The sequence below is a fragment of the Xenopus laevis genome, chromosome 9_10L (genome assembly GCF_017654675.1).
Source record: "Xenopus laevis strain J_2021 chromosome 9_10L, Xenopus_laevis_v10.1, whole genome shotgun sequence".
Classification (NCBI taxonomy): Eukaryota; Metazoa; Chordata; class Amphibia; order Anura; family Pipidae; genus Xenopus; species Xenopus laevis.
This window is the reverse complement of record NC_054387.1, coordinates 85,165,135-85,309,313: the sequence shown is the minus strand read 5'-3', so window position 1 is coordinate 85,309,313 and position 144,179 is coordinate 85,165,135. Positions and strand designations below refer to the sequence as shown.

Sequence of the window (144,179 nt, the reverse complement as noted above, 5' to 3'; positions counted from 1 at the left end):
CTATACATGACAGCTGATGTTAATGCTAGCATTAAATAAAGCATAACACTTATATATAGGGTTCAAGTTACAATGTGCCTTGTTTTACTGTTAACCCTTTAGTGACAAGCCCTTGCACAGCTGCTGAAACAAAGAATACGTACAACACTTTCGTCCATATAAAGCACTGTAGACGCAGTCAAATGTATGTGAATAGTTACTTTCAACTTGTAATCTATATGCTTTCTTGCAAACAGAGAGCAACTTCAGCATAGGACTCTCCAGTAGTGTTTTCTTTCTGTACCCCCTTCCTTTCCAAAGGCAACAGTGTAGAGATATTTGGGATTACTCTTATGAGCAATGATCTCTAGTTTATACATGAGCATAGGAATGAAATAAATTCAAGACTTTTTTTCAAGACGAGATTTATACATAGTCCCGAATGCTCAACAGAACCAAATTTGAACCCTTAATGATATGTGATTTTCAAGCCCTTGTCAGTTAAAAAGGACATGATTTTATTCACAGGTTATACAGTTTATACTTATACAGCAGGGTTCTAATTTGGTTCAGAATTTGGTCAAATAATTTGTCAGTTATTTCTTATTTGCCCAGAACTCTAAAAGAAATACAAATAACAAATACATAGTAGAAATGGGTGGTTCAACAAAGATGAGGATTATTTAAAGGGGACATGAACCATCCATAGCTCCACCTGTATATTAAAAGGTCATACCTGGATTTTCCTGCATATTGAATTCAGCAATCGTGGAAATGGATCAACCCAATTTATACAAGAGCATCCCACAATGAAAATGCTACTTGCTCTGCTCTCTCTTCCTGGTTTCTTCTCAAAAGTCATTACTAAATTATTTTCTAGCTCTGATGACCTTAAAGGGGTGGTTCACCTTTAAGTTAACGTTTAGTATGTTATAGAATGACTAAATCGAAGCAATTTTCCAATTGGCCTTCATTTTTTCTTTTTTATCGTTTTTCAATTATTTGCCGCCTTCTTCTTACTCTTTCCAGCTTTTTAAATGGGGGTCACTGACCACAAATAATAAGAAAAACGAAAACCAATTGCAAATCGTTTCAGAATATCAATCTCTACATCATACTAAAAGTTAATTTAAAGGTGAAAAACCCCTTTAAATATTATGTATACTACAATGTAGGAAAGGAGACAATTGTTACTTTCTCAAGTCCTTTAAGTCTTATAGAAGAAGGCAAATGTTTAAAAACTATAAAAAAAGACCAATTGAAAAGTCGCTTAGAATTAGCCATTCTATAACATACTAAAAGTTAATTAAAATGTGAGCCACCCCTTTAACTTCCTTGCTTTGCTAGCATAACATGCAAGGCCTTATTTAGGAGCCAAGTACATTGTACAAAGGCCAATTGTGGTTAAACTCATCTCAGCATGTTTTATATCCACAATTCTGTGTGGGGGGGGGGGAAGGGTCCCAGAATTGGTGGGTGCTACTGTAAGTGGCATCTGCCAAAGTTTTAGTGATACAGCAATACCAACTCAAACAGAACATTCTTTCCCCCTAATACTGCGTTAGAGTGATGTTATTTCCAGTGCATGGAATTAATGCAATAATAAGGTGACACTACTTGCAAGGACAACCCAGAATTACTGGCATGTTCAGACTGGCAGGATAGGGGAGGTTTCAGGCACCAGCAAAGGCCTTCGCTGAAGTTAATCAGCCCCTGCATAGATGCACCCTACAAGGACCATAAATAAGCAAATACCATTCTGAACAGTAATGCACACTGAATTTTGTATCCAAGCTGGAGCAATAAATACTAATATATTTGAGAACTATTTATGGCCTACACAAAGTATAGGTGCAACTGTCAAGAGCTCACTGAAACACAGAAATGTTCCCCTAGAAGCATTAATAACCAATATTGTTCAATATCAAAGAATAATGGATGCCCACATAAGAAAGCTGGTTTTATACTAAAGGGTATTTATTCTCCACTCACTAAACACAACAATGTTTTAAATGACAATGGGGTCTGCGAACAGTTTTTCCTATAGCCCACAGCCTACAAATAATTTAAGTGCCCTACCAGGAATGTACACTATATTTTACTGACTTTGCCTGCAAATGATTTACTCCTTTATTCAAAATATCACTGTGCCATTTATTTCAGTTATCCTTGCAGCACACTATTAACTCCCCTTTTTTTTGTATTGCATGCATGCTAGCCGATAACAATAAAGCAATTTCTGAATTTCATGCAGATGGTCACCATTTCAATGTAAATAGGCTGAATTTCTCTTTGTGGGCAAATTCATTTTGCATTCAGTGTATTTCCCCTGGTGTAGTCCAGTTAAACATTAGTAACTGCATCTTTCTTGGAACACAGCACCTTCATTCATTTACTTGCGCACTTCCAAATAAAAGTGGCCTAGCTTGAGCAACAGCGTCATCTAGTGGTGGGTCTATGTAATATTTCAAAAACTGTAAAATATAATGTCACCTCAGGCCCTTACATGAAAAAACAAAATCATTAGTATTATCTTTTATTTATATAGTTACAGCCTATTCCATGTCAATTTACTGAGATTATACATCATTCACATCAGTCCCTGCCCCCAATAGAGCAATCTATGTCCTTATCACATCACACACAGTGGTTAGTTTTAACAAGACCAATTACCCAGGCTGTGGATTTTAGGGAGCGTATGAATGACACTCAAGTTAGTGACAGTTAGGGGGTAGGAGGAGGGTTGCCTAAGTGCCAGCCCCGCCCTGCCCCATTAATAGAGTGCTGCCGAATACAGATAGTGCTCAATGCAAAGAGGGAAGCTATATATCTCTGCAAAGTTACCTATGTTCATTTTGCAATAGCTAAATGCAATGTGCAAATTGTTAAAATGGGAAGTCAAGAACCTTGGCAGGTTTACTTACAACATCCATATATCAGGAACCAGAGGCCCAAAAGTACTGTGAGGACCAAAGGAGGAAGCTAAACTGGGACAGAGGTAAGCAGGTCAGTGAAGTGAACCACACTTGAGGCACAGGCAAAGCAAAAGGTAGGCGTGTTGTTCATGCAAATGGCCTGTGCATACTTCCGGGTTGCTTAAAAGTGAAAGTTACTGTTGAGCAATGCCTGCTAATAAAGCACTGTTATACTCCACTCATCCTCGGCTACCCAAATCATAACAGTAGGTACCGCACAGACAGGGTTAGCAGGCAAAGGCAATGATACAAGTCTTTGGTTCTCCAAGTCCAGGCAGGGCAAGCAGTGAGCAACACATAGACAGGAACAAGCCAAGGGCTTGAAAAAGCTGCTATGAACATTACATCGGTAACACTCAACCTTTTAATTGTAGCTGGGGCACCATAAACTTTTTAAATTGTGCCTAATAAAGTAATTTACTCCATATTAATAAAACTTTTGGTTTCTAGCAATGAATCTGCAACCTATGCAGTTGGCACACCGGAACATCCCTGCGCATTTTTGTGGCAAGCAAAAAAGGGGCTGCAGTTTTTGCACTCACAAAATGGCTCCATGTCCGCTTTTCCCATAAAGAAGGCATTCTACTAGACATCATACTTGGAAAAGAACCTACAATCAGTCACAGTCTATATCTGTGATTAGGATATCTCGGTTTCTTGTTCACAATCTCTCAAGTCATGTCACTGGTCATTGTAACTGGTAATGAATCTCACCAGCTTATCCTCCTTTTTCTGGTGAATTTTGTAAATCTATTTATTACTGTTAGGGATTTTAGCCCTTACATACCCCTTCTTGATATCCTGCTTGGTATATCCATGGTTACTAAGTCTCAAAGATAAGTCCTTTGCTTGTTTTTCAAAAGATCACGGTGTCAGTACAGTTTCAGCAAATCCACAGGAATTGATTGATCAGAATACGTTTAATTAGTAATTGTGGATGGTGAATGTCTTCTCTAAGCTCTGAATTTACTGCACTGGACTTACCAAATGATTTAGTACATAACAGTCAACCTTCTCTTATGTATCATTAAATCCAAAAAGGCTATTTCCAAATTATAGTAAATTTTATTTTAACAATGGTAGACGATCTTTCCCAACAATTCTAGAATTCCTTTTTCAGACTGGATGATGCTCTCCCACTAAATACAAGTGAAAATCAAAAGGAGCAAGTGCGTAACAATATACCTGTTCTTAGCAGTAAGTCATTTGCCAGTTTCTGCAAAGCCACAAGAATTGATCAGAATACCTTTAATTGACAATTGTGGATGGTGAATGTCTTCTCTAAGATTAGAATTTTCTGCACTGGACTTACCAAAGGATTTAGTACATACAGTAACAGTCAACCTTTCTTATGTATCAACAAATCCAAAAAGGCTATTTCCAAATTATGGTAAATTTTATTTTAATAATGATAGCTTTGAAATTCCACTGTTCCACAAACCCTAACAGGAATCATATGTTTTCTGATACCTAATCTACAGTGGGACATGTGGCCACTTGTTCTGCATCTGTTGAACCTTCACATCCTATCATCTCTCCAGGTGGTGGCCATGTTGTTTGAGCCACATGTTGCCCAATGGTTGTTCCACATACGTGCCTATAACATTTATCAAAGATAAAAATATTGTAATAAATAAATCGATTTTAAATTAATGATATTGATTCATTTATTATTGTAATGAATTGTGCAATTTGATTTGGGGATATGGAATCTGTGTGGGTGTAAAGGATTGATTTTTTTTGTTCAATGCAAACAAGAGGTCATGCACACAATGGCTACCTTTTTATATTTTTGTTTATTGGTGCTGAATAACTGGAACAGCAAGAAATGAAGAAAAGGGGCAGCTCTGCTCCATTTCCTCATTTGTTGATAAACATACACTGGCACATATGGTACATTGGCAGATTACATTTTCCAACAACTCAACAACAAGTCAATGAAGCGAATGCTATCTATAGTACATAGATATCAATTTGGATTGGATAGGCAGCATACACATACTGAAAATTGTACAAAACTTCATTTCATGTGGTTTACTGGCTCATAGACCAGATTATAGGGTCTGTTTACTAAAGTGTGGTAAATGCGACTATATTTTTCCGCACATTATTGCTGCAAATTTCTTTCCGCCAAATTATTCCCAGCGACAAAGTTTACACCAATGTACCCGCTTATGTTAGCGTTAATTTCAGCGAGTTTTGAATTTTCTGGCTATAACATAAGTTTGTGAATATTTTTGCCATTAAATAGTCTTAATCTTTGCAAAAGTTTTTACTATAAAATAGACTTATTTTATGGCAATTTTTAATGACAGAAATGTGGGCCTTCATTGATAAAACTTTATTGAACATGCTGTATTGACAGCAATACAATACAATAGAAATTTGATATGCTTTTTAAAAACTTGATAGATTGGTATGGCCTAGTATGATAGTATGATAGATAGTATGGCCTGTCTATTTAATCGAATAACTCTCTGACATCACTGTCACTCAGCTCTTCCAGTATTGAACTGTTGAGGCTGACGAATCCTTCCATCCCTCCTGCCAATTATTCCCCTCTGAGCTGAAAAAGCTGCTGTAGTAGCAGACAATAGCAGAAACCACAACATCACTTCTCTCTCTTCTCCTGTCACTTCTCTCTTTTCACCTGTCAGCAATGGCAACAGGAACAGGAAAGAATGATGGGTAAAAAGATGGTGTTATGGGATATTTCCTACCCCTTGAGAATTTTCTGGCAAAAAAATACTTTTATGCCTCTACATAGGTGGCGATAAAATTTTGGGAATATTCATGCGTAAATTTTGTCTTTCGTACAGTTCAATGTTTAGTAAACCCGGCATTAATGTGTACGTAGCGTTATTTTCAGACGATGCGATAACATGCAATCACATATTCTTACGCAAAATAATTCGCAACTTAATATTTAACGCAAGTTAGTAAACTGCCGATAACATATTTGGCGAATATTCTGTCTATAGTTTATGCACATATTTTTACCGCGCTTAAGTAAACAGACGCCTAAGTGAGGAACATTATGGGGTAGAAGAGTGAAGGAGACTGCTGTTGTTATTCTGCAGAGAAAACATGTCAAGTAAATTAATATGAAGACCACCATAGTGGATTTTACATCTGATAAATGAACCTCACCAACAGCGCTTACACTCTAATTCACCCAAAGTCACAAGAAGTAAACTTTGAAGCCAAGTTATATCTCTTAAATGAAAAAGAAAGAACATATTAAAAAAAAGATAGGCAGTAGCCTGTCTGCATGGGATCCATATATCTCTCTTATCATGTATCTTATCTCCATTTTTCTTAACGTTGGGCATAAACGTCAAATCCTCTCATTAAAAGCAGTTGCAAAACAATTGCATCTTAATGGAGACCTCGAGAGACCCAATGGGAGAGGATCTCATCAATTAGGTTTTTGTCATCCTGGATTTTCAAAACTGCCTGGTAGATTACTGGGCAATATTCAACCAGATATCAATCATTCTGGCAGTGGTAGGGTCCCACAAACCGGTCAATAATCTGCTGACTTGGGGGCCATAATCGACAGCTGTTAATGAGGCTACTCCAAGGTATTCTAGTTTTTCTGTAGGGTAGAAATAAAGATCCTCAGAGCCGTTGCAGCAATATAATTTCCAAAAAATATCAATTTCTATGCTTCAATCTGTGGACTCTGGTAAATGCCAGAGGGGCTACTGAAAGATGCCATAGACATTCAATATTTAGTGGGCTGTTGGGGGGGGGCTGTTTGGGCCTCTGTGTAGTTGCAATGTCAAGGCCTATTTTGAATCCTAGTCCAGACCTAATAGAGGGTAGAAGGTTGGAGCAATGATGATCAAACAAGCACACTAACAAACAAGTGCACAAACAAACAAACGCAAGAACAATACAATGACAATAGAGGTACATATTTAGTGCCATCCACCAATGAGCCCTAGGCACATGCCTCTCTTGCTTACTAGGGATAGGCGAATCTGTGTGAATCTAGCGTGAAATTCGCAAAAAAGCCCAAAAAATTCAAAACGCAAATAATAATGGGTGTCAAAATAATTATGATATATATATATATATATATATATATATATATATATATATATATAGTGAATAAAGTACCCCCTCTTGTAAAATATAAGGATATTATAAGTTACAGAGGAGTTTCATGACCATATAAAAACACGAGGCCGAAGGCCGGGTGTTTTTATACAGGTCATGGAACTCCGAGGTAACTTCTAATATCCTCATATTTTGCAACAGGGGGTACTTTATTTATTATAATACACACGTCTCAGTGAGTCATGTGACAGAAATGACATCAGAACTCACCGTTTATAACTGATGACATCAGAACTCACTGTTTATAAGGATATAATTTACAAGGTATTCATGGCTTTTGTGTATTATATATATATAATACACAAAAGACATGAATATCTTGTAAATTAGATTCTTATAAATGGTGAGTTCTGATGTCATCAGTTATAAACGGTGAGTTCTGATGTAATTTCTGTCACATGACTCACTGAAATTTGTGTATTATAATAAATAAAGTACCCCCGGTTGCAAAATATGAGGATATTAGAAGTAACCTCGGAGTTCCATGACCTGTACAGGAGGTTATTTATATGGTCATGAAACTCCTCGGTAACTTATAATATCCTTATATTTAACAAGAGGGGGTACTTTATTCATTATATATATATATATATATATATATATATATATATATGTATATATATATATATATATATATATATATATATATATATATATATATATATATGTGTTGTTTTCAGGATCCATGAACCTTTGCAAGCAAGAGCTAGAAATGAATGATAGTGGAACAATAAAATTGGGTTACCCTCCCCCCTTTATACATAGCACCCCTTGTCTTTATTCAGACCGCAACTGCCCAGCAATCTGGCTGCTCAAACCTGTCTGAGCCAAAAGAATTTATTTCTACGCCTTTTTCTAACAAATGTCATTTTCGCTTTTTCATTTAAATGGTTTTCTAATGCAGATGCGCCAAAAGCTGTTTGTCGGGTCCGTTATGTTATAAAGAGCTAATTTCAATGGCCACACAACCATCTGTAAATGATTTTGTTCCAGGGTTGCCGTAGTGCAGCGTCTGCGTAACAAATAGGACAATTGTACTGCTGTGACAACGGTGCACTAAAAATAATGACCTCTTTTTGCTGCGGCTTCTGTTATTGCTGAAATGTACAATTTACACATTTATGGAATGGAGCCATAAAACACAAGTACATTGTCACTACTCCTTTTAAAGTTCATTCTTCACCAGCAGGAGTGCATGCAAGGGATGGGGAGATTGCATTAGCTCCATGTATATTTGCCTGTTAAATGTCTGCTGTTGCATTTCCATAACTCCTGACAGATAATCTTTTATTCTGATTTACGATTACCTTTTTTTCTCCTTCCCCCTTCTTCTAAGCATCTTGATTGTTTATGTCTGGGAAGTGAAATCAAATATTCAAGGGATCAGAAAATTGAAGGCACAGACTAACTCTCTGCCTTCCCCAATACTCATGATAAATTTGAATAATCTAAATCTTTATTGCAGTCATATTTTTTCCTTAACAAAGGGGCTTTTCCTTTTTTGCATTAAAGCCAAAAATTCTTAATAAAACAGTTCAATCTAAAACAGAGTAAAAGAAGCTCTTAACAGCAATGACAGATTGTGGAAAATGATTACATGCCGATTCTCCTTTAGCTTCTCAATAAATCTCTTTTCTATTTTTTTTCACTCCTGCTCCTTTTATTAATGTTACAGTTCTGGCTGTTTTATGGCAAGAAGAATGCTGAAAGTTTTCTCTGAGACAAAGAACCAATACTGTGTTATTGAGGAGGTTATTTTTTTAAAGGGAAACTATTGTGAAAATTAAGACTTAATATAAGCTTAAACTCATGGAAATAAGACATTTTAAAAATAATAATTTTTAAAATATAATCAAATGTCTTCTGTTTCTGAAATAATCAAGTTAGTCTTCGACAAATCTTTTCTCTACTTGCAGCTTTGTGTCGGAGTCAGTTATTTTAAAAGACAGTTAGCTCTAATACATATGTAGTCAAAGGGAGCACACACAAAATATGAGTTGGACTCCTACATGAAGAGAGACAGATTGCTAAGCAGGCAATAATGAAGAGTCATTTGATTATTTCAAAAATTATAGATGTTTTAATGGATTTTATTTAGATTGCATCTACTTATTTCTGTGATATGAAACTCATATAGTTTGTATAGATATGGGTATATATAATTTAAGTGAAAGTATGGAGCTGCCGTCCCCCCTCCGATCTGCGATTTCAACTTTAAGTGTTGGAGTGGGTCCAAGGGGGGCTGCATCGCTAATGCAGTGAGCAGGGTCGGACTGGGCCAGCGGTGCACTGGGAAAAAACCTGGTGGGCTCTTGTGGGCCCCGCCAGCCCAGATCCGCTCCCTGCAGAATCTCCCAGCAAAATCTCTGCCGCATCTCTTTGCTGCAACAAATACAAAGTGCGCACATGCGCAGTGCAGCGGGTGGCAGGAAACGGCAGGGGGGATGGGCTCGGCAGGGGACTCGATTGGAATGGGGCCCGGCTCAGCAGGGGACCTGGAGGGGCCCTGCAACAGCAGCCTGGTGGGCCCCAGGCCCCCCAGTCTGACCCAGGCAGTGAGCGCTAAAATTTTCCTGGGTGGTCAGGGCCGGATTTAGTGGGCGAGTGCCCGAGGCGCACCTGCACCGGATCGTTGAAGAGCAGTGCTCCCAAGTAAGTGGCTGGGTGGCATGACGGCCCTATTATTCTGCCTCCCTAGGCCCGGGCCTTTGTGGCCTCGCCACAAATCCGGGCCTGTGGGTGGTGCAAAATAAGTGCTTTGATTGGCATTTGGAAGCCCCTTTGAGGACTGTTAGTTGGTGTTGTTTGACAGAACACCTGATTTTTATGCAACTAAAGCTTTCCTCCAAGTCAAGAATTGAAAAATAATAATGGGAGCAATTTCCATGGGGTTGGTGAGCAACATGTTCCTCATGAGACACTAGTTGCTGATCACTGCTCTACGCCAACCCCCAATACAAGAGTCTGAGCCTGACTTTAATTGATATGTACCTCCCTACCACTCTTCAGAAACTTTTCCTCAGCCACCCCACCACATTGTTACTGTGCCCCTGCTACTCCCTGATCAGCAAGTTACTGCAGGGATGTTTCATGTCTAGGGTTTTAGTGCTCCCTCTATCTCTTCACCCTAGGCACATGCCTCTTCTTTTTCCCCTAGTTTTGGCCCTCTACTCTACTACCATGAATTGTGAAGCAACATCATTTCCCTGTCCTATTACCAAATAGAGTCCACTGCAACACATTACTATTGGGGGTCTGCCCTAAGATTTATGGATAACAGTTCCTCAGGGGGGATCCTTTCATATGGATTAAAAAGTCCCAAGAAATCAAGATGCCAAGATATAGTCAAGATGCTATTGTTGCATCTTCAATGTCAGATGTGGGATCTTTCTGTCTAGCCCTTCCTTAGATCTATATTCAGATATAGTCGCATATCCTCAGGAGCACAATTCAGAGTGAAAAATATATCGATAGATTTCACGTGGTAGTATTTCTCAAGGGCGGCCCTATCGCCACACCAATATCATCTGAGTGCATAAAGGAACTTGGAGCCTATTTTTTTCTCAGTTGAACTCATATAATACTATACTCTATATAAGACTTTCATGATAAAATGTTTATAATTATATAATACTGATGCAACTTTGACTTCATCCATTTTATTATCATCACTTTTTTGTATTGTTGTTATAATGAACTTTACATACCATTTACATACCAGCATGCATTGTGCGAAGTGCACAAATAGTTTTTATTGCACAATCCATTCTGGTTGCCCCTTGACTACAGCACTGACTGTGTAAGTGAGACACACAAGCTAAGGAATGCAAGACCTCAAGGGGCTCTGTCCTTTTTGCCTGTTATGTTTTATAGCCGAGAATGGGACACTGTCTGCCCTATGGTTTGCTTATTTTCTTTAGTCAAAATAAATAAAATTTTACTGAGATTCCCACTATTTAAATATTTTGTAAAATCTTCATATACATTGCAAATACCATAACTACATCCAAAAATGAGGCCTGTTCTGCCTGATAAAGCTGCAAACAGCAGCACGTCCGTGCTAGTAGGTGATCGCCTCTGAATCATGCAGACACTGTACTTGATATGAAAATATTCTGTTCATATACAGAAAGGGAAGCAGGAGCGGGGTGTCTAGAAATCTATGTTAGCTGAGGATCAAAGGAACAACACAAACTCTGAGTTCCCCAGAGCTGAATGCCATGATTTTCTAAACAGGGTCTGTGTGGGCCGCAGAGAATAAGCAAGAACAAGGGCTGCCCTGTTCTATCAGTCGGCTTCATCCCAAAGGGGACAGCAGTGTCCTACAAAATGCTAAACAACATACAACTGTGGCTAACGCACCTTTAATGAAGCACGGGGGGACAGTGACAAGGACATCTGAAATTTTAACTATAAAACACTATTGAAAAACACTACATTGTGCCTGAATACTTCCTATGTAATAGTTGTACTTTAAATTTGTTCAAATATCTATAAACATCAACACTAAACAGAACTGGATTCAAATACAGTAGAACATTTGTCATCATAAACATGCCTGTGTATAAAGGGGTGCTATACAATTAAAGGGAATCTAAACCTTCCGCCACATTGTCCCAGTGTACCCCCAGTTCTCTGCAGTAGTTGAGTAGAATTGAGAATATTGATGAAAACATTTCACCAATGAGAATGCTGTTCAACGGCACTCTTACATCCAGGTTTGGATGACATCTTGGGCAGACATACTGTAATATCCAAACAGCAATCTCAAGATGTACAGTTAATATATATATATTGGTGAATATAGTTTATATATGTGAGTGTACCGATAAGACTGTATAAGTGTGTGTATATATGTGTGTGCACTAGGGTTCATCTGGAAGGGGTTAACTTGATAGACTATGTGTGTACTGTACCATTTGCTGTTATGCAAGATCATCTAACAAGAGAACTAGAATATTAGAGGGGTAGTTCACCTTCAAGTTAACTTTTAGTATATTGAATAGCATATTCCATTGGTCTTCTTTTTTGTTATTTAACTATTGGCCTTCTTCTTCTGACTCTATCCAGCTCTTAAATGGGGATCCCCGCAGTATAAAAAAAGTATTGCTCTGTTAGGCTACAGTTTAATTGTTATTGTCATTTTGTATTACTTATCTTTCTATTCAGTTTCTCTCCTATTCATATAACAGTCTCTCCATTAAACCACTCCCTGGTTACTAAGGTAATTTTAACCATAGCAACTAGATAGGTGCTGAACAAAAAGTGAAATGATTCAAAAAATGATAACACAAATAAAAAATGAAGGCCAATTGCAAATTGACTCAGAATAACACTCTCTACATCAAAATAAAAGTTAACTGAAAGATGGACAATCCCTTTAATATAGAAATTACATGAAGGTGTGTGGCACTGTTACTGAAATTTAATTGGAATGGGACACTAAATCAAATAAACTGGTATTTTGGGATTAAATCCTTTTCTTTTCTCAAAATGGTTGCACTCTAGATAGGCACCTGTGCTGCCTAGTCCCTAGTTATAATCCAATATAAACATACCTCCCAACTGTCCTGTTTTCAGAGGGACAGTCCCTCTTTTGACAGCTCAACCCGCAGTCCCTCATTTGTACAGTCCCTCGTTTGTACTGGAAAATCCCGATTTTCTCTGCACTGAACAGCCAGAAAAAGAAACAATGTTTCTAACTTAATTGGCTCTTGGCATATAGCCCAGAACAGCCACAGCTGCAGATAAGATCCGTTTGTAACAATTTTGAGATAAGCAAATAAGTAATTGTAACAATATAAGATAAGAGGTCCCTTGGGAGAACTTAGACTCACAGCTTAAAGGACAATTCACCTTTTAAGGCTCACCAGACTTCTGTAAGTGTCCCTGGATTTCATCTTAATCTAGGTGGGGATCTATTTTAAGTATAAGTAAACCCTCAAAACAAATGAATGTAACATTTCTTGTTCTTGAGTGGAGTGATGGGCAAATTTATTCGCCAGGTGCGAATTTGTGGCGAATTTGTGGCGAATTCCCGCAATTCACCGTTGGTGAATAAATTTGCGAAACCTGCATAAAAATTCGCTGGCAGGAATTCACCGGCGTCCAAAAACAAGACGCCGGTGCCGTTTTGTGAATTTCGTGGGAAATTCGCAAATTATTCAGTGAATTGAAACGCCACAGATTCGCCCATCACTACTTGAGTGCTCACGTTTTTAGTTATAAGATATAAGCAGTTTTGACACTATTTATCTCATAAAACTAAAACTAATGGTTAACAGCTTGACAGGCTGGAGAAAGTTTCAGAAGAAGAAGAGGAAAGTCTTCAGGGGTTGCTCTGAGAGCCTGCACTGCCTAGTATACAAACACATTGTGCAGTCAACAGCAGAGCACATTAAGGAGGAGAATAAGCTGACTGAGGGACTGGAAAGGAATAACAATAAAAAAAATTGGATGTATTTATAAGGAGCTGTAGAGAGTACCACAGGCATTCACAGCATCACCTTAATCTCCTGAACTGGGCTGTTTAAATATTTAGTTACTGATGCTACAAACATATCTATAAATCCATTGTAGCAACGTGCTAAATGTAAGCTTAGTAACAAAATGCTTTCAGCACATATGTACTCAACTCTCAATTGGAGGTGTATTACAACTTTATTATATATACATTATAGTCCAGAAAAAATACCCTAGGAGAAAAGTACAGAATGGCATGAAAAATGCTTCTCCACTTCCCATGGGGTCATTGTTATGAAAAATGTATTTATTTTAAGAAGAAGGAGCCACAGGTTACATAGTGAAGAGGCCTGTAGCTTATTGCAGCATGCCCTTCACAATGTACACAGCATGCACTTTGCACGCTCAATTGAGGCCTAAATACTTTTACTAATTTACTGAATATTTAGGACTTTTTTAGCATACCTCCCAACTGTCCCTTTTTCTGAGGGACAGTCCCTCTTTTGACAGCTCAACCCGCAGTCCCTCATTTGTACTGGAAAGTCCCTCTTTTCTCTGCACTGAACAGCCAGAAAAAGAAACAAAGTTTCTCACTTAATTGGCTTTTAGCAGAGAGCCCAGAACAACTAACAGGTGCAAATAAGATACTTTGTAACAATTTTGAGACACAAAAACACAGTTTAGATAAGGAGAAATATTTTCAAACTTTCATAACCACCCAAATTTTGTAAAACAAACATGGTAATTAGGGGGTGTGGCCACAGAAAGGTGTGTTTAAAAAAAATTGCTGCGCTACGTGCGGGAAAAAAAATGTTGTCCCTCTTTTTACTTCCAAAATGTTGGGAGGTATGTTTTAGTCCTTTACCAGGATAAATAGAACAATCCAGTGTTGTATAATTCACAATCACCAGCAGGTGGAGACTTAGGCCAAGGAAAGTTGCAGAAAAAATGTTGAACAAAACAAAGATAAAAAAGCAATAGCAATTGTACATCACTGCATATCCTTTAGGTGTTGTATAAATAAAGTGATACTGTATATACATACATACAGTATAACAGAAAAATGCCTGTATTTTCAGTAAGCACTGCACTGCATAACAGTCACTGAGCAAATATGTGCTTGGGTATTGTGTGTGTGTATACATATATATTATAGGTTTTTGGTTTTTTTTAAACTTTAATGTGCTGCACCAAAAATATCATTTACAAATAAGTAGGGGCAGTACCTGTATTTAATCTGGGCACATGAATTTTTTAATAGCATTTCAATATGCATGTCTGTGTATATTTTTTTTACCCAGCACTGTGTCCACTAATATTAAGTGAGGCTTATGATGCCATACATAAAAAGAAAATGTAGAAACATAGGGGCAAATGAACTAACCTTCGAAAATTCACCAGCGATGGTTTTGCTCACAGCGCAACACTTCGCCAGGAGTAGATTCGCCAGGACAACGCTAATTCATTAAATCCAAATTTGCGTCCAGGGTGCCGAATGCTGGCGAAGTTGCGCTAGTGTTACTGCGCGAAGCGAAGTTGCGCTAGCATTGGCTAATTTGCATACGGCGGGAAGTTAAAGTACAATGGACGTATATGTTGCAGAAAATACATTACACTACACAAGCCCGGGAAACCTTAATAAAATAAAATAGAGTTGTAAAAGTAGAGATATTGCCCTACACATGAGCCCAGTGTATAGTTTATGTGTCATATGTTAGGAAATGTAGGGGGGGAAGCCGGTTACCCCAAACAAAATTACGCTATTTTTCAGCCTATCACCCTGAAAAAGGAAAAGACGCTAGCATTTTTTGGGGCTTTTCAATTTTCAGCTAAATTTTGAGGAACTCCTATCTACTCTATTGCACTTCGCCTGGTCTGACGCAAGAGGTAACGTTCATTAAAATCCGCATCTTAGTGAAATTGCGTAGTTACATTCGCCAGAGTGCAAATTCGCCAGGCTTTAGGGAGCGAAGTACCGCTAGAGTCTATCTCTTTCGCTAGCGAAGTTAAGCCAGCGACCGTTAGTCACTTTGTCCTTTAGTTAATTTGCCCCTTACAGTCTACAGAAGGCATGTATGTGTCTTCCTTAGGAAATTAGGAAATGCCAATTTTCATTCTGTGGTGTAATACTGACATCTAGAGGCAAAAACTGATACCATCTGCCACAGCAAGATTTTTGAGGAAATGTCTGAACTTTGAAAGAATATATATTCCCTAAAAAGAAAAATATTTATTTGCTCTCTCTCTCTCTCTATATATATATATATATAATATATAATAAGAACATATGGATCGCTCACATGGGTGATTTGGGTGCATGGGGTTGGATGACAGTTCATTGGTTTTATCTATTTATTCACTTACCATGTTTTTAAGAGTATGTATGGTCTTGAGAAAGGCACAGACTGAAACATTGACCAATTTTTCATTATGGATTAAATAAACATACAGTACATTCCATGACATGTATATATAAAGATATAAAGTAAGCTGTGAGCCATGGCTTTCCTAGCAATCGATTGTGAAATGATGTCTATGATTTGTGCTTCCATTTCTTACATTATATACATTTTTACTAATTATTCTATATTTATGTTCTGCCCTTGGGTTTGTGGCAATGACCCCATAGGAGGTGGTGGAATCTTGGACATCTACAATCATATTGAAAATAAATTAACCCTTTCACTGCTAGCTGATCCACTGTGATTGGGCCTCATTTTTGCAATGCAATGAGCACAGACATGTAGAATCTTTAGAATGGTAGTCAGAAACCTGAGAGTCACTGCCATCAGTTGGCAACAACAACCATGTCTATTACTTTGTGCATGGGACTTATAAAATATGTGAATCCAAGAACTATCACCAGTAACCAATAGCTGCTACATGATTTTTCTGAGCTATATGTCCAGTACCTGTGCAATGTGGCAGTTTTGGCTTCTGTAAAGGGGCAGTTCATGGTTATTAAAAAAAACTCTGTGCTTTTGCAAATAGTACACCTCAAAAATGAATATTTAAAGGGCCCAGGGCCAATTACTGATTGCCCAATGTAGGTCTATCTCCATGGTTCCTTGGTACGTTTATATTGTCTGATCCTTGATCCTTGCCTGTCCCTGCTGACTGTACTGACCACTGCCTCTTACTGACCATTCTTCAGATCCAGATTCTACAGACCCTACTGTTTGGTGTTGACGATGGCCTGTGACCTTGACTATGTTTCTGCTTCCTGATTTGGTACCGCATTGCCTGTTTGGTATTGACCCGCCCTGTTCCATATCTACGTTATCTGCTCCCCCGTCCCTTCTGTACATGTTCAGTTCCCTTGCCTGCTCAGAGCTCTCTCCTTGGTCCTCTCATGGTAAGACCTATGCGGCATCCGAGTAGCAGAGGGCTCCTCGCAAAGTGAAAGGTGGCTGTTATAGCCAGAAGAGTGAGCCGAGACTGGGACCTTGGTGTTAGTTCAGGGTTTGGGGTAACGCAGGTTACAATGTGCCTTTCATCCACCCAGGGACATTTTTGCAAAGTGATTTAACCACTAGTCAAAAGAGACTAGCAGCAAAATAATTTTTTTTTATTCAAGTTTATTGTGCATAAATATCAGTCACATGCCTCTGAGCAACTTATGAATAAGAAACATGGAAATAAAATTATTTACTTCTTACCTGTTCGAAAATAAACATATGATTGGTTGCTATGGGATACAAAACATGGTGCAAACATTGATCTGACATTTATTTAGGGTGTATCATGCTATATAACCTTTAATGGCACAATGAGGGAGAGGAAGAACACTAAAATATGCATTTCCCAACTTGAAGCCAAAAACTTAAAGAAAATGTAAACTATCAAAATAAATGAATGGAAAAAAAAATTGTTCTCTTCTAAGCACTTTTACTAATTTTAATTCAACTTTTCAAGATATTACCAGTGTTAAATTTGCTTATATAATGCATGTGCTGGATTGAATTTATATTGTGAACTGAGCCACAGATTATCACTGTCACTATTGTCATTCCATCAGTATGTGTTGATTTGGGTGCTACCATCACAGCAAAGATGGCTTAGGGTGGCAGAAAAATGTAGAGTCATTGGGCTGGGCAATAACTGCAAGCCAAACCTCAGGCAATAAGTTGAAAAGTGAGGATTGTGGGGTGAGGCTTTTCCAGAACACTGAAATATTTGCCTCCTGTTCTCATTCCCCCTCCTCCACCAACAGTTTTCACATTCCAGAAAGTCAGGGCAGGGTTGGAGGCTGACAAACACCTGCTTTAACTCCAGGTAACCTAACTGGTTTGTCTCCCAAGCTAATTTTATCCCAAACACTTAGAGTTATTCATCCTTAGCAGAAACTGTACAGGTGAATAAAAGTGTGATTTCTTTTTCTTTATCTTTAATATTTACCCAGGGAGTTCCATGAGAAATACTCTTACACAATAGCAACTTCATGGCATCTAATTAGGATGAGGGTGAGATCTGGAATTCTGCTCTATTCTAAACTAATTCTAAGTGATAGCCATTGTTCCATCCGTGTCTGGATTGGTGTAAACAGGAGCCATGCTTGTGGCAAAAGGGCAGGATTGTGGGAAACAAGAGCACATGTGTTACATGCCAACTGCCCAAATGATTGCACTTTTCAGTCCACTAATTGTTGCCCTATAATGGACCTTGTCACAATGTGACCATATTGAAATTTACTGGAAATAGTCACAAGCTGCAGATGGTAAGAATTTTGAGAAATATTCAGTGGAGTAGAATGGAAATATTAAACACTGCATAATACTATGTGACTTTGTAATATAATACATGCAAACAATTTAATGAGCAAAGCAATGAAATATCTAAATTAGACACAAACCATTTCTAAACCTAACTCTACACAGTAGGTTTACAAATATAATTACTGATGTATGAGGATCATTCCTACTACACAGTGGAGACTACCATATAATACTATATATGAAAGCAAATATTGCAATGTAAACAAAGAAGAATTTATTTATGAACTTTAAAAAAAATTCCCTCGGCGATGATCCCATGAAACCAACAGAAGAGACTCAAGTACAAACACAAACAGAAAGGAGGGAGGGTTTACTGTGCAGTGTGGCCTCATAAATTCACCTCTAATGGTTGCTGAACTACAGCTCTCATCATGCTTTGACCCTTAAATATATGCTAGATAGTACTAAATGGTTCATTGAGTTTTTGTTGTGATTTCCATAATGAGGCTCAATGTCCTTCACAGCCATTGATTCACCTTGTAGATTTGACACTTATCTGTTTTGGTTGAAAACGGGGAGATCAATTCTGATTTTATAGGTGGCTTATAGAAAACATAATAAATAAAAACTTAGTTTTTTGTCCCAATAAATGAAACAGCATGCTATTTTTGCTTGTAATTTCTTTGAGCTGACATTACTTTCATCTACTCTTCCAGGCACGCTGAGGCACGCTGAGGTGTGAAGCTCTAATAAGATGTTTGCAACCATTTGACCCACTTTCTCTTTCACTTGTTCTTACTTGAACCATTCCAATCCACTTTTTGCCCACTGCATTCAACTGAAACTGTGCTAATTAATGTCTCCAAAAACCTTCTGACTGTTTAATCTCAAATTTAGTCTTAATCACCTCCTACCTCCCTGCTGCTTTCAACACAGTGAATTATCAGCTCTACTGTGATAAACCACTTAAACTCTCTGGGGGGGTCCATTATGGCACTGCTCTTGGGCCCCTGGTTTTCTACTTATACATTAAATCAGCTATTTTGGATTCCAATCAGTGCTGGGCATAAGAATGAGGGTGCCAAGGCAACCCCTCAAGAATATATTTAAGTCAGGAAACTACTAAAAAATGCTAAAATACTCCAATGTAGACAATTGCAGCTTGGGTGGTCTGCCACTCACACAATTATCTTCTCTTCAACTGATCCAGAATGCTATTGCTCACCCACCTCACCAACCAAACCACCTCTGCTGTTCCTCTCTGCAAACCAGTGTACTGTTTATGCTTTCTTGTATTAGATCTAAAATTCAGACCATTACCATCAACGCTCTCTTCAACAATGTCGCACCTTAAATTTTAACCCTTTTCATTCTTCCAATGACCTTGGATTTTCCTCCTCACTAGTAACCTTTTCACTGGCATGTCTACATGATTCCACCAGACCAGCTCCCTATCTGTGGAATTCATTCCAACATATCATCCTATAATCACCTAAAATGTACCTCTTCCACTAAGGCTACATACTAATGAATTGGCCTTTAGCAGTTAGCATTCACAGCCTTTACACATTACATCTTGCTGATCCTTTATCTCCTCATGTCATATATACAGTAATTATAAACTTAGTCCACTGGATTGTAAATTCTAGCAGGCACTGATTTGTCTCTAGGTCAGGTCTGTGTTTTAGTCACATAATTTCAGCAATCAAACCTTTATTATTTAATTCAATTGTCTGTTCTGTGTAAATTACAACATATTTTTACAACTCACCTATTAAGGCCTATAGCAATATGGAACTCCCCAGAATTCATATACTAACATTCAGAAAATAAAAGGCAAAGGGGCAAATTCACTAAGCGCCGAAGCGCCGAATGCTAGCGTTAATTCGCTAGCGTTTGGCATTTTCGTTACTGCGCAAATTCACTAACGAACGCTGGCGTAGTTTCGCTAGTGTTACTTCGAACCCTTATGCCGGGCGAATTTTCACTAGCGACGTAACTACGCAAATTCACTAACTTGCGCAGTGTACTGAACGCTACCTTTTACGCTAGACTTCCTTCGCCACCTCAGACCTGGTGAAGCGCAATAGAGTAGATAGGGATTGTTTCAAAAAAAGTCAAAATTTTTTCTAAGTCCCAAAAAACGCTGGCGTGTTTTCTACATTATGGGTGATAGGCTGAAAAAGATCGAATTTTTTTTTGGGGCTCCCCTCCTTCCCCCCTACATTTCCTGACTTATGGCAACTTACCTAGACAGTGGGCACATGTGTAGGGCAAAATAAAATTTTTATTTGATGATTTGAAGGTTTTCTTGGCATTTGTAGTGCTGATACGTATTCCTCCATTGAAATTTGAATTTGGCGCCGTATGCAAATTAGCCTTCGCTAGCGTAACTTCGCTTTACATAGCGAATCAACGCTAGCGCAACTTCGCAACCTTACGCTACCCCTGAGTGCAACTTCGGATTTTAGTGAATTTGCGGAGAGATGGCGAAACTACGCCTGGCGAAGTGCGGCGAAGTGCGGCGAAGTTGCGCCTGGCGCAACTTTGAATCTTAGTGAGTTTGCCCCAAAGAGTTGTCGTTGTTTAAATAATCGTCAGTTGGACCAAATAATCTGAGCATTGTAAGGGCATTAACTAAGCCGTGCACGATGACATCATGCAAAGCATGTAGACCGCAATAATGTCATGCTACTTTTCAGGCTCACCAGGGTTTGGAAGAAAAGCTGCAGGCTGCTGCAGAGGTAGAAGAGCCATCCTTGTCACCATATGTTATGTTTTGGGTAGCCGAGGATGAGTAGAGTATAACAGTGCTTTATTAACAGAGTCATGCAGGTATTACACAACAGTAACTTTCACTTTCACTTTTAAGCTGACAATAAAAGTCTGAGCACAGTGACATCTACAGGCCATCTGCACAAACACCACAACAAGCCTATGCCCTATGAAAGCTTCGTAATAATATAATTTAAGTTATAAAAAGATAAAAACATTTATTAAATTAAAAATTCAAGGTTGGGCTTCATTCCTGCCATGTCCTTCATTCCTATTTTATTTGCTAGTAGATAAGGTGCAATAGGTTTGGAAACTGTATTTTAAATAATGACAAATGAAAATGCTAGCATCACACATATTATTTCCATTAACAACTTTTACTATGTTCCCCTACAATACTACATATCAGTAACACCTTAATAGAAGCTCGGGGGCGAAAAAGGAAAATAATCACACATTCACCTTTTGATATTTCCATTAGACAAATATAAACAGAAGACAAGTTTAATAACCCTTTAAACTTATTTTACTATGTGCTTAAATGAAAGACTTTACCCAGGCAGAATACACAAAACAGTCTGTGGTTAGCAGCAAAATGGTCAAAAGCTTTTCAAATTCTCATAAATATTCACATTCACTTTTAAGTTAAATGTATTGCTGGGAAGCAGAACACATTGCCTTGTATAGAACTCTTGTGCTGACTTTTATCTCAAGATCAAAATGAAAAGAGAAATGAGGTTTTTACACATCTCTTTCCAGCCCCAACTCATAGTGAAATGTTCTCAAGTGTTTATAAAAGTGAAAATGAAGTTTGGTCTGCTTTGCATTTCCACTGCCCTGCTGTCGCTGCTGCTTGTTTAGAGGAAAGTGTGTATTGTTTCTATGAACAGATTTCCCAGACATGTCACGGTGTCGTTTTGTTGTGCTTTGTTTAATAAGTCACATTGCTGCCATGCTTATGTCATGGGTGTTTTCATGCTATCTTGGATTGGCCCACCAGGATAACGAGCAAAAACCTGGTAGGCCCTGATCTTGTTAGGCTTTGCAGCCTGCCCACACGCAATTTGGGATTAAAACAAAATGACTGTGGGTTCCATATATCTTTAATTTTTTTTTCCTGGAGTTGTGGCCTGATTGAAATTGAGCGGTAAGTAGCAGGGAGGTGGAGTTTGCCAGGGTTTGGAGCGGTACTGTGTGGTGAAAAGGGGGTGGGGTATTTCAATGTGACTTGGGTACCTAATGGGCCCTGGTTACCCCAGTGCAACACTATACTAATATTATATTAGATGTCAGTATTGGCACTAAAATCTATGTGTCAGAGAATATATTCTACTGAGGGTAACCAATCTTGAAGCACAAGATAGGAATATTCAGCAAGCCAACAGAACTCTCTGGGAGCAAAATAACATCATATAGTGTCAAGTAGTGGTGGGTGAATTTCTCCCGTTTCGCTTTGCTGAAAAATTTGCAAAAAACAAAATTGACGCCCACGTCCAATTTTGGACACGCGTCTGAAAAGGCATTAAAGTCAATGGGAGTCCGAAAAGTGTGTGCGAAAAACAAGCAAGTGGAAAACAATTTACATGCAGAATATAGCCGTGCTGCTTGTCAATATGCAACGTGATTATGTCACCAGCATACAATGCCGTAAATCCGATTTTTGCGAAATCCATCTTGCAAAAGTTTGTTTTGTTGAAAACACTCAGCGTATTTCAGCAACGTGTATTTCCAAACCTACAGATCCCATAGAGTTCAAAAATATGGTGTTTTCTTGGCATATTGCCGTTTCTGCTAAAAAATGCAAATACTGGCATCTTGTTGCGGATGTTGGCTCAAAAGTGCCCCATGGGAATAGCGATAATGCGTATTCCATTATTTTCAATAGGACTTCATTTTGTGCGTATTTACACTCGGCTGTGTGTTTTTAAAAACGCAACGTGAAAATGCCACTTGTGACCTTGCCTAAAACATAATTCTGTATGCTCATGAGTACAAAACAGGCAGAATATAATGGAATCAATTAGCTAATTAGTTAGTTTAGGTGTGCTCAAACCTACGTCTCAAATAGTTACATAGTTAAATTGGGTTGGAAAAAGACAAAGTCCATCAAGTTCAACCCCTCCAAATGAAAACCCAGCATCCACACACACACCCCTCCCTACTTTTAATTAAATTCTATATACCCATACCTATACTAACTATAAAGCTTAGTATCACAATAGCCTTTGATTTTATGTCTGTCCAAAAAATCATCCAAGCCATTCTTAAAGGCATTAACTGAATCAGCCATCACAACATCACACAGCAGTGCATTCCACAACCTCACTGTCCTGACTGTGAAGAACCCCCTACGTTGCTTCAAATGAAAGTTCTTTTCTTCTAGTCTAAAGGGGTGGCCTCTGGTACGGTGATCCACTTTATGGGTAAAAAGATCCCCTGCTATTTGTCTAAAATGTCCTCTAATGTACGCCTGTGTGTAATAGTCCTAGTTTGCACTGCAGAATAGCTCAGGTTTGTAGTGATGCCCTTCAGGGCACATACCAAGATATATAATAATCTGTGCAAACTGAGCAGCTCCCTGTTACCTGGTTATGCTCTTCCTTTTCTCATCACACTGATTGTTTGTTATTTACAGACAGTGTTTCTGGGGATATATATTACCTGCTTTTTGCAATATGTATGACAGTGGCATTGTGTTTCCCTGCTCTTTTGCAAGCTCCAGCCAAGTGCACAACACCTCAATGCCAGAATTATGGGTAGGCAGAAGAGGCATGTGCCTAAGGTGCAACGAAGTTGAGGTGCCAAGCACGTACCTCTTCTTTCACCTACCCCTGGTCCAGGTCGTTGTTACCCTACTGGCACTCTAGAGAAATAGAGAAAGCTAAAATCCCAGAACATATATGCATCAAGTCCTTTCGTCAGCAGCTGTGTGCCTATATACTGAGTGAGTGCAGGGATCCAGTAGCTGTCCAGGCTGGTGCAACAAGGCTTCTGACAAGTTTAATGCTACTCTAACGTATCACAGATACATAATATAATGACTAGTTTTCTTGCACGAGTCTATATTTTTATATTATTACAGATCTAGGCAAAATACAGGAACCTATAGTCTGATAATAAGAACATTTGCATCACTAATTTTGTATACATTTTAGTATTTTTCTAGTTCAGTAATAATCAACTACTTTGATTTAAATAGTAGAATTTGAGTCATGGCACACCAGTAGAATAATGCCTTGACCTGCTCATAGGCTATTATAGAAATCTATCTGCACTGACAGGAGGAATGGCCAAGTTCAGACATTTTCAGTTGGTATAGAAAACACAAAGGAAAGCTTTCATCTATGGAATGATATGTCCAATATAGCATCTGATGCAACAGTGAAGACAGAACTTAACTATTGAGAAAATCTGGTCTTAAGGAGACTGACATATCACTAGGTTCCCAGGGACATTTCGGGGAATTTGAGTCAATTTTGTGTATAACTAAGATGAATTTTGACGCAGGTCCTCATTGTAAGACTTTATTGTAACTAAATCCTTTTTGTACACAAGATAAAAGTATTTGGGAAAAAATGTTGACTGGCCAGTCTGTCTGTAAAATCATGCACTGTAACAACCCACAAAATTACCTTGGAACCCATTTAAAAGATCATTATTTCATCACAACAAAGCCGTTGTCCAATCATGTAGTTTCGCATAATGTGTAGTCTGACAATTCCCAGGGGTAGGTTGGGTGTGAATTGTTACATTTACACAGCCTATAGATTCATGCCAAAACTCAGTTTTGTACTTTATATGCTAAACACTTATGGGGTTATTTACTAAACCTAAATTTTTTTTCTGGTCGAGGTTTTTTGGGGAGAAATACATTTTTGTTTGAGATTTATTATATCCAGAAGCTGCTAAAAGTCAGAATCTGCCATCTTAAACCTGCCGAGGTCATGTAGAAGTCAATGGCAGATGTTCCTTTTACAATTTGAAGATATCGTGATCTGCACTGGGTTTCGTCCAAGCAAAAATATGCTTAAAGGTGCATGTATATTTATATTTATATGCAGAGAGGTACAGTGTGTTCAGATAATAATACAGTCATAGAACATAGACAATATACAGTGTAAAATTCAAGTCCCATGTGTTAAGAGAAATAAGAGCAAGAAGTCCCTGCCTTGAAGAGCTTAGAATCTGAGTAGACTGAATATAAATTCTTCACAAATACTACAGGTTGTTTATGAATGCAAGTGCAATTTGCAAAGGGCAATTTCAGCTGCATTGCATAACGTCTTTTAAAATACCTGATTTTTCAGCTCTGCCAACTAAGTCTGGCAAGCTGCCATTTTGCTTGGCAATACAACAGTGAGAAGTAATATGCCAGGTTAAAACAAGGAAATTTAATTGGTGAGTATTGTATCCAATAATGCAAAGCTAAAAGTGAAAATGTACCGCACATCTGCCCTAACCAAGAACAACTATCCCAAAACCATCACCAGAAAAATGACTTGGATTTGCTGAACTCATTCTCTTGAGTCACAACTGAAGAACAAGGTCTTTTCTTACCCTACAAAATTTGGCTGGCTCCTACTTGTCAGGAAAATGACACTGCAATGTTCAGTATTCGGCAATATAACATGTATCGACAATTAAGGCTTCTGTTCAAGCTTTTTCATTGGCTTTCAAAGGCAGCCCATGAGAGACAGCGAAAAGATGGAATTCCTCCCAATATGCCTCTATAATAAAGATCAGACGTTTGGGGTTCAGTTCCCCTTGAGAACCAACATTTGTTCAGGACTACCAGATTGCAACCCCATAGTAGCTCCACACATTCCGATAGTTTTACCAGGCAAATGCTTTAATCCCAAGCATGGATCATACTAGAGCACAATCACAAACAGGTCAGGGACTCCTTTATTGGGTAGTGTTCTAGTCTGTCAAATTGGACAATTTAGATTTTAGTTATAGATTGTCTTTGAATAGCACTGTCTGCATACAGAGTCAATCATTTTTATTTAGTTACCTTGCCTTCTAGTGGGTGGTATTTAATAATATCCAATTTACTCAAAGGTTTGTGAGTTGTAAGGCCATATAAAAAAGGCAGATGGTCAATCTGGCTTACCCTTTGATGAGGCGCTATATCAATACACAGTTTGGACAACCCAAGGGCCAACAATACTTTCATTCTCTACACAACTTATCCCCCTAGCACTCACCCCTACCCTCAAAAAGGAATAGAGCTACTAGTATATTATTCTACAGTATATACTTCCAGAATCTATGATTCTGGTTTACATATACAGAAACTGCCTGGACAAAAACAAGGCTATTTATACATGTATAAATGCCTCATATATTATGCACAAATGACCATCCTGTAAGACTATAATTAAGCAGCACTTCCTATAAAAGCTGTTGCCATAATTAAGTTGTACATGTACAGGCAGGGAGAAAAGTAGGAAAAGTCGTATAAAGTTCACTGAGTTACAAATGAGTAATTAGGCTGGTGATTACAATAAAAAGCTGGTACAGTTACAGATTCTGGTAGCCCAGGGACAGATTCCGTCTGCCAGTAACATACAGGCCCACACACCAACAAACTAGAATAACATAGGATTTTGAGGTTGGCCGTGGACTGTTTGACTCTTGTTTAGTTAACATACACTGACTACAGAACATATAGGCAGTATGGTCTATATATCAATACACAGGATGGATATACAGTTTTCCCATCCCAACATATGAGAGTTCAACTAAGGCTGCTGTGGGAGAAAACGTATGCTTTGTCAATCAGAATATTAACCTTAGATTTAAAGGGATACTGTCATGGGAAAAAAAAAAATTTCAAAATGGATCAGTTAATAGTGCTGCTCCAGCAGAATTCTGCACTGAAATCCATTTCTCAAAAGAGCAAACAGATTTTTTTATATTCAATTTTGAAATCTGAAATGGGGCTAGACATTTTGTCAATTACCCAGCTGCCCCATGTCATGTGACTTGTGCCTGCACTTCAGGAGAGAAATACTTTCTGGCAGGCTGCTGTTTTTCCTTCTCAATGTAACTGAATGTGTCTCAGTGGGACATGGGTTTTTACTATTGAGTGTTGTTCTTAGATCTACCAGGCAGCTGTTATCTTGTGTTAGGGAGCTGTTATCTGGTTACCTTCCCATTGTTCTTTTGTTTGGCTGCTGGGGGGGAAAAGGGAGGGGGGAGATATCACTCCAACTTGCAGTACAGCAGTAAAGAGTGATTGAAATTTATCAGAGCACAAGTCACATGACTTGGGGCAGCTGGGAAATTGACAAAATGTCTAGCCCCATGTCAGATTTCAAAATTGAATATAAAAAAATCTGTTTGCTCTTTTGAGAAATGGATTTCAGAGCAGAATTCTGCTGGAGCAGCACTATTAACTGATTCATTTTGAAAAAAAAATTTTTTCCCATGACAGTATCCCTTTAATTAGGTGAAACCACTGGTGCAGCAGTGCATAAATTAATATCAATCAGCTTTGTCAGCATTAGTTCATTTAGACTAATGAAAGCAGATGGGTGATTGGTTGCTCTTGGTTAGTTCACTGGGTTTATAGTCTCTCCTGATGAAGAATGAACAACAATAAAGGAACTTAATCCACAATTTTTCTGGATATAGAAAGATATGGCTCCATAATGTCACTTTAGATATAGCTTACCAGTATTCTTGCATGGTCTTCTTCTGCCCATAATGACAATAGCTGCCCCTATACAGATTAACCTCATTCCTCTCTGACAATAACATGCTGGATCCCCTACAATCTGGTTTTAAACCACAACACTACACTGAAACTGCCCTGACCCGGCTAACTAATGACCTTTTAACAGCTAAAGCCAACAAAAAATTCTCACTACTAATACTGCTACATCTCTCAGCTGCATTTAACACTGTAGATCACCCTCTCCTTCTCCAGTCCCTCCATTCGCTTGGCCTTCGTGACACAGCCCTGTCCTGGTTCTCTTCTTACCTCAGCAATCGTTCCTTCAGTGTCTCCTACAATGGAGTAGCATCTTCTCCTCTACCTCTTTCTGTTGGGGTTCCACAAGGCTCTATACTTCTTCCCTCGGCAAATTAATCAGCTCGTATGGTTTCCACTATCACCTCTATGCTGACGATACTCAGATCTATCTCCTGACCTCAACCCAGAACTCCTAACTCGGGTCTCCTCCTGCCTGTCTGCTATCTCTACTTGGATATCGCAATGCTACCTTAAATTAAACCTCTCTAAAATGAAAATGGTTCTCTTTCCTCCAACTAACACCAGTAACATCCCGGAAGTATCCATCATAGCTAACAATTCCACTAACACCCCATCTCCCCAGGCCTGGTGCCTTGGGGTTATGCTAGATTCTGCCGTCATTCACTCCTCATATCCAGTCACTTATTAAATCATGTCACTTCCACCTAAGGAACATATACAAAATACGATTATTTATCACCCAAGATTCTGCCAAAATTCTTATTCACTCTCTCATCATATCACGTCTAGACTACTCTAACTCTCTTTTAATTGGCCTTCCCCAACAGAGACTGTCACCTCTCCAGTCCATTATGAACACTCCCGCGAGGCTTATACACCTCAGCAACTGCTCCTCCTCTGCCTCGCCATTCTGTCAATCCCTGCACTGGCCTCCACTACTCTTCAGAATTAAATTCAAATTAATGACCCTGACATTTAAAGAACATCATAACTCTGCCCCACCCTACATCTCTGAACTCATCTCTATATACTCACCAAACCGCTTACTACATTCCTCTGCTGACCTGCTGCTCAACTCTTCTCTCATTACCTCGTCACACCACATACAGTACCACATTTCTCACCCACTTAACTCTGATCTTGCCCACTCCCTCACCTTGTGTATTATTCCCTTCCCTTTAGATTGTAAGCTCTTTCTGCACAGGGCCTTCCTCACCTTTTGTACCGGTATTGATTGTGATGTATGTAACTCAATATGTTCTATGTATGTAATTCATGTGATTTAGTTGTATAAACACATTTACTTTACAGTGCTACAAAATATGTTGGTGATATATAAATACATGTTAATAATAATAATAATAATAATAATATATCTCTTTCAGTTTAGAAGACTTGGCACTGCACCTGGCACTGTAAAGAGCTTATTTATTTACAGGCAAGCACAGACCTAGGTGCAATAACAGGTTCAAAATGGTGGCAATGAGACCTTTCATGGTCTAGTTCTACCATTATTCTCTTTATCTATTTCAGCTCCAGAGTATCTGGCACTGGACCTACCACTGTAATGTCCCATTTGTTAATAGGCAGGCACAGTGCTCTGTGTACAGAATTATTGGAATAGTCTGAAAGTTTAGCTTGTCACTTGGGTGTATCCAATAGAGTTGGGACCCAGAACATTTGTGTAACCTTACCAGCCAGACCTTCAGGATGATTATTGTGTTTTTTGATGTTTATTATCTTGCACTGGGACAATTCGTGTCCTTATTCTGGCTCCGTCATTAGCACTTGCCTTAAGTAGGTGTTTTACATTTAAAATATATCCTATAAATTTCAGTTGATTTTCATTATATAGTTTTTCTAGTTTTTTATTAGTTTGCCTTCTTCTTGTGACTCTTTCCAGCTTTTAAATAGTGGTCACTGAGATCTATCTAAAAACAAAAGGCTACACATTTATTATTATTTCTCCATGTTATAACTCATCTTTCTATTCAGGCCCCCTCCTATTCATATTCCAGTCTCTTATTCAAATCAGTGCATGGTTGCTAGGGTAATTCAGACCGTAGCAACCAGATTACTTAAACTGCAAACTAGAGAGCTGCTGAATAAAAAGCTAAATAACTCAAAAACCACAGATAAAAAAATGAAAACCAATTTCTAATTGTCTCAGAATATCACTTACTACATCATACTCAACATTAATTCAAAGGTGAACAATCCATTTAACAAGGCCCTGCATCTATATTGCTTTGTATAATCTTACCCCACAAATAAGATCTACATTGTATAAGTCACTGGCTGTATTGTATCGGTGTTGGATTGGGATGCCAAGGTCCCACAGGAAACCATAGACCACGGGCCCACTTTCCAAACGACCTATTTTTTTCCTAGTATGTTATCTCTACTTAATATACTCTATTCTTCCATTATTCTTCCCTTAAAGAAATAGGGAATGACCAGGAAATAGGCCAAATGGGCCCAACGGGAGTTTTCCTGGTATTCCAGTGGGCCAGTTCGACACTGTATTGTATTGTATTGTAACTACCAAGGAGTATCAAACACAGTAGGAGCTGGCTCTTATTTAGGTTTAAAACAATTGACATTAGGTGGCACTAACATCAAATGGACTCTGGGCTATTGCTTATTCTGCTTCCTGAAAAATAAAAGGTTTTGGTGGCTGGGAACACAATGAATAATGTCAGGTAAATGCAATGCAAGATAATTAACAGTTGGATCTTCTGTAACTCATAAATCACTATAGTTCACCTCTCTCCTAATTCAGATACAATGCTGGATATTGAGTGCAATAAAGCAGAACTAGGCTTGAAGAGCAATACCTCCCATGATGCACTGCTACTAATACAGATAGAGTGCCAAAGCACTCAATTGTAAAGCGCAAAAACACATACAAATTGCCGTGCATTTTAATTTTTATTAAAAAAAATGTGGACACTTTTAATAAAGGGCACAAATTGCATCATTTCTGTCACATCATTGGAAATGGCATTAGATTAAAAATAATGTGGCATAAATCAAAACAGAAAGGGAGCCCTGATAAGTAAATCCTTCTTACAGTAGTAGATTAATTCAAGTACCCATCTGCCCTGTTCTTTGCACCCTGCACCAGGGCACCCATCAGTTTATACAAGTGGTACAACTGTAGGGGAGCTAGTGATGGGCGAATCTGACCCATTTCACCAAAAACTCAAAAAACGGCAAAAAAATGCATTGAAATCAATTTGAGTTTTTTGAGCAACAATTTTTGTAAACCACAAGACATTCTTTTAAGGATCAATTATAGTCTATGGGCATTTCCTGGAGGAAATGCAGGGTCCAGGTGCACATGCCCCATACCTATAGCTCGATGAGGTACTGACTACGTCAGCCTTTGCTGTATTAGTGAGGGGCGGGTGGGTGGAGGCACATAGGTGTCCCGCTCTGTCCTTAACGTCTGACAGAAGACTATGATATCTGATATGTGACATAACATACCTTTATTAACACCTGTTCATGACACCTGTTGGGGTGTCCAGTCAATGCTAGGGTCACTGAGAACCAATATTTAGCACTGTTAAATATGACTCAAGGGACCCAAACTTTTACAGTTGTATTGGGCTATAGTGGTGCTTATTCTGAAGCAGAAGCAGCTGGTGCTTTGGTAGCATAGAGACGTGTGTATAGATGTTAGTGCCTTTGTGGATGACATTTAATTGCATGAAACATTGTGGGTGTATTTTACTTTGCACTTACCCTTTTGTTAAGGTGGCCATACACAGAGAGATCCACTCATTTGGCGATGTTGCCAAACGAGAGGATCTCTCCCCGATATGCCCACCTTGTGCGCCCTATTGCCCAATGATCGGATCATGATGAAAGTTGTATGGGTGATCAGATCGGTGGGACAGCATCAACGAAAAGATGCAGCCGCGATTCAACAGGATTTTTAGCCCTGCCGATCGACATCTAGCCAACTTTCGGGCCAGATATCAATTGGGGAAGCCCATCGGAGGGCCCCAAACACGGGCCAATAAGCTGCCACTCGGCTCATGTATGGCCACCATTAATCATCAAAGAGATTGGATTTTGGCACAAAATTGCACAATTTCTTTGTGCTGAAATCCAGGGTTAGTGACCCTAATAACCAGATAGCATTTGTATATTTCAGGCTGAAGAAAAATTGAAAGGCAAATACATCAAAAATGACAAAATTAATGCAAAGACATTGCAAAAAAGGTGAACTGGTCAGGAGTGCCAAGAGTTCAGACTACTGGGTACTAATCTAACTCAGTTGCCTCCTCCCTTTCTAGTTCTCCTATAATTGGGCTGGGCACACAACACTGCTATGGGGAAACAAGCATGAGGCAAAGAGACAAGAGTAGGTGTCACTGAGAGTTCATATAAAAGTCATCAAGCAATTTAGTATAATACAAGTGGCACATCCTTTTCTCCCTGGGGCCAGACAAGTCTAGCAATGGTGCCTCCTACGCACACTGCTCATAAACAGGACTCACCCAAAATGAAGCTCTCAGCACTCCTGCAGAAGCTGGGAGCGGCCATCTGCATTGCAGAGGGAATACTAGTGATAACCAGCTAGCTAATGTTATAAAATACATTTATTATATTGAGATGCCTGTTCCAGAGTTTGTTGGCATTGCATCTAGAAATGGGTGCCACTTAGCTTGCACATCATTCAGACACATGTGTTGTGGGCTGCAAGGCACTGGAGACTCTTGTACTTGGCTCCCTCTCCCCCCATTTGCATTGCAATCTGCACCTTGCATCTCCAATTCCACAGGGGCAAGGGCCATAAAGCAGGCCAGGGAAAGAGTATATGTGTAAGCTATGAAAGGAAGGTCCTCCCGATAATGAAGTATGACACCAGAGACAGACCTGTCATGATCATCCCTGATAGTACCACATAGTGGTGTCACTTCCATGACTGCTGCTGTAGCCTTTTGACCATACTGCAAGTAGTGCATTGCTACATAATCCTGACAATGGGAGCTACTTGCAGTCCCTCCTACAAAAAATCAAGAGTAACATGGCCTCCCAAGTCAAATACTGGCCAATGACTGATCAGAAAGATTGCAATAAAACTAGACATAACATAAATACGTCCAAATCAGAATTGCAGAAACCTTGTATCAATCTCTAGGTACCTGCTACAGCATGGGATATTCAGGTTGCTCTTGACAGGTGTTGGAAATGATGTCATAAACTTAGGGTGTAATAAAAGAGATGGTCATAAAGTGATACTGACACAAAAACAAATACTTTTAATAATATTAATGTACAGTACATTACCTATAGGTCATGTTGATCATTTTTTGTTGATAGGTCTGCTTTTGTAAGTAATTGTTATTTGATGTTCCTTAAACTTGACTATTTTTCTAACCTGGCTGTCCTTTTCTAATACTAAGGGACTGCTGCTGCACTGATAGGGCAGCTCCCTCATAGAAGAACATGGGGGGGGACAGATGAGTATTGTAAAAACATCAGGCAAATATTTTTATTTTCAATATCATAAATAGTATGCAAAGACAATGTTATGATTAATTTCTGGTGTATCTCTTAAATTTTGCTACTCATCTAGTAACCACTCCACAGTATTTACTAGTCAGCTGTATATTTGTTTGATTGCTATCAGTTACTAGACAAGTAACAAACAAAAACTTTTTATTAAATTACCCACGATGGCATCCTTCTTTCTGTTCAGCTGCAGCAAGACCAACGTTTGAATATTTCTCTATTTCATTGTGGTTACAGTATGACTTTTTCTAATGATGGAGGTAGTATAGTAACAGGTGCAAAGTTGGCTCCATGTTTGATATCCCTGTAGCAACCAATCAGATGTTTGTTATGAAACAAGAAAAGAGATGTTGCTGTAGGTTACTAGTGGTTTCTGTTGGTTACAATCTGTGTTTATTATTGGCTTCTAGAACTGGAGCAAAACTTTGCACCTGTTACAAAATTAGAAACATATAGTTAAATGAAACTGTTTCTTTAAAGTGCAGCTTACTCTACACAGGGGAGCAGCTGGTTATTGGCATTATGATGGATAATGCAATTTTTTATGCTTTGCAGAATCAACTGGAAGAAAAGAAGTTTAAATGGTATGGCAGGAATTGTATTGTATTTGTGCTCAGACCAGAACAATGGGCAAACAGATTTATGCACCTAAAAAACTTCTGTAATGAAAAAGTTTCTGAGCCTCATTTATGAATAGTGATGAGCGTAACTGGCCTGTTTTTCCAGAAAGATTCACAAAAAGGCAAACTTTCAGCAAAATTTTACCATCGGGTCAGTGGGAAGTAAAATTTTAATGCGTTTTTAAGCTCTACAATATACATTGCCCTACCATGTTAGAGAAGCTCCTTTCCATTATGCCACAGCTCATACGAAAAATATGCCTCCCGTGTTGTCAATTTCATGGCATCTGGACAGTTCCTTAGCTAGAAAAAAAAAGTAACAAATTGGTTGATATGGAAGGCAAAGGGATAAAAATTCTGCATTTTTCACAAATCCAAAGGTTTTTTGGCAAAACACATGGCAAAATTATAGCACGTATTCCTGAAAATTTTTAAACTTTTGCTCATCCCTATTTATGAAGCCTGCGCATGTTAGGGAATAACTGAAGACACAAGCCAGTGGGGAACCCTATCATTATCCCTGCATTTGGAAGAGTTTCTAGAGCAATGACTATACCTAGCACCCCTCAATGTTAGAGGAGCAAGTGCTTTTGGCACGCCTTTTATTTATTCTCATTGTTAAATTAAACTAGAATATTGCAGTAGCTGTTAAAACATTCTTTAGAAAAGCATAGTGGTGTATTCTAGAAACAACTCCCTCTTGTGGCTTTATTAGCAAATCTCCTATTTCAAAATTTGGAGAATATGAATACATATTTGGAGAATATGAATACAGAATTCTGATCAGTGTTATTACCTGCGCTGTACATGATAATGGATAGAGGACACACTGCTAAAGTGTTATTAGAAGTCACCTCAAAAGGTTTAATGTTTTTATATGGTCATGGAACTCCTTAATGACTATTAATATCTTTATTAATTTTAGTAGTGGCTGCATTATCCACTATATATAATATAGGGCTGTTACTTTGACATCAGTAGTAGGAAAGCTTTTGGAGGGGGTAATAAGAGATATGATACTTGAATACACTGAAAAACAACTTCGCTCTGTAGAAAGATGATTTACTGTCAGGACTGACCCCTAGTTCTAAACATTCTCACAGGCAAAAGGCCCGTCCAAAAGCGGATTTGTTTCTATTGACGCACACGCTTCCAATGATTGTGACTACTTTCCCTTTTTTTCTTCTTTTGTTCTGGTTGCTGTTAGTCCCGCTTGTCTAGTCAGGGAATTCAGTCTCTAATACAGAGATCCATTGGCCAATAACAGAGCGATTCATTGGCATATGACATATCTGGTGGATGTGATTTTTAGTAACTCTTTGTATCATAATGTCACATTGTATGGATACATTGTAGTAAAAATGTAACAATGAATTATCACAGAATGCGATTATTATCTGCAACAATTTAGTGCATGTACGGTTATGTTTTCACAGTACATTTGAATTGCACATGTTTTTTGTTTGTTGCTGAAACAATGGACTGTTGATATATATATATATCCTGACAACAGCTCAAGGAGAACTGAAACGCATAGATGTGGGGGATTTTGTGAAAATTTGAATAAATTCACTTGATGTTATTTCCCTGAGTGCTCCTAAATATTATTAAAATTATCCATAATAATGAGGAGCACCCGGGACTTGATCTGCATCATGGTGAGTGCCAGTATACTTTGGGACTATATATATATATATATATATATATATATATATATATATATATATATACACTATACTGTATATATACACTATCTGATTAGCCCAGGGGGTTAAACAGTCATAGTCATCTGTCATTTTAACTTATAATTATATCCTGAACCTTCTAGCCCCACCATTCACATATTTTCCAAAACAATGGTTAACATTTAACGGATTACAAAAGAAGATTTAGCTTATTTAATGTCCCAAACAAAGGGATAATTTGTTGATGACCTACATTATGTCTATATATACATGTTTATGCTACTCCTTGTCTCACCATCTTTGGGACTTATTATGTATGTATGTGAACCTACCAGTAATATACATGTATGTTTTATATGTCATATCATCTTCAACTTCTTTACTAAAATTTACGGCAAAAAAAAGATAATTTGGCAGAAGAGCGATGGTATACCCCCTATATTATTTTTATCATAAAATAAATGGGATAGAAACCTTAGCTTAACCTGGTGCATGCTGTCCATTGCTTTGGGGTTTTTACGATGAGAGTGCGGCCAGATGGTGTCATTTGATCAGTTGGCCTTGGGTCAGGTAATCATAATTTAAAGAACATGTGGGGTGACAGTGGGGAAGGTAAAATCTTGGTTATTTTCTGACATTGGCCTCCCACATAGATCAAAGGAGTTCAAGGGTCAATGGCAGTTTCTAACTGAAATCGTTATCTCGGAGTGGTCTTCCAATGTTCCTTACAATTCAGTCAAACACAGTCACATTGGCGAATCATCTAAGACTTTATGTGCAAAGGTTAAAATACAAGGAAATGGTCAAATCATCACTACTTAAGTATCAAGGGCAATGTCAATAAAAACATTCATAACTCATTGTGCTATTGCATGGATGTATCCTTCTTTTTTTTTGCTTTTAAATAGTTTGATTTTGGAAGGTGTCATTTCAACTAAATCCTCCCTGCTCTGGGTGAGCACCTGTGAATTGTCCCAGTGAAATTCCTCTTTTTCTTGAATAAATCTGACCAATTAACTTTACTGGTCTGTTCCAATTGATTATAACTCAGTGATCCATTACATATATCCCATAAAAGCTCTGATTTCAGTGTAATTCTGTACATTTCTTTGTGCCGAGCATTGTTCACTGTGAACTCATTAGAAAAGCAATAGTCTTCTGACTTTCATAACTCCCCTTTGTTTTTCTGACAGTTCACTTTGAAAATAGCAGTGCCAGCTTTTGATAAGTAATGAAAGCTATGCTATCCACTTTTTATATTACAGGTGTAGATTGATATTTAGTAATTTATTGTAGTTAATGTAAATCAACAAGTGATAGAGTTTTTTAAAAGCCACTATGGGCCAGACTTATTATGTGGTATTAAAAAACCGGGGATAATTCACTATGAATCACCAAGCTTCACCAAGCAAAAATAAAAAAGTGATTTGCAGACCAAAGCACTGCCATTTTCTGCTTTGTTTCTACTTTTTTTTTGGAAGTACTATCACATCATGGATGGTGTGTGTTTAGAGAGGAATTTTGGTTTAAACAAATACAGGACTGGATCATCATCACCCTCATGGAATGGAACTGGTTGACGTCTCTGAACCAGGAGTCATTAGCAAAGGAACCAAGAAGTCAGGAAAACAATCAAAGAACAAGGAAATTTGGACTATGAATACCCTGGTGCTCATAAACTGTGACCTATTAAGGCAAGGGTGAGGAGAAGACCTGGGCTTTTTAAAGGTACGGTACAGTACATGAAGGACACGCTAAATTGTCCAGCAGGTGCAGCTGAACTCAACTAGCAGAGCCTGGACTGCAGAGATCAGGTTACTGTATTATATAGGAGCATGCAGCCTGCTTCTGCAATACAAGGGGAATTCCAGGTGAATTTACAGCCTGGGGAGGACACATGTTCTGAGAGGATCTTCATCCCACTGCCCTCTGTTTCCCATTTACTGCTACCACCCCACTCCCTAAAATTCCAGCTTAGAATGCATAAACCATACATATAACACACACTTATGTCCATATGAGACCCATAACAGAGCAAAAAAAATCTCAAAAAATACAACGTACACAGGAAAACAAAAAAAAAAGGCCTTGGCAGGGGCAAAACATCATGATCTCCAAACTGGCAAATTAAAAATTCCATGTAATCAATGCAGTGATTTTCACATATAATACCAAATGCATATGCATGTTCTTGACACAAATGTAACCTATTTTTATTTTTTATTTCTCTGTTCATGGTGACTGGGCTTTTTATAAGGCACTTGCTCACCTATAGAAAGGCTTGCGTTACCCACAATATCTTTTGGGCTTGTTGCTGCTAAGAGAAACAATGATTTCAAATAATGTTTTAATATAATCTCTAATATTTTTTGTCTTAGCCAGTTATTAATTAATAACTGTGTGACATATGATTCAGCACGGCATTGTTTCACTCTGTGTGGCTTATTCGCTTCAAATATAATTAATTCTGAAATTGCATAATAACCAGTGCGAGAGACAAAGAGATACCTGATTTGCCTGATTATCTAAAGGCTGGAAGGAGCTGTTGACTCATTTTTCAGAGAATGATTTTATTACAGTTCCCAGGACCAGTAATATAATTAAAGGGTAAGGTTAGTGGAAACTATATAAAATGTCAATTGGAATGATGTCACATGAAAAAATATTTCCCTTGATGCAGCAGTCTTTCTGACTGTGGACGCTGGATGGTACCAGAAGTTCCACACCAAATGTCCTTCCAAACTTATTCTCAGGGCAGGAAACCAACACAGATTGTGGGGTGTTTATAGTTGACAGGGACACAACAGTACAGACAGGGGGCCCAGGAACATAGAGTACTGTACATGGAAAACAGAGTCATCCCCCTATGGTTTATGATTTTGCTCTGGAGCCCAGTGATTTATAGTAGTTATAAGGCATTTTTTTCTAAAGTATTTAACCACTTCTGTTGCACTGGTAGATTGATATACCAATGAAGCATTAATGAGGTGGACAAAATAAGGGGCTGATAAATAAAATCTCATCCCAGTAGAATCAACATATTTATTAAAGCAGATTGCATCGTTTTAAAATAACCACAATGCAAGGGGGATTAGAGATCCGGAATAAGATTTACAATGAAAATAAGGGGCTAAATACATTGACTGTAAAGTGCACCAGTACAATGACAAATCAGATGTTACATTTCATAACGTGTGATCAACTAACCAAAAGTAGCTGCTGATTGTTTGCTAGTGGTGACTGCACTAGGGGAATTTAGCAGCTGTGTTAGTAAATGAACACTACTGTTCCCCATACAATCTTCTATACTATTCACAACCAACAACTATTTACTAGTGTATATAAAAGTATATGCAGAATGTCCCTATATAACATTGTGTATAGATTATAAACAGATTAGATTAAATACAGATTATATGACTGAAAACTACTTTTTATGCTTGTCAAATACACTGAACAATGATTTCATGCCTGTATCTTTTATACACAAAGTGAAAGCAGCCTCCTGTCCTTGTGCTGGCAGAGAACACCCATTGTGAGTTTCACAGTTGATACACAATGCAGATTAATACTTGTTGCATGTGTAATAAAAACCACACAGTCATTTGTTCTTCTTTCTACATTTTTATTCTGAGTGTTACAGACAAGCACCTACTGAAATAAGGAGGAATATTTCAGATCAGGAGAGATCTGGAAAACCCCATTTAGCCCCTATAGCAGAGGTCTCCAACCTTTTTTACCTGTGAGCCACATTCAAATATAAAAATAGTTGGAGGGCAACATAAGCATAAAAAAAGTTGCTGGGTGCCAAATATGGACTGAAATTGGCTATTTGTAGCCCCTATATGGACTGGCAGTCTACAGGAGGCTAGGTTTGGCAGTACACCTGGTTTTTATACAACTAAAGCTTGCCTTCAAGCCAGGAATTCAAAATGAAGCACCTACTTTGAGGCCACTGGGAGCAACATCCAAGGGGTCAGAGAGTAACATGTTGGGGATCACTGCCCTATAGTAACAGTATGACAGCAGATAACCTACTGGTAATACTTATTATTCACATTATTCATTTATTATTTACACTTACACTGTTACATTTAATATGGTGCACAGTCCAGAGTCCTAATCGACCCCCTTTTTGGTGAAATAGCAGGTAGGAGATTGTACAACAGGGGTGGGTGGTCAGGAAACTCAGCATCAGGCAGCAAACTGTGGGGATTATTGGTGAAAGCAATATTTATTTTTTACCTATAATACCAAATGGAAAAGGAGATTTTGTACAGGTTTAGACACCTGTAAGCTTGTATTACCCAGTGTAAAATTCAATTAAAATATTGAGTTGTTCTAGGACCAGCTAACCAAGTAACCTGAAGTTCCACCAAAAGTCTGTAGTGGGTTTATCAACATGGTGGCAGAGCTAATAAATAGAGCTAATAAATATTGGTTTATACCAATACAGCAACTTTGCATGTATCTTTTGTAGTCTTCTTTGTAACCTTCTCTCTGTTTCTCACTGTTGATCTACAACGCCCTCCTCCTCAAAGAGCAGCTGGCTAGACTAGAGGCACCCCCAATTTCAACCAGTTTGCTGAAAGTTACAGACAATCGCCTCATTAAGACTATATCCAACTGGAAATGAAAACCTAAATAGTCTGCTATACCAGTGGCATTGCTACTCCTGCTTTAATGACCGTGCAACAATAATCCCCTGTATTATTGTCCAAATGAATTGACTTTGGCTATACAGACAGTACACAAATGAATAATATTCTTTAGATGCTATGTGAATTCACACCTGAAGAAGAGATAATAACAGGTCCCAAACACTTCCTTTGTAAGCCTACTCACCCAAGAAAAGTATTACCTATGGCTTACTGGTTTCCTGTTTTTATGGCTAATATGACACCACCCTTGGCCTTTCTTTGTTCCATGCATTCTTCCAAACATGAATCCACTTTATTTTTATACAGGGTATGCAAAACTAAGAATAGCACAGTTTAGTCAATGAGACCAGACCGAAAGTGGATTACATATCTCTTGTGCTTGGTAACTGTTCTCATGATTCCCAGTGGTGTTTGTGGGAGCAGTGTTGTGTTTGGTTTCTATGTCACTTGCTTTTGCTCATGGCTTTGTATGAGCCTACACTTATTGTCTGTGATAATAATGTTTGGAATGGGGATAGATATAAATAGACAAGTCACATTCAGGAATTTCTGAAAGAAAACAAGTTACAAGGACCATGTTGCAGCCACTCCTTGACAAGCAATGCACTGCAGCATGATTTTTACAGTTCAGATCAGTGGCTGTAATTTGTATTGTCCCTAGGGGTGAAGGAAGGCTTGTGGGGCCTCATTCTGGGAACTTACCCGTGATGAAAAACACCAAGCCTGTGTCTGACTCATGCGTTACACCTTTGCCTGAAGACTCATGAGGCAGATAAGCTCTCCACTTCTAGTATTGTCATATGCAGCCTGTATCAAATGTCTAAAGTCTTTGTTAACTTTAAAAAAAAATAGACTTAGCTAAATAACCTTGCAACTAAAACACCCTTTATTGGCAAGTTTATGGCCAACCAATATTCATGTTTTCTGCTGATCTCAGTCTCCCGCCATACACACAGTTTTGTACGATAATATCTGTGCGTCTATGCCCATTTTAAAGCTTTGTTGCTTGTAATGAATAATACCTATTCAGTGTCTAGTCCATAGCACAGTTGTAGTATTATCAGGTAACCCAAACCATTAAAGCTTTGGGGAATATTAGCAGCTATAGAAGTGCAGAGAGCAGCAGGTGTGATCTTACTGGAATCCTCTGTGGCTTCCTCCAGGATGTACTGGTGCTGAGCTTTATAGAAGCCACAGCTGGAGCTCAGAATGCAATTGCGCAGGTGGGTATTGCTAGTTAACTCTTTCCACTGTCAAAAACATTTTACAGTGAAAACATACCAACCACCCCTCCATCAGCCAAGGTATGATCTCCCCTGTCTGCCTTGAATAAAAATGTGTGGCTCAGTAGTCTTTTAGTTGTGGCTGAGAGACAGTGGAAGAGCTGAAGTTGTAGTCTTCAAAGCAGCAGCTGGTGAGTCTGCACCCTCACTTCTACCCACTAACAGCAAACTCAGTTGCATAGTGGAAAGGTTACTGACAGTGAGATTAACATTTAACCTTCGAAATTGCAAATCTCAGCCTTTTACCTTGTGCTCATGACCCACAATATGCACTCTATTGCAGGTCACCAACAAAACTCCAAGAACCTGTTCCCAGTGGGCCCCCTTTCCTACACGTTTCTCATATAGTTACATCACTGTTAAGTATATGTTCTCATGTCTATGAAAAATAAATTGAAAGAACTCACTACGTACACATAGCTTTAAGGCATACTAACATGTGACCAGGGGTGTTTCACCAATGAGGCGAGCTGAGAATCTCGCATTAGGTGACAGTGCCCCACTAGGTACCAGTGGCGGAAAAATGCTGTTCCTGGTATTTTAAGAAGCAAATTTCCGGGTTTCAAACTGGATATTCGGCTCTTCTAATGCAGAGAGCGCAATTATGTTCTCTGCACTAGTGTCCTGGCCCTCTCTGCCGCCCTCATGGACCCCCTCCAGTGCAAAAAGGTGAGCGCACGGGGAGGGGGCGGCAGCAACTTCAAGCTGCCTCAGGTAGCGGAGGGGCCAGGATCGCCCCTGCATGTGACAAATACATTTAATAGAGAAACAGTTAGCTTGGAGAGGCAAATAATAATGTGCAAGACGAAAACCACCTATTTATACACCATGATTGGAGGTATCTACCTGATATTAGAAAAGAGACATACCAAACATCTATCCTGCCCGCGAAGGCGATCTGTTCAAAAAAACACTCTTATTTTGATTATCAGTAAGGTTGGGGAATAACCATTGGAGACCCTGGTACAGGTACAGAAGCAGTTCTGATTGGGAGTAGCCAATTTGTACCTGGGAACCATACACCCATACTGGTTGAAGCACAGCATACCTGTGGCACCAGCAAAGTACAGAGGGGGCTCCTGTAGCTTGTGCCAAAGCACACAAACCCTTTAAGCATCTCCTTTTCTACAGTAACTACTTCCTTTACAGTGTGCATAAGAGTTTTGAAGCAGTAAGGTCAACTCATCAAGAAAAACCTGTACTGTTGGCTTTCATCATTGGCAAACATATCAGTCCACCTGTATAAAGAAGATAATTAATTGCTCTTTCCCTGTTAAATTGTTCACATTAAAGGACAAGGAGGCACAGGCAATTATGTAAATTATTTGGAAAACAAAACATAAAATAATATGGTTGCAGTCTCTGGAGTTTGTAGGCCTTTCAAGTTGAGGACTCGGGCAAATCTCTCCAGAATGCAGAATTTATGTTTGATATGCTGGGGATATTTCACAAAAGTGGAGCAGAGTAAAATTTGAGTAAGCAAAATTAATGGGGCGTACGTTTTGTAAAAAAATAAGGTCATGTTTTCAAGAAACATTATGTTTCATTCCCCACAAAGAAATGATGGCCCTGAGCTGCAGCTGAATTCACGTGGAAGAACTGTAAAAGCTGTGGTTCTGAAATGGAAAAGTTCACTGTGAATGTAATTGCCTATACAAATGTATTATTTAATATGATAATGGTTTTTTTTTGTGCTGATCTCAAGTCTTCGGTGAAGGATGGCAGAGCATAGTAGTGATCTCTTATGCAATTCTGGCGTTAGAATATTGTCTTAGGTTAGGCTGGCAAGGTCCTATTTATTTGATAAAATGTGTGTGAATAAATGCTGCGGCCATTTTACCCCATTTCTGTCTCCTGGTGTTTCATTAGTAAAAAATAGGGTTCAGTGGGATGATTGAGGGCAAATGGTCAATTGAGGAGTCCCCTTGTCATGAATAGTGTGGCTGAAGCAAATAATCTATACACTGAAGATCTCTAGGCCACAACGCAGCTAGATGTGTCTTCTCATTTCCACACTGGTAATGATTGAGGGGTTTCTTTGTTGCCCAGTTCATAAGCCAAAAAATTACAAAATTATTTTCATTGCTTGTATACTTACATTGATTATACAGGCATGGGACCTGTTGTCCACAAATTCTCAAGGCCTGGTGAATAGGCTGATTTAATAAGGATTAATTATATCTCAGTTTGGATCAAGTACAATGTACTATTTTTAATTTTACAGAGAAAAAGGAAATCCTTTTGAAAAAATGGAGTGTATGGGAGACAAACTTTCCGTAATTCAGAGCATTCTGCCTGATAGGTTTCCAGATAACAGATCCTATACCTGTACTGTTATCCCTGATATAAAAATTGATATCCATAAAGGTTGTGATGTCATAAAACATAAAAAAAAACAACTGTTAAGAAATCTTTGAACAATATATTTTGTGCATTTGTGTTGTGTAAAAAAACAGAATGCAGAGAGGAGATGAAAGAACCTCAGAAAAACAGTTAACGTTACAAAAGAAAGCAACGTGGACTCCACTTTTAACATTGGAATAGACCTTGACCACTGGGACCAATTAAAATCAAAGGATGTTATATAAGTGGAAAGGGCAGTAATGTAGGCAAATGTAGAGGCAGGTGGAAAGGCAAATGGAGCTTACAAAAACTTTGAATAAGGAAAAATAAATCTTCCATAGTAGTGTTGGTAATCCAAATGCTGCTGGATGCCAAACATTGTTCAATATATTATTATGGATTAAAGCATGATAGAAGCTGTAGGCCAGCAACCATATATATGGATTCTTAAAGCAACACTAAATAATAAAACTTGACTTGGATTTACTGTATGAGTTCAGGTTCTATTACCTGAGCACCTGCACTTGACCCTCTGTCATGTCACCAGTAGGTTTGGGTCACTAGTGTCGGCACATTTCAGGTGATAGTAAAATAGGAGCATACAATTGAGTTGCGTGGTTATAACTTAAGCCCTGGCATTGACAAAGAATGCCAGATATGTGGAGGAAATAAGTAACCTATACTAGAATTCCCTAGTATAAATGTAATTCCCTGCTGTAAATGTATAGGTGAATAAAACTTATCCATAGATTTCCATTGCAATGTTTGTATAAAGGGATGGGTTTTGTGTGTTTACTCTTTCATACACAAATCCTGAGAGTTTTTAATAAGTAGTAATATGAGAGCTATAATAACTACTGGAGTTCCTCAAACATATTTGATTGCACAGGATATGTCACTGTTCTAATCTAGAATCGCTAAAAGCAGTTCTCAAGATTCCATTTACATGCCAGCACATCAAAATTAATTCCAGGTTATACCCTGGCAACTGTAGCATTTCGGGGACTTTTCTCTCTTATTCATATACTACTCTTTGAGGCCTATATATTGAAGGTCGTTTTAGCGTTTTTTGATACCACGACTAAACTCACTCTCTAAAACCATGAATGTCATGACATTTATTAAGAGATCTGAATAAAAAACGTACGAAAGAAAATTAACGCTGAACAATCCTAGAAAAATACAAATACTTTTTGGACAATTCCTAGAGAAAAAATATCCGTTAAAAAGTCCAAATTGATTAAAAACGGTCCGATAGGATGAGTGCAGCTCCCATTGACTTCTACAGGACCTCAACAACTTTTACTTGGCTAAGTTTTGTATTAGAGGCCTTTGGGGTTTTTAAACTTAATAAATCTCAAATTTTTTGATTTAAAAAAAAATATGAGAATCGTGAATTTTTATAGATTCGTGGAAAAAATTGCGATTGTTAGTATGATATTATAGGAGCCTTAATTTAATTTTATATGGAAGGCACAGTAGTATTTTGGACATGAATCCCTTCTCAATGCATGGGCAACAAGATACAGTACAATGGGCAACAAGATACAGTGCAATGGAAGCAGGAACGTAGGCATATGAAAGCCATGTAAAAACAGATAGATAGAAGATAGAGAGACACGATAGAAAAGGCAGGTTAGATAATTATAGAAAACAGGCAGGGAAGGCTAGCACAAGTCCAATAGCAAGGTACCAATGAGTTAAGAAACTTGAGGTGAAGAAAAGTCAGGGAAGGCAGACTTCTAGGAAAAGGATACAGTGCTACAATTTGGGGGGGGATTAAACATTTAACTCTCTATTCCAGAACAGCATGGTCCCTACAGAAAAAAACAAATGGTCAATTACAGTGGGACTGGGTGCAAGAACTAAGGAACACTGAGCTACAAAACAATGCCCCTTAGTGCTTACTCACTAATTTACTAAATATCCACCACAAGGTGCTGAGCCCAGTGTTCTGCAAGGCAACCCTGTCCTTAATGGCAAAGCTACTTTGCACCCTGTCGCCACTGGAACTCTTTAATTCAGATGAGGGGCCTAGTAGGGGGCTGGAGAGGGAATGCCAACATGTTTCACACAGTCGTCCCCTTGTAAATACAGCTCTGGATCACAAAGATCTGCACCCATGGTGCAAAAGCACAAGGCAGGGCAAATGTTAAAAAAGATTCAGTTTTCTTTGCCATGCTAGGGGGAACAAAAGAGACAGTTTTCAGGAATGTATATGCCTCCCCATATTGCTTGATAAGAATTCTCCCCAGCTCTCTAGGTGCAAGAGCAACAAAATCCTCCCTGAGCTGTATAAACCTGGCTCTATGGTCCATGGTCTTTGTCCATGCTGCTGGAAGTAAATGCATTAAACCAAGTTTTCTAAACAAGTCCCTTCTTATATTTGATTACAATATTTTGTAATAAGGCCAGAATTACACATTCATCTCTATATGTAAAATAAAAAATTTGGGCTGCTTACTTAATAGAGCTAGGGGGTATAGTGGGAAGTATTCCTGACACTTTAGATTCCCTTAAACATCTAATGTGCAACAATGCAGCTGTCAGAACTCAGATTTAGTGATATTTATTGACTTCTGTCACTGGAGGGTCTATTTATCATTATCTTTGGGAACACCAGAATGCAGTAGGGCCAGTTTTGGAACATTTTAGAGCAATATGAAACCTGATTTAAAGTGGATTTTCTAGTCACATGAAAATATGACAATATGAAATGAAAATTTCTCCACTGTCCATCAGCACCCCAGAAGCCAGGAACAGAAGGAGTGAAATCCTTTGTGTGCTCATTTAAAAATAAGAAAACAGAAACCGGTTCCTATTTGTTTAAGAAGAAGCTTTAAAGACAACAAAGTCAGAGTAAGTGAGGAGGAACTGAGAGAGGATTAGGCTGATCGCTGTGGAGTAGGAGGAGGGCTTGTCAGGAAGTTACCATGGAAAGTTGGAATCCGGCACAACAGGTGCTCTGGAATCTTTTCATTTGATTTCAAACCCACAGAGACTCGTGCTAAAACAGGGGTAAAGTCAAGGGCAGAGACTTGGCAGGGCGGAATGTGGAGGGGAAGAAGTTGTGAAAGGAGGGTAAAGGCAAAGACAATTGTGTAAGATGGAGGTCTGGCAAATCTATATATATATATATATATACAGTATATACACAAAAGCTATGAATATCTTGTAAATTATATCCTTATAAACAGTGAGTTCTGATTTCATCAGTTATAAACGGTGAGTTCTGATGTCATTTCTTTCACATGACTCACTGAAATTTGTATATTTTATAAATAAAGTACCCCTAGCTGCAAAATATGAGGATATTAGAAGTTACCTCGAGTTCCATGACCTGTATAAAAACACTCAGCCTTCGGTCTCGTGTTTTTATATGGTCATGAAACTCCTCTGTAACTTATAATATCCTTATATTTTACAAGAAGGGGTACTTTATTCACTATATATATATGTATATTTTTTTTTTGGAAAAATAGTTGATGCACACCAGGAATTTGGATTGTTTCAGTCCATACCAGGGACATTTATCAAGATACATTTAGACTCACCCATCAGTGAACAACCACTAAACCACACCAATTCTCCAAACTAGCATGTGACCTCATTTCACGCAGACATCAAACAATAACATGGACCTGTTATCCAGAATGCTCGGGACCTGGGGTTTTCTGGATAATGGATCTTTCTGTTATTTGGATCTTCATACCTTAAGTCTACTAGAAAATCATGTAAATATTAACTACACCCAATAGGCTGGTTTTACTTCCAATAAAGATTAATTATATCTTAGTTTGGATCAAGTACAAGGTACTGTTTTATTATTACAGAGAAAAGGGAAATCATTATTAAAAATTTGGATTATTTGAATAAAATGGAGTCTATGGGAGATGGCCTTTCTGTAATTTGGAGCTTTCTGGATAATGGGTTTCCGGATAAAGGATCCATATAAAGTTCAGATGTGTGTCCAATCCAATTCACACAAACAGGTGCTTGATCTAAAATTCTGAAGATACTTGGAGAAAAGATCAGAACACCAACATATCTTTTTAGAGTTAATATATTTGTGAATATTCTCATTCATCCAGGCCAGTCATCCAACTGGCTTTGCTCAATTCAGAATGACTTGAGAAAGACAGTTGGATGACTGGTGAAACGTTTTCAAGATTTTACTTATTTCTACAGATTTTTAGTGCTAATTTATTCCACTGTGCATTCCATATGTATATTATGAATTTGTTAATGACATGTACAATAAATAATAGTAGAAAATATGGCTCCTTTTGGTGCATCTACCCCTGTTGAATGATGATGTGATTACTAAACACTAAAGAGAAGTAATGAAGGCTTTACTTTCAAATGTGAGATTAGTCTATAACAGTAGAACACTAATAAAAAGTTCTGCAAAAGAAAGTATTTTTCATTTGCCCTCTCTCTGTGTAGGCATACATCTGGTGCCTACATACTAGTAGTGCTTTGTTAAAATGCATCATAACGGAGAGGTAGGTATGCACTCCAAATGGCCGACTATGCCTGTTTAGTAATAACAATGAAAACAGCATTAGTTAGATAGACACAATGGAGTTTGTCTGCTCAAGGCTCTGCTTTAGTGACTTCACCAATCAAGTGGACCTTCCCTTCTGTGGCCAGTTTAACTGCTTCATAGCTGTGGTGTAACAATAGAGGGGGGGCAAACCTTGTGGCCAGGGGGTGGAGGGGGTGAGGGAAATGGGGGGTGGTCACAAGGCATTTTCAATTTTTAGTTATTTTGTGGGGGATGGCTTGAAAATAAATGTTTGTGTGGGAGGGACATGGACATGGTCACTGGATAATAGTTATTGGTAACTCTGGAAGGGTCATCCAGCTGGACAATACTGCCCTGGGACAGAGGTCGATAAACTGAGGTAGACTCTGGGGAGTGTCGATGGTTACTAAATGCAAAACTTAAGGGAAATATATACCTGGTTTGAAAACATCCTTTCTGTAATTATCTGGCACAGGATTTATGCTTCTCTATAAACCAGTAGCGTTCATTTACTAAACGGGGGGACAGAAGCATAACAATGCAGAGCCAGCTCCCCCTGCAAAAAAACATTGAAGGGGCCCAGTGCTCATGGCAAACTATTTGCCTTGCCCCTGTTTGTTTGAAAACATATGTCCAGGTGTGCAAATTTTCAACAACTATTGCATGGCTATAGAGGAAGCAGACCCTGTGGTCCGGCCACCCTGTCCCCCTGCGTCACTGGGTCTATTACTCCACTAGTGGTGAAAGTTGCAAAGTGCACAAAAAAAGCACAAATGCTGTTTATTTCCACAATGCTAATACACATTGAGTTACTGAGTGACATTACCCATTCATTATTGGAAATATTAGCATTTTCTTTTTACGTGGATGGGCAGTTTTGCACCTATTAGCGTGCCATTACTTGCACCTGTTCCTTACTAAATGAGCCCTTAAGCCTTTCCATTACTGAGTTAAGATATGCACAGTATTTAAAAACTGTTTGTTGTTTCTTTATAACCCATATTTCAGTGGCTGCTGGAAGTGACACAGTTAATTTGCTTCCTTTGAGTACAGATATAAGAGCACTTCACTTGGTGACAACAGGCAGGTAGGTGTAAGTTATTTTGGTGACCCAGGAGAAGGGTTACTAGTGACTCCCACAGCCACAGTGTATGCAAGTTCTGTCTTGCTTGGAGAAGAGTGCATCCCATCCATTGGGGGGTTGCAACAATAGAGATAAATTCTAAGGACAACTGGATAATTCTCCATAATCCTCCTGTAATCTTCTGTATGCCTTTCAAAGAGTAGCACATCTAAGGTTATAGAGCTGGGATGGATTTATATAAATGTTATTTTTTCTATAAACATGCTTATTGTCTAGGTATACTATACTACAGTAGATATATATATATATATATATATATATATATATATATATATATATATATATATATATATATATATATATATATATATATATATATTCCCAGGAAACAAGCACTTCATGGATACATTACATAGCCTGGAGCACACAGTATAACCTTTGAATCAAAGTGTTAATCTTAACTGTGCTAATTTTTACACATTTGATTGGACTTTGGAGGAGATGGAAGTCTGGTTCTGGTGGGGTGACTGGCAAAAACATGGTCAAAACTACGTGTACCATAAACTTGGGATATGACATATTTATACTATTGAAATACATTTGCCCTTATTTTGCCATAGAAAGGAATCATCTAAAATAATACACAGGGACAGCTGGCAACAATAATTTAGGTTATTTTAGCCATATTTGATAAACCGGTGCGTTGAAAATTATACATGGCAACAACGGCTTTCTACTGGTTCACTGCAAAAAGCATTACTTGCACAAAAAGTAAAGTAGATACTATATTTTTCATAAATCCACATTTGAAGCTGATTTACACAACCAAGGGTATAGCTAGAAATCCCATGTCCATTGCACAAAATTGGTGTCTCCTTGTGAGACCATGGTCCATGGTACAGTGGTATCCAGGCTTCCAAATGCCCATACCTCCCATGACTTCAAAATGGAAAAACCAGGCCAATGACCTGATCTATGCAAACATGCCCAGATCCACTAAAGCCCCCTACACCTACTTCCAACAAAGACCCAACTTAGGACTGTTCAGCCTGAACTGGAACCATTGGGTGAGTATATATTTCTGGAGTAGAGGACAAATGTTTTTCGTCTGCTGTGAGACACATTTAGTTAAAATAATGAATTACTCTACAGCACATACCTTCAGTCTATTTTTTTTCTTTAGGAACTATCATGCTGATTGCCCCACTGCGTCTATTTGTCTAGTATGAGACACTTTTCAACCCAAAAATGTTCTAATGACAACCTACTGGTAATTATTGTCTGCTATAATTAGGCCCAATGAAGTTATGTTTTTTGGCCTTCATTAGACTAATGTGACTTCATCCTTAACTAATATAAAGCATACACATGATTTCAATAAGTGTGGATATAATTAGCTATTCTTCTAAAGTTGCTGAAGAAATGTTTGGAGTTTAGAGTTGCTGCCGTGACAGAAGCTTCCAAAGATTTTTAGAGAATATTTAACATAATGTTTTTTGTTTTTTTTTAGACATTTCTGACATTTAGCAGGCTAAACTTTCAGGTGTCCAAAATGCAGTTTCAACAGTTGTAAATGGGTTAACCACTGACCTACTTCCCTAATTTTCACCACCCGGAGTGTGGTATTCCAACCCCGAAGAGGCACAATGTGACCTGCTTCATTTCACCTGCTTTGCATCAACCATGTGTGGTCAGGAAAATGAAATAAGGAAACACGGTGCATGAAGAGGGCAGAACACAAGAGGCTGTTGCAGGGTGGGACTGGAGTGCTAAGATATCAGGTGGAGGTGTGCCGAATGAGGATTAGCAAAAAGTAGATGTGCAGGTTTATCTGTTGCTTTTTTATCTCACCGTGGTAATTTCAGATCAACCAAACTCCATAGAAACTTTCATTTGCTTGCTCCAAGGATTATTAGAGTTTACGATGCCAGAAAACCTGCATTGTTGAAACATAAACTTGTCGGTGTTGATTCTTATTCAGAACACTTGTAATCCTAACGTCCTCCTATTCACCTGCCATTCCTGTAATTATCCCAATATCATGCAATCCTTCAGTTGTCGTTAAGAGGTGGATAATTAACCATAACATAGGTTATTCACCAACTGAATGTCACACACAATGAAATGTTATTCTTTTCGCTGACCTGTATAATCCATTTTCCATAATGTGTGTACGAATGTCTTAGGAACCAAGATTGTAAGCTCCACCACGGCAGGGATTGATATATATATAAAGCTATAAAGCACTGCTGAACATGTTGGTGCCACATATGTAATAATATTAATAAACTTCCCTGACTGTCAGCAAAATATTAATCTGTTAAAACTGCTAGGTATCCTGCAGGATTGTTTGTGGCTGCTTTAGAGTGAGCTAGAATTATATAGCAGGAATGGAAGCAAGAATAATGCAGAATAATCAAAAAAAGATGTATTTTCAACACTACTTTCGATTCCATAAACCATGTCAATTGTTTTCAGACAAAAATAAATGCTTTCAAATTTGATGATCATTTCACTGTTAAAATGAGGTGAAGAGAGTGCCTTTAGCTAACAAGTTTTGGCAATGTTATGTTTTTTTGTAATGCATACCCATAATGTCATTAGAAATAATTAGTGATAAGTGAAAAATGTCAAAAATCACAGACATGTTTTTAAGAAATTGGTACTATCAGAGTCTTTTTTTCTATTGAAAAAGCAGTTGTACATAGTGGATATGAATTCCTCTAACAATGTAGGGCATGTGTGTAGCAGTATACTGAAAGAACAATGCATGTGATTTTGCCCTCCCAAGACCGAAGCAAACGCCTAAAAGTAGGTATGATTGCACACTGGCTGAGGAAGCATAAGAGAAATATTGTGTCATTTGTTGTACCTATGATGGTTTTAATTTCAGTAATGAAGATGTGTATGTGGTTAATGATGCAGGTACACAACTCTTATGCTTCAATCCTATCATTTAGCCTTTATTCAGTTTGTCACGGGCTGCCCAGTGGTAATCTGTAATACTGACTTGGCTACCTATTATGTCAGCTGCTCATAGACCACACTTAGGGGCCGATTCACCAAGGGTCGAATATCGAGGGTTAATTAACCCTCGATATTCTACTGGGAATTAAAATCCTTCGACTTCGAATATCGATGTCGAAGGATTTAGCGCAGATAGTATGATCGAACGATTATTCCTTCGATCGAACGATTATTCCTTTGATCGAACGATTAAATCCTTCGAATCGTACGATTCGTAGGATTTTAATCCAACGATCGAAGGAATATCCTTCGATCAAAAAAACTTAGGAAAGCCTATGGGGACCTTCCCCATAGGCTAACATTGAGTTCGGTAGGTTTTAGATGGCAAACTAGGGGGTCGAAGTTTTTTTTAAAGAGACAGTACTTCGATTATCGAATGGTCGAATAGTCGAACGATTTTTAGTTTGAATCCTTCGATTCGAAGTCGAAGTCGTAGTCGAAGGTCGAAGTAGCCCATTCGATGGTCGAAGTAGCCCAAAAAACACTTCGAAATTCGAAGTTTTTTTTACTTTGAATCCCTCACTCGAAGTTAGTGAATCGGCCCCTAAGTGAGCTGTTTATCTATTTGGACCTAGATCCATACTGTAAAGCAGTGGAACCCAACCAGTGCTCATGAGCAACATGTTGCTCACCAACTCCTTGGATGTTGCTCCTAGTGGCTTCAAAGCTGGTGATTATTTTCAATTCCTGGCTTGAATGCAAGTTTTGGTTGCATTAAAAACAAATTTATAGCCAAACAGAGCCTCCTGTAGGCTGTAAATCCACATAGGGCTACCACATAGCTAATCATATCCTTTATTTTGTACCCCCAGGAATATTTTTTATGCTAATGTTGCTCCCCAATTCTTTTATGATTGCGGCTAAAACAACATGGAACAACATGGTTAAGCAAACAAGCAACACTGTTATACTGCACTGCGCCACCATCTAGTCTGGTCACTTTCCAACTTCCCAACCACCACCAAACACACACACACACCTAGCTGCGTGCGTGGGTCCTTTAATAATAAAGGTGAATACCTCTGTACAAGGAGTCAATATATTTGTCCCTGTTTTTACGTCAAGGATGGCCATTCAGCCACATTTTGAAAGGATCCGCAAGGCCGCTGACAATGAAAGAGTTGGGTTACTTTAGCATTCTTCCCCTAAGTTAAACTAACCATCCCATTCCTTGTCAGCAGGAAATTTATGATGTCGCCCGACAGGTTTTTCCTCAGTGTTTTATTCATTCCTTTTGAACAGTCCCCTAAGAAAATCTTCTGCATGACTTCTTGAAGAGTAAAGTCCTAGGCCTCTTTTCTTTTTTGAGATTTGAATTCCAATTGTCCCCTTTCAGAGCATCATATTTAAATACACAGAATTGCATTGTGGATAGAGCTGACATATAGCATGAGCAAACATAGCAATACTTCTGCCTAAATAGCATTTACAAGTGACTGTATGTCTACAAGAATTATTATCCCTATAAGTAGTGGTATGACGCAAGAAAGCCAATGGATTCTTCTAGTTTATATATGTATCTGGTATATGATATAATGAAAAGCAGTTGTGACTTCAACATAATACTGGAGCAGGGTTTCTCAGTTACTGAAAATTATGTCCTCCCTAATTTAGGCCTGAAAGGACTAAAAAGTGCTCTAAAGCACTTAGTAATTGACTTTACTTTCACTCATATGTTTTAAAGGAGAACTAAACTTGAAATCGCTGGTGGGGGCCAAAATGGTATACATCCCCCGGCCATTAAGGTAGCTTACCTGTTACCCCTGTTCGCTAAAAAAAGTAAGTGAAGTTATTTGGACAGTGAGCTAAATCTCATCAAGTACAACTAGTTATTACTAATAGGAACCAAAGTCAACAAATAATCTCTGGCTTCTCTTATAGAAAACCTTGATGATTCAACAGAGCATACACCTGTTTCATTCTACCAATCACTATATGTGGAAATGAAAAGGATGCAGATATAGATATAAAAAAATAACCCTCTAATACAGTGCTGTCCAACTTCTGTGGTACCAAGGGCTGGAATTTTTCTGGCCTATGTGTTGGAGGGTCGATAATGGAAGCCAGTGTTGACCACTTCTTGTTTTAAACCATGCCCACTTTAAACCACACCCGTGTTACCATAAGAACTTTTAAGACCATGTCCACATTTATGGTGGTAGCACACCAAAAAAAACAAATGGTTGCTGCTCACTGCAGGGATATCACTCTTCACTATTCAATTTTCCTGGTGCAGACGCATGCCCAGTAGAAAAAAATAGTTGGCTTTTTTATTAATATTAGGCTTTTCACTCTACTGTGCATGCGCAGCCGTTAGTGCTCACTGGAAGAAACCTGGGCGGGTGCAGTTTTCTGCTGATAGGAGCACTGGCCTGGGTTTCAGGTAAGTAAATACAAACACTTGGAGTGCCTAACATTTGGCTTAACTTTCCTTCTTTTTTAAATCTATATGCCTCATCCTCCCCTGTGTATAACACAGCAACCTCCCCTGTGTATAACACAGCAACCTCCAGCACATTATTAAACACCTTGGGGAACAATGCAGGGGGATTATAGGTGTGAACCTTACTGTCTGAATCTGAGGTGTAAACAATACAGGGGCCAGTTAATGTCAGTACTGATTAACTTTCCTTCTTTTTTAAATCCATGTGCCTCCTGTGTATAACAGAGCAACCTCCAGAACATGATTAAACACCTTGGGGACCCCTAACAAGTATTTCCAAATTCTAACAAAGCCCCCAAGATTCACCTCCCACAGGCAGGGTATGGCACACACAGGGAGCATAGGGAAGGCAGCGTATGGCACACACAGGGAGCATAGGGAAGGCAGCGTATGGCACACACAGGGAGCATAGGGAAGGCAGAATAGAGCAGAAGAAAGGGAAACCTATCAGAACCACTCTAAGATGAACAGTTCATACTGTGCTACATACAGCCACACAATGCTGATGCCCCTCCAGCAGTTTCTCTGAGGTGCGAACAATGTGGACATTTTCAGTCTGAGATGTGAAAAGAACAGGGCTTTACAGGTTTTAACAATACAGGGGGATTATAGGTGTGAACTTTACTGTCTGAATTTGAGGTGTAAACAATACAGGGGCCATTTAATGTCAGTACTGATACCTTTTAAAGCTTGCACAAGGTAAGCAGTCATAGTAGGCAGACTTTCATGTGGGGAGTCACATCTGGCCTCTGGCCTCCATATGGACAGCACTGCTCTAATAGATCCTTCTCTTTACCAGCTTTCCAGATGGTAAATTGATTCCCTGTGCCTATAATTATTTGTCCAGCCTGCCATGCTTGCTGTGAATGGGTTGTTCAGAATTATCACCATGTAAGGGATAACGTAGGGGGCGCTGTGGAGGCAGCAGGAGGAAGGCGAGTCTTTCAGGCAAGAGCTGGCTGAACATACGGGACACAGAGAAACACACTATTCAATAAGTGCAAGAGAAAGGTATGTATGTATATGCTTGCATGTAAAATTAGTAAAGCCAGGGTCAGACTGGGAAATAAATCTGATGGGCCCTGGGTATTCAGAGCAAAAAAAAAAGCCTTTGGCAATGATTGCATGACACCAAGAAGAGAGAATCAAGTGTAAACAGAGCTTGCAGGATAGTCATTGGAGGAAATTCTTGCATTATCTGTGACCCTGTATATGAAAACTTTTTGTTATTGTGCAATGTTGCTTTAAGAATCAATCTCTGTGGTTGCAACACTGATATGATGCTATATGCCCTTTAACATTTCCAGCTTTAGTTGGAAGAAGAATACACCTATAGCCACATTTACATTGATCAGATGGAAGTCTTATTGAAGGGCTATTTGTTTTTTTATAGTTTCTCTTGCCATGGAGAGCAAGGGAAAGGCTGCTGGCCTACAGCTTAACCACTGATAATTGTTAACTCAGGGGCTGCACCAGATGATTCCACTAGTGGGGGTGAGAGAAGAGAGGTAACGCATTGAAAACATAGTACATGTCTGCACTAAAAACTGGAAGAGCCCCCTGATCCACCCTGTTCCAATTCATGTGAATGCATCCTAGGAGTTGTAGCCCAGCAACAAATGAGTATACTGGAAACCAGGCTTGGACTGGGAGTCAAAATAGGCCCTGCCATTCCAAGTACAAAGAGGCCCAAACAGCCTCCTACCAGCCCACTATATGGTAACTTTCTATGGAACCATACAGCAGCCCCTCTGGCATTTGCCAGAACCGACAGATTGCCAGTCTGGGCCTGATGGAAACCTCTAAGCATTATAGTGTATTTGTGGTTAATCTTGTGGCCTTTTGGTACAGTAGTTGTGTGTACTTTATCTGCAAGTATGAGAGGCATAACCAGAGTTGTACATGATTGTAACTACAATGTCCAAAGCCAGGCCATACACACCTCAGGTGCTGACCAAATAGCTCTGGATATCTTGTACAATGCTGGTAGTTGTTCCTGGCTGTAGAACTTAGCAGGTAAATGGTTAAAACATTCTACAAATAGGACGTTCAATTCCAATTACTTTACAAATACTTCTTAATTTCTGATAACAAATAGCACTGTCCCTCCCGCCAAATTCTGCCTAAAATGTAAAAAGAAAAAAAAATGAAACCACGCAGACAAGCTGTTCCGCCAGGCAACTGAAAGAGGAACTCGCTCCTGATGTTATCTACCAGTGAGGTTATGCTATCTTTACTTTTCCTGTCACCTCAAATTTGACTGTCCCAGTCTTCTCTCATCTCCACACCTCCCATGGTTAATAAAAACTGACCAGTCTGAATATCAGAACAATGTGTTAGTTCAAAGTATATCAGCAACACACATCTTTCTGCTGCAAAGACTTAGTTATCAGGTCAATCTGACACTTGGAAATCATTGATATGAGTAGGCTCATTTTATAGAAATATCATGTGGAGTTATGGTCAGTAAGCCTGAATACACTATTGTCTAGTACATAATTTGTTCTACCAATACATACATTACATTTTAACGTTTTTAACACATAACCGGCCTGGCTATTCAAAGTGGCTCATGGTTCATGGGTATATTTATCAAAGAGTGAAGTTAGAGTTCACCAGAGTCCACTAGTGTGAAATTCTGCCACTCTCCATTCATTTCTATGGGATTTTTAAAAGACTATTATCAATGGGTGAAAGTGAAAGTTCACCCTTTGATAAATATGCCTGTAAAAAATCCCATAGAAATAAATGGAGAGTGGCAGAATTTCACACTAGTGGACGCTGGTGAACTCTAACTTCACTCTTTGATAAATATACCCCATAGCCTTTATTCACCCAGGCCTCAGATGCTTATTGTAGTCCACACCCAGGAAACGCACATTTGAACTGTTAATTCTAAAAGAACAGCTAGGCTTACTCTTTCCATAATTACAATAATGCACATATTTGTTTGAAATTGCCTCAAATGTAAAAGCCTATACAAGTATGGGACCTGTTATCCAGAATGCTCAGGACCTGGGATTTTCCAGATAATGTATCTTTCCGTCATTTGAATCTTCACACCTGGTCTACAAGAAAGTCATGTAAACATTAAATAAACCCAATAGGCTGGTTTTGCTTCAAATAAGGATTAATTATATCTTAGTTTGGATCAAGCACAAGGTACTAATTTATTATTACACAGAAAAAGGAAATATTCTGAAAAATCTGGATTATTTGTATAAAATGGAGTCTATGGAAGACGGCCATCTTGTAATTCAGAGCTTTCTGGATAACGTGTTTCCAGGTAATGGGTCCTAGACCTGTATTAGTAGTAAGGACAACAGTGAAGGAATTGGCTTTGTCAAGTACAGTGAAGTATAGCAAAATGGTTTGAGATTGTTTACTGGTAATATTGAATTTGGTTGATACAAACAAAATGCTCATAGGTACATTATTTAGTGGGCATAGCTTTTGGAATCTCTAGTTGATAACAATAAATGGACACGCATTTGGAATAATGCAAGAAAGACACCCCTTTGTGTGGTGTTGAAGGAACATATATATAAATATTATTTGGTTGTTATCATGCACCAGTTCAAGTATGTCCGTGGGCCGGTAGTCAGCCGCGGCCCAGCGGTTGTGGACCCCTTCCCTAGATCACTGAACTGCCAGACTGAATCACCAGACCTTTACACTTAAATTTTGGAAAAATATAAAAAATTTAAATATGGAAAGTAGATGAACAAAGTCTTTATTTCTGGTGAAAACAACTGAAGTGAAACTTGTATTTGGAAGGTGAACAACCTTTTTAATTTTAAGTTGTATGTATACCGTGTATGACATTGTTTCAAAATTAATTAAAAAATTCAAAAATCAATAAAAGATTTATACAGGAGCAATAGCCGGCTCCATAGCTCCATGTTGTATCTCCCATCATCATCAACTTCAGTAAGGGTGTACCGGTTGAGGCAAATAAAAAGTGCAACTATTTGGGAGTTTTAACCTTGGAAAGCAAGTTGCAGGTAAAACTTATTTCCCATGAAAAATGTCGCGAAAGATTAGGCCAAATACCGAACCAAATCTGAATCCTAATTTGCATATGCATTTTTTACTTCTTTGTTTTGTGATAAAAAGTGACGAGATTTTCCTCCCCGCCCCTAATTTCAATATGCAAATTAGGATTCAAATTTGGTTTGGCCGGGCAGAAGGATCTGAACCGAATCCTGGATCCAGCTAATCCATCCGTTAAAAATGTATTTACCATACAGTATGTTGTGCAGAGGCATAGAGAGTAATTATCATTTAAAGGGGATGTATTGTCAACAATGAAGAATGAGTAGGCAGTCTTGTTTGCAGAACATCACCGTCACTTGTTGCTGACAGGCCACCGTTGCTTGACCGGCTACTCGTTCTTCATTGGTAGAAGGGCGGAAACAGCAGAAGAGGCAGGCAGGTCAAACAGCAGAGACAGCCACAGGCCGTGAAGGTTTTGCTCGCAGCTGAAAGAGCAGGTATGATGGGGAATGGACTGCGCTTAACTAAAGCGCAAATGAAAACCGCTAATAAATAATTCAATTAGAAAAAGGCTTATATTGGTTCCCCAAGGGCAAAGAGGGATTTTAATTCTTGACAACACATCCCCTTTAAGGAAAGCTTCTTAGCTGTTTATATCTATTTTGTCCACTGGTGTTTTGATCTTAATCTAGATAATCTTGATATAGTCCTCCATTCACTGGCAATGGGAACTCAGTGGTAATCATTAGATATCTCCTATACAGAGGAAACAGGGGCCACCTTTATATTTGAGATGTGATGCTGACTCCTCTCCTTGTCTCAAGACAAGCTACACATTTGCATTCCTCCAATATCTTATGGCCCTCTTACCATTAGCAGCTATAGGCCAACTTCCTTTTCCCCATTTTTTACAAACTTCCAATAAAAAGCCTAGTGAATAAATAAAACAATTAGTTGATCTTATCTCAGGACCAAAGATTCTTACCTTAGAGCAAATAACAACTGCCACTAAACATTACAGTCTGGCCATTTACCATTATGTACAGTTCTGACTGTTTTTTACCAATACAAAGACTCTTTCTAATACCAGATGATAACATATCATTACGCTAACTTTACATTATCCCAGTTAAACTGTGACAGAGGGGCCCAAGCCCCAATACTAGAAGTCATAGATGGTCATCAACTATAAATGTGCAATAAAAGTGTCTGGTGGTAGCTTGACTCTGAAATCAAGCTGGCAGTTAAATATCTTTCAAGCTAGTACTGCTAGTAGTGTCATATATCCTTATGTTTACTAGCTATAGGTGAAAACCTTGCCACAAGCAGGCCCGGATTTGTAGAAAGGCCACAAAGGTTTGGGCCTAGGGCGGCAGAATTTTAGGGGTGGCATGCCACATAGCAATGAGTTCATGTTGGAAACTTTCTTGCTCTTTAAATCTCCTGCACACCAATCCCCATGCTCTGGACACAATGAGATAAGACTTGTGCATGTGTGTATGAAGTGGGGAGGCAGGATGGGGAAAGAGGGTTGGCGAGTGGTCCATGCCTAGGGTTGCCCTATGTATAAACCCAGCCCTGGCCCCAAGTATGGCAAGAGTAAGGTACAAAACACTTTTCTACTCTGCTCATGCACTTGATGAGCCAACCATACCCAACTATCTCCCACTGTGGGACCTACAGAATAAGATACTACTCCCTAGTTCTGCATGTCTTCATACAGCACTGGAAGGTTAACTGGGCATTTCCATTAGAGGAAATACAACGTAAGCCAACGGCACATGGGGTGATTTTACTGTCACTGTGCTAAGGTGGAAAATAATCTCTGTCAAAACATCCCTCTCTGCTGTCAACCCTGCCAATAGAGATACATGGGATATGCTCTGCCTAAGGCAGACATGCTGGTGACAGGTGGATCACATCTCAGAAACACTGAGTTATTTTGAGCATTGGTCCACCTGTCACCACTTTTCCCACAGAGTGGTTTTGACTAGATGGAAATAAAAAAGAAGATATTCATTTTTCTTTTTAACAGTAGGGTTAGCCCCTAAACAATGTGCTCCCTAGGCTCAGAACTGGCTTTTTTTTCTCAAAATCATGACCTGACTCTCCATCCCTTATTGAAACTATATCAGCTTAGCAGAACTTTTGCCACTATAATGTGCTCTTTGCTTATATCCAAACTTGTCTGGCAATAATGGTTATGATCTCTAACAACAGAGTAAAGAAGGATATTACCAAATGCTGGGAATGTATCTCATATAAGCTGTAAGGCAGTTAGTAAGAAGTTTATCTTGTGCAGAAGTTCTGCCTTTGACTTCATTGTGATAAGTATCAGATTGGAGAAGCTGTGTGAACAGAGAGTAACCATGTGACAAATGTCATACGCTCAACCCCACGTATATCCATGTCATAGTGAAGATTTTTAGCTGGTTAAACAGGTTTAAGGAGAAGTCACACATATTAAAGTGTCAGCTTATTTTGCCACTACAGGTAATAAACTTACAGTAAATAGAGGTAGACAGCTAAAAATCTCAAAGTGTGGCTTGGAAAGTATTTATACAAGTAAAGAAATTGTGACTCTAAACAATTTTGCTCCAATGGTACCATGGTATGGACAAATAACAGGAATAATATACACAGGACAGCATCATTCTTGTTAGAAAAACTCTTTACATTAAATGGGCTGCTGGCGCTGGGAAAGTTGAATTTTTATTAAACACATTTGTTTGCATTTGCTGTCTTAGGTTTCCCTGTAAGTTACCCTCCCATTTAGACTGCAAGCTCTATGGGGTAGGCCCCTCCATCCTTGACACTAAGCTCTTAAAGGGGTTGTTCACCTTCTTAACACTTTTTTTCAGTTCAATTGTTTTCAGATTGTTCACCAGAAATAAAGACTTTTTTCAATTACTTTTTTTTTAATGTTTTTCCAAAATCTAAATTTAAAGTTTAATGTCCCTGTCTCTGGTGTCTCAATCTGGCGGCTCAATTCAGGTGCAGAAACTGTTACAACTTTTTAGCAGCATCTGGAGTATTAGTAACTATTGTATCAATTACACCAGATGCCTTTACTCAGGGATTCTGCTCAGCAGGGACAGGGACAAAGATAAGAAATGTATCAACTAAATATATCAATTTAGAACAGTTTACAGAGGCTGCGACCCCTTCCCAGAGTTGCTTTAGAAAGTGAAAAATTACACTTTACACATCAATATTAGAAAAACAGTCACACATAGAAAATATAAAGTAACTGGTGAACTATCTGAACTGAAAAAAGTCTTGGAAGGTGAACAACCCCTTTAATCTGTATTGTAACTATACTTTATATTTATGAGTATTGTATTTTTGTACTTATTTGTATTTATCATTGCAATGACCCCCTTTTTGTTCTACTAATTTATTGTTCTGCTGTACAGTGCTTTGCCCTCAAGGAGCACTATACAAATACGTTTAATTTCTAATTCCCAGCTCTTCTTGGGTTGTCTTGCATGTCTATCGTCTACCCACAGATTTTTAAAAATATTTAAGTCAAGGGACTGTGAGGGTAATTCCAAAACCTTCAACTTCCACCCCCAGGAAAGTGTTTTGCTTTTTCTAAATCAAAATTTTTTTTCTCCAAACATTGGTGATTGCAGGCAATAGTTACATTTTGTGATAAGGGTGCAAGCATGGCTTCCTCCTGATGACTCTGCATGCAGATCATATTTGTGTGAACAATATTGCACCATGGAACGTGCAGCAGCACTCATTTATCAGTCACATCGTACTGGGGGATTGCCTTACTGGCCGGAATTTCTTGATGACATTTTGGACAGTGGTATTGTGAAATGGAAGCATTTTGCAATCTTCTGCAAACTAGATATCTAAGGGATGCTCAAAGATTTGCATTCAGGTTTGCAGAAACTGAAACGTTGGTTTAATAAATAAAGTTCCAATATGATCTGCTTTCAAAGGCAGGCTATGGGGGTTATTTACTAAAATCTGAATTTATCTAATATTTAATTATAAAAAAACCATGACCAAACTCCCATGCCCGATTTCAGCTTATTTCTTAATAAAAAAAAAACTCAGGTTGCGGAAAAACTCGATAAAATTAAGTGAAAACCTGAATGACTCAAATGTCTGTCTTTTTCAAGAATTGCTCTAAATTTTCAGGCCTTTATCCCCGCATCACTCGAATTTTTGAAGTTTTCATGGTCTGCGCTGGGTTTAGCCTGAAAATACCAACTTTTCCAGGGTTTTTGGGCTAAACCAAGCGCTGACCACGAAAACTTCAAAATAAGATAGGTGCCACTCCCATTGACTTACACAGGACCTCAACAGATTTTCGGATTCGTCTTTTTTTCAAGGGGGGGGGGGGGAATTAGTGTTTTTATAATTTATTATATCCCAAACCTGGAAACAGCTTGAATCCAAAAATACACCATTTAAAACCTCTCCCGGTCATGTGCTCTATTTACATATATGTGTGTATGTTAAAAGCCATGGTTGAGTATTACCATTTCTGTAACACATAGAATTAACTATCTTTATTTGCGATGGTCCAGTGCAAGTTAGATGATAAAAGCAAATGTCTGAATGGAATATATAAGTGCACTGGTATGAGGTAACCCCTATTAAGAGTCCCTTTTGATAAGGTGAAGGCACAGAGGGAACATTAAAAACCCTATAGAAGTGAATAGAGAGCTTTGATAAATATGACGCTTAACCGGTCAAATGCATTTAGTCATATTAAAAGGCAAAAGTTATTTTTGTGCAGAACAGCAAGGCGCAAATATAGACAAAACTAGTACCAGGCAAAGATTCCCATCAACTTCTGGAATATATCCATATATATATTTAAAGAAACATCTTTTTTCCTCCCACAAAAAAAAAAGAAAAGAAATTACTTTATAGGAACATTTACAGCTTTACAATTTCAATTGTTTTTCTCTAATAAATGCATAAAAGCATCCAGTTTCTTATAGAAAGATATACACTTTGAGAGCAAAATTAAAAGGAAACCAATTACAACCAGAGTTAAAAACCAAGGGAAATAAAAGGCAAGTATGCAGTTATACAAGTTCATTAATAAATTTTCGAAGAGATGCGTTACAAATATGAAATACCTTAAGCATTCTGTTCCCTCAAATCATTTGAATCAGGTTTTTCTTTTGCCAGTCCTTTTCTCAGTATTAAATATAAAACTACTTTCAGTACAAAAATATGTAAACAGACTGTACAAGCAATGAACAAAACAGTCATTATAACAAAGTTGTATTTTACACTCCAATTTTCTTGCCATGTTTATGGACATCGTTTTACCCCTTGCAGGTAGACCTGCACGGCACTACAGGGATAGGCAACACTGGCTTCTTCAGCTCTTGCTCAACTGCAATTTACAGAATATCCCACCAGCTAAGATGATTTGCCTATCCCTAATGTAGATTTTTACTTTGAGAAGGCTTTGAGATCCATGTTGAAAACCTTTACTCTGTTATAGCCTTGGAACTCATTTACAAATTTTTCCAGCAATAACAGCATAAGGAACATGGTATTAAGGGTGTACCAATGTGTTATTAAAGATGCAGATATATGATTACAAAGTATGATCGTAGGAGAAGGTCCCATTTAAATGAAATGCAAGTGTGCTGCAGAGGAAGCAGTTCTAAACAATTGTTTAATTAGTTTTTATGGTATCTCTCTTCTTAAAGCAGCTGTACACAAGCCAACCTGTATAGTGGGCTAAATAGACAGATGGAAGGGAAGAAAGATAGAATGGGTATCAAAACATTCAATATGGTACAATGTATACTATAATTACCTGGTAATTAATACAAATGGTATCAATAGTGTATACAACATCCTGTAATATTTTGCTTGCTGTAACTTAGGAGAGTGTTCTTTTCTACTCAGAAAGCTACTGCTGGTCTTCTATAAGATACAGTATATAAAGTAACCGGTGCAGAAGAATCAATCGTAATCAATGTAAATGCATGTTTAGGAATACAAGATGAATGTTTAGGAATGTAAATGCATGTTTAGGAATACAAGATGAATGTTTAGGAATGTAAATGAATGTTTAGGAATAAAAGGATATCTATTTGACCACAGCATCACCAGGTGAGTTGCTTTCACCAGTGCTTAAAGAGATACTGACACCAGAAAAACTTTTTTAATTTCTATCATAACATTATCCTTGAATGCTATTAAGTATCTGCCAGATGCTTTTACATTACCTTTCGTACCCCCTTTTTCCCTATGAGGGGGCTGCCATATTTGTGCAGCAGTAGTCCATTAACATTAGAAACTGTAACTGGCAAGTTGAGAAGAGACAGTCAGGTTTAGGAACTTTAAGTAATGATTACTTACAAAAGCAGAACTATCAGTGAAAACCGATCAAGATGACCTATAGGTAACTTTTCGTGTAGATTAATATTTTGAATATAAAGTTTTTAGTGTCAGTATCACTTTAAAGGAGAAGGATATGCCAAATGGGCACCCCAAGTAACCGTTATCACTTACCTGATACTCCAGGCCAGTGCTCCTGTTAGCAGAATACTGCACCGGCCTCAGGCACTTTACAGCAAGAACCATCAAATGATCATCCTCTTCCGATTTTCTACGTTTCACTCTACTGTGCAGAGAAAGAAGAGGAACACTTTGCAGGGTTTGCTGAAAAGTACCTCGGACCAGTGCAGAGACTTTCCTTCTCATTTAAATGTATATTCCTTTAATCCTTATGAATAGGATAAGTGCATTGATGGACTGGAGTCCATATGTCCTGTGAATGAGTAAATAGGATATGACTTGTGTTTGGTACACCCCTAATAGTATTTAAGAAATGTTGCTACATGAATGTGAGGTGATAATATTACTAGTTACCCAGGAATGATGACCTGCAGTTATATGGTTAATCACAGTATAAGAAAACACAAAGTCCAAACTTTGTTTCAATGTTCAGAAAAAAACCCATAAAATATTCCAGTGCTGCTGGACACCAGTAAGTGCATAGCCAAGGGACAAAGTGGAGTACCCTCTTCAGACATGATGGGTTGTCACTTGAGGTAAGTCTGAGTTTGAATGACCCATGTCCAGCTGAAGTGTGCTTCACGCTCCCAAAGTTTGCTCCCACGTTTAGCACAGGTCATATAACCCGAAAGATAAAGAAATCAGTGGCCTCGATGGAGGGAGTGCACAATTATACATTCCTCACTCCTCTTATGGCACTCATTCTGTTCAAAAAGTACCTTGTATTCCTGCTATGGTTAGATATGGGACATCATTCTGAAGCTCCACCCATCAGAAGTGACACAAGAAATCCTACAGCTGAGTTAAATTATTTATATAAAATAAAAACAACCACCATTGAGTGATTTGTAAAACAGACTGAATAACAGTTGTCTTGCTATCAAATGTTCTAGAAGGTATTTTAAGTAGAAATGCACAGAATTCCAGTGTTGGGCCCTACCATAGCCCTGTCAATGCTCTAGCAGCATGATGACTTTCAGATGTTCAGTAGACTACCGATATATGTTCTATTATGTTGGCTGAATAATAAGACTGACAAAAAAAGAATGTATGAGGTATGGGAGCACATCACAGATTTATTTATCTCTTATTAGGAAGCAAGCTTACAATGTTTCAGAATGGCAATTCACAGGACAATATTCTCATAACCATTACACTTTGTGTTCAAGATATGAGAATATTGTGTGATGATGTTATCAGCTGGTCTACAGCAAAGCTGACAGTAACAGAAGCACTTATCTCCACAAATAGAATCCATTGCCCTTAGCTAATAGCAACAGACAGCGGGTAATACGATTTTGGGGAATGGAAAACACAAAGACAAGACCCATTTCTCCACTTTCTAAATGTCTTATAATATTGCGTACTTATATAGTGTACTACTATATGTATATTTAAGCTGTTGACTGGCTGATGATGTTTAGGAATAAAGTTTAAATAAACTTTTTGTAGTCAGCACTCACCCACTTATCCACCTCTTAATTATTTAGGCGGTGCACGTGTCCAGTGGCCCACAGTCCAGCCGGTTTCACAAGTATTCCCATATATGACACAGCTCCATTCAAGATGATAATTTAAAAAGCCTTTATTAGCATATGGCTTTTAGATCTGCAACAAGCGTGAAGTTTTGGGCTCACCTTTCAAAATTTTGAAAAAGGGCTGCAGGTGAGGCCGAAACGTCATGTTTGTTGCAGATTTAAAGCCATTTGCTAATAAAAACTTTTTAAATTATCATCTTAAATGGAGCTGTGTTGTATATAGAAATAAAGTTTGTCAAACTCTGGGGAGTGAAACCTATAATGTTACTACTCTATTGCCTAGATGGATGTTTGGGAAAGTAAGATTGCTTGTTCGCTTGCCAGAATATACAGTAAAAGCAGCCAAATACTTTAAAATGTGCATTAAAAAGCATAATCTCAAATATCATTGGTTGATGGATCCTCAGTTCCAGTTCTCAATGGGCACCAACTAGCAAGTTTTTGTCACTATCCTAGTATGATCACAAGTGGGTGGAGCTTTGCTTATTTTGCTGGAATGTGGCACCACTGGTTTATACCAAACAAAAATACTCTCATTAGAAACTCATTATTAGACAAGGAAAAATTTGAGGGATGATCTGCTCGGAAAGTAAATGAGCAGATTCTACACATTTGTTTAGTTTACAATATAAAAATATGGGAGGCAATACAGTTGTTTTTGTAACTTAAGTGCAAATATATGGTGCCATAGTAAGGCACAAATGAGCTGCATTCTAATGACTTTCCATGGAACACTCTAAGAAGAACAGACACCCACTGTAGTTAGTTTCTCCCAGTTACAGGTGAAAAGGAGTGTAACCTTTGGTATGTGGCTAGATCATAGACACTCATTTTTATTACTGTTGGCTTCATTTTATCATGTTATTGCTGTTTACTTAATACAGCATTTCAAAAGGAAATATAGTGCCATTTACATACATGCATCCAGTTAAATCTAGTTGTGAGCAACTTGGGGTGGCTGTATAAAATGTCTGTAATATTATAATAAACAATGTATTTAAGTTATACCATGTAGCCATAGAGTATTTAAGCTTAACAAAGTATTAATGCATTATTACAGAACTCCTATAGCTGGGGTAATCAAATTTAAACAAATATTCCAGGAATGGGATGGATCACTACAACTTGTAGCAGCAAATAGCCTACTTCTTGCCAAATGTTGCTTTCCTCTGACACTATTTACAATTTGTCTCGATGGGCAATGTCCAGTTTTAGGATTACATTAACAAAACTTACCAACTACTGGAAGCACTGCTATAAACAAGACAAGATAAAACATATATTTTATGTAAAAAAAACTATACACAAAGTAAAAAATGCTAGGAAGCACCTAACTGAACGTTAAACCTCAACTTGTAAACAGTAATCTATTGTTTACTGTTTAGAACTCACATATCCATTGGTTCCTTTTTTAAAGTGCTACTAATATTTGAACATTTTATAAAACACCCAAAATAATAAAATATGTTGGGAAAGAACCAGTCTGTGATTGGTCACATTAGCCTCAAATAGTCATTATTATTAAGCCAACTTGAGTGAATATAAAATTAGAAACAAAGACAATTTACCTACTCCCTACCCCCCTGTGTAATGCTGTGTAACTGAATGGTCGTGGAAGATGGGTTTGGGATACTATTTCAGACACTACAACAGTACACTTGGAATGAACTGCCTATCTCTCAAACCTTTTGTGGTCAGAGACTGAAAGTACTATGGACCATGGGTAACATTCCATGCTCTTTTTTCTGTTTCCATAGTGAGATTGAATGTACTGTATTTTGTTAGGGTTTGGAAATCTTAAAAGAGCTTTTTTTCTGTAAAGGTCCGAAATAGTATGTAAAAAAACGAATTCAACCAAAGGTGAATCCTTTATAATATACCTAATGACTGTCAGGAAAAAGGGTAAGTGCAGTAATTCTTCATGTGCAGTTCTTCATAACAGCCCAGTCCAATAATGAGCTATTGAAATGGGTGCTCACCCCGAACAATGTGCGAAGAGAACTCGTAGCGGTCCTGGCTCCGGTGGCCACAAATGTTGCACTCAAGTGGGTCCCTGTAACCATGGCAGCCCATATGGATCGTATACATAACATGGTCAAGAAACAGAACCCGACAGTGCTCACATTTAAATGCCCTAATCTGCTCTCCTTCACTATTAAAAACTCTGTAGACATCCTTGGAGGAACCCAAGCTGGACTTTGTGGCATCCAATGGTTTGCCATGTTCCTTGGGATACACCGAACTTTGCTTTCTCTTTGAATTTAAGGCATGATTGCCCTGGTAGGATTGCCGGTCCTCATGGCTGCTTTCTGAGTCAGTAGTATCAAGGCAGCTGTTGCTGGGTGATGCCTCCCTCTCCTGAGGGTGGTTCTTTGGTCTGATAAGGGAGATTGGGCCATCCATGTTGTTATCGTTGCTGTCTGATGTCTCCCTGCTGGTGGGTCTCTCCACTCTGGCTGGATGATAGACCTGAGAGTAAAGTGAACTGACAATTGGTGGAACCTCAGGCATGGCAGCTGCTGAGTGGTGTATGAGAGGCCGCAGTGCATCTGCTCCCAGGTATGTTATAGCATTGTTAATCGCCTGATCCATCATTTGTGACTGGATTATTTCTGCCTCTTTCTCATAGGCCATATCAAAGTGCAAGTCAGGATATCCATATCTCATGAGCTTCTCACCTGGGAATTAAAAAAAATTAAAATGAAATAGAGTTCCAAACTGGAAAGAGAAAATCTACATTCTATACAATCTTGCAATGTTACCACTACATGCAATATCTTCTAAAATAAATCTAAATCTTATCTTACACATGCCTTGTATAAAATCATTTTCTTAAATACTTTTACATTTCTTTTTATTAAATAAATTTTTATGAAAAATTTGTATCTCCTGTTTTGTTAAACATGGATTTACTTGACAATAGATGCATCCAACACATTCCTTGGAATGGCCATGGATTGCTCTAATTTGGGCCAATGTAACTTATTAAAAGTTGCACGGTAACACTGTATATGTCCTAAAGGGACACGGGCAGTGTGCTATAGTGACACTAACCACAATTCAGTTTTCCATTGAACAGTCAAAATAATGCTCAACTGAACATGGGTTGATGTTTTAACTCAACAGATCGAAGAAATTCCTGCAAATATCAGAGAAGATAAAGATACACCCAACAAGAAAAGAACTTTGACTTACTGGGGCACATAAGAGTGATTCTGACCCAGATAACTAACTATCTCCTTTGTTGCAGAAACCCTAATGTTCTATTGCCATGTGAGCTTATCCTGGAGCCATAGAGGTACCATTTAACCACAAAAGTCATCCATCTACTATCAAGCTGCAGAATCCATAAGCTAATAGAACAATATAAATCTGGTTGAAAACGTTTTCCTGATTTTTTCAGGAGAGTTTTGGGGATGGTTCTTAATAAGCAGATTACATTTACCCCACTATTGAGAATAAACTTGCTAATATTTTATGGTCTGGGTGTGAATACCCAATTCTATATTGCCAGATGATTTAGCTCAGCTGGCAGACCACTAATCTGCATGTGAGGTAAAGGCAAGTTTTTCCCATTATCAATATTTGTTTCAACTCTGTAAATCTGTGGCCCATTTTCAGTATACAGAAACATAAATCAATGGAGGGCACTCTAATACAGGTATGGGACCTATTATCCAAAATGCTCTGGACCTGGGGCTTTCTGGATAATGGTTCTTTCTGTAATATGGATCTTTATACCTTAAATCTACTAGAAAATCATGAAAACATTAAATAAATTCAATGTACTAGTTCTATTTTCAATTAGGATAAATTATATATAAAAGCCACCTTTGTCATTTTAAGAGCCGAATTTCCGGGTTTTAAGCCAGAAATTTGGCTCCACTAGCGATGCTACCCCCTTTTTGACCAGCTCCAGCGCTCAATTTTAAATAGAGCGGGAGAGAGGAGGCAGCAGCAGCCCCAGAATTGCTCAGTCTTTAGTGTGCAAACCCATTATTGGAATGCCCATTTATTAGTAGCCAACTGCTCCTTGCTATCCCGATGTAGGACAAAAGTAAACCATTTAACTCATACGTCATGTCAAAGCAGATGTCCCTTTAGCCAATATATGTCAGACATGTTGCTAAATAATACACTTTTGTAGCTACGGAGGTCTTCTGGAGTCTGACAGAAACCAGGTTGCATGCAGTGAATGTTGTATGAGCATGTTAGGAACGTATAGGCCATTTAGAGGGTTTGACCTTTACTGTAACTGACACTAAAGTTAAATATGTGAGGTATGACAGAAAATGAGCTGCAGCACAATTGGAAGGTGACAAACCTATTTGTACTGCAAAAACAACCAACTAAGAATGGAAGGCTACCACCATTCCTCATACACTGTCAGGAAAATGTGCTAGTTGAAACTGGATTCAAAGAAATATTTACACAAAATAATCTAATGTGCTCAATTGTAGAGCTAGCTACATATCGCTGGGGGCATTATGACTAGAATGTTGTCTTTTTGCAAGACTCCAATGTAAAAATAATTCAATTAAAGAAAAACGACTTTTCTAAAGTTTCCGAAAAACATTTCTGCCTCGGCTTCATGGTCAGGGCACCTTACAAGGAGTACATAGAATGAAAGATGAAGACTAGTAATGTAAGCAGGGATACCCTTAATGATGGAGGGACCCAGTACAAAATACCATGCATGCAGGGCCAATTATCTATGATGCAACCTCTAACACTGCTGTTGAATTGCAACCAGCACCACTCGGGAGAACTGGGAGATGTATCACTGGGAAATACTTTACCGGTGATACCTTTAACTTTTCCTCTACACAGAACTGTTTGCTTTGTGAGGCCACAGATGGTACCCCAGCATGCAATCCCTGAAAATAGCTATAGATTCAAGCACACATTGTGACAATGGTCTATGACAGGGGAAATCTGGCTGTTATATATACTGTTATATATACTATACTATGTTTGCATGCACTATTAAAGGTCAGGGCACACAGGTAGATTCAGGGAGATTAGTCGCCTGGCAACAAATCTCCTCTTCTTCGGGTCGACTAATCTGCACGAACTGCCTCCCCGCCTGTTAAAATGCAAATCGCCGGCGGGATGTAACTTGGCTAAATTTGTTTTCCGAAGTCGCCCAAAGTTCCCTTGTGAGACAACTTCAGGCGACATCGGAAGATGAATTGCATTGAGTGCCATCCCTCCAGGCGATTTGCATTTTGGCCTGCGGGAAGGCAGTTCTGGGAAATTAGTCGCCCCGAAGAAGAAGAGATTTGTTGCCGGGCGACTAATCTCCCTGAGTCTGCCTGTGAGCCCCGTTGTTTAACCTGTGTCATTTCGCCTTTTTTCATTTTCCGCCATTGTTAAACAGCAGCTTGTTCATATGAACTATAGTAGTGTTTCTGAAGCAAACAGATCCGTTTTACCAATGCAGGGCAACAGTACATGATATTTTCATTACTTTAAAACACTTTCATTTCGTGGTGTTACTGTTCCTTTAAGCTGTGCAGTGTTATGTGTGTGTATTATCAGCAGTTTCATTTTAATATTGCAAATAGGTACTTTCCCTGCAGCAGTATCTGTATTTTAGGCGTTTGGAAGATGTAAAAAAATGGATGTCATTTCCTTTCATAGGAAGTAGTGGTTTTGTTGTACTGAATATGTATTTTATTTACAATTTCAAAATCAAAATCAAATTTATAAAAATGCTTATCTTTAGTGTATTTGTGGTAAGATAGCCTTCATTGTTTCCAATGCTTATGTTAACACAGACAAAAAGAATAAATGTCTCCACTTGCACCTAGTTTATGGCCTCTGAATGCTGCACCCTAAACCTGGGAACTGGCAACTCCTGGCCTCTGTGTGTTATTACACTACAACTTCCAACACCCTGAAGACCTTTGGCTGTGAGTGGGTTGCAAGGAGTTGTATCTTACCAACAGCTGGAGAGCAACAGATTGCCCAGCGCTGCCCTTAACATTTGCTATTATTAGTATATTATAAAGGAATGCTGATTAGAAAAAAAGCAATGCTTACCCAAAAACTTCTGTGGGGTGGAGCTCTTACGCTTCCCCATGTTGCTGGCAAGTCTCTCTATAACAGCCGGTCTCTCAAATGGCATTAGAGACATGTTGTTTTCCATCATGGTCTCTGGATTCTTACACTCGTCCATAGGAGATGCTACACAGAACCAAAATGTCACGTCAGATTGACACTCTCTTATTAGAAGAAAAATGCTAAATGGATTTTCTGATACTTTCCATTAAACAAGACGCAGATGTCTGTTGATATCCAATAGCTGATAAGCTGCAGAATCTGACCAATAACTACTATGTCACTATAAAAATTAGCACAAGGAATGCATTCTGCCACCTCTGCCCTTATTCTGGGGGAAAAAAGTACTAGGTTTCATGGAGATCAAGTAGAAAAGGACTTGGTTACTGACAAAGTTGCTAAATTGCCCCACTGCAGTAACCCATGGGATAACTACCAATAATAGAAACTATTTCCAGGAATGTGTTGCTGTGCAAAACAAGAATTGTCAGCAAAGGGGCATGATGTGCCACATGTACAATAAAATAGTGTAGGTTAGAATATGAAAGCATGCATGTATGATTGATTACTATGAGTTTCTGCTCTGGTGCAACTCAACATCTGTATCAGTTATCTTTCATGTACAGTATACTTGCTTGTCCAAATATGAAACTTAATCTAAATAACAGAAAATATTAAGGACGGAGCACATACACCATACAGTAAGAATGTCAATGACATATCCTACACCAAAACTAGAGGCTGGTGACAGCCCTATAAGGGAGAGGTCACATCTTTTCCATACGTTTGAAATTACGGTATATATCAATGTGATATGGACTAATGGACTACTCGCAGCTATCATCTGCTTTTATTTGTGTTATTTGCTATTGTTGTAAAGAAACCAACAGTGTGCTAAAGGTGCCCTTAGGAGGTGTACTCTCCTGATATTTCCCTTATATATGAAATTCTATTGATTGCGATATTTACCTAAATATTATAGACTTAGTAAATAATATTATTTAGAAAAAAAAAGAATCTAAATACCCTATAGGTATGTGAGCTCCAAAACAGTGAGTCGGTAAGAGATTAGTTGCTATGGGTTTCCGTAAGCAAATTCTGCACTTTTTTACACTTTCTGTCAAAATACTGAGGATGACACAATGCTGCCTCACCTTTTAGGGCTAGTCCACACGGGGAGATAGCCACGCGTTTGCGGTCGCGGCGACAAAGCGCCGCGCCAGTCGCCGCGACCGGCGCAAGCGACAGTTTTGTATGGGCACCTATGTAAAAACGCCTGTGCTAACCACACGAGGCGATGCGCTTTTCAACAGTCGCCTGAAAATGCCTCGCCAGGCTTTTTCAGGCGACTGTTGAAAAGCGCATCGCCTCGTGTGGTTAGCACAGGCGTTTTTACATAGGCGCCCATACAAAACTGTCGCCTGCGCCGGTCGCGGCGACTGGCGAGGCGCTTTGTCGCCGCGACCGCAAACGCGTGGCTATCTCCCCGTGTGGACTAGCCCTTAGAGTTATGCTTTCATCTTTGCTACAGCCTTGTATATTAACAATAATGCATACACAACATATAACAAAGCATCACATACTGTATGTGAAACTGAATTTTCAGATATTAAGCTGCCAGGGCATTTTTCATTTCCTTAGGTGCTGCTCATATTATGTTACATTATTGCACCTTCTACAATGCATGCCAGGGCAAAGCAGCCCAGAAAACTGTAAAATAAAACAATCTATATATGCTAGGATGTAATTCACAGAATTGTTCCATGACTGTCTATACACATACATATGATAATGTAAAAACTGTAAAATGCGAAAATCCTTTAAATAATCAAACAATCTTTACATTTGGAATCCCTTATTTGTAATACATGGCTATATTAATTATATTATTACTTAAATATAAGAAGCAGAATTATGCTATGCCATGCTGCAAAGCAATATATACAAGGATTACTGCAGCATCCTCTGCTTCGAGCAATTAATATTCTGCAAGAAATTAAAAGGGAGCCATGAAAACCTTTGTCTATCAAAAGCTACAAAATAGCCCATGAAAATATATTCAAGTGCAAAAAAAAAAAAAAAAAAAGCCCACAAATTACAAAATTTCACTGTTTTAAAAGTTTTAAAAAAAAAAAAAAAAGTACAGTATTTAGAAAAAAAAACTGAGAACAAACAAAAACTAAAACAGTGCATATGGATCACACAAGTCTTTTGAAATGTACTCTCAGTAGAGCAAATACTTCCGTAGACCTTTGCGGGCCTGTGCACCAAGCAATATAAATCAAGAGTTCACTATAATAGCAGAGAGCTACAAATTCACTTCCCTATCCTTACATTTGCATGAGTCTGGCTGGTAGAGTCAGTAAAAGAGTAAATGTTCCATGAACACTGCCTTCAAAATCGTAAATAGGCAGAGCACATGGTTGCCCATCCCCTATTTACTGGCCTTATCACACAGGTGGGCATTTTCCTTTAGGAATCAGCAAAGCAAGTAGTGTTTTCACCCAAGCAGAAATGCACTCTTGCATATGCGCCCTTACTAAAATGTTTATCTGGTAGGTAAAAGAGTATTTATACACTCACAAGCACACACAGTACTGTGAGGAAAGCAAAAATTTTTGTTTTAGCTGTGGTGACACAACTCCCAGTATTCTCCCACCTCCATGAACTCATAAGCTGGTAGAAATCTGGCAGTGTGGATCCTTGACACTTAAAGAATATAATGTGCCTTTAATGGGTAATGATTCCTAACTATTAATTAACCACATTTCTTTGTTCCTGCTATATACTGCTTATACTGGTAACACAGTTTATCCATATACTTGCAACTGCTATATACTGCTTATTCCGGTAACACAGCTTATCCATATGCTTGCAACTGCTATATACTGCTATAAACTGCTTATTCTGGTAACACAGCTTATATCAATACTTGTATCTGGTAACCTCAATAACTTCTGTCTGTTAGTCCTATTCTGCTTTAGTTCTTTGGTAAATATCTCAAGCACACATCTGTGTCCACTCCTCAGTGAACAAGAGATATTTTTATAGCCCCAAACCTGGTTTTGGTGTCTGTAAAACTCTGCCCTTTGCTAGCTGGTTAAATGATTAATTAGTCAATTAGGCTCTGGTTTTCCCAATCAGCTACAAATAAATTCAGACCCAGTATTAGGGATGGCACGAGTGCTAATATTGCTTGGAAATGGCAGTTATACAAGGCAGTTTGATAAGGCAAAAGGAACCGGATTATCTTCTATCAACTTTGAACCAGCTGGGATAAGAAGAACACAGATTTGTTTGTACCTGCCAGTTTGTTATGTCTTACTCCAAACATGCTTTATCCTGTATTTCTCCTCCTTTCACTCTCATGCTTTATAAAATATTTTTCACTACCTCCCCCATCAAGTCAGAGTTCTATACAAATCTCAGCCTCTCTACTCTCCTCTCCTTCCCTCTCCACAAATGAAGTTTATAAAGTACTCTGTTTAGCTATTCCACGAAACTCCTCTTTTTCATACAAACTAAGAACTTACAAATCCTGCTCTCAGTCTATCTTTCCTTTCTATTGCTGGCAGCTGGGGACATTTCCCCAAACCCTGGCCTTTACCCCATCCCAGTTATAACACGGCCACAAGCTCCTTCTCTTCGGTGCAAATTCCAACAGTACAGAACTCTTACTCCTATACCCAAAAACCCAGTTAATCTTTCCTGTGCTCTCTGAAATGCCAGACCTGTTTGCAACAAACTCACCGCTATACAAAAACATTTCATTGCAAATTCCTTTAACCTACTCGCACTTACTGGTTCTCTTCTTACATCACCAATCGTTCCTTCAGTGTCTCCTACAACAGAGTAGCATCTTTTCCCCTACCTCTTTCTGTTGGAGTTCCTCAAGGCTCTGTCTTGGGACCCTTACTATACTTCCTCTGCAAATTAATCAACTCGTATGGTTTCCACTACCACCTTTATGCTGACGATACTCAGATCTATCTCTTATCTCCTGATCTCAACCTTGAACTCCTAATTCGCATCTCCTCCTGTCTGTCCGCTTTCTCTACCTGGATGTCACAACGCTACCTTAAATTAAACCTCTCTAAAACTGAAATGGTTCTCTTTCCTCCAACTAACACCAGTAACATCCCGGAAGTATCCATCATAGCTAACAATTCCACTATCACCTCCTCTTCCCAGGCCCGGTGCCTTGGGGTTATCCTAGATTCTGCCCTGTCAATCACTCCTCATATCCAGTCACTTATTAAATCATGTCACTTCCACCTAAGGATCATATCCAAAATACGATCATTCATCACCGAAGATGCTGCCAAAATTCTTATTCACTCTCTCGTCATATCACGTCTAGACTACTGTAACTCTCTTTTAATTGGCCTTCCCCTCCAGAGATTGTCACCTCTCCAGTCCATAATGAACACTGCTGCAAGGCTCATACACCTCAGCAACCGCTCCTCTTCTGCCACGCCATTCTGTCAATACCTGCACTGGCTTCCGTTACCTTTCAGAATCAAATTCATGACCCTGACATTCAAAGCACTTCATAACTCAGCCCCACCCTACATCGTTGAATTCATCTCTATATACTCACCCAACCGCTTACTACGCTCCTCTACTGACCTGTTACTCAACTCTTCTCTCATTACCTCCTCACATGCTCGCATTCAAGACTTTGCAAGGGCTGCACCCCTCTCTGGAACTCTCTCCCACAGTCTGTCCGACTTTCTCCCAACCTTTCTGCTTTCAAGAAATCTCTTAAAACGCAATTATTTCGAGAAGCCTACCCTCACTCGGCTTAACTACCAAACGCAACACCACACACAGTACCACATTTCTCACCCACTTAATTCGATCTTGCCCACTCCCACACCTTGTGTATTACTCCCTACCCTTTAGAGTGCAAGCTCTTTCTGCATAGGGACTTCCTCACCTTTTGTACCAGTATTGATTGTGATGTATGTAACTCCATATGTTCTATGTATAGAATTCATGTGATTTAGTTGTATAATCACATTTACTTTACAGTGCTACGCAATATGTTGGTACTATATAAATACATGTTAATAATAATACAGTATGGTGTTCCTAGCTGTACTGTAATGCAGAAGGTGGCTGAGGATGTCTCTAGAGTTATAATACACAACAGATGGAAGGTAATAACTTGGCATTCCTGGTGTACTATTTACTGACTGTGTTACCCAGACATATGGAAATTGCACTCACCATGGTGCACAATACCTTGGCCAGCCTCCATCCCAACATTTTGCAAGTAGTTGTGACACCTCTCCTTGTGTTCCTCCAAAGAGCTCCTCTGCTTGTAGCTTCGACCACAGTAGTTGCACTTGTGAGGTTTGCCAACTGTAGAAAGCAAAAATAATGGATATTACATTTTGGAAATTCTGAGGTTGGTTTAATTTGGTATAATTTTGGTACTGATCAGTACCGCTCATAAAAAGATACCAATCCTACACTAACTACATGACATCCATAGTGTTTTGCAGTTGAACACATTCTGAGGATCTGCTTTGATAAATATGTCAGTTCATGAACACATTCCTGTTGTTGTTGTTAAATAATAAAAAAGACCTGTGAGCTTCTGTACCAGATGAAGAAGAAATCCAGTGGATTATTGGCTAGTCAAGAGAACAATGTTATGTTTTACCAGTGCCAGACAATTATGCTGTTGTGCTGCAGGTAGTACTTTGTAGTGTTTGTAGGCCTAATAGGCCCCAATTAGAGTGGCAAGTTACAGGCATTCTTTTGCTTAAGAAACAGCAGTCAGATTGCTGGGTGTGAAACTAGCTCACACTAGGAATGCTGCTGGACAAACACTCCCTCACCAGCAGGATTTTTTTCCCTCTCGGCTGGGTTTTAATCCCTCAGGGATATTGCTTAAGCACATCTGAGAGAGATGACACAGGCATTTTATTATACAATTTATTTTTTTCTGTGCTTATGTTTAAGAGTCCCCTTGGGTGTTCTGGGCTGCAGCTCCTAAGTGGTGCTATGTTAAAACACTGCTTATTTGACAAGGCCCTTGGCTTCTTTTAACGAGAAAAGATAAAATAACCCTATATAACATACACACTTCAATAACCAGAGTGGGGACAGAAGGGGTGATAATTATTGCCACTTTCCCTGCTTTAAGTCAAAACAAAAGTTTTGTTAGGTTTGTTAGGTCTGCATTTGGTTCAGGGAGACACTGCAATCTTCACTTTGAGGCTCTCTAACTATTGCTGAGCTATAATTCCAACACTTCAATGGCAGCCATGCTAGAAAACGTGGTTTAGTAAGAGACTGGGAGTGACATGTTGAAGATAGCTTCTGGAGGCCCATGCTTATACAATGGCTAGTGGGGTCCTGACAAATACACAATATCAAAACTGAGGAGATACTCCTCTGCTGTATGCAGGAAAGTGAAAAGAAAATGGTTGCCCTACACATGTTACTAATGTGTTCTGTATCCAAAGAACACATTCTTTCATTGCCTTTGGCAAAATCGAGTTAATAATAGGAACATTATTCAAATTTTTTCTGACGTGTGCTTTATAAAATCCAAGTTCACCCACACACAAACGTATATTGTGAATCACCACTCCCAGCATGCTAGGGGGTATAGCTCCCAGCAACTGGAAAGGTACATTATACATGTATTATACAGGTCTGTGGTTATCGATAACAAAAACCAGGAACACCCAAGAACAACTTACTTGTACTCAACAAAATGAAATCAATCTGCATCCGCAGTCCACCTACACTAGTATTTTTAATAGGCAATGTGCCCATTCTACCCTGGTTTCATCAAATTGTGTTATGAATTATATACATACTCTAGCAAATGTTATATTTGTCCTAGTATTCTAGCATTTCACTGATAGAGGTTTAATTTAAATAAGAACAGTACTAATAAAGACCCATTTAATTGGCAAAGTGTTAAGCAAAAATAAAAATAGCCCAGTGTTCACCTTCCAAACCTAGACCATCACTGAAAAAGAATCTAGAGTGCCAGCTCTCCTCTCTGGCAGAACAATTCTACATACCTAGGTCGCCTTTTATCAAGTGAGTCCCGGTTAAAGGAATATAAACCCAAACATTTTTTTTCCCAATAAAAGAAAACACAATTCAAAGCAACTTTGCAAATTGTTACAAATTTTCTACGCTTTATTTTGTACAGTATATGTATTGCTGTTGAAATCAGTGTTTGCCTGTTCTTTCTATTCTCTGCCCTGGTGGCTTAGACAAGCCAGCTGATTAACAGACCTGTCTTTGCTGGGGAACTAAGACTTTTGTAACACGAGCCGATCTTAACCAGATATGCCCACTAATGGCTGGGCAATATCGAGTGAATCCGAACGATCGGATTACAATGCTGCAAATGGGCAGCGATGGGTCGCAGGACCACATCAAGTAGCCGATGCAGTCCTGGATTGCAGAAAAAAATCAAACTTGCCTGATTGATATCTGCCCGGGAGGACCAGCCGGGAGCCCCCCCCACACTGGCAGATAAACTGCCGAATCTGTCTAAAGAACCGATATCTGCAGCTTTAATCTGCCCATGTATGGCCAAATTTAGTCAACATGTTTCCTGCACCCTCCCCTCCCAAGTGACCTTGTATCCTGCAGTACTTCGATTTGAATCTGGAATTAGAGAGCAGATGTGCTTCTTGGATGATCACTATAGAGCAATTTTGTGCCACTAGAGCTCTTATACTTGTAAAATGTCTTTACAGATTAATCCACCAGTGTGCTGCAGGTTTTACAAGAGTATAAAGAACTATATTGTAATCAGTCCTGACCTTTATGGCCTAGATATATGCAAAGAGATGAAGATATGAATGACTTACCGGAGTGTGTTCTGAGGTGGCCAGTAAGTGCGTCTCTCCTCCGACATGCATAGCTGCAGAATGGACATTTAAAAGGTTTCTCCCCAGAGTGTAACTTAATGTGGCGAAGAAGGTTGCCCTTTTGAGTGAACGATGCTCCACACTGGTTACAGTGGAATGGCCGCTCACCTAGGTAGACACAAAACCAGGGCCCTTAAAAATGACAAGTGGGACACTGAACCCAAAACCACAGATGAAGGTTCAATCCAACCTACAGATAAAGAATAAGCCAACAAATGGATGATATCTTTGAACTCAAATCATTTTAGAGAGAGCTGTAGCAGAACACAAAGTAAGTATAATGATTTATATAATGTATATAAGTGTATGATATATACATTTCAGGACATATTGTCCAGTAAGAAGTGAATTATTCATTACACAATTATGTAGACTGCTAATTCTCACAAATCACAAATTATATATAAAGACCACCAATGTCACAGTAGTTTGGACATAGCAATCACTTTGCGAAGCCTCCTGATGGGCCTGCTCAATGGCTGCAAAACAGTATACTCAAGTGAAGCAGTCTAAGAGTACAAAAGTAAATGTCGCTTATTGGAATACACTTGTATAGGCTTTCATGTCTAATAGAATGTTAACATCACATACTTGTATATATGTAGTTCCTAAAGCCAATTTAAAAGTTGGTCCAATAAAAGGTAACATACAATACAAGTTTTGTTTCTGCTTTTACGAAAGGGAAACTGAGGTTTAGCAGCCTTCTTTCCAATAGCAACGCACTGAAAGCCACCTGTCTTATTGAAGAGAGGATACATTGCACATGTCTAGTCAGTCCTCTGCTCCAATATGTAAGGTGTTGATTTGTGTCTTTAACTAAATGCCTGAAGAATCCGATTGTCATATTACCTGAAGTATTGCAAGCACACACACACAGACATTCTGTCATATTCCAAGGGGTCAATAAGATAATACAAATAAATTACTACTTTCAATATTTCCCTTAACATTCTCTCAAAGCTTTTCAATAATAATCAACCCTTTTGAAAGACCACACTAAGGACCTGAATCTTTACTCTTCTGCAGCTCCCACCATGTCTCAAACCTCCCATTTCTATTTACTTGTTAAAGCATTGTAGCAGTAGTTCATCAGTCACTGGAATTTTTTGTGGGTTTGACTTTCACTCAATCCTGTGAAATGGTAAACCAGTAGCTAACATTAGGATGGCTGCCACAAACACAGATGCCTGAACAAAACTAGGGTCCAACACTAGTGATATTCCATGACTCCACAAATTAACTGCAGACAAATCAAGAGGAAACTGTAGGGTGGAGATACTTCCTTGCTTTTATACTACACCTTTAGTTGTTCAGTGCTGGGAATTCTAATACAGCAACAGCAATAAAGTTAGGACCCCTGCTGCTAAGAGGGTTAAAATATAGATACACTTTCAAAAGAGCCAACATTTATGCCAAAAACAAAAGGTCGACCCTATAGAAGGAAGGTTGGACAGTGCTAGCAGGATCCATCTTTTTCGAAAATCAGAAGGTGACTTCCTCTTAAATACCTGTCTTATTGTATTTCTGTGTATTCTTTATTTATTGTTTTCCAGTTGTTAGATGGTCAAAGAAAAATAAAGAGGGTGAGTTGATGCAGAATGGCATTGTCAAGAAGTCTACATCTTAAAGGGGTGGTTCACCTTCAAGTTAACTTTTAGTATGTTATAGAATGGCTAATTCTAAGCAACTCATCGCTGGTTTTCATTAATTATTTTTTTAAAGTTTTTTTTAATTATTTGCCTTCTTCTTCTGACTCTTTCCAGCTTTCAAATGGGGATCACTGACCCCATCTAGAAAACAAATGCTCTATAAGGCTGCAAATGTATTGTTATGGCTACTTTGTATTTCTCAATTCTCTATGCAGGCCTCTCCTATTCATATTCCAGTCTCTTATTCAGATCAATGCATGGTTGCTAGGGAAATTTGGACCCTAGCGACAAGTTCGCTGACATTGCAAACTGGATAGCTGCTGAATAAAAAGCAAAATAATTTAAAAAATTGTTATTTAATAAAATTGTTATTTGGGTTTTTTAAATTATTTTGCTTTTTATTCAGCAGCTATCCAGTTTGCAATGTCAGCGAACTTGTCGCTAGGGTCCAAATTTCCCTAGCAACCATGCATTGATCTGAATAAGAGACTGGAATATGAATGAATGAAAACCAATTGAATCAGAATATCACTCTCTACTAAAAGTTAATTTAAATGTGAACAACCCCTTTATGTACAAATTTGAATATATATATATATATATATATATAGAAAAAATAAATAAAAACTGACACAGCACTCCAAGTTTTGTATGCAAAAAAAGATATATATTGTAGAAAAACATACCAAAGCCCATAGGGCGACGTTTCGGGTATACAAACCCCTTTCTCAAGCCAAGGGCAGCATTCAAGTAACAAGCATTGGTTTACACCTATTTATACAAGGTAACACAGGAAGTTACATATGGAACATGACATCATTAACGATCCTCACACATTAACCCCTTAATTGCTTAATGTTATCCATGCAGGCATATAACAACTCAGCGTTAGTCCACTGCATATCCAAATCCAGCTAAAAAGAAACAAAACAAAGAATAAAAAACAGAAATGAGACCAATGTTTATCCCATCATAGAGAACACATTCCAGAACCATATATTTCAAATCTGTATCCTTGTGTCCTTTCTCCACATAATGGATACAGATTTGAAATATATGGTTCTGGAATGTGTAACCTCCCCCAGACGGGGGGGTGATAGAGAGCTATTGCTGAGGAAAAGAGAGGTATGTTGGATACACCAATTAAACACATTGGCCCCAAATGGGCTTAATAGAGACTATGACCTATATGTATTTCTATGATGGGATAAACATTGGTCTCATTTCTGTTTTTTATTCTTTGTTTTGTTTCTTTTTAGCTGGATTTGGATATGCAGTGGACTAACGCTGAGTTGTTATATGCCTGCATGGATAACATTAAGCAATTAAGGGGTTAATGTGTGAGGATCGATAATGATGTCATGTTCCATATGTAACTTCCTGTGTTACCTTGTATAAATAGGTGTAAACCAATGCTTGTTACTTGAATGCTGCCCTTGGCTTGAGAAAGGGGTTTGTATACCCCGAAACGTCGCCCTATGGGCTTTGGTATGTTTTTCTACAAAATATATCTTTTTTTGCATACAAAACTTGGAGTGCTGTGTCAGTTTTTATTTTTTCTATGATATTGGCTACTTTGGCAGTGCCTTTTTGACTACTTGCACCCAGAAACCAAGAGGGTTGTGCGGCAATATCTCTTTTTTTATATATATATATATATATATATATATATATATATATATATATATATATATATATATATATACATAAGAAACTTGTTATTGGTGCACACAGCGAAAAGAATTTATATATATATCTATATATATATATATATATATATATATATATATATATATATATATATATATATGTCTACTCTACCCTTTAAAATAAGGTATTTACAATTACAAATTTCTGGGACTAACAATGATATCTGTTTCTTAAAGATGGCTCTTCTATTTTACAGAAATCTATTTCATGGATAAAGTTGGCTCTTTATGACACATCTGCTTCCCATAGAGGATCCAAATGAACATGGCAAGACAGTGTTAATTTGCATATAATTTTGTTTTAACATCCTTTTCTTTAATTTAAAGTTTGTATCTGGAAAAACATTGTTTTTGCTATGATACCATGTACCCTTGGCACACTCATATAAAGATAATCTAAAGCAGCTCTGCAGCAGACCATGATCTTATCACAGAATAGACAGAAATGTAACTACTTCACTATAAGGGACACATGCAGCCCCCTTAGTTTCCAATCTCATAATGATTAGCAGTGCATGCATGCCAAAGTTACACTCAATTTAGAAAGTAAACATGCCACTCTGTATGCCACATTATGGCATCTTGTCTGTTCTCTATTACTCCATCTTCCAAACATCAGTGTATTTATTACACAGTTTTCTTTAGAGATGGTCTTTATTGGGTATTAGCCATAAATAATACATTGCTATACAGTGTAGCATGTTTATTTCCAAGAGATGTATATCGCTCAAAGTTACTTCAAATGCAGTGCACACCCTTGTAAAGTATCACCGTGAAATGTTACAAAATAAACAAGTGAGGTTTAAATGAGATAATGTTTAAATGATTGGTGTGTTTGATCAGGAGGTGGGCTTCTATGGACTCTTCCCTTGGACAAACTCTTTAATTTCTCAAACATTAGGAGAGGTTTTTGTGGCTTCAGAGCAAGCACAGCTAAGGGAATGATAACCTTCCTTTACCACCAATGACATCACAACCTTCTTATCTTCAAACATGTGCAGTGTTTAACATTCTTTGGTTTAGTTTAACAAAGGGTGTAACCTGCTTTTAAAAGTTGATTATACGAAGCAATAACAGGCAATAGTATCAGGTAATATTAACATCAGATGCTACAGGCAGTTTGGCTTCAGGCTGCTTACCCGTATGACTCCTTTTATGGACCATTAGCACATTGGGGCCAATGCAAACCATGCCACAGACGTCACATTTCAGTTTACCATTCGGCAGCCGGATGCCACCATCAAGGGGCATGTCCTGACTGCTGTGGCTGTCTGAGATCCCATTAGCATCAATCAAGGGCTCTTCTAGACCACTCTCATCATCTTGTAACTGCAGTGGTGTGTCTCGACGAAGAGGCTTCCTCTCTCCTTCATCATCACTTTGCATCTCCATCTTCACTGAGTTTGCTGAAAGAATCAATATTTTATCATTTACAACACAGTGTCTGAAAACTATTATAATTAACTGTTATTATATATAGGATATTACCAATGACAGTTACAGAGCAAATTATATCCTGTGCAATGCAGTAGTAGTCCCATGATAAATTAAACACAAGATTGTCCTGAAAACAATTTGTATTATATCAATTATCAGTTGTGTGTTAATAAGGGATTATGCATAAAATTGCCAAGTTGATAAAGAAAACAAGTACTAAAGTACTGTTTAGAATATAGCGTTAAAAAACAAAGGTGTGAGAAGTAATTGTAGTAAATGTGGTTATTGGTCTGTTTTCTAAAAAATGAAATGGAAACAATGTGAATATAGTGTTGATAGGCCCAGGAACTGTCTACAGAACTCAATGTGTTAAAGGTCATGTAGTAGTTCCATTAGAATCCAATCTACAATACTCCAGCAAAGAAGTTAGCCTCAAAAGAGGTCATTATTTATATATTTCCATCACTCCCTAAGGTACAGGTACAAATCATTTACAATGTATTAAGAACACTTAGGGGCAGAAGTTTCGAGTTTTGTTTCCCACAAAAATTTGAGTTTCCAAGTTGTATTTTTTTGTATTGATCAAAATTCACATTTTCGGGTTTAAAAAAAACCCCTCAAATATTAGAGTTTTTAAACAAAAAAATTAGAATATTCTAAATTTATTATGCCCAGACTCTGGATTTAGCTTGAATCCAAAAATATACCTTCTTAAACCTGTCAAGGTCATATAGGAGTTAATGGCAGAGGTCCCTTGAACCATTTGAAGATGTTAAATGCCTGCTGTTCAATTTTTTTCAGAGGATTTTCCCAAAAACTTGAAATACTCGAGCGATTTGATTTTTTTTCGCCAAAAACTCGATTAATTAATTAATTAATTAAAGTTTTTGGGTTGCAGGACTAGAACTCACAGAATCAGGTTTTTGCCATTCCAGTTTTTTCTTAAATAAGATATCATTCAAGTTTCTAGTTTTTTCAAGGTAAACACTCGACCTTTGATAAAAGAAACCCTTAATATGTTAAATGACAAACTAATTGTATTTGAATCCTTGTTAAACCAAGTAAATGACAGAATAGTTCTCAGTGGGTCACGGACATGAATTTTCATAAAAACAAGTTCGTTCACTTAGTTAGTTTCCCTATACAGGGAAAATAGTTAAAAAATAGCTTACGGTAAAAAGGTGTATGCTCTGTGGAAAACTCCCACAGAAATACTCTGTATTCAGTATTAAAAGAATTGTAGCACCAAGTTTGTAAATTACTCATCGTTAAATGTAAAAAAATAAATACAAATAAATGAAGGTCCTTTTTGTATTTGAAAGTTTTAACTTCTGCTCTATTATCTACCTTTATCTGTTGCCTATACAATACCTCATGGTGTGGTCGAGAATGCTCTGAAATGTAAAATAAAATTGCATGATAGACCAAAGAAAAAAATAGAAAAGATGCAGATTTTTCAAAAGTGCAGATTAAGTGAAAATTATATGTAACTGCATACGCAGCATTTTCAATTTCTGAGTTAGTGCTGCTTTAATCACTGTGATACCAGACAGCAAAGCTAAGCAAGGAGAGATGGCAGATAAATGTCTAACGTATCGATTAACCCCTTAATTTTATATTCCACTCTTGGTGCAACACAGCACTTTAGACTTTCAATCAAACCCATGCATCTGTAAATGGACAGAATGCCTTTTCCAGACTGAATGCAAAACATATAATGGGTCCCTAGATCCTGGCACAAAAAGCAGTGCCAATTATGTTTACTTATGTGGCTCAATGGTATTTAGGGTATGATAGAAGGAAACCAATGATGAACAGGGAACTAAGGAAATATAAAACACAATAGCCATGACTATCCTGTAAATGTTATCCTTATAAAGGGCTCTTAGTGACGTTATCAATTATAATCGTTGCTTAGTGATGTAATTTCTGTCACATTACTCACTGAAACTTGTGTATAATAATGTACCTCCTGTTGTAAAATACAAGATTATTAGCAGTAACCTCATAGTTCCATGACCTGAATAAAAGCACTCGGCCTTTCAGCTTTGGTATATGGTCATGGAACTCCTCTGTGGCTTATAATTTCCTTATGTTTTACAACATGGGGTACATTAGTCACAATAATTTTGTCTGTGAAAAGTGCAGTAAAAAACTCTAATTTCTCTCTTTGGGTTGTTAAAATTTCTTGGCCGCTGACAGGGAAAACAACAATATTCTGAAAACCATTCTGGTTGTCAAAGAGCTTAAAGGGGGATCTAGATGTTCTGAAAGAAATATCAATTTGTCATAAACATTTCAAAAAATATTTCCATTTTACTTTCAGACGCAGATTTTCATGGCCTGCATCAGCTTGCTTAAAATTACCTAAGCCAAAAATTAACTGTGATAGAAATATGCATGGAAGAAAAAGACACACCTCCGTCCATTCATTGGTTAATGTAAGCTAGCCCTATGATTGTGTGTGAGCCAGGTGGTTCCTACAAGTCCAAGGGATGGACTTTAGTTGTTTAAATTGTAGTTCTCAGTTTGAGATAATCCACTGACACATATTAGCAAAATATATTTTGTATAAAAATGGATTTATTTATATGAAAATATATTTTTAAATGGGCTTCTTTTATAGAGACTCTAGGGGTAGATCTTGCCTTTATCATATGGGTCCCTCTTAGGAAAGCAAAGGATTTCTATTAAAATCTACCTAACATCTATAAATCTATAATGATATATATTAACATAAACAAGGTTTGTCATGGATACTTGCTTCATTATTCTAATTGTACTTGACGAATAAAAAGCTTATTGGCTGCTATAATTTATTGGAAATGCCCATGTTTTCATATAACATGCCAATAAAAATGTACAAAGGATGTCAAAAAACACCCTCAAATCCAGACAACTGGTGATACAAAGGTTCAAATATGTAACTAAAATAGTAGCAGTTACAAAGCACACTCTCACAGGGTAATGTTGAATAAATTAATGCTGCATTTATGTAAAACAAGTAAATGAACATTAAAGCATTAGCTTAAACAAAACACTACACAGAAAACAGATTACATTTCAGATAAAGCAACTTGGTTTCTTCTTGGTAAGGAACCAAAACTTCTTACCCCCAAAACTGCTTCTTGCTGCCCTGGCACTTTTCCATTTGGACAAAACAGCTGGCAGATATATGCCACAGCCTATTTACCTGGCTTCTTGAGGTCTCTACATTCGTGCCCACAAATAGTGTTGCAGAATCCACGCAAGTACACAAACTAGGGGAGTCTGACCTCACGCAGGCCCATCTTTCAGATGAGCTTTTCTCCATCCTTCCTTCCACTTATAGATCCTGCCGTCAATGCTTGTTATGTGCCTGTATTCTCTCCCACAGGGATGGAACGGCGAACAGCAAATCTCCATAGAGGATAAATGCTGCAAGAGGGATCTCCTCTTTGCTGTGCAGAAAGCATCTAAGTTACACAGCAAAACCAATGATGAACTCCTAAGCATGAAATAACCACAGAAGCTTCATACACGTGGTCTTGGATGAACTGTGTGTTATGGAGCATTCACTCAAACCAAGGGTTATATGCATTAGTTAAATTTTTTGTACTGTTTATGGATATAAAGTATAAAGCAATATGTGATACACTTTGGTCATGAATAAATACCAACTGACCTTTCTAGCCTGATTGTCTGCTTAGAACTCAGTAATGCCTGCTTTTCTTATGAATTATACATGTCATTTTAAAAAAGATTGTTCATCTTTCACATTACTTACATATTGTTCTCCTCTAAATTATTTTGGACTTTATTAGCATACAGGCCATGTCCCATTATGAAATGTTGTTTTACTTTTCAAATGAACCAGACATTTTTAAGCAAAATTTAGTTCAGCTTCTGTAATATATGATTTTTCCTTTTCCCAGGTTCTTATTATATATTTGGGTCTCTGTATTATATTTTTGGGTCCCTGGATAAACATAGGGCTGATTAACTATTTACAAGTGGAACCAATGCACAGCGCTCATTAAGAGTTCATGATGGTTTGAGAATTAACAGTTTAAAACAGTGAAAAGTAATTGTCAGTTTCTGCATGCTATTTTTGATCTGACAAATGTGTATTTAGTCTTAAAATTTTTCTTTTAGGTAAGCTATCAAAAAAACAGCTGGAAATTCTTCAGGATTATGCAAATTAGTCCCATGCTTGAGTTACACCAAAAGGACTGGTCCTTAAATGTGATACTTTGCTCATTTAAGTAGAGAAAATGTAATATGTTGAAGCTGCTAAGAATAAGGGTAATGGCACATGTAGTTCTTTGTGGTTAGCAGAAGACCGCCTCTTCTGCAAGCAGAAAAGCGTCCAAAAATATCTTGTAATGCAGAGGAGTGGGGATTGGTTGCCTTTGGGAGAAGACAAGTCTGTCATTGCCCTAACCGTTTAAAGCATATCAGGGGTGCTATGCAAGGCAATAATTCTCGTAGTCACGATCCTGTAAAGTACCTGCCTTCACCAAAACCGTGGTGCTATATGTCGGGGATATCTGGCATCAAGAGTTTATTTAAAAGAGAGAGAGAAGACCTTTTTTGTTTCATTTATGGTTTCACAACATCTTACATTTGATAAGGGAATGTGACAACCATCTCATCATTATGAAAGTGCTAACTATCAGTCTGTCCTTACCCTATTTGAGCAATCCTCTTAGTAACTGACTCTTCCTGAATTCACACGGTTTATTTGGTAAGACGACTCTTAAAGGCAATTAGAACACTGTTCATTACAAATCTGTGCAATCAGGAGCAAAGAAAGGTATGAACAACGACAAACTCTGTGTTAGTTCTGCCCTTGGATACTTTACAGTTGATTGTTTACTGGGCCACAGTGAACAACATATACTTTTTAAATATTCTAAATGCTAATAAAACAAGTGGAGCTATTTTACAGCTCCTGGGCCACGAAAAACACCAAGAACACCTAAACCCCCTTGACTTCATTTGGACTGTAAGATGAGCTACAGAAATAAACGTAAATATTGTAGATCAACTTTGCAAAAAAAAGTGTGATTAGGAAAGTATGTGGCATCTACATAAAGTTCCATGCTTTCTCCAGTAAAAGGAGATCCAAACTCAAACACATTTCCAGACCCCTGCAAAAATGCAACATAAATTGTATGTGTACAAAACAAAGTCCAAACGTTAGCAGTGTGTTAAAGCCACAACATTCAGGAGCAGTGCTGAGCTGTTTAGACAGAGCCTGTCGTGCGAATTCAAACCTGGAGGCTTCCACATAATACTGAGGTCAATTCTTATGGGAATGTTGCAGAGCCTGTACAAGAATTAAGTGCTTCAGCTCCAAGGGTTTAAACAAATAAATACTTGGCAGCTCAGCTACTTACTGACAATTTCTAGCTGGGAAATCAAAAGCCAGAAGCAATGTACTACTTGACAGAATGATGGGTGTATTTCTCAAACTTCTTTCCTGCTCATCTCTATGCAAGTTCTCTCATCTTAAGGCAAAAAAGTATAGGTTTGGCCTAGGATGTTAAAACTCATGTTGAACCAGCTACAAGTCACTTTATGCTCAACATGACATTGGCTGATAGAGAATGGAAAACATTGCATTTCCAGTTTAGTTATAGGAGGCTTGATAATCCTAATATTAGTTAAAACCATAGTATTACACACATATTTGCACAAAGCAGATTTCTTCTTATCTGGTGCCACAAGAAAACACAGTTAGAAAACCAAAGAAAAACAGTTAGAAAACCAATGTAACCAACCTAGCAAGACTGAAATTAACACACAAAGCTGCTCACTAGCTGGCATCCAACCCCATTTGATGGTCATGAGCACATAATCTTGGGATGGCACATCTCATCAAACTGATTTGAACATAAACTTGTTTAGTTATTTTGATTTGTGGCACATCTTTACAAAAAACATAAGACATATTCTTGCCCTAAAAATGTGAACATTTAACCAGGGGCCAGGTCTTTATAAGCATGGCTTAAAATCAATGAGATTATATAGAACGCACCTCTGATATGTAGGATATGAACTAACTTTCAAACAGAGATTGTTACAGAATAAGCATCTAAACAGTAAATGAACGAAGGAGTTTTTTCCAAAACATAGGTACGGGATCCCTTATCTGGAAACATATTATCTAGAAAGTTCTGATATAGGGGAAGGCTATCTCCCATTTTATAGAAACAATTCTGATTTTAAAGTAGGTTTTAGTTTTTCTCTGTAATAATAAAACAGTACATTGTAATTGATTCTAACTAAGCTGTATTACTCAACAATAACGGCAAAACAATCCTATTAGGTTACCTTAATGTTTAGACAATCTCTAGTAGACTTAATGTATCCAGATTACGGAAATTCTGAGGTCTCAACCATTCCATACAATAGATCCTATTCTTGTACCCATTATAGTCCTATATCTAGTCCTGGTATGTATGTTAGCTCACATAGCAAGAGCTAAACTTTTGAGTGGGGCGTAATGATTTTCAAAGTAGAGCTACAGCTGGATATCCAGACTCATCACTTCAGTACAGTCAGTAAAGTCCCCAATGTCTCATTAGCGATTTGTAACTCAGAGGGGACTGAAAACACAGAGTTACTAGTTGAGATGTCAGAGTGCAATGTACATGTGCAGTTGCATTTTACTGAGAATAATCAGAGAATAACATTTATAATTAGTTTGGCTTCCATTTATAATGGATGGTCTAATGATCATCTGCAGTGATGGGGAGAGTGGTTACCCTTCGCCAAAAACAGAGGAGATCCGAACTGAAGAATCCCTGAGGTTTAGTTACAAAGCCAAAAAAAAACTGCCCATGCACTGTACTTCCCTTAGTATAGATTTTTCTGCAAAAAGTCTGCACACAATATTTCCTAACATTTCTCTGACAAAGGAATATTTTAAAGTTCTTTTTGCATGTGATTTCAACATATTTGTGTAAGATGGAAAAGGACGATAACGACTGAAGATGCTATATTTTCACCACTGAAATAGAAAGATCCCTCCCTTACATCAAACCGTGACCACTAAATAAATGCCATTATCTACACAGGATGCAAGACGATGAATTTATTAAGAATGATAACAATCTCCTGAAGTATCCCAACTGTCTAGAGTTACACAGCAAATTTAGAGTTTTGTTGCCAGCAAAAAGAAGCTTCTTTATTCAGTGGGGAATTATCCACCAGGGCCCTGTGCAGAGAGGGTGCCTTTATTTATTACAAATACTGTATAGCCATGTAATATTCACAAATAATTTGCTTTGGTGACACATTGAGAAGTTTCAGTTGTACTATCTACTACATGAATTCAAAGATTAAAAAAGTGTATTGCTGCATAACATAAATGGTTTGTTTTAGGAGTGGTCTTATAACATGGTAAAAAGAGAGGATAAAATGCACTACTGTCAGCACAAGGAAGGAATCTTACATGTACTGTATATTTAGAATTATAAGTGTTTATATATTTTGTCTATCTTCTATGAAAACATGTGCTCTATAGCCCAATTTGATTGGCTGCCTCCATAGCTACACAGCAGCTTATTTAAATTAACAGTAATAGTAGTGATTCTGGAGAACATTTATACAAGTGTAGTTCAAGCTGGTTGCACATAGGCTGGCATTAGTTGCTGACTCACCACTCCACCCTGCTATTGGCTTGTGTCCCAAAGAGCCTACACAACCAATATCTAGTAGGGTACCAGCTAGATATCTGTTTTTAAAATATTTTATTTGGTTTTCACATGAACAAGAGAAATCAACATGACAGCAAATTCCATGCAAACTCAGAGGATGTGCTATAATTGGTACAATGGCATGTTATTTTCAAAAATTAATAATATTGATGGTTAAAAACATAGAAAAGCTAACAAAGTTAGTTGTAGATCTCAAAATAAAGAAACTGTATAAGTCTAAAGGACTCTTTGGAACTCTTCCCTATTGTTTTAGCTTTTAAAGCTTCCTGCCAACTAACTGGTTCATTTAAGAAATGATATCTGATAACGAGGGGGACTCTTTTTGTATCCAATAATTAAATAAAGCTTTCCTGGAAGCAGCCAAAAACAGAGTTGTCAATGTCTTTCTTTCGTGGGAGATAGGTTTTAGCTTAGAATTTGAAAGAAGCTTATTGTTATCTAGATTCAATAAAGCAAAACATGGAGACAATTCTATTCTTATTTTTAACCTAATGTTCAAGAGACTAGTGACCTCCCTCAAAAATAGGCTAACCTATGGGCAAGACCATAAATAGTTGACAAGGGAAACATTAGTTCACCGTACACCCACTTTTTGCCTACCACTGTGTATGTTCAAATAAAGCCGCATATTGATATTAATCCTACCACTTCTAGTGGATATGTCTGCCTGCGCTGCAAGCAGGTAGTTTCTTCTAAGTGTATCCAAGTACTCGGCTGAAAGTTACCAAGATCCCGCGATAGATGCGGTGGACGAGGGTGAGAGGAAGGAGTGTGGAGAGCTCCGCCATCGACTTTTCTCTCCAAACACAAGGGAAACATTAGTCTCATCACATTTATGACAATACGAAATAGGAGTGGTAAAGGTATCTTTAGAAAACATTTTATCAGCTAGATATCGATAGGGCAGGTTTGAAAATCATGTTAGGGGATGATGGCATCAAGCCGTTGACATGATCCGCTCCAGATGGGTCTGTATAGGCCAAATTAATTACTTTTATTTTACTTCTCTTTAGTTAAGATAGCAATATGGCAGCTTCCAGTTACATGTACAATTTCTAATACATTAATTAGAAACAGGGATGCACAAGAACCCTATTTTATGATCTGTGTGAAAATCGAGTCTTCCATACAGAAAAAAAACTATTTATGTTCTCCCCACACTAGGGAACCAGTAGGGGCATATCTCTGAAAATGCTTAAATTTAACCGACAACCCCCCCCCCCCCCCCGCTTTTGGACATATACAGTGAAAATGTGCCTCTTACAGCAACCAGACTTCCTATCATTATTTTGACTTAGTGGTTCTCAAACCTGGCCTCAGGCCCCCTGTGTACATCTTACAGTTAACCACACAGTAGGACAGGTGGAGGATTAAGTAGATGCGTAAATTTGACTGCCTGCACTACTAACTGACTCATATATTTGAACCACAGCCTTGAGGACAGAGGAACTGCTGCTCTACCTTAACTAGACCAATGAAAAATATTTGCTGACTGGCTGCTGTGGGTTACACGGTAGTAAATATGCTTCATTATAATATATTAAAAGTCTGGGATTATCCTATGATCGCTAATGAAGCTGTGGCCTATAACATTGTTTCTAGGAAATAATTATACACATGTAATAGGAAGACAAGTAATGAAGGATCCCCCTTGCAGACACACCTATACATGATCTGGCAGCATCAAGCATAGCTCACAGCCATAAAACAGGTTCCATGTCAGAAAAGAAAGTGGCAGAATTTTAAAATTTAACCCAGATACTTGTTCATACAGTGACTGAAACCATTTGCTCCACAGAAGGGAAACCTATTGATACAATCAATAAAGAATGGGGGCTCGAAACTTACTTTAATTGGATGCAGAATATAGGAACAAAAACACTATTTCAGAAAGGAGCTAATTTTTACTTTTCTACCCAGAATAGAACAGTAATTCCTCCTGGTAAGGTTAAGGTTGATATGTAAAACAGTACTGAAGTGCAGTATTATCGACAAAAATTAATTTTCTTAGTTTTCTGTAACTTAGCAAGCTATAATGCATAAAAAGTGTTTTAAAGATCATTTACATTTTTCCACCCTGCATTATGGCTGCGACACACTATGAAAACTATTCCTTGTAATAATTTCTTTAATTGCTGGCTACTATACATTTAAATGGACAAAATTCTAATATTTTTATATGACATAGCGTACTGCACTATTTACACCTGTATAACATTCTTAAACGTTTAGTAACATAGTAGCTGAGGTTCAAAAAAGATACTAGCCCATGAAGCTCAACCTTTCACTAAACTTTTTCTTAGCTCTGTAATGATCCAGTATCATCAGTAGCATCAACATCACTGTAATACAAGAGTGCTTTTTTTCCAATAAAAATTTATAAAAATGATACCTTATTTAGCATATACTTCATAGTACAACATAATAATGTGCTGAGTTTACAAAGGCATTAGTTACCTCCAAGATCATCATCCTTCTATTATCTCCTTCATGATTATATTGTACATCAGACAATGATCCGAGCAGATGAAGAAAAAAAAAGGACAGCACTTCCGTATAGTGAGAGAAAACATAAATTGTGTCCCTCAACATTACAAAACAGATTTATCATAAAATCATAATTGGTCTTTGTCTGTCAGTGGGATGCAGCAGTTGCAGGGTCACAGGTTACAAATCTATCGTCTAAAACTACTTGTCTAGCTTTGGAGAGTGTGCTGGGTAATGCTCAGCTGCAGCACAGTAAACAATGTCATACACATGTTATCCTTCTGCCTGAGTCCCACGGGCTCTTTTACCCTTGGGACACAAGCAGTTCCAAGGAAGATCTAAATGTGGGTGAGAGACAACTTGAGATGTGCATGTATTTCAAATTGTGAATTGTACGTGTGCAGCAGCCACACTGATCAGATACGATAAGATAAGCCCAACTGACACCACACCACAATGACCTCTCATGACTTTTTATTAGATGTAAAACTGTAGTGGGCTAAATGCCTGTAATTGCACCATGCACTATTGCCCTTGGGTTTTTATACATTTATAAAAAAAGACATTGCTTTGATAAAAAATTTTTATCAGTATAAAATAAAGATAATATTATAGCCGCATAGAATGTTAATTTTTTGTCTCTCGGCTCATTAATCTCCATTTAGAAGCTAGAAGAGGCAGAAGAGGAAGAAAATAAATAAAAATGGACCTTCTATAACCGGCTAAACGTTAACTTAAGGGTGAACTGACCATTTAAGCTGTAATTGGAATACATCTAAGTAGTCCTTAAAAAAGAAGCAACATATGTGCTCTGTAGTATGTCAAGGATTTTCAAATGCACAAATGTTAGCCTTGAATGGAAAACGTAGACAATGTGGGGCCACATTTGGTGCAAAACCAAAAGAATACATGGAGTTGAGCAAAACATATTACTTATGGTCATCATTGAAGGGTTTACAGCAGGCATGAAATGTCAATTGTATGGAACTCTAGCCATCAGACTATACATCCCATCATACCTTGTTATGTAATGAAACGGTGGAGGAATGAAGGTTGGACATGATTGTTGTAGGCCCTTCAAAATATAAACTGTTATAAGAGCTTATGTATAAGCCTGCAGGCACAGCAGTCCTAGACACGTATTTTCCATGCTGGAATGAACTATTTTAGTGTGGAAAATAAGTTGTTAAAACAGACAACTTTATTTAAGGAGCTAAAGGCATCTCTCAATAAAAACATGAAAAATAACAAGTCAGTCCCCTAAAACCTGGCATACCCATTATAGATTGATGAGGAGTTTAACGTGTGGATTCTGTGGTGTATATACAAGCAAGTAGTAATACTGCTACCTAAAGGATAATTATGCAGGTTTACAAAAATAATGATGTATAAATGTTTTGCCTCTTTATGCACCCCTTATGACTGATGTGGCAACAAAACCTAATGTCTGATCTAAATAGACATTCTGGCTTGTATTCCTTTGTATTTATTCTGCTATTGTGAAAATATTTAGAATTATAATCAACTCTCGTCCTTATGTATTTTGTCATGGTGGCCCATATATTTAATACAGACATTTGACCCCTCATCTAGAAAGCTTATTAAACAAGGACCCCCCAAGTAACCTGTAATCAAAAATATCTGCTTTAAAGCAGGGATTTCAGCACCTTTGGGAGTAGCTTGAGGCCTTTTTTTTTATAGATATCCAGAATTCAGGGATATCCAGCTAGCTTTGGATCCTGAAGATGCCAGATAAGGGGTCCCTTAACCTGTGTACCAGGTATATTACAGTCCTTGGAGTCCTTGTCTGGATCATAAAGTTTCTCACATTCTCACAATGCTAAATTCAGCAGAAACCCCCACTATCACCACTACACACACATTGACCTCTAGACCACTGTTTTCTTTAAGAGCAATGGTCTTGCTTAACCACTGCTACCAACTACTCTACCTGCTGATGATGGCTTTGCACTGACGTCAAGGGCAAGAACCACAGGTCTCGCAGGAACCAAAATACTTCTATATAAAATATGCCATTATGTGTTTTTGATTGATTGTCACCCATGTTACCCATGGATACTCCCTTCTCTTACAGGTGAGCAAAATCTCCCATGTATTAGTAGTAGTTTCCTAAGTTTTTGAAGCTTAATGAACAGCCTGTTATCTTTTGGACCTCTATCACAAAATGAAATAGTTATATTCCCCACAGTCACCAAATCCATCCTCAAGAAACACAGGAACCATACTCTGGTAAAATTCAAGTAGATATGGGCTTTTAGCCTTTTTTAATTCTAACTCTTTCTTTCAAAGACAGTTTGGTAACTGGCACAATCAGTTTCTGACATTTTGTAAATATGCTAAATTGAAAAGAAAACAGGCCAGGCGAGAATGACATCTTCAAATTTTCAGTATTTGATAGGCATGTCAATAGTTCATTACATGCATATGCATATCAAGCCACCAAGTCCTGGAATAAAATGTAAGATGCTTATTAAAAGGTGCATGGCACACTGCACAATCCTTATAAACTGTTTTTATAACTCGTCATTAAAGTAGAGTATGTCTTGCTTGCTGCTGTGTGATGCCTAGGAATCTCTAGATCACAGAAATGACAATTAACAAGGGAGCATTGAACACCTTCCAGTTGCTTCCTAATCTCTCCTGAAAACTCTATGAATCAATTGAATTTACACTGCTGACCATATTGGGTTTGGCTTTGATAAGGAAGAAAATAAAAACTTAAGATGCAACAATCCACCCGGATACGACCTTGGAATTGTTTGAGAGAAAATGTGGAAAGACCAGAAACCTGTTCTGTTGGAAGAAAATACAGGTGGGAGGGAAATTCTCTAAGAAAAAAAAAGTCTTTTATTACTAAGATTTTGGCCACCAGCCAGAATAACCTGGAGGAGAAGGCAAGGTGTGGAGGGGACTGGCGAAAAGTTTGTTAAGGAATAGGGTGGAAGGGATTGGAAATGTGATTTCAACTGAAACACAAACACTAGCTCTGTTTTAACCCTTTGTCTACCTGCAGATAAGGCTGAAAAACTAGCTTGCTAATACTTTAAATGTGGGTTCATGCAATATGCAGTGCTTCAGCTTTGCTGCACTGTAATTTATAGCATACCTAAATAAGTCACAATTGGCATATTAGTCAGTGTCTACTTGAACAACTTAGGTAAAGGCAAGGTGCACACAGATAAACTTGCTGCATATGTGGAAAAGTGGATCCACAATCCGTAGTTGTGCTTCTACTATTAACTGGACTTAGCATGGTGTTATATTCACTTTTCTTTCTAAGGTACCCACAGATTTACCATATGCTCCTAGCTTCCATCAAACAAGCTGAAATACAGTATAAAAAAAAGTAATATTCATTTGGGGATAAACAGGGGTTTTTAATATAAATGAGCCTTAATAATGACGTAAAATGCGGGATAACAGACTGGGAATGCTCCCAATAAAATGCATTAGAACAAAAAAAGAGTAAAATCAGGGAAAACTTAAAATCAGGGTTTGACTGTATACAAATATGAGCTGAGCATCGTTATTAATCTTTGTCCTACGTCTCTGTGTAGTGGCCATCTCATATGCATCTTTCACTCAAATTGCAGCCTGGCTTCTAAGGTCAGTGACCTTGGGTGCCTTTTACTGCCTTTTACTGGACACATTTTTATAAATACCCACTAAAGCCCAACAGCATTTTGTTGCTGCATATATGCATCAGAGGAGAGAAACCCCAGAAGCCACACAACAGCTTCAGTATAAGAAAAGTTCATTCAACAAATGTTATTTCAGGGGGGAAAGTGTTAAACTGATTTGCAAATGTGTATGTTATGATTGTTTATGCCTAATACGAAGCTCTTTTACTGCCAGGAAAGATGTATAAAGTTATATGGCTAACAGGAAATATGCTTATCCATGCATGCAGTGAATAAACATATAACGTTTTCATAATTTGTTGCTCTAGTTTCTATTTTATTTATACTTTTTAGTGACTTTACGCTATATTGCATCCCTTAACAGAACAAATTAGTCCAGAAAACTGCACAATGGAACACTGCTGGCATTTAACGGTTTAACTGTGTACAATATGTTTTTTTTCTGACTTGACAAATAGATTCATAGGGACTTAGCAAATATATAAAAACATAGCATGGACTAATAAAGGGTTGTAATTTTCACTCATTTCACTTGTAATTTCTCGTATTCAGTTTGCAATAACCAGTTTTGTGGTTCTTCAATTTTGTAAATTTCTTTCTCCAACACCTCCTCCAAAAATATTCTTCAGAGAAGTCAACTTTCAATGCTCATTGACTTGGGAATCTGCTGTGTGCGCTGCTGAATATTGTGGATAAAAACCAGGTAAATCCCAAGATTCAGAGGAGTTGACAGGTATTGTGAATTTCATTTATTTTCAGTTTGTCTTAGGACAAAATGCCTCCTATTACAGCCTAGGTGCTGTTTTGATATAGGAGCAGTAAGCAAAGGCTTTGCTAGTTCATAAAAAAAGACTTGTTAATGTAGTTTTTATGGCAACAAAAAAAGAAAAGATTAGTCTGGAATATTGCAGATGACCAGATATCTCTGTCCACCATTACGCTTGGGGGCCCATTCATTAAGTTCGAGTGAAGGAATAGAAGAAAAAATACTTCGAATTTCAAAGTGATTTTTTGGCTACTTCGACCTTCGGCTACGACTTCAAATCGAACGATTCGAACTAAAAATCGTTTGACTATTCGATAGTCGAAGTACTGTCTCTTTAAGAAAAAACTTCGACCCCCTAGTTCGCCACCTAAAAGCTACCGAACTCAATGTTAGCCTATGGGGAGGGTCCCCATAGGCTTGGCTAACTTTTTTTGGTCGAAGGATAAACCTTCGATCGTTGGATTAAAATCCTTCGAATGTTTCGATTCGAAGGATTTAATCGTTCGTTTAAACGATTATTCCTTCGATCGTTCGATCGAAGTATTTGCGCAAAATCCTTCGATATTCGAAGTTCAAGGATTTTCATTCCCCAGTCGAATATCGAGGGTTAATTAACCCTCGATATTCGACCCTTGATGCATTTGCCCCTTGGTGTCAAATCCTTATTTTCAGTACAGAATACTTTAATTAAACTGCATATTATTTACCTATTCAGTGATTATTCCTCCAGTTGAGGCTGAGAGAAAATAATTTTCTGAGATTCCCAAAGAGCATTTCAGCTTAATGTTTTTTGAGGTCCAATTTCTCCCTTTGGCCACTCGCCTGCTCCGCCCAAAGTCAGAAAGCAGGCAAACCACTGTTAAGGTCATGGAGAGACAGATATCTGATATTGTTGTCACTTTATCTTAGAGCTTGGGGCAATGTGGGGAAGGTTAAACTAGACTGATATCCTTAACCCTGCTGGAGCTGGAGACTACTAAACTGGAAAGCAATATACTATGGTTTCAAAATCTTACCAATGTCAGGTAATCTGAATAGGATATAGCACAGTTCTAAACCAGCTGTCATTCCAGCAGATGAATATATGTATACAGGAACACGTAAATAATGTAACTTCTATGAACATAAAACACACAGAGTAAGGCAATAATCTAAATCCACTTTTGAGAAACTTCAAACTAGAGGCCTAGGGGGTATAAGCAATTTTATGGACCCTTAACCTAGCAAAACATTGCATAGCTTATGCCATCATTACTGAGACAGGATTTGGCCCAATGCGGATGATATATTGCCATTTTGCATTCACGAGTCCCATGGAAAATTCTTACTCCTGTAGCTACTGACATTGGTCAATTTAGAAATGCTCTCAAATTTTCTGTTTATAAAGTTAGCGATATTTCATATCATTTTTTATTATGACTGTCTCTTCTCAGTTCCTTTTAAAAATTATTGATGACCTTTGTCATCTCAATTCTGCCTAGATCACAGACTTAGGAAGGGGCTGAAAGAGGATGAAGAACTTACTTTTTAAAAATATAAAACAAAAACATTATGGAAATTAAAAATTTTGTCAAATCATTGAAAATTTATTGATATATTGAGTTTTCAACGCTGCTTTGACAAAATTTCCACTACTACTCTCAAAATAATCTCACTTTCCCTAGACTTCAACGGAAACTTTTGATGCTTTATAAATAGATAATTTCTTCTTCCACTAGAAACCATCAAAGTAGTAAATATAACTACTTTTATGTTTTACAAATAGGACCAAATACTACATTATGCATTTATTAGCCTTCTACAAAATTCTTCCCTTTGTTTTCATATTCCACATTCAATATGTTTTGCAATTCATAATAAAAATTTTCCTTACTACTGAAGATGTTTCGCTTTTTTACTGCAGCTTCTCTCTTGCATCATTCATGCATTTCCCACTAATGCAAGCTGTGCGTTTGTCTCTTCTTTGCTCTCCTTTTTTTTTGCTAGAAAGGAAATGTCTGTATTGATAGTTTCAGTTCTAACATAATAAAGTTGTTTCTATGGTGTATTTTTCCAAGATATTTAAAGATCTTTTTATTTTAGTCATACAGCCATATTCAGGCTCACCAGTCTATAAGCGCCAAAACTGAAACAGAATTGACAGTTTTAAACATTGCACTTGCTTGAGTTGTCAGATGATTTTTAAGTTGGCCTTCCAGACCAAGTCAGAAACATATTGGTCCAGCCTTGCCCAATAAGCAAATCTAAATGTATGGCCAGCTTTCTCCTTTAAAGCGATACTGTCACATTCCTATAAAAATTATAGGAACGTGTCCATATCTAGTATCCTTCTATAGGCTGCAGTCCTGTTTTCATTTGTAATTAGCCTATGGAAGGATTGTGCCACCTCCAGCCCAGTGTCACTGAAACAACACAGAAGATCATTTAGCAGTGATCGAGGGTTGGCTTAATGAAGGTTCTCAGGGGTAGGGCTGGCTTTGGGGGGACTTTTAGAGGAAGCTATTCTGCACGCAGCAGCTCCTAGATATGGACAAGTTCCTAGGATTTCACTTTAAAATGCCAGACGGCTACCTTTTCTTAAATGACAACATTTTATATACAATATACATCATAACATTTATGTTGATCGTAATGATAATAATTGATTATAATTGATAATAATATAATTGATAATAATGATAATTGATAATTGAGTATAACTATATATAAGGTGCTATTCAATGCACTTTGGTATGAAAGATTGAAGAACGATAATGTTTTGAGATAAAAAGCAATAGAAACAAATCATTGAAGCCATAATGGAGCTGCACCTGGATTTACTGCAGTGCTGGAGGGGTTACACATAAAAAAAAAATGAAGACAGAGGAATCTGGCAAGTGTACTTTTAAAACAATAAATCAGAACTGGATCATCTGGTTCTGCTTTCCTGCCCCACCAAAGTAGAGCCAAAGCTTTTCTCCAAACAACTGTGACAACTCACCTCCCTGGTGGCCTAGTGGTTGCGGCAGGGACGCCCGCCATCAGCGGAGACACCCGCCACGAGGCTCCTCTTCTTCTCAAATGCCGGCTTCTTAGGGCGCATACGGCGTGCATTCCTTCTATTTATAGGCGCATGATATTGACGCCAGCGCGCAATGGCGCGAAATTTAAAGTATTTAAAGAGACATTTTGGATTTTTGACCATTATAGGATAATTTCTAGTGATTTCCTGGTGCTTCTGAGCCTGTATTCTGTTTCTGATACCTGTTGTGACCCTTGCCTGTTTTTTTGACGATTCTGACTTCTGTATCCTGACTTCTGCCTGGTAAGCTGTATCTGTATACCTTCTGATTGATCTCCTGGTTTGACCCTTGCCTGCCTGACTCCGATTGTACTCTTGCCTGCCCCGATCCAGCCTGATTTGACTACACTTCCTGTCTACGCCTTGTACTGTGACCTTCTGCCCAAAAGACTTTGCCTTACCGTCATGCCCCTTTGCTCGTTCAGAACCCTTCGCTTGGCACCTCTCTTAATAAGACCTGGCGGCAGTGGCAGAACTACCAGGGGAGCAGGGGGTGCGAGCGGGCCAGGGCCCCCCGGCACGCCCCACTGACAAATGCGGCCGTACGGAGGGGGACGGGGCCCAGCTGCGCGTCCAGCACCAGGGCCAGTCCCCCTCTAGTGACGCTACTGCCTGGCGGCATCCGATTAGCCGAGGGCTCCTAATGAGGTGAAAGTCGGCTGTTAAAGGTGGAAGCAAGAGCCAAGAACAGGGTGTTTAGCATTGGTTCTGAATTTAGGGTTCGACCGTGACAACAACACTCCCTTTGGTTGTATAGAATGGGTCATTACAGTAGAGTGCAGAACTAGTATACTTCTTCAGTATGCTAATTTTGGTTTCCTGGAAGACACACAGCTCCAAATATCCACATTAGACCAACACAAAGGGGAAACAATGGCCCTAACAACAAGGTGATATTGTACTGGTGTCTAGGGAGAATGCATTAGGGCTGCAAGGCAACAAGCTCATTCTGGGAGGTAATGCATATTATTTACAAAAGGAATATTTAATTTGTGAATTATGGCACTAAATTCTTTCTCAATAAATTGTGTCTTTTTGCCATAAAAAAATACTAAAACAGATAAGAATAGTGAAGATAAATCATTATTGCATCACACTAATTTGGTGCACAACACATACAACAAATGAGCTCAATATATATATATATATAGGATTTGTGAATCAAAAAAACAAGTTTATTAAATTCTCAACGTTTTGGTCCCTTAAAGTTTCTCCCGTTTTCGGACCGTTGTCTGACTATTTTGCTCCGCCTAGTACTGCAAAGGAGGCATCCCAAGCTTAATTACAGATGCATGTCCTCCACAGAGGATACCACATCCTCTACATGCTAGTTAGGTGTTCAGCAAAAAAAACATTTGGCAATGATCTTATGAAACCATGAATAAAGGTGTAAACAGCGCAGGTATGATTCTCATTGGAGGATATCCTTGCATCCGTTGGGCCGATTGTCTTGGAAGACTTTTAGAAAAATTACAGTTGTTTTAATAATCCATATCTATAGTTGCTGGACTACACAACCCATCATCCATTAACCCATAGCCCAGCAAAATTTGAGCAGAGCAACATTCCTTTGAAAGGTATAGGTCCTACATAAATAAAGCTTACATGCACAGTATAGAATCACTGTATGACATATACATAATAGTCTACTTAGAAAAATCTAAGACATCTGTAAAACTGTCCCATATTGCCCCTACTTCTTTAAAGTCGTTGGTCCAAATTTAATTACAGATGCCATAATATTCAACAGTAAGAATATAACGTTATGCTGTTATTTAACATAAAGAGATATTGAAGGACATGTAGGGGCACATTTACTAAGGATCGAATTTTGAAGTGAAAAAAACTCGACCATCGAATTGCAATAGTTCGAAGTTTTTTTTGATTGAATATGGCCATATGCGATTGAAGTAAAATCGTTCGATCCATTGATTAAATCCTTCGATTCGATAATTTGAACTATTTAATCGATAAATTTAAAAAAAAAAAACTTAGACTTCTAAAAACGTAGCCAAATGTTGGCTATAGGTTCTAAGAGGTCCCCATAGGCTAACATAGCAATTCGGCAGGTTTAAGGTGGCGAAGTGTCGAAGTCAAAGTTTTTTAAAGAGACAGTTCTTCGGTTTTCGAATGGTCGAATATTCAAAGTTTTTAAATTCGAATCGAAGTCGAATTTGGCATATTCGATGGTCGAAGTACCCAAAAATTACTTTGAAATTCGAAGTTTTTGAATTTGAAAATTCACTTCGACGCTTAGTAAATGGGCCCCCTTTTGTCACACTCCAGTGTAATTTACTAGCTCATTGCTGTGTTAAATTATAACCTATTATTAAAGTCTTAGGTACCTTGCAAACAGTAACCTGTTGTCACTATGACGTTTCCATTGTTAGTTTAATGTAATTACTTTCCATTAACTCCAAACATTTCCAATTCTCTGCTGATAATAAATTCATAAACTCTGTCATATGCTGGTGCTGCCACCACCACAATACTTTACCAGTATCTGGTTCAAGATTTGGACATACATTACAATATTTTATCAGGTTTGGGGTAAGGCCAATCCCCAGTCTAAACTAAATACAAACCCATACATTTCTGTTACTCTAAAGCACTTGATAACACAGTATGATATTTTTGGCAGAAGGATGGTGCAGATTTTGTTTTTGCTGTGCTTACATTTAAATATGCAAATTGTTTGGATTTAGGTGAATCTTTGGCATGCCATTTGGGGTTTGGCCAAATCTATACATTTTGTATTTGGTGCATCCCTACTTGTAAATTAATCCACCAGTTATTTTGTCATTTTAGTCACTATTGCAATGATCAAGCAATATCATGCTCCTCATTTCTTTATATGTTATTTTTAACTGGCTGTTGATAATTTCCTCACCAATATAAGTATATCACTATATATTAAGGGGAGAATTTATGAGAATTAGGTTTTTGTAGCCATTTTTTTATAAAATCAAACTTTTGAGATTTATCAATCAATTCAAATATATGAAACAATTCAAATGAAACACGTTGGTAACTAGTACCTGTCCGGCTTCTATAGAAATCAGCGGGTGGTGTATATTCAAGCTTTTTCATTTCTATTTTTTTTTTTTCAAACTCGATAATGGAAATGGGGAATAATGTGATTATTCCATTTTACTGCAACTTAACACAAATGAGTTCTTAAACTCAGGGCTTTTTTGAAAATAAGATAGCCATTGAGAACAAAATTACAATTAAATAAAAATAAAATAAAAAAACCTTGTTTAATCAGAATTATCAGAAATACGAAAATTAATAAATCGTACTCCTGGAGTAATGCCACATGGGGGGGCCCATTTATCAAAGGTCTCGAATTCATGTGAATTTTTTTAAATTTTTTAATTATACTGTCAATTCGACTGGGAGTTTATTTAAAAAAAAACTTTTTAATGTCTTATATCCGATCGAATGCTATTTGATTCGTATTTGAGTTGTACAAATCGAATTTTTCTCCAGAAAAAAAACTTGAATGTCAGGAAGGCCATTAACATCTCCAAATGGCTAAACGGACCTCTGCCATTGACTTGTACATGAACTCGGCAGGTTTCTAATATTAGAAATAGAACTGTTTCCATGGTCAAGATGTGATAAATCTCACATTCAAATTTACATTTGAACAGGAGGATTAAAATTTGAATGTGTGTATTTTGACACTCAAACTCAAATTCTAATTTACTATTTCACAAACAAATTCAAATTTACTATTTGACCCTTGATAAATCTGCCCACTAGTGTGTTGTTCCTTAAACTCTCCAAACAAAGTGCAGAAAGAGCAGTACACACACATGACGTTAAATTATGTTTATTGGAAATACCTGACAATATGGCATAAAGGCATGATTATCCCCTGAGAATATGTGCAAAGAGAGTTTTAGGATGATAATTGTACCTCTATGACACTGGGCGACATTATCCTAAGCCAAATGCCTTAGTTTAACAACAAAAAATAATGGCCTCGAAATTAATCCCCAGCATGATATTGCAATGATGGTACCCCCCCTATACATACATAGACAATAGAATAATTTCAAGTCTATTAGCAACATAAAACATTCAGATTGAATAATGACTATTATCGTGACTCATAAATACCAAAAGTATTATTAGTAAAATCAGCAGCAGTTTCCCAGCAAGAGCAAAGTAGATTACCAGATCCTAATGCTCAATGGAAGGCAGTTTCCTTTCAAAACGCCCATGACACCGACTCTTTGCTTCCTCAGAGTAGTCATTGAAAGCAATGAGGAGATTATCAATAGCCACTTATCAGAAGAATGGAAAACTAACTCAGTGAGGCACAAAGGTTTCCTAGATTAGCTACAAAAGGACTGCAAATGTATTGTTCCCCTTGAAAAATAATTGAAATGTCTATATTATCTATAACATTATTTCAGAAAGGTAATGATTTGTGGGGAGTCAATAATAATATAAACAGAATATGTAAAGGTATGTATTTATTTATAAAAGTATTTATTTTGTAACATACAACAAAGTCCAATTAAAAAAAATCTACAATTTTGAAATAAAAAAGAAATCCAAGAAAACAAATATTTAGGAGGGCACAATTATTATTCAGAAATGTAAGAGAACTAGTAAAGGGTCTGAATACTTCCAAAAGGAACGTTGCACATTTGACCTAGTCCTCTGAAGTCTGCCTACATGTAATGGGGACATCCAGCTGACCTTTGCACTTATCTTTGAAGATTGTTTCACAAGTTGAAGTTCACGTTGTACCTATTAGCTTTACTGCAATAATCCAAAGTCACAAAAGGAGAACTTCTGAGCAACAGAAGTAGAAAGATGATAAATAAAATAGATTAGAAAATGAGATATGAAGAAAGAGGATGTTTTCTTATAGTCAATGTACCATTTGCTCAGAGAGAAAACTATATCATGGTATACTTTAGTCACACTGAAACATTTCCTGTGTAACAGAGATAACAATTTGCAATTTGATGCTGAGGTGCAAAGACTCATTAAATACCCATCTCCATATCCTTAGCCACTTGCCTGCCCTTAACCTTCTACCCAATCTAGGAGTGAAAAGCTTTACCATTTTAACATGTAGGCATGACAATCTTGTTTTCTCTTAAATAAATACAATGGTTTCCAAATCCTGCCTTAAACCCCATAGCATATACAGTCGTCACAATTTTGCTCTCTAAAGATAAATAGTATAGAACACACAAAGGCTAATTTACTAACACCAAAATGCACAAAATTAAGATTATAATTAGTTTATAACACTTAAGGGCAGATATATCAAAGTGTGAAATTAGAGCTCACCACATAAAAACTCACCCACTTTCTATTCATTCCTATAGAATTTTTAGAAGCGTGTTTATCAAATGGTGAACTCTATATTTCACTGATTGATAAATACGCTTCTAGAAATCCCATACGAATGAATAGAAAGTGAGTCTTTCTGTCATGAGCTCTAATCTCACACTTTCATAAATCTGTCCCTTATTGATTACACTAATGCAGAGCAGTCGTACTTTGCATCGTTGTGCCTATGTACTTTTAATGACACATCTGCCTGCAAGTCCCATAGAGTAGCACAAGTGAGCCCTGTACACAACACCTGCCCTAAGCATTCCCTACCTCTCCTGCCTTGCAGGACGTTAATACAAATTTTTAAGATAATTGCACCTGTAAGCAACTGATAATCATACCTTGCTGCATTCCTTTATAATGATTATCAGCCCACAACAAGCCCTTGTGTTTTTTCAACACAGATTTACTAGAAAAATAGTGTAACAACTCAATGTTTATTTGCCAGAAACCTACAGTAAGTTACAAACCTTACTTAGCTGTGCAGCTGAAAGTTAGGTAGAATGTCATAACTTTCTTAACAAATAAAAAAACTATATTGGTGTGTACCCCCATCCTTCTTCCTTTGGTTTCATGATCTAATATGTACACGGCAGACAACAATATAAACTACAGCGATTCTCAGAGCACCCTTTTGCTATCCAGTAGTTTGTGTTCAGACACCTGATTCTCTGTAGGATGGTGTTTCCTTTGTAGGCTGAATTCACATAAACAGCACGACAACATCCCTGAGGTTGTCCCATGAAATAACTTCCAAGCCTGTTTTTCAACTTACTTTGTCACTGCATGACATTGAGAGCTAGGTGGGTCCTTTCAGAAGCGGAAGATCAATCCAATATATTCTGCTATTGTTTGTGGATTTGTCAGAGAATGGTGCATACAGGAAAGGACACCACAAACAGGTCTTGGAAACCACAAACAGACACCAAGAAATAAAGGCAAAACAAGAAAGGAAGAGGCCAACAAAGGTTAAAGATATGAGATGGTATCTGTCACAAGAGCAAATGGAAAGGCACGTTAATCAACGTTAACAAAAAGACCAAATTGTGAAAGAAAAACTGAATAACTGAATGTTTTAATTTCTAGATAAAAGAGCCAAAAAGAGACAATAACAAGTTGATTTATAAAATATCTTTGAATTGAATACTATAGCCAACAAGGTACCAGTTAAATACCTCTAAAATGAAATAAAACCAACCAAAGGGAAAACTGTCTAACAATTTAACCCTCCAAAATACGGTATATAAAATATCTTTGGATTGAATACTATAGCCAAGGTACCAGTTAAATACCTCTAACATGAAATAAAACCAACCAAAAGGAAAACTGTCTAACAATTTAACCCTCCAAAATGTATTAAAATATCTTTAACAAGGTACCAGTAAAATACCTAAAACACAAAATAAAACCAACCAAGGAAAAGCTGTCTAACAATTTAACCCCTCCTACATAAATTGAACTAATAACTATTCAAAAACAAGACTTTAGAACGTAACAAAAAAAATTCATGAAATTGTCTTGAAAAGGAATACAGGGAATCTGTTGCAAAGCTGTTCAGATCCGACCTGCAGTTATATCTGTGCTGGAATTGCCTTTATCCCTCACCTAATGGTGCAATCCCCAGAAGAATTAATGCTGCTAGAGATGGCCAGGTGCTCAGTTCTCTCGAGACCCACCTGTAAATGGCCATGTTTGTAAAAGAAGAAGTACCCGTAGCTGTGTTCTGTTTGACTTTCTGTTATTTAATGGGTTTTTCTCCATTTAAATAATATGTTGCTATTTGTTGGCCGTTCCAATTTTCCACATACAAAACACCTGTGATGGTGCCGGTCATTTTTTAAGGTCTCTGAAAGAGTGTTACTGGATTGCCTAGAATCATTTTATCATACTGGGGAGAACTCTGCAGATCTCATTAGAATTAAGTACAAAGGAAGTGTGCGTGTAGCCGCTAACATAAAGCTGGTAGCAAACTGCAGTCATCAACTGAGTCACTGTGCTGCAGCAAAAATAATTACCAATGTGCTTTCAATTTATATATATAAAACACCGAGAAAGAATTACTTGGCTGAAACCTAATGGACTGGTGAATATTTAAATTTACAGTTCTGCATTTAAAAATCATAGTTATTACACCCTTTCCCTGCCAATGACACAGAATCAACGGAAATGAAATAAAGTTACAGAGTGCCAATGATGTATATGCTGTGTTTCTACATGGTAGGCAGAGAGGGTATGGTCACAGGCAGTGATGCAAATATGTTTTTGTTACGGCAATGTAAATAAAAAATAACTGCACACAAATATAACCAAGAGAGAACATTATCACAATAAGCTGCCCAATAGCTCAGCACAAGAACTACTACCCTAGTGCCTGTCCAAAAGCATATTTACCAATACTGCTGTAGATTTAGAAACCTGCAAACTGTTTGCATGTGCTTGACACCAGAACTACTGAACCCAAACCCCCCAAAAAAGTATCAGGATTAGTGCCATATTTCCTATAACAAATAATGCAGTGCCTTGCTAAACTAAAAAATAGTTTTGTATGTTTTCAAGGAGACATTATTTTATATTATAAGTCTTGAGAAAAATAAAAAACAAAAGCTGCCATAGCATATATTATGGGTACTATCAGCAAGATGACCAGGCCCTGCAGGTGAAAAGTGTGGTGCTACCTCCACCATATATCACCTTAGGTATAGGTCAGCAGTATTATGATCTCTACATAACACTGACCTGTAAGGGAGTTTGGTGAAACTCAAGTCACTCACAAAAGCATGGCAGTGACTCATGTCCGATATGGGAAAAGGTTTTGTGGCCAGATGAGTGCTATTCTAGTTTAAATCTAGCAGCCAAGCTAACACTATCTAACTTCTCAAAAACACCACGACAACAATAAGCATGGTTCTGTGGGACTGCATGTTTATCACAGGGGCCTGGGCATCTTACTAAGATAAAAGAATGGATATGGCAAAATACAGGGAAACACTTCAAGAGAATCTGTTTTGGGCTACTAAGAAAACTGCAGTTTAGGCAAAAAAAAGCAGGCAAAAACATTGCTCCTCGAGATTCCTGCTCTAAACTCAAATAGGAATCTCACAGTCTGGGGCAAATCTGTGTGGAAGAATGGTCCAGAATCATTTCTGAACTGGGTGTAAAGCTGGTGCATACTTACCCGAAAAGACTTAAACCTGTTGTCAAACTGCTGTTTAATTTCTTATTCTTAAGATTTTTTTTTAACAAATGTGACATTGAAAAACTATTATTTGAGTTCCAGTCCTTTGAAATAAAAATATCACATGGAACAAAAGTTTGAGAGAATTTGTCAATGGTCTGAACGTTTGCAAGGCACAGTAATAAAACCCACAAAAGTCACATACAAAAAAACATAATACAATCTGCAATTCCATAATATAAATCCAGCAAGGGTAGTTAGATATTAAGCCAACAGTAGTTGAGAGTATAAAGGAATTTTAGAAAGTGGTATCAAGGTTATCAGTTATATCCTTAACAATGGCAGTATATTTATCTCATCTAGTATATCCTTAACAATGGAAGTATACTTATCTCATCTAGGTTTTTGAAACTCACCCCTCTAAGAGGCACATAAAATAACGCTTTATAATACTGGCTGTCAGATGTCACCAGAATGAAAAATCAGCACGCCATTTGGTAACAAACTTGATTGAGTTACAAAGACTTTAATATGAGGATCAACAGTAATAAAATGAAAGAAAAATTATAAATACAAAGGGGAAAAAATGGGTCCCAGGCTTTCTCCATGCTCACAAGATACAACAAGCAGTTAACAAGGGAACGGGCCAGAAAACCATCACAGGGTTTGAACATCCGAGACAAGTGTACAATTAGAACTTGCTGGTGGAGTAAAGATAAATATTTGATTAACGTCTCTTACTGTAATCTCTCTGCGTATCGGCTGGATGTGTATTCCTACAGGCTGGGATATTTCAGGGATAAAGAAAGAGATGTGACTTACTGCTTGCCATGTGCGATGGTGACGAGTGCTGTCCATTGGGTGTGCATGAGGTCAGGTCTATGGCCATGTTGGAATGTTCTGTCTCAGGGACAATCTCATTATCACCTGGTTACACAAAAAAAGAAACAAAACACAAGGTAAATGTCTCTTTCCCTGTAGGCAAGAACTAAAAAAAAAAATCTGGAATGCAAAAGAGGCCAGAGTTCATTAGTTTGTATGTTTCTCTCAATTTAGGTTTTCTGATCATTTAACAGTGCTATAGAGTATATTTGGTACTTTGTTAATTAAAATCCATTTTCATTTTCTGTACGAATCTCAGTGTTGTATCTATAAAGGGGAATAAGTAACTCAAGCTAAATGTTTTCTGAAACATGACAGCTGCAGCATATATTTTATTGCCCACCCTTTGCTCCCAAATGAATCTTCTTAGGAATATTAAAGTTGCAATAAGATCCTTCTCTCCGGAGAATGTTTTCTCCCAGAGTCTTAACATGTTCCTTCCTGTGGATGCAATTCCCAGCTAGAAGGGCATTCCAATGCTTACGGAGTTTTATGACTTTTCTCTGAGAAAAGTGTTATCTGCAGGAGACACTTAAAGCTACAGCTCCTCAAGGACAAAAAAGAACATATAAAGTAACACATCAGCTTTCAGACTGGGCCTCAAACATGTACATACATATATGCTACATAAGACTACCTTGGAGAAAGGATCTTAATTGCCATTATAGCAAAAGAAGATTTTCTGTAAAATATAATTTTATGTCTAGCCTTTATCAAAGTGATCTGTGACTTTGATAAATGCTGGGGACCTAGCCAAAATGTCAATCGCTCTTCTATATATAGCCTCTGTTGAGAGCCTAAAAAAGGGTCTTCATATTCCTCAAAGACCTACTTTAGCAATAGGAGATTTCTTCCAGCAATGCAAAAAGAATTCAAGAATTAATTAGTTCTAAACTAAGTTTTGTATCAAAGTTAATAGAGAAAACTAGTGTTTAGTTAATGTATCCCATAAAATACCTCCCCATTTTTAGACTTGGATGAACTAGTATATCCCGTAATGTTTAATTTTTTCATGCAATTCACTTTTTTGTCAACCTGAGTGACAGTTTAGCTCCATATATAAACATAAAATTACCTTTTCTACACTTTCTCCAATACAAAGCACAAGATACTCTATTTTCAACTGTATAAAATAGTTGTACAGTACGAGCTATTTATTAAAAAAGAAAGAGGTTAAAAAACTAGCAAAAAGACAGGGAGATGAATGGTATGGTAATTAACCTAAATGAAATACTAGAATGGTGACAAGAATTAGGACTTGTTAGTGTAATATCCAGTTAATGTGCTATAACAATCATCATCACGATGTCATGTTCTGATATTAGTAAAAAGCTTTATGCTTGAGAGTGAGGAATCAAATGTGAAGTACAACACAAAAAGGACAATGATGGAGGTAAATGAAGAGATGGGAAACTGACAGGGTCTGAGGGATTTAGACCATTTAGAGGAGCAGCAGTATTTAATTAAAAGCCACCAGACAGAGAGAAAGTCCAACACGTGTTATTTGAATCCCTTGTCGTCAAAGCAACAATGGCCTCAGATCAATACCCTTCATTGCGTATGACTTGATGACTTAACACTAGCACATATTTTATACAAACTAAACTGCTCCCTAAAATGCTCACCATATCATGCAAAACCTTTGCACAAAGTATGCTGTTCTAGCAGGTATACAGAGAGTAGGAAAGCAATGTGTAATAGTGGGAGCCGGTAAAGGACGTTGGCCAGTGAAGCTAACCACAACTTACACACACCACTTTGCTCTAGGGCAGACGGCTAGAACCAACAACTTGGTTGCATTCTCTAAGCAAATAGAAAGTGCACTTATTTTTTCCTATTTGCTTTGTTCTTTTTGATTGCTAATGTATCTCTGAAATTGCTCAGTAAAAGCAAATGAACAGATTTCAGAGATTCTGCCACATTTCAAGAAAAAGTACCATGGTGCACAAGCTATTGAGACAGATGCTATTGTTCAGTTGCCTCCAAGTAACTTGATTAATTATGTTGGCTCGATAACTTTCTCCATTAGGGGGCAATTCAGCGACAAGCATTTTTGCTTAAAGACTGGACAGCATTGAGAACATGGCTGGATAACATTGCCTTTGTTTAATTAAGGTATTGTTTACAAACACTTATGGCAAAATGGCAAAAACCTCTTTCTAGTGCATAAGGCATAAGCTGATCGATAGATAGATCGGAGCCTTGAAAAACATTGCCATGTCCATCTGACAATAAATGAGACTTAAATAAGTAAATGGTCGGAAAAAAAATTAAGAACGTCACTTGAAATCAGGACTTACTCGTTACATATCCATCGGATCGCTCTGTTTCCATAGTCGATGTGCAGAACTGAAATATAAAACAGGACATCTTCAAAAAGGGAACCAATCCACCAATCAATCAATCAATGATTGCGAAAACGGTAGTACGCCATTTACATTTTTATGTTGCTCGGTCTGCTCTGTACTTTTTTCTGGGTCTCCTGCAGAGTTCCATCTCTTTAATTTTTTAAGATGCAGAGCTCCAGGGGTGTCTGTCTGGATAAGATTTTGTGAAAACTGGCGTTCTCTTTCACAAGTCTGGTTTTGGCTCATTTCCATGAAATGCATATCGTATGGTTTCTAGGCAGAAACTGAAATTAAACAGTGCTTTACATTAAAACCAAGTGCATCTCGTTTGCAGATAATACTTTAGATGTTTAGTCATTTGTTTTAGTTGTTCAGCAAGCGAAGCTTCAATTAAAAAACACAAGTTCTGAAGAAAAAAAAAAAGAAATGGTTGGGAAAAACTCTATTATTTCCCTTCTGAATGACATGGATCTACTTAGGAATGCATTAGAATAGTACACAGAAGGGAAGGCATAAGTGTATAGGACAAAGCTATTAAGCTGGCTTTTAAAAAGTAGAAATTGAACAAAATTGAAAAAAAGACTGAAAAAGTAGCAGAAGAGGAAAACGAAGCATGTACCTAGTCTTAATGTCAGCGAAGTGTTTGTGTCAAGTCTTCCTGTGTTTTGTAGCTTAACCCCTTTAGAGCCAAAAAAAAAAAAAAAGCACCACCACTATTATCATCAAGGGCTGATTGCATCATCTCCTTGTCATCTTATATGCCAATTCTATGGGGTTAGGCTAGCTGCACTTTACCATCAGCTGCTCATCAAAATAAATTAAATATAATTTAGATATGTAATATTTTCCCAGGTATGCACAAATTGTGGACTGAGTAATGTGATTCTTAGCCACATCTTTATTCTATATACCCTGTGTGTATATGCATGAGTACTAATATATATACTATATGCAGTTCTTCATAGACATTAGCTACTTGTTGTTCCGCACATGACACTTGCATCACATAATCTTTAAATGAATGGAGCTGCAAATCATACTTACAATCAAACAATATGCAGCTTACTTGACAAAACAGAAATGAGCCCAGTACATATATCTCCCCTATGATTGTGTGGCAGGACTGTCAGTGGTTCCTGGCTTAGCAGTGACTCCTGGACAGTGCATTAAAATGGGAAGGAACTTAAATTAACCCTTTGCTGCCCTACTGTTAATAGCATCAACTCCACTGGCAGCAAAGTTTTCCCTAAAATATAAAAATACAACTATTGTTACAATTCTGTATCCCCACCTGTCCAAAAGGGGATGGTCTAAAACAGAGATAGGCCCCTTCAGATGTTATTGAACTATAATTCCCAGTATTTCATTTTTCTCTTGTTGAGAGAGCTGTGTCCTGCCAGAATCGGCCCAAAACACTCCTGCAATCACAATTCATACACGGGAAGACCGAAACAAACATTTACAATTGGAATAACATAATCTTTCTGCAGTTCCACAGAAACATTTTCTCATATATTTAAGTTAAACAACTCTGTGCAATAGACACGGAATACATGGTACTCTGGGGGCACTTTTTCAACCATGGGTCCCCAGATGTTGCTGGTCTACATCTCCAATAATTCTTCAACATATAATCAAAGGTTAAAGCATTCTGGGCGCTGTAGTCCAGCAACATCTCATGGATATGGAATAAGGCTCTAGGGTTAAACACAGAGATAAAAATGAATGGACACCCATGTAATCACCATCGCAAAATATCGTGACAAAACACACAAAATTGTGACATAACTTTCAGCATGCCGTCAGTTGTCAGAATTTTATAAAAATGTGAATTAAAAACTATGCTATAAGGCGCAATGAGAAGGAATAATCTTTTCTGTCACCTCTCTCTTGTTTGCTGTTAGCTTCCAAACTGTTCCAACCCTGCCAGTTAAATTATTCACAAGCAGCCATTTCTCTATTGATCCACCAAGTATATTTAGCTCTCTCTCCTGGAATTTCTTCATTACTTACTGGAAAGTAGGCTGCTTCAAGACTCGTCTCCAAATCACTTCCCAAAAAAGTAAAAAAAAAAGCCTATAATTCTATCAGCCGAGCGTAATAAATAAGTATGTAATATTCCACAGTTCTCCTTGTCAGGCAGATCAAATTGCTTTCACGAGCTGCAGATAACACTTCAGTTTCAACATGTCACAGACCAGCCTTGTACAATTCAAACAGGGAAACTTTGTAGCCTATTAAACTCAACAGGTTCTCGCTGGTTAGCAAATCCTGAGAAGTCTTTTCCATCCTAAACAACTAGTACTGATACAATCGGGAAACTTTACTAGGTAGAGAAAAAAAAAAGACATTAAAAGAATGGAAAGGCACTAACTGTGAGCAGCACTTTTTTTCTGCTGCATGCCAACAGTGTCCCCAAGCACTGACTCTCTCCAGTATACATTAATCACTTCACGTATGTGCCGTATGCTGTAATAAAGGCATTTTACTTTAAGTGATTGCTGTCTAATGTATGTATACAGCATGCAACCTAATTTGTGCCCATATAGGAATAGAATAAATGATGGTATTGAATGACCACTTCTAAACCTGTTCACCTACAGCTGGCAAATATGAACCAATGGCTCATCAAAAGAACTCTGAGCACCCCTAGATGCCACAAGACGGTCAGAAAATATCACTGACATAATTTATCACACAATCACATTATCCCAATAATAATAGAAATATACACAAATAACCCAAATTATCCCCTACATATGTAAGTTAGGGTCTATACATTTACCTAGAAAACAGACATATAGCACAGCATAGAACTTCAAATGGCAGTGTCAGTATAAGTAGAGAGCAAGAAAAGTTAAATATGTGCAAGTGCATAGATATGTATGTGTATATGTATGTATATATATATATATATATATATATATATATATATATATATATATATATATATATATACACATAGAGTTATGAACAATAGAAGAGCAGCACATGATACAGATTCGGCTACCTCAGGTGTGGGGGTGTTCCATTGATCTCTGCTGCCAGGAGGAGAGAGAAGAGGAGCAGGGCAGCTCCTGGATTGGCAGGGCTGGGTAGAATGAAGAAGGCAGGGCAGTCCTGGGATGGGTAGAGAGCTAGTGCAGCAGATGAGATGGGTGCTCTGCAATGGACTGCTGTGGAAAGTTAGGAATGTCACGTACTTTCAGGAAAGTGAGAGGGAGAGGGAGGTCATCGCTCCAGCAATGAGATTAACAAGAAAGAAAACTGGATCCACCGGTTATTTCTGAAGCAGCTGAGAAAGAAACCAGGAGAAACAGAAAAAGGGGAGGAGGAAGGGGTGAGAAGAAAAAAAAACAAGGAGGTGGTAAAAAAAGGAAAAGACTGAAAGTGGGGGACAATGTATATATATATATATATATATATATATATATATATATATATATATATATATATAGGAGCAGGGGCAAATCTATGTGGCATAAATGATCAAAAACTGAGGGATGCACTGAAGAAGAAGATATGGATATGTGGAGTATAGATGCCCCAGTGACTGTTGTGGGCAGAGGTGCCTAATTACACAATGCATACATTAGGTTACAGGTGCCATTTATGCCAAATATCATTAATCCAAGTGCAATTATGAGGGTCACTGGCAAACGGGTGTAGGCCTCAGTTCATTCAAAGGCAGCATTATCGTCTAAGCCACACCTCACCCCCAATGACATCTAGCTATTGGCATGGAGTGCAAAGGAATGAGTGTAAACTTACATTTACCTAAACCTTACATGACATCAAGTATGGCAGCACAGCACAATTAGTTACAATACAATAAGGGATAAAGCAATGGGTGCTGCCATTTCAGGAAAGCCAGCTTTGCTAGGAAGGACTGCTACATTTCCTCAACATTAGTAGTCAAGCCGTCTGCTAACAAACAATTCATTTCTTTGCCAGGGAGCTAAAGTTGCAATATACACTATTGTCCCCTGTGTTTCTTATTCTCACATTTCCCATTCTTACACAGACATTTGTCCAATGTGTCACATTACCTTCAGGCCACACCTGTGCAACTTACATCCCCACTGGCTGCTGTTGCACGACAACTCCCAGCGTCCCAAACAGACAATGCCTGGGAGTTTTACTTCTGCTCCAGAGAGGTGTAAATCCCTATACTGCTGGGTGGCACCTTAATAGTATTATATAATACTAGACATTAAGCCCATTAAATTAACGGGCACTAGAGGTCCGTGGGGCACATGCGCAGTAGAGCAATCCCACGGACACAGGGACTGGACGCAGAGACACTTCAACTTTATTATATAGGATGTAATAGTCAGTAGAATCATGGACAGTGCCATGTCACACCCTAGGCTACACATTTAATAGCGCCACAATGTTTCCTTACTCTAATGACAATACAGAGGTGGTCCCACCATTACTGCTAAAGCGGGTGCAGACAGGTGACCATGCTAAAAGAGCGCTGAGCAAAATAATAGGAAAATAATTACTATTAGCCTTTCTTAATGAAATTTCATTGTAACAAGCGCTAATTCAAGACAGGTGAGGTAGAAAGTGATTTAAGCATTTCTGTCACACAAGGCTGTGGCATAACCTCCAACCCTGGGCATGAGGAAAGCAATGAAACCTCCCAATAAAGACATTACTGTGTATTGACTATAAAGGAAACCTGAGCAATGGTATAGCTTTTATAGTGAAGCATACTACATGTGGCCCTGCACATATCTTGCAACTTGGGCTTTCCCCCAAAAGGCTCCCGAGGGATGCATCATGCTGCTGAAGTTGTAGTGATTGTTTTAGGGCCGGAGGTTGGGTAATTTGTGATTTAAGGGACGGGACTATTAGTGGATAGAAATGGGTAGCCATTAATGGCACACCTCTGTCACTATTCGAGCATGGCCGGCAGTGTCACAGACTGCCAGTGCAGATAGACAGCACACACACACACACAGGAGGGGACATGGATATGACAGGCGCTACTTCCCACTCCCCCTCCATCCCAATAGCAACAAGTCCCCAGCGCACTGACAGCAGCAGCAGCAGCGCATGAATCCCAATGCAAGTTTGCAGCCTCGGTAGCTTTACCTTAGCGGTGCCAATAGCCTCCCATCCCTTTGTGTGCCGCCGCCGCGCCTCGGGGAAACTAAAGCAGTAGCAGCGGCGTTGCAGTCGCCAAGGCTAATCCGGCTTCTACTTCCTCCATATTCAGCCGGAGCCAGGCAGGGGTTAGCCCGGGACAGCTGGTCAAACCCAGAGAAACGGATCGCGCAGGCAAGCAGCCTCTCCTAGGCACACACTGGCAGCACGCACAGACTGGCCGCTCCAGGCGCTCGGCAATCGATTAGAGGACAGTGCACTTGATCCGCTGCTTTCAATGTCTCCAGTGATCTCAGCAGCCAGGGGTGGATCCAGGACACCGTATCCCCGGGATCTGCAGCCGCCACCGTGGGCAGGGCCCGACCTGTCACTCTCTCTGGCGCTGCTGCACTTAGCGCTGTGCTCTCTGCCTGTCACTCACACTGCTGCTGCTGCTGCTGCTGATGCACTTGGCGTTGGGCTGTTGACCCGGCCTGTCACTGGCCAAGCTTTGTGCTTTCACTGTGGCATTCAATGCACTCGGCGCTATAATGTTCTGTATTGTACCCTCATTGGCACTGCACTCTGCGCTGTTTCTGCTCACTCCTTGTCACGTTGCCTGGCACTGTACTGTACCCCCATCTCTCATCTCTACCTCTCACATTTACTGCCTCACTTTCTTTCCATCACATTTATAGCCGTTGCTCCATGCGCTATGTAGTCTCCCTGAATTGCCACTACTCTTGGCATTGGACTTGCTACTTGTTCTCTTGCCGGCATTTTATACTGAGACAATTCTTGCTACTGCACTTTCTTACAGCACTTTGCCATGAAACAGTACTTGTTGCTTGGCTCTCTCACTGGCACTTTATCCAGACACACTACTTGCTACTGTACTACCCACTGGCATTTTACCCTATTTACTTGCTACTGTGCTCCTCCACTGGCACTTTACCCTGACACTACTTGCTACTGTACTACCCACTGGCATTTTACCCTAACTACTTGTAACTGTACTCTTCCACTGGCATTTTACCCTATTAACTTGCTACTGTGCTCCTCCACTGGCACTTTACCCTGACACTACTTGCTACTGTACTACCCACTGGCATTTTACCCTATTAACTTGCTACTGTGCTCCTCTACTGGCACTTTACCCTGACACTACTTGCTACTGTACTCTTCCACTGGCATTTTACCATGACTACCAGAAACTTTAGGCCCCTGCACCAGTTATTTAAAATGCCCCCCCACCCACCCATGAACACATGGGCACAGTACCAACATTTGTGGACATGCCCCTTATGTGTGCAAAATAAACAGCTGATGTTACTTTATAATAAGCAGTTCATGAAAATTGCCAAGTGCTAATTAACAGTCCATTGGGGGTCAGTGGTGTTTGCCCTAAACCCTACCTACCTACCCCATCACACTGGTTTGCCTGTTGTTGTTTGATACACAAGTTATGTACATTTCTACAAAAGTAATGTAAGTTATTCTATAAGTTCTGTAAATTACATATGTTTCGGGGCCAAATGATTTTGCTGTGGTAGTAGTCATTCCACTGTCGAAAAGTGCATGTAAGAGATGCTCATATTATTGAGTAAATAGATCCAAATATTAACAGCTGAATAAATAGTTGAATTAATGTGCTGATTAGTTCATTTTGAGTCAGTAGAATTCGCCCCAAGTTTACACCCTGTACTCCTCCCTGCCTATGCTCTGCTCTGTCAGTGGTTGAAAGGGAATGTGAGTTTTCAGATAAGTTACATAAATTGTGTACGTTTAGGGCCCAATGATCTTGCTGTGGGGCCCAATAACTATTCAGAAGTAGCTCATAATAATAGCAAAACTGATTAATGAATATTTCTTATTAATTGGGGGTTCGTGGAGTTTGACCTAAGTTTAAACCTATCCACCTACCTGCCACTGTCACTCTGCTCAGCCTGTCATTGTTTTATAAGCAAATTATGTATGTTTCCTTAAAGTACCAAAGGTTTTGTATAAGTTAGGTTTATGGACCCAATGATGTTACTGTGGGACCCAACAACTAGTCATTCCGCTGCTGTTCATGTCGAAGACACTCAAATCATTCAGTAAGTAGATTCCAAAATAAACAGCAGATGTTACTATATAATAAGCAGTTCATATAAATACAATTAATTAAGTCAGTCACTTTTTTAATTCATTGGAAGTCAGTGGAGTTTGCCCCTGTCATGCTTCTAAGCATTGTCTTTTTCTTGCTATGCAATTTAGGTAGTGGTTGCTACTGCACTTTCTCATCGCACTTTGCCATGACACAGTAGTTGCTACTGCAGGCACTGTACCTTGATGCAATAATTGCTACTTTACTCTTCCGCTGACACTTTACCCAGACAATGTACACAATGGCACTACTGTGCTCACTTGCAGGCACTGTACCTTGATGCAATACTTGCTACTGTACTCTTCCACTGGTACTTCAATCGGAATAGTCGCTGGATCAACTTGTACTATGAGCTATCTTCCATAACAATGTACAAAAATGGGGGGGGGTGGAAGCACTCTAAAGGCTACGTTATAGTATATTTAAGTATAATGGAAGTGCTAGTTTTAATGCACATTCCCTGGTCCCCTGTCTCAAAAGTACGTTTAAAAAACCGGTTTTTATTTACAAAGTTATGATCATAAAGTTGAAAAGCCACCATACCATGTCAAGGTAAACCCCATATGGCGGTCCCTAACTTGTTTGCCTCTGGCCATAGTATAAAAAGTCTTACTTCTCTGCATAGTAACATTATCTGTAATCAGTGTCTGTTCAACCTTGGTTTCAGTATGAAGGATCTATCCTCCCCCGCCAGTACTTTACCCAGACACTGTACTCACTACTGTACTGTTCCACTGGCACTTTACCTTGCCCCTACTTGCTACTGTGCTCTTCTGCTGGCACTTTACCCTGACTTAGTACTTGCTGTTGTTCTCTTCTGCTGGCACTTTGCCCTGACTTAGTACTTGCTGTTGTCCTCTTCTGCTGGCACTTTGCCCTGACACTGTACTTGCTGTTGTCCTCTTCTGCTGGCACTTTACCCTGACTTAGTACTTGCTGTTGTTCTCTTCTGCTGGCACTTTGCCCTGACTTAGTACTTGCTGTTGTCCTCTTCTGCTGGCACTTTGCCCTGACACTGTACTTGAACTTTACCTTGACACTACTTGCTACTGTCCATTTTCACTGTCAATTTATCCTGACACTATACTTGCTAATGTACTCTCTCACAGGCACTTTTCCCTGACCTGGTACTTGCTGTTGTGCTCTCTCACAGACACTTTGCCTGGTCCCCTACATTGTGCTTTCTCATTACCCTTTATCAAGTACACAGTACCTGCTACTGTGTAATCTCACACTCAGTTAACCCTGACACAGTACTTGCTACTGTGTTTTTTTTTACTGTAGATTTGCCCCAACACTGCACTTGTGACTTTTTGTTGTGCTCTCTAACTCAATGGTGTAACTATAGAGGAAGCAGACAGGTCAGGGGGGTCAGGACCATGGGGTATACTTCCTCTATAACTGTAAGAAATCCCATCTCCAGCTGCAATTTTACCTAGCAGGTGTGAGCAGCTGGAGAGCAGATGACAAAATTGGTTGGAGTAAAGTGTACAACGCGCCCCAGGCCCCTCTGAAGATTATTATTGGCTGGTGGGGGGGGGGGGTGGCACATCGTTGTTATGTCACTGGTATTACATTGGTATGCTTTCTACCTGCAAAACACACCCTGGAAGTGCACACAATGTTGTACACTCATAGCATGCTTGTTAGCTGCCCCATACACTGACACTGCAAGTAATGCTTTGTTGCCTTCCTATAACACAAAATACCCAGCACTGTGCTCTGTCATTGTCAATTTCACTGTTTCCCTTTCACATTTCTTTGCACTGTGCTCACCCCCTTTGACATTGGTTGGCACTGCAATCAGAACTGTACTTTTCCTGTCTTATTCACATATTCCTTTTTGTCAATATTTCCTTATCACACCAGCACTGTCATTTCCTCATATTTACTGGCACTGCACTGATTGACTGATACTTGATACTGTGCTTGACCTGGCAATGTACTCCATGTCACACTATGGCACTGCAAAGGATACTTTCACACTATTCAGGAGTGTTCTTCTATGAATGGCAGTCATGTAGTTTTCTAAGATACTCAGTTCTTTGCTCTCAAGAAATTTACAGTTGTTCTGCAGCTAGCTTTGTTCTTTTTCAAGTGGACTTGACTAAAAACAGAGATCCCACAATAAATGTGCTGTTGATACTGAATTCCCACAATAAATACAATTCTGTAGGTCAGTGCTGTCCAATTTCTATGTTACAAAGGGCCAGAATGGCCTACATGATGGAGGACTGATAATGGAATAGACCACTCTCTGTTTCTAAACCACACCACTTTAAACCAAACCCATATTACCGCATAACTTAAGACCAAGTTCACATTAATGGCGCACCAAAAAGCAAATGGTTTGTGCTCACTGCAGGGAAATCACGCATATGTGAAACAAGTTTATGAAGCCATATTAAGACACAGCCTTAAATTCATATGCCTCATCCTCCCCTGTGGAAAACACAGCAACCCCCAGTACTTGATTAAACACCTCTGTCCCCTAAAAAGTGTTTCCAAATGAGAACAAACCCCCAATTCAAGTATATTTTATTCCAAATATAGCATAACGACGTTTCAGACACAAAAGGATCTTTTGTGTCCGAAACGCCCTATGCTATATTTGGAATAAAAGCGGTTTGAATGAAAAAACCTGGAGTGCTGCAGTTTATATATACTTGAATTGGAGGTATGTGGAGGTGAACATACTTTTGCTGCGTGCACCCTGCCAAGTCAAAGACTTTAAGTATATAAAGTGTGCTGGATAATTTCTGTGAACCTATGATAACAAACCCCCACCAGGTTCACCTCCCAAAGGCAGAGTATGGTACACACAGGTAGATTAGGGCAGACAGAGTATGGCACAAACAGGGAACATAGGGCAGGCAGGAGACAGGGAAACCTATCAGGACCACTCTAAGATGAACAGTTCATACTGTGCTACATACAGTCACGTTTTTGCTTCTACAGCAGTTTGTATGAGGTGTTAACAGGTGCACAATGTGGGCACTTTCAGTCTGGGTCTGAGGTGTGAACAGTAGAGGGCTTTAGGGGTGTGAACAAGAAAGGTGTTACATGTTTGAACAATGCAGGGGGATTACAGGTGTGGACAATGCTTACTGTTTTACTGAATTTGAGGTGTAAACAATGCAGGGGCCAAATAATGTCAGTACTGATAACTTTTAAAGTTTACACAAGGTAAGCAGTCACAGCAGGCAGACTTTCATGTGGGGGACATAAAAGGGGGTCCCGGGCCACCAATTGGACAGCACTGCTCTAGGTGAAAAGAATAAAATGCAGCTTTGGTGCTACTCTTGGTTTCAAGAGTAGCACCAAAATAGAACAATCTGTTTATATCTAGGACAGTTTATAAGCCAATTAGTGTTGCACAAGCTGGCCTGAAACCCACAGGCTGGACAGGTTTGGGTCAGCGCTTTTCTAGTGAGCCAAACTTTGCCCTTGACCCCACCCTGCCGAAAGTGTCAGCTCCTTTCAACACCCCCCTGCTTCTGACAGCCGTTGCTTATTTATATACTTATGCCTTCCCCACCCACTCCAGTCATGTCAGAGACGGTCCGGACAGGCACAGATATAAAAGTAAGGACGGCAGGTCAAGTGGGTTTCAGAGTGTATTAGAGTCAACTAAAGTCAATATCCCTTATGGTTATCAATAGTAGGAAGAATGACCGGAGAGGTGTTGGACACTAGTACTAGTTATATAAGCAATAATGTCCTCCACTGTAAAATGTAAAGATATTAGAAGTCACTTAGAACTCTGAGGAGACTTCTTACACCCTTGTATTTTACAACGTGGTACTTAATTTTTTTTTAAACTACACTCGTCAATGACACATGGCATATACATTAGCTGTCTTTAAGAAGGGGTTGAATGGCTTTTTAGAAAAGGAGAAAATACAGGGTTATTGAAAATACCTGTAGCTCTTAATACAAGTTGATCCAGGGACTGGTCCTATTGCCATCTTGGAGTCACAAACAAATTTTTCCCTCTTTGAGGCAAATTGGAGAGGCTTCAGAAGGTTTTGTTTGCCTTATTCTGGATAAACTATCAGTTAGGCAGGTTTAAGATGTACTTAAAATGCTGAACTCAATGGACAAGGCATTTTTAACCTAAGTTACTATGTTGTATAGTGTGGCTCTCCAAAAAAAATATCTTATATAAAACAACCTATGCTGTATGTGAAACACTTTAAAAGATATAATACTAATATACAGTATATTATATTATGTTATACAAAAAATGGGCCAGATTCAATTCAGTGAGAAAACGTTATTTCATTGTTTATCACGTGAAAACTCATGGACACGATTCAATTTGAGGAGAAAAAACTTTTCACAAATAGTTCCATTATTATGCACCGATAATAAACCGAATGATGTTCGGTGTGTATAGTGGAAGACTGACGATTGATATCAGAAGACTTGGATATCGGTCCAATCACGTTGAACAAGAAATTTTGATCGGGAGTCTTTGAAGGCACCCAAAAATCAGCCACTGTTAATGGTGAATCGTCTTTGTTTCTACTTGTATATCTGACGATTCAGCTCTGTATTGAAAACAAACAATTGTAATTGTCTATAGCCACTTTAAGGCCACACATTATTGCTAGGTTACACCAGACAATAAATGGACAGAGATGTGTCTTTCACTCCTACACTTTCTTTTATCACAGTTACAACCTGCATTATTTCTTGTCAGATGATCAGTGAATGACATACATACAGAACACAAAATGGTAGCTTTAGGTGAAAGGGCACGATTTACTCTTATGTGTATGCCAATAAGGTATTATTAGGGTTTTAAATTATCTATCAATGAACAATGTGACACAAATTATGCCACTAAGAACTGATTAAAACTGATGACATTACTACACCATTTATATAGTGAACAAAAATATAAAGATATAAGTCATCAAGGCGTTCCATGACCATGTAAAAGCACAAGGCCAAAGCAGAGTGTTTTAATACAGGGCATGTGTTTATACAGGTCCTGAAATGTACAGGGTTTTTTTGTAATTTGGATCACCATACATTATCACCATACATTAAGGCTAGTGATGGGCGAATTTGTACCGTTTTTGCGCCGGCAAAAAATTCTCGTCCAAAAAATGGATGCCGGTGTCCATTTTTTTTTACGCAGGTGAATTTTCACCAGCGAATTTTCGCGGCCATTTCACAAATTTATTTGCGGCAAATTTGAGCCTGGCAAATAAATTCGCCCATCACTAATTAAGGCTACTGAAAAACATTTAAACATTAATTACACCCAATAGGATTGTTTATGCCATCTATATGTATTCATGAAGCTTAGGTATCATAATGTCGAAGGTACTGTTTAATCATTACAGAGAAAAAGGAAATAATTTGAATTATTTGCTTTAAATGAGCTCTATGGGAGATGGCCATTCCTTAATTCAGAGCTTTCTGTATAATGAGTTTTCAGATAACTGATTCTATACCTGTCTAAGCACCATAAGCACTGGATTCATAAAGCAACACTGTTCAATAAAACTTTATTACATACAGGTATGGGACCTGTTATCCAAAATGTTCGGGCCCTGGGGTTTTCTGGAAAATAGATCTTTCCGTAATTTGGATCTTCATACCTTAAGTCTACTAGAAAATCATGCAAACATTAAATAAACCCAATAGGTTTTGCTTCCAATAATAATGAATTATATATTGGGATAAAGTTTTATTACTACAGAGAAAATAGAAAGACTCTGATTATTTGATTATAATGTAGTCTATGGGAGACATCCTTTCCATAATTTGGATCTTTTTGTGTAACGGGTTTCCAGATAATGGATCTGAGCATACTCATAGCTATCCACAGATATCTATCCATAGATAAAAGGTAAACTATATTGAACTGCCAGGAATCCTTTTGATTTTTCCACTTCAGTCTATAACAAATCTACCCCTGATTATCAATAGCCAAGTCACAGCTACCCTATATATAATAATATAAAATAGGATTTAATCCTTTTAAAAGGAATATAACACAGACCGTTGGCTAAAATTAATTTGTGTGACATAGGTAAGGAAACGCTTCTCACAACATAACTGCTAATGACCATGAGGATTGAATGTTGATATAATATTAAAGAGACATTGCATCATTGCGAGACCTTTTCTTAGCTCGTCAGTTTGTGCAGTTTTGTATTTTCTGGGTTGAAATGACAAATGAGTTGATCTTGTCTTATGTCTCATCTTGTGCACAAACACAATTCCAGGTTATGAATAAACAATGTGATATTTTTAAACCATAAAAAGTAAAAAAAAGGGCAAAGGAAGATTGTATCAAGATCACATTGCAGACAAAGGTATAATGGGGTTTGGCTGTTGTATGTGACAGTATGTGAAAGTAACAGACAAAGCAGATAGTTGGGAGATAAGTTGATAATTTGACTATTCTTGTGACAGCTTAATTGAAACCACTTCCTGCTGGGGGGATGCTGGGGGTCACGCAGGCAGCCTGCTCAGGAGTCATATGAACAATAAAAGTAGGGCATATTTTTTCAAATATGGAAAGGAAAAAAAATCTATTTGTAGGATGTTTCCATCCATGCACTTTATTTAAAGTATATGTATTGGCATGTGCCAATTAGTTATGTTTTCTGTTAGCTGCCACCCCCAATCTGGTAATGAATTTCAGCAGCCACAGCCCATCACTCTTAGTATATATATTAATAAATGCCTGTAAAATGTCAAAAAAACTCTTTAAAAGTTGGCGTAAAATAATTGGCTATTTTATGCTATATGCTATATTTCTACATGTAATTGAGCTTGGGATGCCTACTTTACCTTGCTAGGGGGAACAGATCTAAAGGAAAACAAAAGCCTACTAACAACTCCAGGCCCTCCTTAGCCTCACTAAAAAACAGATTAGTGCAATCATGTTGCGCTGATTCAGGTCCAAAGCCATGTCTGGATTGGAGTCAACTACACATGCTCCTGATGGGAGCTGGTGGAAAAGATGACCCAAAGTGGTATTTTTTTACTAGGTAGAGAGACGGGTGTAGTTGTGAGACTCTCCAGTGGTATGGTTTGGGAGCAGGAAGGAGGCATTTGGCGGGGGCAGCATTCAAATGGGGGTCACTGATTCTGGCAGCCAAAATCAATTACTCTGAAAGGCTACAATTTTATTGTTAAAAATGAAGACAATTTGCAAATTGTCTTACTGTCTACATCATACTAAATGCTAAATTAAATTTGAACTATCCTTTTAAAGTATGTGTATGCTAGGAGCTTATGTGTATGCTATGAGCTGTAGTCCAGCAGTGGAACAACACTGTTTTAAAATGTTCTGTCCAATTTCAGGATCAATTAAAAATTGTAAATTTACAGGATTTTTATGATAATAGAGCCACTGTGCTGCTTAGATTGTACATACTGATGATACTTCACTTTAACTTGAGTGGAATCAATATGCCAACTCTTTCATGTATCAGTGAATTTTATTATCACTGTGGATGAGGTTTGTCTTTTAAGGTTGCCACTGTTTTCTGGCATCAGAATCAGGTTTTGTGGAGTTAAGGACTTGGCTACAATGAGGTAGTGACTGTAATTGTGCAATGTTTGTACCCTAAAGAATAGGAATAAGTTTTGTGAAAGCTTTTTTTTCCAAGTACAACAGAACAAGAACCTTTTGCATTAAATAGTCAAATAATCTGGACATAAGCCATTGTTACAGGACCACAAAACAATCCTTTATGAAATAACTGTTGTGCTTATGTGTCTGAGTAACAAAGAACATAATTTTCTGTCTTCACATTCCATTTCACTGGTCACTTACTATTCAGCAGTTAGCAGTCGCGTTATGAAGCCCAACAGGAAGTTCAGATGGTGAGGAGTTCAGCAGTGAAATAACCACTAAGCACATATCACTTTGCTGGGCTGCATGGTTTATATAGCTTGGTTTATATAGTGAATAAAATACCCCTATTGTAGAATATTAGGATATTATGAGATACCAAGGAGTTCCATGACCATATAAAAGCACAAGGCCAAAGGCAGGGTGGTTTATATACAGGCCATGGAACTCCGAGGTGACTTCTGATATCCTCATATTTGCAACAGGGGGTACTTTATTTATTATAATACATAAGGTTCAGTGGATCATGTGACATAAATGACATCACTAAGCTCCACTTATAACAGATGACATCATTTATTTACATGAATATCCTGTAAATTATATTTTGTAAATTATATAGTGAATAAAGTACCCCCTCTTGTAAAATATAAGGATATTATAAGTTACCGAGGAGTTTCATGACCATATAAAAACACGAGGCCGAAGGCCGAGTGTTTTTATACAGGTCATGGAACTCCGAGGTAACTTATAATATCCTCATATTTCACAACTGGGGGTACTTTATTAATTATAATACACAAATTTTAGTGAGTCATGTGACAGAAATTACATCACTACTCACCGTTTATAACTGATGACATCACTACTCACCGTTTATAAGGATATAATTTACAAGATATTCATGGCTTTTGTGTATTATAAGGATATAATTTACAGGATATTCATGGCTCTTGTGTAATATACATAATATATATATACATTATTATATATAAGTTACAACAATATTTTTGGCACACTGAGCGATCTCTAATGTTTTGTAGCTCCATAGGAGTGGGTTCCACTGTGTCCCCTAGAATGTAAATGGTCCAAAGTTAATTAACAACAGATAAGAAGAAAAAGCCAGAAGCTCATCTGTATTGTGGTGGAAAAGGCAAGAGACAAAATGATGATCGCATAACTATATAATGGAAGGTAGGCCACTATTAAAGGCAAAGTGTCTTTAAGTTCAAGAATCCATCACTTCACAATGTAACAAGGTGAAGAAGGGGTTGCATGCCTATGTAAGTCTAAGGGGGTTTGTAAAATGGTTTGCATTAGTATCATAGTTTCCTTTCAGTCTGTGCAATCAGGTATGCATTCAGATTTATTGGCTCACTGACCCTGAAGATTTGAAGAAAAAAAAACTTTATGTAGTCTAACATATTAGATCCCATTTAATTAAAGGAAAACTATACTTCACAAGCAATGTATGTCTCTCGAAAATTAATTGCATAAAACAGCTCATATGTAAAACCCTACTTTATGTAAATAAACCATTTTCATTATAATATAATTTTTTAGTAGTTAAGTGTGCCATTGGGTAATCATAATAAGAAAATTGACATTTTAAAAAATAAGGGCTACCCCATGGGATACTAGAATTCACGGTGCACACAAACAAACCATACATGTTAGGTCACATGAGCCAATTAACAGACAGAGTTCTGTCTTTTGCTTCCACACTTCTTCCTGTTACAGTTAGAGCTGCAGTATTTCTGGTCAGGTGATCTCTGAGGCAGCACACAGACCATCACAACACATGGTGGTTCAAGGCAAGAGATGTAAAAGGGTAATATTTACTTAAATATATATACCAGTTTGGTAAGATTCTTTAATATTTCATGTAATATGATATGAATTGCCTCCATCATAAATCTGACCCTGTTGAGTTTGTGTTCTGTGTCCTCCTAAAACTAGTGTGGTTTATAGGGGGTTAAACACCAACATACAGCATTATTGCTCTTACACACAGTATCTCTCACATTGAAAACCACATTTATTGCACTAATTCAGGACAAGCAACATTGTAAACCACAGAGCTACTTATAAGTGCTTACTAGGCATAACATGTATTACATAAATTGTAATAATATCATCAGTAACCGTCATAGGCGTCAGATATACAAAGTGCTTTGCGTACAGGAACTCAACAACATGGTTTCACAATGGTGCCTAAAACTACCTCCTTCTATATGTATTCATTCTGCAGGATTTGGGGCCAATCGTGAACAAATTTTAAAAGACTTAATTTTTCACAGAAAATATACTAACATTTACCTTTGTTGTTCAATACTATGCTATTTAAGCAAGACACAAAATGCATATTTAATAATGAAAACATTTTCCAGATATTCCGAATTATGTATTGTTAAACCTTCCATAAAACATATCCACTATAAAACAATCTGTTTAAACAAAACCAGATGCAAGAAAATTAACCAATGAAAATTCTGCTAACCAAAAACGAATTACAGATGTATGGGACTTCATATTTAACATTCTGATTAACAGCACCATGTCAGTAATTTTGCTGTTATCTTACATATATATGGATGTATTTTTTTATTTATATAGCACTACTTAAGTATACAGCACTGTAAATCAGAATAATACATTGGTAAAACAGGGGTCAATAAAATAATAAATGCAAACTACAGTTACATATGGAGTTTACTGTGTTATTTTGACTTCATTATATTACATTGTGGGGAGAGTGGGCACAGGGCTGCTATCAGGGGGAGAGGGGACTGGGCCCTGTCTGATGCTGAAGGGGGGCCTGGGCGCATAGCGCAAAGTTATATAAATTGCATAACTTAGGTTTACATTTACGTTAAAGCTTACGCAGTTTATGTACTTAAGCTTTAATGTAAAGTATCTGATGCTGGCTCTAACCGTGGACATATTAGTTTGGTCCTATTAAAACTCTTTGGTGTCTTAGGTTTCCAGCTTCAATTGCATGGACAAAGACCACAGAACCAGATTTACACAGATCAGCTGGAGTATTATTTTGCACTTTAATAGATCTGTCAGTGGAGAACTGGAGAAGAGTTATATTATCCAGTATCCAGAATACAACCCTGATGTTGCTGGACTACAGTTCCCAACCTGCTTTAATCTGTTGATAATCAATGATGGGCGAACATTAAATTCCCACAAAATTTTGCGAAATGCCCAAAAATTCACCAAATGCATCAAAGTCAATTGGTGTTTTTTTCTCGTGACAATTTTTCAAACCGTGCGGTGCAAACTTTTCAAACTATTCGAGTCTATGGGCATTTTTAGTTTTTTTGGCGAAAGACGGTGAAACGCGTCAAAATATTTTGCTCATCCTTATAGATAATCTGTTATCCTGGGATTTGTAATCCATCAACAACTGAGTAAAGTTTTTTGATCAAAAAGTGTCTGGATCCCCCTTTAAAGCAGTTCTGTACTCCGTTTTGTAACTAAAGGAAGCACAAACCTTTCCGAGCACTAATTTGCACCCCCTAGCTCTCCAGGCAGTGATTACAGATGCAAGAAGTTCTCTAGTTACAATCATCGATTCCAGCACTATATTTGCCATGTTGCTCTTATCTAACATAATAAGCAATATTTGCTTGACAACATTAACACTCAGGGGATGTAGTGGGCCAGTTTTATAGAGGCTTTAGTTTCACATCAACACTATGGCCACAGTTGCCCCCTTTTGTAGCTCATGCACTTTCCAAAACCTCCACAGTGCTAAGAGGGTGTAAAAACAGTTTGTCAGTGTGGGCATAGGAGCCCAGAATACTCTTGTAATTATAGAGAGTGGTCGTAACATTCAGATATTTGTTAACTCACAATACATATATTTTTTCTCCAGTTACATTACATAGTAATATGCCTGGGTTGCAACATGAATTACAGAAATATGATAAAGAAGCCAGTGGATGAGAATTATTGCAGGGAACAAAACAAACAAATTGAACCTGTCTTTAGTCTACATGTTGCACAATATCTGTAGGCTTCCTGTCTCTCCTCAGCACCCTGTGCAATGCCCACATAATGTCGCGTAATGCAACTATTCTTCCCTCTTTGGATTTCCTTTTTTAGTCTCTACAGTCTACATCATGGATTGATGGGTATTATTTAATATATCAGAGCCTTCACAGAAGTGCCTTGAGCTAGGAAAGTGTTAGCATATGCTCTATTGGTTGAAAATCCCCCTGAACTAGGGTGTGTTCATTTTTAAAAAGACAAGGAAATTGTACACTTAATAAACTTAACTTAGTTTTAAGATGTGAGAGGATGTAATGAGATGTCAATGTGTGCATGGGTGTGCGTGTTATTGCAGGCCTGGGGCATAATACACATAAGCAAGTGCATGGCTTACTAGAAAATGTTCAACCACATACATAATCTAGAGGGCTGTGGGGAATTTTCCCTTTATCATTATGTAGAAAACAAAATCAAATAGTCCAGCCAAATAATGAAAAATAATTATGAAAGTCATTCTAAGAAACGTTACCATTAATGAAAGAATGTGCAATGATTTACATTGATTTTAAAGTTATTTGTAACTTAAATTTCAGTTGAAGCAGTATTTGTTCTTACAAATTTACCAGACTACAGAAATAATGTATCAGCAATTATCAGATCCAAAAAAACATTATTTATCTGACCCAGCCAAGACTCCACTTCCTACAATGCCTTTCACAATTCTAGTATCCTCCTTCTGTGCAGGTCTTCATCTCAGAAAATGCAAGGTATTGTGGGAACTGAAATCTTTTATAGAGGACAGCTGACAACCTTTGCAATGGTATGAGTAGTTAGAGAAAGAAGATGAGGGAATTGTAGTAGTAAAAGACAGAGAGGAATTACTTTCCATAGCATTTACATCTACAAATAATTAACATTATTTAAAATGTTTGTTGATGTATACAAAGTTGCTTAGAATAAAGTTTTCTTCATTAAGCAAAGGATAAGAATACACTCATTTAGTTCTGCTATGTTACTGTATTATGCCTTCAATGGGAACCTAAACATTCCCACAATATTTTTGCATTTGTAGCCTATGCTCTTTAAAACAGGCATCTCAAACATAACCCATGCTATTATGCTGGAGAATGCTGGCATGGAAACACAGATGAAGAATCTGCAGTACAGGATCCGATATCTGATTGCTTTTTTTGCTTTGATAATAAAATAGAACCTTATACTTGATCCTAAATATGATATAATTAATCCTTATTAGAGGCAAAACAATCTTAATTAATTTAATTAATGGTTAAATGATTTTTAGCAGATTTAAAGGGATACTGTCATGGTAAAAAAAAAAATTCAAAATGAATCAGTTAAAGTGGACCTGTCACCTACACATAAAAAGCTGCATAATGAAAGTCCTTTGCAAATTAAATATGAAACCCCAAAAAAATTTTTCATTAAAACATCCATACCTGTTATAAAGGTGTTTAAATATCTAAACTGTCAATCAAATATTACCTGCCCCGCCTCTATGCCTGTGGCATAGAGGAGGGGCAGTCAATTACTTTCACTTTCCATTCAGCACTTCCTACATGTCACTGCTCTCCTCACATTCCCCCTTCCCTCCTCAGGCTCTATAATTGTGTAGGGCACTGCACATGGACATTAGGTCCCCCATTCTGGTGCATACACAAGATTTCGGGGTGATACACAATTTCCCTTAATAACCGTGTCCACAAAATGGCTGCTGCCTGCTTGCTGTGATTGTATAATTCCAAGACAGAAGGAAACAAAATTTAAATATTAAATACAGTGTAAGTAAAGTTTATTTTGCTCAACTAACATGATAGAAAATAATTTGAAATTATTTCTTAGGGTGACAGGTCCCCTTTAAGAATTCTGCACTGAAATCTATGTCTCAAAAGAGCAAACAGATTTTTTTATATTCAATTCTAAAATCTGACATGGGGCTAAACATATTGTCAATTTCCCAGCTGCCCCAATTCATATGACTTGTGCTCTGATAAATATAGTCAAATACAAGAGTCCTCTGCACTCAACCCATTATCAATATATTTAAGACAGCGACATTTTGTGCATACTGCTACTAAAAAATGCCTTACCCTTAAAACAAAACAGGGATTGTTTGTCCATATATTGCAATATATTTAAGCTGGCCAACTACGTCAAAGTCATCCCATATCTGGCCAGTCCTATGCTCAATTTTATCTGATTCATTAAGAATTATATTGCTTCATTATACATTTTACAAAGGGACTTGGTTTTACCTGCAACTTAACTTGCTGCTTTCAAAGTAAACTATAGTTGGGAAGGGTGGGAGCTACAACATGGAGCTGGTCACTGCTCCTGTATAAACTATAACAAACAAGGGAAAGTTGTGCTCACCACTATTTTTTAAATAGTGTCTAATAAAAGGGCAGCCAAGTATGGAGGTTTACTTTGAAAGCAGCAAGTTAAGTTGCAGGTAAAACCAAGTCCCTTTGTAAAATGTATAATGAAGCAACAGAATTCTTAATGAATCAGATGAAAATTAAGCATAGGACTGGCCAGATATGGGATGACTTTGACGTAGTTGGCCAGCTTAAATATATTGCAATATATGGACAAACAATCCCTGTTTTGTTTTAAGGGTAAGGCATTTTTTAGTAGCAGTATGCACAAAATGTCGCTGTCTTAAATATATTGATAATGGGTTGAGTGCAGAGGACTCTTGTATTTGACTATATGTATTTTGTGGTCACACCCTCATTGCACCCCCGCCTAATGGTTTTAAAAAATAGTAGTGAGCACAACTTTCCCTTGTTTGTGCTCTGATAAACTTCAATCACTCTTTACTGCTGTACTGCAAGTTGGAGTGATATCACCCCCCTCCCTTTCCCCCCCAGCAGCCAAACAACAGAACAATGGGAAGGTAACCAGATAGCAGCTTCCTAACACAAGATAACAGCTGCCTGATAGATCTAAGAACAACACTCAATAGTAAAAAACCATGTCTCACTGAGACACATTCAGTTACATTGAGAAGGAAAAACAGCAGTCTGCCAGAAAGCATTTCTCTCCTAAAGTGCAGGCACAAGTCACATGACCAGGGGCAGCTGGGAAATTGACAAAATGTCTAGCCTCATGTCAGATTTCAAAATTGAATATAAAAAAATCTGCTCTTTTGAGAAATGGATTTCAGTGCAGAATTCTGCTGGAGTAGCACTATTAACTGATGCGTTTTGAAAAAAACATGTTTTCCGATGACAGGATCCCTTTAAGGTATTGGAATCCAAATTATAGAAAGTTTCTTTATCTGGAAACAGGGTCGGACTGGGCCGGCGGAACACTGGGAAAAAACCCGGTGGGCCCCTGCCCAGATCCTCTACACTGACCTGCTGGCCCCCACAAAAAAAACAAAAAAAAACCAATAATATGCGACACGCACGGCTTCCGCACATGCACATTGCGCAACAAAGTTTGCACATGTGCGTGAGGCCCCCCACAATTTGGACCCAGTGGGCACCTGATCCTCCAGTCCGTCCCTATCCGGAAAACCCAAGGTCCCATACCTGTACCTGACATTAGCGTTAATTGGACTACAGCTGCAGGAACACTACATGGGTCATTTTCCCAAAACAGTTTGAATCCTTTGTTTTTATCTATTGTTTATGTGTTGGTGACCTTATGTAAAATGAAATCTATCTGGGTAAAACTGTATGCAATTAAATTAAAGTTCATATCAGAATCCTATGAAAGGGACACATAACTTCCCTTCTGACTTTCTGACTCTTGTTCCCCCTAGCTCTATAAAATTAGGCAGCCCAAGCTTACTTATAGATGTATAAGAAGACTACTGTAAAATCATGCTCACCAGCTCTGCATCGGTCATTTCACTATTATATAATTTACTAGGATTGCAATGTAGTACTGCTAATATTGCACTGTAATCACACTTTAAAAGAACTATTTAGGTGTTTAAAGTTAGAAACATTTGTACAAGTCTCTTTCTATGATTGGATGACAGCTCGTATAATGGTAAACACTGACAGCTATTTTTGCGATTCTTTTGCCTTCTTTTCTGTTGTGACATTCTCCATCGTGCTGTATTTGGCATGTATGCTTGAGTTCCAAGGCATGTAAAGCCCTGTATATTGCAAAGGCATCTCAGGATCTGTGCCCTGCACCTGCAGGGCTAGAGATGCCCCAGTTACTACTGGCTTTGCTGCTTACAGGCTCACTACAGCACTCTCTTGTTGGGGCACTATAATAATCTGGATCAAAGGCAACTGCCAGTTCTGCAAAGAGTATTCCTTGAACATGGTCCCAAACTAAATGGAGAAAATGTTAGAATTGGATTTATAAATTGTTGGGGTTTCTCTGATTCAACTGAGAAATGTCAACTAATGTATTTAAAGTTTGTGGCTTGGTTTACAGTTTACAAAATAGGGAGACAAATTAAACAAATTAATCTGAAAACCTGCAAAAAAAAGAAAACATAAAGCAAATGGAAAAACATAATTATTTAAAAATAATATTTGTTAATTTAACTGCCTAATTGCATTTGTAGTCCACAAATCATGGGCAAAGCAAAACTTGAGGTTGAATTGGGAAGCATAATTCCTGGTTCTTGGTATACTAGTTGTGCTAAATATCAACTCAGTATTCTCTGTGTGTCTTCTAAGTCTCATAGAGGCTATATCAGTCTACAAGGTTCATTTACTATTATTTTATCTTTAGAGATCTTCATCTAATTTAGCAGTCAGAGAAGAAGAGAGTAACATGACTAAAACAATAAAAGCTTTGCATCTGATGCTTAGACACAGGTGTGCCCTCTGCTTCATTGCATGTGAAATGTGAATAAACACAGGTAGGAAGGGCTGGAGTACCAAGACGTTAATAGGAAGGCAGAGAGAATGGAGAAATTGTAAGTGTATAAATATGAATAATCAGCATGGAACATCACTATTGACACAATAATCCCACAGGTATTTGCAAAAGGTCATTGAAGCTCTGTATCTTCCATGTGTGGAGAGAATTTGTATTATTCTCACCTGAACCATGGCAAAATAATAATAGAGGTTGAAGCTGCTGGTATGCCTAAGGCTATAGGGCGCACTGTGGAATCTCAATTAATGAGCTATTTTAATATTCATTTGTTGAACAGGCCATCTTTCCCAAGGTCGGGGTCCTAAAAATATTTTGTGGGGCCCAGTTATGCGAATCCACCTGGCTTTGGAATCTACAAATTTTATAATGACGTTAGACTTTCAAAAGAGTATTTAGCTACTGTGAAGAAAATATCTAAAATAAATATTTACATTCTATTGTATGGACTCAGGCTACCTGTCAGTGTTACAAGGAATTTGTTAGTAAAGGCTTAGTAAAACAAAACATCTACTGATATGTGTTCTTCTGCTTTTATTATGTTTCAAATTATGATTTATTTTGCGGTTTTGCACAGAAAATTCTAGGGACCTCACTATGTTGATGTTCATTTTGTAGGTAACATATTTATAATATCATATACACAAAGAAAAATGAAATATTAATCATCTAAAAAAGATAAATGTGTATAGAAGAGTTTGCCCAATCTTACCACTGCAAGAGAATTTTTGTTTATAGGGTCAACATCATATGTATGAAAGAAGATCAGTCATGAGCATGAAGTAGAAATGGATATACTGTTTTTTCTGGTTTCTGTTGTAAGTTTAACTTTATAGGCAAAAAGCCCAGTGTAGCCCCTGAAGTCCCCATTACCTAACAATTTGCACCCCCTAACTCTTTAAAGTAAGCATCCCAAAGATAATTACTGATTCAAGAAGATTCTGCGGTAACAAGAATAATCAGTCATCTTAATGAGGGCATAAGGGTCATATACTGTACCTTCACTAAAATGAACACCTTTGCAACCCCTAGCTCTCCAAAGTAGGCATCTCAAACTTCATTAGATGCAAGAGAACTCACACCTCAGTATTCTTGCAAACTCAGTCAACTCACATACTGTAATCAAACTTCAGAAGGGTAAATATAGTGTAGTCAGGCAACACTGGGTGGCACAACACTATTATGGAAAGTTTAAGTCTCCTTTATTGGTAGCTTTACAGGTAGCTGAGCAAAAGTCAACTACCCCTGCTTAGCTAAGAAGGACTTTTATCAAGCTAAGCCTGAGTATGGTTTACCTTAAAGGGCAACTAACCCCCCCAGCCCCTACCTACTACCCTAGATAGACCCCTCCCTACTTCCCCCACATAGTTTATTACCCTTGAAAGTGTCCTGAATACATTGCTCAAGTATCGGCACAGAGTAAGTGCCGCGGAGCGCAGGGGTGCCATCTTCCGGATCTTCGACCTCCATCTGTAAAGGGGCAACGTATTGGCAAATGCGCAATTGGAATAGTCTTCCAGTTCATAGCAACTGTGCCAAAACTGTAGTGAATTGCCGAAGGAAGGAAGAGAACCCCGAAGAAGACCAAAGATCCAGAAGATGGCGCCCATGACCTCCGCTACACTGATACCTGAGCAATGTATTTGGGACACTTTCAGGGATAATGAACTATGCAAGGGGAAGCAGGGTAGGGGGGCTATCTAGGGTAGTAGGTAGGAGCTTTTATTATTGGGGGGTTATTTTTATTTGTAAAATACAACTTAAGTTGTACTGTACAATCCCCCTTTATGTGGATAAAGTTGCACCACTTTAAAATCAGAGAAGATTTATTTCCCATATTATAGTGCTATGTGACATTTCTTTTGCACTGTGCACACTGCTTTTATGTTTCATTTTTGGTCATTGAGGTTTGCAGCTTCTTACACTAATACAGGGCTGACTGAGGGACGGGGGTAGCAGCAACCCCGGCAATGCAAGTGCTTTGTAAGCCCTTTGTAAGGGGTGTGTTCTTGCTCTTGTACTCCAGGGGCTCTTGGATTACCCTTAGGGGGTTACTTACTAAAACTCAAATTAATCTTATTCTTTTTATTAAAACAAAGTTGACCAAACTCCCTTCCACCAATTCAACTCATTTATCAATGTTTTTTTTCCAAAAAAGTCGGACTGAAAAAATTGAGTTTTAATATATATGTAACATCTGGAGCCTACTTATTAGTTAAGTTTTGGTCGAGGGCACTTTCACCTCACAACAAGGTTCCAGATACAGTATATTAAAATATTGTTGTATCAGTCAACTTGCCATGCTTCAATAATATCTAAGACAATGACAAGTGTACTGGCACATGCTTGCTGTGAAGGCCCCACAATGAGCTGCTGTTTTGGAAGGTACTCACCCAAAGCATTCTTAGAATTTATGCAGCTGATGATATTCAGTTCAAAATATTATGAACGCCCTGTAACAAGGGACTGCAGTCTTCAGTGATATTCTGCATTTTTGTAAAATAGTCCATCTTTCCCATAATGCTGCATTAGCAGATGCTAGCCAGAGTATCTCTGGAAAGGAATGTGACACTTTCTTGATAACATTCCTTTTGCATAGTCATTGTAAAAGATCAAGTAGGGATTTGTCTACCCAATACCATGCTGCAAACACAGGGACCTATAGATAATACTATGAGTTTGTGCCAGCATGGTTTTATGTGTAATAGATCTTGCCAGACTAACTTAATTTCTTTTTATGAGAAGGTAAGTAGAGACCTCGATTCTGGGATGGCAGTGGATGTGATTTACTTAGACTTTGCTAAAGCATTTGATACAGTGCCACAAAAAAGGTTACTGGTTAAATTAAGGAATGTTGGCCTGGAACATAGTATTTGTACCTGGATAGAGAACTGGCTAAAAGATAGACTACAAAGAGTGGTGGTAAATGGAACATTTTCTAATTGGACCAGTGTTGTTAGTGGAGTACCGCAGAGCTCTGTACTAGGTCCCATGCTTTTCAACTTGTTTATTAATGACCTGGAGGTGGGCATTGAAAGTACTGTTTCTATTTTTGCCGCTGATACTAAATTGTGCAGAACTATAGGTTCCATGCAGGATGCTGCCACTTTGCAGAGTGATTTGTCTAAATTGGAAAACTGGGCAGCAAACTGGAAAATGAGGTTCAATGTTGATAAATGCAAGGTTATGCCCTTTTGCAAAAATAATATAAATGCAAGTTATACACTAAATGGCAGTGTGTTCGGAGTTTCCTTAAATGAGAAGGATCTAGGGGTCTTTGTAGATAACAAGTTGTCTAATTCTGGGCAGTGTCATTCTGTGGCTACTAAAGCAAATAAAGTTCTGTCTTGCATAAAAAAGGTCATCAACTCAAGGGATGAAAACATAATTATGCCTTTTTATAGGTCCCTGGTGAAGTCTCATCTGGAGTATGCAGTTCAGTTTTGGACTCCAGTCCTTAAGAGGGATATAAATGAGCTGGAGAGAGTGCAGAGACTAAGTGCAACTAAACTGGTTAGAGGGACGGAAGACTTAAATTATGAGGGTAGACTGTCAAGGTTGGGGTTGTTTTCTCTGGAAAAAAGGGGGGGAACATGATTACACTTTACAAGTACATTAGAGGACATTATAGACAAATAGCAGGGGACCTTTTTACCCATAAAGTGGATCACCATACCAGAGGCCACCCCTTTAGACTAGAAGAAAAGAACTTTCATTTGAAGCAACGTAGGTGGTTCTTTACAGTGAGGACAGTGAGGTTGTGGAATGCACTGCCGGGTGATGTTGGGATGGCTGATTCAGTTAATGCCTTTAAGAATGGCTTGGATGATTTTTTGGACAGACATAATATCAAAGTCTTTTGTGATACTAAACTATATAGATAGTATAGATATGGGTTTATAGAATTTATGTAAAAGTAGGGAGGGGTGTGTGTATGGATGCTGGGTTTTCATTTGGAGGGGTTGAACTTGTTGAACATTATTATCATTAAAAATAACATAATATATGATGTATAGCAGGAGAAGGGCTGGTATTACAAATTTACAGTGTAACAAGTAACTTGCCAGTAAATATATAATTACTAGTCCTTTTCTCTGCTCTCTGTGGCTCTCATCACATACAGCTCCCCAACCCACCCCAATCCTCCCATTCCCTGCCGTCACTGATCTGCCCCCGTAAACTCACCACTCACTCCAGAAGCCAGTAATGCACCATTGGAAAGGTGGCAACTTTATCCATACTTGACATTGGGTTTTTAGCATAAGGCACTTACCTTTGGTGTGCATTGGAGACAAATGACTTCTAGTAAAATCATAACGTGTTCTACAGGGTAAAAGGACCTCTGTTTTAGATCAGCAACAACTCAGTCGAAAAAGTAGCACGAATGATAGTAGCAGAGCACAGAGATGCTAGTGCACATTTTATTTCTTATTTATGAGACTTTACCTTTAACTGGGACTGCCAAGAGAAAATTTGATTTCTCCTGTTTATTATTTCTAATATGCTGAAGATGAATAAATATCCCCTTAAAATCCTGATTACTGTGATATTATGCTGCTTATATTACAGTTACCAGTATTGTAAACTCTTGAGATCATGTTGCCTGCAAAAAAAATGACCAAAACACTGCTTGTACTGTATATCTATAAATGTAGTCAGTAGAGTACAGGCATGGGATCCCTTATACGGAAACCCGTTGTCCAGAAAGATCTGAATCTTGGGAAGTCCATTTCCCATAGACTTCATTTTAATAAAACAATTCAAATTTTAAAACATTATTTTCTTTTTCTCTGTACCGGTAATAATACAATACCATGTACTTGATTGCAACTAAGACATAATTAATCCTTATTGGAGGCAAAATAATCCTATTGAGTTTATTTAATGTTTAAATAATTTTTTAGCAGACTTAAGGAATAGTAACACCAGAAAATGAAAGTGTTTCAATGTAATGAAAATATAATGTTCTGTTGCACGGCACTGTTACAACTGGTGTATTTGCTTCAGAAACTCTACTATAGTTTATATAAACAAGCTGCTGTGTAACCATGGGGGCAGCAATTCAAAGCTGAAAAAGGAGAAAAGGCAGAGGATACACAGCAGATAACAGATACGCTCTATAGTATACAATAGGATTCTTCAGAACTTGTCTGCTATCTACTGTATATCCAGTGATTGAATTGCTGCCAACATGGCTACACAACAGCTTGTTTAGATAAACTATAGTAGTCTTTC

The 144,179-nt window shown here is 38.1% G+C and overlaps 1 protein-coding gene across 10 annotated transcripts; it reads right to left on the bottom strand.

The window, feature by feature from the left end:
* Nucleotides 1–66,260: 66,260 nt before the first annotated feature.
* Nucleotides 66,261–121,099, bottom strand: ikzf2.L (IKAROS family zinc finger 2 L homeolog). Of its 10 annotated transcripts, none has more exons than XM_018236082.2 (9): nucleotides 120,328–121,098; nucleotides 115,315–115,508; nucleotides 115,177–115,225; nucleotides 112,817–112,921; nucleotides 85,473–85,739; nucleotides 80,916–81,083; nucleotides 78,295–78,429; nucleotides 73,045–73,188; nucleotides 66,261–69,677 (listed from the first exon to the last, which is right to left on the bottom strand). In XM_018236082.2, exons 2-9 carry the CDS (start codon nucleotides 115,483–115,485, stop codon nucleotides 68,959–68,961), a joined length of 1,758 nt encoding a protein of 585 aa, XP_018091571.1. In that variant the 5' UTR covers nucleotides 115,486–115,508; nucleotides 120,328–121,098; the 3' UTR covers nucleotides 66,261–68,958. The 10 variants fall into 10 exon arrangements, with proteins under 10 accessions (XP_018091571.1, XP_041431999.1, XP_041431998.1 ...); XM_041576065.1 differs by lacking the exon at nucleotides 120,328–121,098 and adding an exon at nucleotides 118,235–118,547 and having other exon boundaries at nucleotides 78,310–78,429; XM_041576064.1 differs by lacking the exon at nucleotides 120,328–121,098 and adding an exon at nucleotides 118,235–118,546 and having other exon boundaries at nucleotides 115,315–115,497.
* Between the last annotated feature and the right edge of the window lie 23,080 nt (nucleotides 121,100–144,179).

Bases quoted from the DNA above. Each gene is read 5' to 3' on its own strand.
- ikzf2.L (XM_018236082.2), bottom strand. From the start codon at position 115,485: ATGCATTTCATGGAAATGAGCCAAAACCAGACTTGTGAAAGAGAACGC. The intron at 85,740-112,816 runs GTAAGTCACATC...TGATTCTTTCAG, and splicing joins ACCATCGCACATGGCAAGCA to CAAACTCAGTGAAGATGGAG. The intron at 73,189-78,294 runs GTGAGTGCAATT...GGTTCTGTGTAG, and splicing joins CCAAGGTATTGTGCACCATG to CATCTCCTATGGACGAGTGT.